General features: G+C 41.4%; 9 protein-coding genes across 21 annotated transcripts; 5 read left to right on the plus strand and 4 right to left on the minus strand.

Moving 5' to 3' along the window:
• Positions 1-2720: 2720 nt before the first annotated feature.
• Positions 2721-10331, minus strand: safb (scaffold attachment factor B). 2 transcript variants are annotated; one of them, XM_005479027.4, is made up of 21 exons: positions 10042-10331; positions 9649-9745; positions 9189-9253; positions 8895-9104; positions 8749-8808; positions 8624-8663; positions 7389-7815; positions 6959-7002; positions 6765-6874; positions 6515-6664; positions 6093-6181; positions 5819-5868; positions 5633-5718; positions 5374-5516; positions 5118-5223; positions 4736-4932; positions 4465-4633; positions 3998-4071; positions 3853-3911; positions 3702-3756; positions 2721-3610 (listed from the first exon to the last, which is right to left on the minus strand). In XM_005479027.4, exons 1-21 carry the CDS (start codon positions 10192-10194, stop codon positions 3490-3492), a joined length of 2505 nt encoding a protein of 834 aa, XP_005479084.1. In that variant the 5' UTR covers positions 10195-10331; the 3' UTR covers positions 2721-3489. The 2 variants fall into 2 exon arrangements, with proteins under 2 accessions (XP_005479084.1, XP_013123391.1); XM_013267937.3 differs by having other exon boundaries at positions 5073-5223.
• Positions 10332-10969: 638 nt separating this feature from the next.
• malt2 (MALT paracaspase 2) lies at positions 10970-20601 on the minus strand. 5 transcript variants are annotated; one of them, XM_005479028.4, is made up of 17 exons: positions 20326-20601; positions 19736-19890; positions 19396-19562; positions 17921-18051; positions 17617-17761; positions 17348-17535; positions 16046-16142; positions 15789-15839; positions 15398-15487; positions 15105-15308; positions 14767-14944; positions 14613-14687; positions 14355-14482; positions 12645-12794; positions 12397-12554; positions 12097-12234; positions 10970-11671 (listed from the first exon to the last, which is right to left on the minus strand). In XM_005479028.4, exons 2-17 carry the CDS (start codon positions 19870-19872, stop codon positions 11228-11230), a joined length of 2481 nt encoding a protein of 826 aa, XP_005479085.1. In that variant the 5' UTR covers positions 19873-19890; positions 20326-20601; the 3' UTR covers positions 10970-11227. The 5 variants fall into 5 exon arrangements, with proteins under 5 accessions (XP_005479085.1, XP_005479089.1, XP_005479088.1 ...); XM_005479032.4 differs by lacking the exon at positions 20326-20601 and adding an exon at positions 20212-20235; XM_005479031.3 differs by lacking the exon at positions 20326-20601 and adding an exon at positions 20099-20228.
• Positions 20602-20812: 211 nt separating this feature from the next.
• Positions 20813-24125, minus strand: mrpl54 (mitochondrial ribosomal protein L54). The gene is made up of 3 exons (XM_003439840.4): positions 23887-24125; positions 23545-23701; positions 20813-21360 (listed from the first exon to the last, which is right to left on the minus strand). Exons 1-3 carry the CDS (start codon positions 24011-24013, stop codon positions 21228-21230), a joined length of 417 nt encoding a protein of 138 aa, XP_003439888.1. The 5' UTR covers positions 24014-24125; the 3' UTR covers positions 20813-21227.
• Positions 24126-24184: 59 nt separating this feature from the next.
• fam32a (family with sequence similarity 32 member A) lies at positions 24185-27780 on the plus strand. Its single transcript, XM_003439839.5, has 4 exons — positions 24185-24338; positions 25902-26046; positions 26870-26923; positions 27053-27780. Exons 1-4 carry the CDS (start codon positions 24265-24267, stop codon positions 27119-27121), a joined length of 342 nt encoding a protein of 113 aa, XP_003439887.1. The 5' UTR covers positions 24185-24264; the 3' UTR covers positions 27122-27780.
• On the minus strand, positions 27331-29445 carry fh (fumarate hydratase). Its single transcript, XM_003439838.5, has one exon. It carries the CDS (start codon positions 29368-29370, stop codon positions 27871-27873), a length of 1500 nt encoding a protein of 499 aa, XP_003439886.2. The 5' UTR covers positions 29371-29445; the 3' UTR covers positions 27331-27870.
• Positions 29446-30548: 1103 nt separating this feature from the next.
• hdgfl2 (HDGF like 2) lies at positions 30549-39420 on the plus strand. Its single transcript, XM_005479033.4, has 16 exons — positions 30549-30812; positions 31451-31527; positions 32030-32171; positions 32516-32722; positions 33171-33293; positions 33800-33868; positions 33972-34152; positions 34290-34374; positions 34491-34788; positions 34867-35000; positions 35102-35169; positions 35305-35375; positions 35471-35572; positions 37260-37419; positions 37540-37657; positions 38280-39420. The coding sequence occupies exons 1-16, from the start codon at positions 30741-30743 to the stop codon at positions 38377-38379; spliced, it is 2007 nt and encodes a 668-aa protein (XP_005479090.1). The 5' UTR covers positions 30549-30740; the 3' UTR covers positions 38380-39420.
• Positions 39421-39659: 239 nt separating this feature from the next.
• Positions 39660-66695, plus strand: ap3d1 (adaptor related protein complex 3 subunit delta 1). Of its 7 annotated transcripts, none has more exons than XM_025902933.1 (35): positions 39660-40015; positions 43372-43467; positions 44321-44401; positions 44617-44697; positions 44817-44924; positions 45081-45210; positions 47360-47499; positions 47634-47707; positions 47823-47872; positions 48264-48313; positions 48551-48599; positions 50355-50500; positions 50823-50971; positions 51072-51302; positions 51644-51875; positions 52013-52158; positions 52372-52513; positions 53601-53672; positions 53800-53875; positions 54063-54262; positions 54556-54629; positions 55805-55828; positions 57148-57316; positions 57498-57641; positions 58070-58123; positions 59897-60007; positions 60293-60445; positions 61155-61202; positions 61621-61641; positions 61948-62137; positions 62642-62730; positions 62977-63062; positions 63412-63533; positions 63723-63802; positions 63904-66695. In XM_025902933.1, exons 1-35 carry the CDS (start codon positions 39920-39922, stop codon positions 63997-63999), a joined length of 3810 nt encoding a protein of 1269 aa, XP_025758718.1. In that variant the 5' UTR covers positions 39660-39919; the 3' UTR covers positions 64000-66695. The 7 variants fall into 7 exon arrangements, with proteins under 7 accessions (XP_025758718.1, XP_025758721.1, XP_025758717.1 ...); XM_025902932.1 differs by having other exon boundaries at positions 39661-40015; positions 60290-60445; XM_025902936.1 differs by lacking the exon at positions 58070-58123.
• Positions 66696-67752: 1057 nt separating this feature from the next.
• cdc34a (cell division cycle 34 homolog (S. cerevisiae) a) lies at positions 67753-82500 on the plus strand. Of its 2 annotated transcripts, none has more exons than XM_005479038.4 (5): positions 67753-67864; positions 77699-77785; positions 77978-78075; positions 79321-79455; positions 79605-82500. In XM_005479038.4, exons 1-5 carry the CDS (start codon positions 67778-67780, stop codon positions 79828-79830), a joined length of 633 nt encoding a protein of 210 aa, XP_005479095.1. In that variant the 5' UTR covers positions 67753-67777; the 3' UTR covers positions 79831-82500. The 2 variants fall into 2 exon arrangements, with proteins under 2 accessions (XP_005479095.1, XP_003439883.1); XM_003439835.3 differs by lacking the exon at positions 67753-67864 and adding an exon at positions 68400-68840.
• A 7528-nt stretch (positions 82501-90028) lies between these two features.
• LOC100698388 (C2 calcium-dependent domain-containing protein 4C) lies at positions 90029-98538 on the plus strand. Its single transcript, XM_005479039.4, has 2 exons — positions 90029-90267; positions 91166-98538. Exon 2 carries the CDS (start codon positions 91215-91217, stop codon positions 92469-92471), a length of 1257 nt encoding a protein of 418 aa, XP_005479096.1. The 5' UTR covers positions 90029-90267; positions 91166-91214; the 3' UTR covers positions 92472-98538.
• The last annotated feature ends 42267 nt before the right edge of the window (positions 98539-140805 follow it).

Raw genomic sequence — 140805 nt, forward strand, 5'->3', positions numbered from 1 at the left:
TTTTTAAAAAATATACTATTAATTTTTACACTTGCAATCACTGCCACGCATAACAATCTAACATAAAGCTAGATATTACCAGTCTGTTTCTATTTACGACTATAGGATGCCCTCTAGTGGACAAAAAGGAAAAGAAAGAGGAAAATCTGGAAGATTTGGGGGGGGGGGTTTACGATTGAAATAGTCTTAATGACATTGTAGTTAAGAAGTAGCCCTCAATTATTTTTTTCCCCAAGTTTACTTGCTAATTCTAATATAGTTTCTGCATTTTAAGAGTAAGATATCTAGGCTTACTGTGAATGGTCCCTTTATTCGGTACACATCACTAATACTGTGTTGGACCCACTTTGTGGCTTGTTAACTGTCATATTTACAGATCCAATAAGTTCCTGAGACCTTCCCAAGAGATTCTGATTCATATTGAGATGCTAATGTCACACAGTTGCTACAGATTTGTTGGCTGCACAGCCGTGATATGAAGTACTCATTCCACTGCACCCCCAAGGTGCTCTAGTGGGTTGAGATCTGGTGACTTTGGAGGCTGTTTGAGTACAGTGAACCAAGAAATCAGCTTGAGATGATTTGAGCTTCATGGTATGACGTGTTTTGTTGCTTGAAGCAGCCATCAGACGATGGGTACACTTTATGTGGTTGTAAAGGGATGAACATAATGAATAGCAATACTTGGGTAGGTTGTGAGCCCTGCGACAGACTGGCGACCTCTCCATGGTGTACCCTACCTCTCGTCTGAAGACAGCTGGGATAGGCTCCAGTGCCCCCCGCGACCCTGAAAAAGGATAAGCGGAAGCGAGAGGATGGATGGATGGATGGATGGATGGATGGATGGATGGATGGGTAGGCTGTGGCATCCATGCTTTCGTGTTGTTTACATTAGATTCTGAGCCTACCATTCAAAATGCCATTCAAACTCAGCACAAGCTGAGTCTTATCAGACAGGGCAACATTTTAATTTTGGCAAACCCAAATTGTGGCCTCAGTTTCCGGTTCTTAGCTGACAGGAGTGGCACCCAGTGTTGTCTTCTTCTACTTCGAGGTTCAATGTGTTATGTGTTCAGAGATACTCTTCTGCATACCTTGTGGCCTTTCCTATCAGCTTAAGCAGTCTGGCAATTCTCCCGTGACCCCTGGTATCAAGAGGTCAACTTTCCCCCAGAGAACTACGCTCACTGGATATTTTCTCTTTTTCAGACCATTCTCTGAGATGATTGTAGTGGGAAAATCCCAGTAGATCAGCATCTTTTCTTTCTTTCTTTTACTTTTCTGAATCACTGTATGTGTCACCCTTAACACTTAACAACAGGATCCTAGGACTCATATTTAACATTGTTATATTTACATCAATAAGTGAATGACCTTATATTTTTCTCCAATTTGTTTTTATCTTTTTGCTAGTCCAGAAATATCGACATGTTAAAGGGTTTGCAAACATACAACAGGAAAGGATTATATATCACTGTGAGACATCATTTTGACCTCTGTTCATAACACCCACAGAGATGAGCACACACAGATGTCACAGCTCCACATATAGCTCCTTCCTTTTTTTCTTTTTGTTTTACATTACAACAAAATAAAGCTACTCATAACTTATCTACGTTAGTTCTTTATTCCTAAAATTGAGTTCCTGTATTTTAACTTTTACTTCACTCCATCAAGACTCAGCAGATCATGTGTCATATAGTATGATACATACTGGTGTTTAAGGTCATCCCAGCGCGTTAGTTCTTTTAAAGTGAACAAGCTCCAAAACAAGTCATATACTCTTAGTTTACAGCTTTATATTATTACTTTAAACAGCTTGTGAGTACTTAACATTTCAAACTGAATATGCAAAGTCCTTGTTTTTATTTTGCGCTCCAGAAACTCCCATCACCCCTGTATTTAGTCACCTGTGTAATCACAAATTAATGTTTAAAAAAAGTGCAGATCTGCAAAGACGACGCAACATATAAATGTTTACTGAACTTACTGCAATGTCTGCAGAGAGCCTGGCTGGAGTGCAAACATACAGAATGCAACACTAGATCTGACTATACACTTGTGATAGTTTAGGATTTATACCACTATTCATTTAGGTTATATGGATGAATCCAGTCAGTAATAAAAAAGCCCAAAACTTGTATTTCCTCCTGTAAAAAGAATGAATTTCAACAGTAAAACTGTTCTGTTTGGTGGTGAAGGACCCCAGTCACTCAGACCTAGAGACCAGATAGTGTCCTCCTAGTTGGTGGTTGCTAAAATGATTGCAAAAAAGTGTACAATGCTGCTCTGAAAACTTCTGATTGCTCAGGTCGACAGGTTTCATCCAACAAGTTGGGAAATGCACATTTTAGCCAGGCGTCAGAGCTTGTACTGCTTTGTTTTATGACATAATTTTTCTGATCACGTATCTGTATTAATTTTCCATTCATAAACTTCTTTAATAATAATCAGGCCTCATACCGCTTCATTTCTGAGAGCCACAAGGACTGTTTCATAAACTAGGACAGGACATTTTCACTGCCATGTCCAGTAACTGTTGGTGCAATTTTATTTGCAAAAGCTAAATAAGCGAGTACCACTGATGCCACAATACCTTTAAAAATCTGACAAAAATAATGCGCATGTGCATTGTGCGTGTGCAGTTTTATACCCTAAGCTTCGGTGCCACCGAGCGGCCCATAAAATGTTTTAAAAACATGCACAAAACTAGAAAGACATTTGAATCACGACCACACATTTAATTCTAGAATTTATCACAAGTCTAAAAGGAAAGCTGGAAAAACAAAAACGTTACAAGCAAGAAGAATCAAAGTGTGACATTTAATTTTAAAACGCTTTCATCTGCAACAAACTTTCACCGAGCATCTTTTTAAAAATGACGAGAACCTGAAACTCTCAAATTATTTTCAATAAAGTTTCATCAAAAACAAAAAAACAACAAGAATAAAACAAAAACTTCTAAGGGACTTGGATACAGAAAGGAGGCTTGTGAGGTTAGGTCCATGAACTCAGGCGTCTAAAGCCTCTTTCAGACATGTGCTCTTCTTCATTAAACTGACAGCATCAACATATCAGCATCCTGATCACGCTTCCTTAAAAGACAAAAAATAAAAAAAAAATGTGGAAATCTGTCTAGGTCAAACCTAGAAACATCCATGTATTATTGAAGCCAGCAATATTACATATCACATGTCTGAAAAGGGTTTAATAAACATCTGAATTTATTTTACACGCACACACGCACGCACTCACGCCAACTTGCAAATGCATAACAGCTGTGATGTACAAACAAGGTAGGGCTGTATGATAAATACACTATCACTGTATCACAAAAGGATAAACACACTTCCATCAAAAATGGATGGGAATTGTGCCAAAAACGGAAAAAAAATAATCCTGATTTTAAAAAATTATTTTTTCTTTTCTTTTTTTTTTTTTACAAAAACAACATAACCACATCATTACACAACCGTCTCCAGACAGGCATCAGTAACGACGACCGAAGGCTCCGCCCTGCAGCCCGCTGCCCTGCATCAGCTGGTTCTGTCTGTTAAGCGCTCCGGAGAGAGACTGAGATGTTCCCGTGTTCATGTAGCCGCCACGGCCTCTGAAATCAAAGACGCACGGACATCAGCTCTGTTGTGAAACGAGCGAGGCTAGCTGCAAACAAAACAAGACTGAATCCAGAAGCTACTCACCCAGCCATTCCTCCCCGTGCCATGTGGCTCTGGCCTGGGATGGCTCCATCCCGACCTGGAATTTAAAAAAAAAGAAAAAAGATCCAAGTTAAGATAGCAGTGCTTTTAGCTACTTTTTGTAGCTAATACCTTAAAGCGCAGGTTGACCTACCTTGCCAGGGTCTGTCTCCATCCATCTTACGGTTAGAATCCCAGTCACGACCGCCCTCCCTAATAAAAAAAAGGGAAACTGCATTAGTGGACTATAAAAGTTGCTTATTGCGCTTGAAAAGAAGCCAGCATAGAGTGATATTCACCTGGGATTCATGCGCTTGTCATAGCCTCCACCCCAGGAGTCTCTTCCGTCTCTGCCGTGTCTTTCTGAGAAGTGCTGCAAAAGGACACAAGACAGCTGAAATTTTCATATTCTCACATCTCACATGCAGACGCTACATATTCTACACACTAAATGTTCAGCGTTTAGTGGCTTTTGCTGTTAGTTAAAGCTCTGAACCACAACAACATATCAATACTGTGGGAGCTCACTTTAAAGAGCACTCGTGTTTGACATCCACACGCCAAGCCAGTGAAGCCGCAGTGCTCAGCTCAACAGTGTTTTATTTAACTTAAGCGGCTTTGCCGGTGTGCATGTTCCACATCTAGACTTCAACATGCAGAATTTAGGAGTCAGGGTGGTGCCAACAATAAATATTTGTGTTTTTTTAACTCACTGTGTTTCTTTTTCTAACAGAATAAGATCTGGGAGGAGGATGCAGGTTATTACCTGACCATCTCTGTCAGCACCCATATTACGGGTGTTGTCCCGCCTGTCCATCATCATGTCGTCTTGGTAACGTCCCCTTTCTCTGTGATCAAAGTCCTGATAGCGACCAAAGTCTGAGCGGCCGTAACGGTCATCCATGGCCATACGCTTATCAGGCCAGTCATCTTTCCTAAAAAGAACCACAACAACCACAAGGATGGACCAGTGAGCAGAGCTGGATGCAGCAGATAAACGCAGCATGCATCAGTGTCACCACACTATGTCACTGTACCTGCCGTCCATGTCGTAAGGCCTCTTAATGGGGCGTCGCTCCTGTTCATAGCGCAGCTGCTCCTGCTGCCGTCTCAGCTCCTCGCGCTCTCTGAGGATCCTTTCCTGCTCTCGCCGCCTTTCGTACTCAATGCGTAGCCTTTCACGCTCCAGGAACTGACGCTCCATGCGATCTGCGTCGAGGCGCTGCTTCTCAGCCTGCAAATGAAATCATTTGATTACAGTTAATTCATACATCTTTAGAACTAACAGGGATTAAAGGTGAGAAGTGTTTATATGGGAGGAATGAAAGCAAATGTAGTGATTATGTGCAGAGTGCATCGGATTGAGAGTTGTACCAAAGGACGCATATTTGGAGGCAGAGATGAGTCATGTGACGATACCTCCAACCAGTGTCTCTTCCTCATCAAGTGGTTTCGCTCCTCCCTCTCCCGAAAGAGACGGATGCGTTCGCGCTCTCGGTCAGGTCGGAATTCCCGATTGCGGTCACTGAATGAAAACAGCAAAGATCAGCTGTTATTCATTATCCGATCAAAACCTCAGCTAACTGCTAATCTATATAAGTGTCTTTATGAATACATTCTGTATTGTTAAGCTCCATGATGGGCTAAGTATTGTTTCTGTATTCATGATCCTTACGTGAATCTGCGTCTCTCGACCTCTCTGATCTCCCTCTCCCTCTGCCTTTGTCTCTCTCTCTCCCTCTGCTCCTTAATCTGGTCAAATGACAAGATGTCTTTCCTCTCCTTACTCGAAGAAGTTCGGTCCCGACTCTTGGTGCTCTGAAGAAAGAGCAGAAGATCGTAAAGTCGGGCATGATCTAACCACTTCATGCATCAACAAAACAACACTGATTAAGAGGGAGATGGCAGTAACAGGGTCATTAATCATTACTTACCCTCTCCTTGCTTTTGCTTTTGGTTTTGACACTGATAACAGGCTCTCCCTTGGACTTGTCCATAACTACAGTCCTCTCATTTCGTCCTGCCAAACAAACAATTATTAATGTCAAGTATGTAATAAAGGGTTTTTTTTGTTTTTTTTTTAAATCATGTCCAGGTGGAAATTCTAACACATCTCACACCTTTGCCATCTTTTCCTTCTCCCTCAGACTTCTCATCCTTTCCATCAGACCTGCAGAAACATCCATATTGTCAGAAATCATTGAACAGTTAATCTGATCCTTATCTTGGTTTATACAAAGGGTTAAATGTCTGACAAACTACCCAGACACATGGCATGCTAAAAATATAAATACACCGGTGATATTTAAAAGCTCACTGGGCCAAACTTTCCCAGAAGAAGAGGCACTTTTAGCGATATTACTCAAACATAAGTCAACAGTCTGGCAGTCTTACTTGGAGTCAGTGGAGTGTCTCCTGTCACTGCTGGACCTCTTGGGGTCGTTCTTGTCAGCTGGCTTCTTCCCTGCAGGTTCATTTTTAGCCTGCAATGTTTAAACGGGAACATGTTTATTCACAAGACCAAGCTCAACATCAGTGTGTTTAAAGAAAAATACTACTGCCTTCTCTATAGCTTTCTAATTACTTCAGATCATTTCTAATCTTTGCCATTTCTAACTATTATACTTACTGCATGTTTTTTTATTTAGAGCCAACACTTTAGTCTGATTATATCCATCAGTCTAACAAAGTTTTAGGCATTGCAATACATCTAAACAGAAAATAGACTGCTGCTTCCAGATGATCAGACTGTCAGATGAAATGTTAGTTACAGAAGAATAAATACTAAAATCAGCCGTCCTTCTCCCCACACTCACCCGCTCCACAGAGATCATCCTGCCATGCAGCTCAGTCCTGTGAAGGTGGCTGATACACTTGGTTGCTTCCTCTGTGGATGACATGGTGACAAACCCGTAGCAGCGAGCCCCGGGACTCTTGGCATTGGTCACCACCTTAGCTCCAACAACCTGCAGGACATTTATAAAGCCCATTAATATTTCCTGTTGCGCTCATGCAAAAAGTAACTGTGTGGCGACACTGGTGAGAGACTGTTTTCAATCGACTAACCTTGCCATATTTGCTGAAAAGCGTCTTCAGATCAGTCGCTCTGGTAGTGGAAGAGAGACCACTGACCCACAGATTCCTGCTGCTGCTTGCTGCGGGCCCAGCTCCAGCACCTACACATGTGCACATAAAATTAATGAGCACACAGCCATTGAAAACAAGACCGCCAAGACAAAGAAGCCACTTGATTCACTCACCCTTTTCATCCTTCGACTCGGTCTTGCCATCTTTGTCCTCAGAGCTAGAGAAGAAGGGGGAAAAAAAGCCATCAACCTACAACGGTGAGGATGTTGGCGAGGACATCCACGATCTTCTGGCACACATGTTTGCATTTCTGTTATATAGCATCTCTCATTGCCTACAGCGATCAACCCAACATGTACCATAGTGCAGTGATTTATTGGCGAATAAAAGGAGTTATATCCTCTGGCAATCCGAATAGTTAGGTTTTTAATGGATAATAAAGTGGGACAGGTGAGTGCAAGGAATGAAAAATGGGGGAAACAAAACAAAACAAATGTACAAAACGATTTACCTCCAAAAGAGCATCCAAATTTTGCTAGCACAAAGGGGCCAAAGCAACAGAGATAACCATTTTTGGTTTCTAGTATACAGAAAGCAACAAACCTCTTTTTCTGATCATCGCCCTCTACAGAAGAGGACTCTTTCAGTGTCGAGGCTGAATCCGCAGCAGCTTTCTCTTCTGTCTTCTCATCCTCCTCAACCTTCTTAGCCCCCGTTTCTGAATCAACAGTTTCACCCTCGCCGCCCTGTTTGCTTACACTAACAGCCTGCGACATTTTGTTTTCACTGTCAAGTGTCTCTTCTGGGGCGTTCTGTTCCTCCCCAACCTCTTTGGGATCAGTCCCCACAACATCCCCGCTGCCCTCCGCATCTCCAGCGGCAGTCACGTTGGACTGGGCACCTGTGTCGGACACACTTTCTTCCCCTCCGGCGGTGGCTCCTTGGTCTTCTTCAGGGCTCGTCTCGTGGCTCTGGTGTTGATCTTCGTTATGCGGCTCAGATAAACAAGACCCGGCTACTTTGTCATTTTCTACGGATTTAACAGGAATAGAATGGCACATAGTTTAATCACTTCTGAAACACATCAATGGTTAACGAGGAACTGGCAAGGCCTGGATTAGGAACGTCATGACCACTGGCCTGTGCTCTTAGAACTATGTATTAAAACGATGACCCTAAAGAGAGACTGGAAAAGGGCCCAAAGGCTGTCGGGACAACCGAGCAACTAAAGGGGCTAAAACTCATTTCTCAAGCTCAACCACTTCACTCTTTTCACCTGATCCAAGACAGACAAAGAGTAGAGTGCTGAAGAGAGCCACAACATCAGCAGTACACCGGAGGCTCGCTGAACTCCATCTTCTTTCAGCCTTTGAGACTTTTCCAGCGTCCATTGGTAGTGAGCAGACCTTCAGCTCAAGTCCAGCAGTTTCTTATCCAGCTGATTTCTGATTCAGCGTCTTTAAAAAGTCGTAAGAGTTGACAAATCTTGATGCATCTTCTTTGCCTTGACCTTCACGTGGCAACCTAGAAACACTACAATCACCTGCAACAGCTTAAACCTCCCTCACCTTGAAACTGAATTGCTGGCAGTGTGAATCAACTTGTTAACCACAGTCACGTGAGCATGTGAGAAGAGACACGGTAACTCGACCGATATTTACAAATGAAGAAAGAAAAGATCATATGTGGCTAAACAAATTTCAACACCAAGTCAGCAATTCCCTTTGGGCTTCCAGTCTCTCTTGTTGGTTGAAACTAAACAAAGTGTTTGCATTTTCAAGCTTAACACTGCACATCTACACCTCAACCTTATGATGAGCCAATTTTTTTTACAGTACCTGTTTCTTCTTTCGTGTCGTCAGCCTCTGGATCCTGAGCCTGAGACACAGAAAATTATGTCTGTTAAAACGTTATCGTGTTTTAACAAGCTCTGCAGGTGTAAGAAATGTGTTAGTAAACGCACCACATCGGCTGCTGAAAATGTTGCATCTTCATCCTTATCCAGCATCTCAAATTCATCCATCTGTTAAAATATATTCAAATAAACTAACATTAAAACAGAGTTACAAGCAAAGATTTAGCAGACATGTTTCTAGGATTGTCTCTCACCTCTGGACCTCTGGTGTCTTCTTCTGACTCGAGTGCCCTGTAGTCATTTTCTTCATTCATCCCCGTGTCGTCCTCTCTGTAAAAGTTCTCGCTTCCAAACTCGTCATCTTCAGCTGGTATTCCGTTGTCATTCTCAGTCTCATCCAGAATGTTCATGTCAAGGATGTCCATGTCCTGCATGTTCTCGTGTTCATCCTCCTGATTATCCTCCTGATGAGACAAAGAAGTTTTTAATACATCAGCCGTAGCATCCAAACTGGAGGAAAAGCAAGATAATCCTATCAATAAACTTACATGGCCATCGCGGGAATCCTCCTCCATAGTGCCATCCTCCGGTTCATCGTTCTCCTGCTTGGTATCTGAAGAAAATACACTTTAGTTTAGTCTTCGCCTGATTTTGACAGGTGTCAAAATCTCTCCCACGCATATTCTGTTATCCTTGCTCTTGCTATACTCTTCTTTTAAACCCCCAAAACGGCCTAAAAGTTTTATTGACAGTATTAAAACTATTTGTCCATAAAGATGTGGGAATTATAAAGGCAAGGAAGTTTGCATCATTTGACTAACAACGAAATGTGCTCAGTTATGTGATGCGAACAGAAAGCGTTATATAACGAAATACCGTAATTATTCACGGATGCTGCACAAGCACGAAATACAACGACATGACGTATTACGAGTCACCAGGCTTGCAGAAGCCTCTCGGGCACAGAAACAAACGGAAAACGTGTTAAGAGCTTGCTGCAAATCTTACCTCTGGCAGCGCGTTTAGGTGTAACGTTAGCCTTCTTGGTGGTCAACTCCGGAGCGACGATAATCTCGTCTGGATTTCCACCCTCCTCCTCGATTGCCTGTTTGTCAAGAGTACGGCAAAAACGTTTTACAGATTGTACATTTAAGCAGCAGTTGAAATAAAACCATGTCAAATAGGTGAATGCACGCAAATTAGCGGCATTAGCGAGTTATGTGGTACAAGCGTATGCTAGCACTTAGCATACATTTAGGGTCAACGGCCTCGTAGCGTAGTACGCTCGGACTTTTGCGGCTGTTTGAGCGTCAAACTAAACTCCTGTAATGCAGGCCTTTCTGTGCATTTGAAGCATTGTTATTCAGCGACTGGCTGTTTAAGGGACTGTACGATTCAGACCTTTTTAAGACGCTCCGATAGCACGCTCTTCACGCCCGTCGTGTCCAGGTTTCGTTTCTTCAGCTCGGCCTTCAGGTCTATAACCCGCAGTTCCGACAGTTTGCGCACTTCTGCACCCTCCGGCACCTCCACATCTGCTGATGGGTCAGCCATCGCAAGACACGGAAAAATATCTCTTCAGCTTGCAATAGTAATAATAATATTCCTTCAAAGAGCCGTGTTTACTGGCGCCGTACAACGAATGGGAGCTGCAGGATTACTAAATTACTGCAAAATGGCGGATGCTGCAAGTTGTGGGCAAAGGTGGTGACGACACAGCGCAGGCGCAGTGCAGCGATAGTGCGGAGACTGGCACCAACCAGCCGGAGAGCGCACAGTATACTAAAGTAAACAGCTGCTGTTATTTATGCAAGCGTTAAAACACGATGAAAGCACACAGACAGCATGCTGTCAAGGAACTGTTTTAGTTAGGAGTTCTTCTTTTCTGCTCCCATCATCTTCCTCCTTCTTACCCTACCTCTAACATCCTCCTCTGTTACACCAACCATATCCACTCGCTCCACCCACTCCACCCCGCCTGCACTTTTTCACCTGTCTTGTGCACTGTCCACTGCTTTGGATGGTTGACCCCAAGTATTAAAATTCTTCCTCCTTCACTGTTACACCTGTCTCCCTCTCATTCACACACTGCTGACTTTTATTCCTTTTCTCTCCAGTGCATACCTGCACCTCTCCAGGCCATCTTCCACCTTCCTATTCTCACTACACATCACAGCGTCATCTTTGAACGTCATAGTCCATCTCTGCAAACAAGAAGGATCTCAGATGTAATCCCACCCCTACCTTAAACCCATATGTCCCTCCAGCTGCACCTCACCACTGTCTTAGTGTCCTCATACATGTTTTTATAAGGCATGTTACAAAAAGGTTAAGGTATAAAGTTTATGCTTTATTCTCCTGTTTTGAAGGCAGTCTTTTGATTGCATAACATTGTTACAAATCCATAAAAAAAACATTACACAACTTAATGCATAGTTAATACAAAGATCACAGCTTAAACGGCCCCCATACAGTCCAGGCTGAATTTAAAGAAATGCCATATTAACAGGACTTGTCTGTCAAGCTTTCCACACATTCATGATTTTGTACTGCCGATTTATTAGTGGGTAAAGGCTGGATCTCAGTCTCAGTAAGAATGAAAATTGTACATGTCACTGAACTTGTAGTTCGAGTCATTTACTTTACTGTGGGGCAAACTTTTGCTGGCAACAAGAGGTCGAGGGTTATCTAGTATTTCGGGACTGTCAGTCTCCTCTGGCACATTGGCACTCCTGGGTGATGTCAGGGAGCCACCGGTGAAAGACACACTGGCACTTTGTGCATGATGTGACCATGTGTTTGAGGCTCTTCCAGTCGGGGACAAGTCTTCACCAAAGGAGGAGCATCCGGGAAAGTTAAAGGAGTCGAGGCTGAAGGACGAGGAGGCAGCGCTGACGCGAGCTGCTCGGGGTTCGTGGAGATTGAGTTTGGAGACCAGTGGTCTGCCGACTGTTACTTGCTGCCTTTCTTGTACTTCCTCATCCATGTTGGAGTAGGTGTAATGAAGGCATATTGTGAATGTGAGCTCCCTCTATAAAGACAGTGAAGAACACAGTTTGGTTTTGGTTTTTTTAGCAGTTATGAAAAAGTATTGGCTTCAGTCTTTAATGCATATTATTAAACTGCCTTTAGATGGCATAGATAATTTTTTTAAGTTTCTTTAAGGCAGTGATTCCCAAAGTGTGGGTCGAGGCCCCCTGGGGGCCACAGCAAAACAAAAATTCACTTTGAAATTATTTATTTATTCACATATTTATATAAATGTATTTATTTCTATGAAAAATACATTAATACTGGTAATAAGAGGAGGTTAATTTGTGACATTACTCATTACTTTGACCCTTTGAAGGGATTTCCTGTTTTTTAAGTGAGCTGCAGCAGGCTTGACATTGGAAATGGCTGCTCTGAGGTCATAAATAGAAGAACTTATTGTAAAAATAGGGAAAAATGACAGACCTTGAGTCTCTGCAGGCTGCGGATCCGCGTGTAGAGACTGTGGGCTTCCGGTGAAGGAAGCTCCTCTTTTATCAATAATAAACATCCAGCTTCCAGTAGAGACTCCTGATTGCTCTTCTTCAAATCAATGTCCACATCCTGCAAAAGTGATACGAAAACTGTGTAAAGCTCAGTGCATTTTCAATTAGATGCTTGTGCTTTAAGGAGATGCAGCAGCAAATTTAGTCCTGGGTAAAATTTTGTCTGTTCTGTATTGAATCACAAGCTTTTTAAATCTAAGTGGAACATTATGTCTCACACCTCAGGGAAATCGGTAAGCTGAGCCGAGCAGGAGACTATTTCATCGGGTTTGTCAAGTATCCGAGTGTAGATGACCATGACGTTGGAGAATTCTGCAGCAAATCCAAGCTGAACCTTCACTCCACAGTCAAACTGGAGGTAACGGCTTTCAGGGAGAACTGTGAAAAAAATAAATAAATAAATACGAGTAGAAATGTCTTTTTTTGCTTTTTGAAATATTTCATCATTTCAGTTAATACTTTTTTTACCATGTGCAATAGCCCACTGCAGGTTTCGAGCTGAAGAGGATGCTGAACACTCAGAAACCTGTATCCTGTCAGTGAGGGAGCGTCTTTCAGAGAGATTACTGCGGAGCTCCAGCGCCTGCCGCCCTCGTGTGATTACACAGCGACCCATGTCTGAGAAGAAAAAACAAGCTTTAATATTGGGGGCACAGATGTGACGTGTCTATTTTTCTGTTCCAGGACATTATTTTTGTTTAAAACACTTTAATAATAGGATTAATATGCATTTTAAAAAGTGTCATAGACGATCTTAGAGCTTTAAATAACTGGATTAAATCAATTAAATAGTTTTTCTTGCAGGCTGTGCCACTAGATCTTAAATCTGTCATAAGACTAAACAGGCCATAAAATCAACAGATAATTGTAAAGACATTTAAAATAGAAATGATGCACTCAGTTTGCAGTTATAGTTTGCACCATTCAGTGTGGGTTACTCCAAAGAGTTCTCAGTTTTTTCATGCTACAGCATGTATAAGTGGGATATGACCAGACCTGCAACATCCTCCTTGTTAAACAGCATTTAGTGGGCTTTCAGGTTTCCCCTCATATCCACGTAAGCATATTGCTGCACCTTGACTCAGTCCATCTAAGTCTGCTAAATGTTGCCATTGAGTCAACATGCATGATAAGTGCTTACATGAAAAATCAGTGAGTACCTCCCCACTGACCCCCTTGGAATCAGCTTTTCTTCCTCCAATAACATTGATAGATTACATGAAGCCATGAAAAAATTTACCTTCGTGCTGTGAGCCATTTCCGAGTTACATGCATTTTAAAAACATAAGAGTGGCTTTAATAACGGTGCTCACAGTTTACACACAGTATCAAAGCTTCACCAAGGGTTCGAGCATCATGCCAAAAACGAAAGGAATCAGTTTGCTGTTGATGCTCACAACACAGGAGATGGATTTGCAAATTTATCCCAGCATTTCAGTAAATGTCAGGAATAATCATTTCTCAATACTCACACTACTTTGCAGATTTCCTGCAAAGTGAAGGATGTTGAAATGTTTTCACAGTTGAAATAGCTTGAAAATAAAAGCGAGTGGACTTCTGTAAGTTTTGTGAAGACGTTTCACAGCTCATCCAAGAGACATCTTCACTTCTAAAACTGTCGGAGTCGGATGTGTTTAAACCCTGTTCGGGGTTATCCCTTAAAAGGGTCGTTGACCCACTATTAATCGTGCTTTATCACATCAGCCAAGACGTGTGTCAGTGACACCTTGCCTCATCCTATCATGTGACCTATTATAGTAAACTGACACAATATTTTGGGGGGGGGGGCTTGGAAAGGATCTCAAGACTCCACTGTAGGTGGCCAACAGCTGGTGTCATAACCCAGCCACTCTGTTCAATGATTGTTATTCACAGTGGACATAAATGGCCCCTTTTACTCCTCTTTCAAATCTTCTGTCTTTGAGTTCCAAAATGTGAACATTGGCATCCTCGAAAGAGTGACATTTATCCTTTAGGTGCAGGTGTGCAGCTGAGTCTTGTCCTAAGGACTTAAAAAAGTCACCGGGAGCAGTGCGGCACTGCCAGAGCAGTTTACTCTGAACGTGAAATCAGCCAAACTGAAATCAGATATGTTTTTTTTTTTTTTGTTTGTTTTTTAGTTGAGGAATATTGCGATCCGACCTCTGATTATATCGTACAGATTGTTGTGTGCTCTACCTTCAGCCACTCTGTCGAGCATAACGGTGACCTTCTCATCTTCACAAACTCGCCGTTTGAGGAAGCTTATGAAGATGCCATTTGACACGTCTTCCCTCTTCACCTCATACGCTTCAGCGTCTACGCATCTAAAAGACAGCAACTTTCACATGAGTTTCACCTTGTAGCCTGAAGTAGAAATACACAATAAGTGCTAGAAAACAACACCCGATACTGAAGAAATTCAAAACTGAACCGCATTTAGGACTGGGAACTTACGTGGCATAACCAAACACTATATTTGCCGTGACCTTCAGCAGTCCAGGCTGCACAATGACATCATCGTGTGGGTTTCTGAAAAAGAAAACACACGAACAGATTCAGAGGCTCTGATTATAACTGCATTAAATTAAAAAAAAAAAAATACCCATACCTTTTGCGACACATGTCCAGCAGGAATACATTAAGACCAGTCTTTTTCTCCTGCATCTTTGTGAGTATGTTCTGTACACACAAGCAGTGCTCTGATGTGTAGGAGACCGGTGCGTCAATGGGAACCATGAAGCTGTTTCCATAGTTCTCATAGCCATGACCAGCAAAATATAGCAAACCTTCAGAAGTGAAGAAAAACAGATGCAATTATTTATCCTATTTGTATCCTCTTTTTTTTTTTTATTAAAAGTAGATTTTACAGACACAGTGCTGCATTTATTTTATCAGTAAAGAGCCTTGCAGTCACTCAAAGTGGACAGACTTATGCAGCAGACGTACCATAGACTCCTTTGTCAAGCAGCAACAGGAACTCAGTAACAGCGCTGTGCATCTCCTGCCAGTTGAGGTCGAGCAAGGAAACCACCTTAAAGTCCAACTGTCGAAGAAGGTTGGTCAACTCGTGGACATCAGAAATGGGAGCACACAGCTGCGTGTGGTGAATGTAGTTCATGTTACCAATCAGAAGAGCGACTTTGTCTGTGGCTGTGGACAGGAAGAGAATGAGCAGTGAAACACCCACAAATTGACAAAAGTAAGACTCGGTATTTGTCTGTTTGCTTGCATAAATTCACCATAAAAGTCCTTGGCAGATGGGGGCGGACTGGCTATCTGTTGGAGCGGATGTATTCCTGCTCCATAGGTTTTGTGGACTTCCTGTGACTCTGAGAACACCAAAAGAAAAGAACATGCTGTGTTATCTGATAACCAACAGTTTGTTTAACATCTCGTTTTCACTTCTGTAAAGCATGGTAACCAGACTTACTGTGTACTTCAGATTAACCCAATAAACCACAGCTATCAGCAGCTGTTTTTTAGGTTACAATATACACATGTACATTATCTATAAATACCACTTTTTAATTACCTCTTATATATAAAAAGAGGAATCAAAGTCAGAAAGGACATAGGAATTACAATATTGCGGTAGTTCCTGTAAATATTCTACCAGAAATTAAAGAGTACCTCGACCGCGGTCAACCTCTACCCAGGAGGCGTCAGTGACAGAACTGGGGCCTGCATGAAAGTGCAAAACAAGAACAGTTACCACAGCATGGTACTGCGATTTTGTAACTATACAAATGTGAAGTGTCAGACTTACTGTAATGTGCTTTTACTTATTTACTTCATGCAAATATATAAACATTTTAACATTAAGAGCTTACTAAATCTTCTCATTTATGTTTACAATCCTAATGTAGAAAATACAAACAATGCCTCACCGATGGTGACTGTTGCCGTGCTGCTCCACACCTCATGATACAAATTGAACACCTTGCAGGTGTACTCTCCTCTGTGTGCTGTGGTCACACATGGGATCTGCACAGATACAAAACATTAGCCACATAGAGCATCAAGCTGACATCAAGCTACAACCTCCAGAGATGGAAAATGAATGTGGGAGTGCTATAAACTTGTAACAGCCAAGTGAGTATGGGCAGAAAAGTGACCCCCGGTACATGGAGTGATTTGGGTCCTTACTGATAGTCACATCCCTCGTGGGGACCAAAAAGCCATCACGTGACAGCCAAAATGCAAATATTTAGGTTTTAAAATGCAGAACCCAGAAACCAATGGATGATGCTCACGTGTCTATCTCCATCTTTTATATACAGTCTATAACTGATATAACAATCAGCTGCATTTTAATGTGAAAGTTTAAAAAAAAATTAAGGTGCTGCAGACATGTGACAGTTTGTTACAAATGTTAAATGGACTGATTCTTATATTTATACTTTACTTGAGCAGAAGACGTCTTTTTTTCCTACGCATATGTGCTTTCTATCCAACACTCACCGAGGAACGCATCTCAGGGTTCAGTATCTTGCCCAAAGAAACTTTGGCATGCAGACTGGAGCAGAGAGGGATTGAACTACCAACCTTCCGATTAGTAGATAAACTAGAATACTTGCTCTATCTCCTGAGCCACCCAATCAAGTGAATGAGGTTCCAGTCACAGAGGTCACACAGTCGCCACCCATCCAGTAACCACTGGTGGAGGTTGATATCAGTTGCTGGGGAAATGATTACTAAAGCCCAAGTCACACAGACCAGTCAGTAAACCCCCAGGAACCACTTGCCAGTAGGGAAACATGTATTTTCCTTATCTGGTTGATAAAAACTTCCCGTTGTGATTGCTTGGATCGACGTGACAGACGTGTCTACAAGCATTGTGCAGTTAATCTCTGAGCTGTAATTGACTGCAACGTTGAGGCGTAACTTCTGATTTTAAGGCGAACACAGTACTCTCTCTGCAACTAATTTTATCCACCAAGCTCCAGGAACCATGGCCAAATAGTGGTTTTCCATCCCCACTACATCAACATACACAAAAATGCACATCTTTCCATCACAAATGGTGAATATATCATATCCAGTGCGCATGACATCACATGTAAATCCACTGTGCTCTTTAAGTGAATATAATTCAGTGGCTTTTCTCTTTTCTTTTTTTTTGGTTTGGTATGGTTTTCATATCCAATAGAGAAGCAGCTCTGTGAAGCCTAGCTGTGCTGCTTACTTACCCTGACTGAGCTCGTCTTTTGTTGTGGCATAGGCACTTTGTTGTGGTACCACTCATACTGTGCAGGTGGGTTTCCCTCTGCAGTGCACTCCAGGACTAGAATGTCCCCCTCAGAGGCTGCCTGGGACTGCGGGTGCTGGATGATATGCAACCCGCTCACTGAACCTGGAAACAGACTGCTGCTGCAGCCTGAGAAAATTCACCAAAACATTACATCACATGCTGAAAGATAAATTAAAACAACGTCAGAGAAGCAGAAGGAAGAAGAACCTGCAGAGCAGATCAAGCGAACTTTAGCCCACTTGGAGAAAACAAATTTCTCTCCATGGCTTATCCTGCAGATATAGTGACCCTGGTGGGCGGGGCTTAAAGGGCAAAGAACCAGTTCTGAGGAATTTCCTGTTTCCCCTAAAATCTATAAGAAAAAAGGAAAAAAAATCAATATGCATGAGAGTTCATAGCTGAAACTGTATTAAGATATTAAGATGGCAAGCTATCTCATTGCCTCTGCGGGTTTATGCAGGAATCTTTTTCCTTCTTTTTATAATCCGTTAATCACAAAAGTTTCAGTGACCTCCTGTTTGCCTTTGAACCACTGGTAGCCGAGTCCGGGGGGACCAGAGGTCCGGCAGGTCAATACCACACTGCTCCCAGGTGCGGCTTCCTGGGACTGCGGCTGCACTGTGATCTGGATCTGCTCTGCCACTACCACACAAACACACAACATGAGCAATCACATCACAGGAGAGAAGAAACAAATACAGGGCATTACTAAATATTACTGTTAGAGACTAAACTGGGAAAAAAAACTGCTCCACGCTCACTGACCCCTATGTTATGTACACGTGTTCAGCTGCTTGTTACTTTTTAGGCCTCTCAGTAGTAATTACCCTTAGTACCAGTTTAAACATCAAGGCCTAGTATTGTTACTGACCATGTCTATCTTTTAGTGACCCCAGTGTATTAGATTTATGACACGTGCAAAACGACCAATACTGCTGTGCATATGTGAGTAAATCAGACTCATTGTAAATCAGTGGGCTCGTGCTTGCTGCTTACAATCTGCATACTACCTGCATACGGACACACCCCCATTTCTTTATATAAGGGGAAAAAGTTTACCTGGAGATGAAGTGGAAAGAGTTGTGATGTTGTAAGAGAGACGCCTACATCACCGAGGCAAGAAAGAAGGAAAAAATGCGACTAGGGAAACTTAAATAATGGTGTCCGAAATCTGAGGAGGTAGCCAGAAAAGGGGCAGCTTACCAAAGAGTTTACACAGGAGTGATCACTGCAATTACTGGCTGAAATAACGAGGGTGCCGAATTACATTTCCCCTGAGATGCTCACTAAAAGTTAAACTTGATATGAGAAGACTAACAGGCTATAAGAAAAAGAAGAAAACGGGCAGCGGAAAAGGAGAATGTGATCTATCAGCCGCAGATGATAAACTTACTCTATGAAACTGGACTGTAAGTGAGGAAATCCAGTATAGCCAGAAGTCATGTTTAATTAAAGATAGGATGAGATAAGAGATACTGGAATGTGTTTAAATGTAAAAGTTAAAGCCTATACTTTACCATTAAGCATTCTGTTTTCTTTACAAGTAATTTTATTTTTAAATGTAGATGTATTTTGGGGAATTTTGTGGCTTATGGGGTTCTGGAAAACTGTTTGTAATTATCAGGGTTAGGGTAAGCCTTATTATTAGTAACAGTAGTATTTCAGTATTCATTTACGCACAGATTTGTGTGTATGCCCTGTTAGTAAATAAGGGTCAGTGAGTTTACTGTAGTCAAATGGCCTCCACAGTCACATGATTGAGATGACAGTCACAGTCATCAGAATTAAGGTAGTTCTGAAGGCAAAAGGAAGTACTAGTGAGGTGTACCTAATAAAGCGGCTGGTGAATGTATGTTTTACAGTTACATGATCTAAACAGGACTATTTCTTCCTCCTGGTTACAAGGAAACAGTAGGTAACAGTAACAGTAAGAAAACAGACTTACATACATTTGCATATATAACGACCCAGTGACTTCTCCTTTACCTGCAGTGGTGAGGAACTGCACAGCTTCCTGGTGCTCCATCTTCCTCAGGCAGTGGAGCAGGAAGTCCAGGGAGCAGGAACGCTCAGCCAGCAATGCCAGCAGGGTGCGTGCCGGGCTGCCTGCAGGACTCAGCACCTGGAGAGAACAGCTGGTCAGCTCCCGCTCACTGCAGGAGAAGGGCCAGTGTGTGATGTTAGCAGATGGTGGCATAGTCAGTCTTGATGGGGATCCATAACCCCCCATAACCACACACCATACAGTAAAGACACGGTTTAAGTTTTAGAAACTGTGAATAAAGTGTAAAGCTACCACCTTCACGTGATGCCTTCAGGGTCTCACCTGCAGCAGAATTTCGGCTGCTCGGACACCGCGTTAGCTAGCTGCCTCCATCCACAGGTGGAGTTGTCCAACATCTTTGCCAGCTTAATTAGGATTTCGTCGCTCAGAGTACCGATGCTCCTTTTCCACTCCTCCATCTTCGTAATTCTTCACTACTAACAAAGCAGGACATCGAATTTAAACTTTAGGAGCTAAAATCGCCGAGTGACTGCGCAAACGCTTCTACCTCGAGGTGTGACTGACAGCGGTGATCTACAACATTGCTTTGATTGTTGAATGAATGCACTACTTATTCGCCTACGGAGCCGAAACACCACTAACCTATGGGTTGTAAACACAGCCTCGGGTTTTCCCGTTTCTTACTTTATGAAAATCCGCCTCTAACTGCACACGCCCGCGGATCATAGCACCGCGGTGAAGTAAGGTGAAGACTTAACAACGAAACCCCCTAAAATTGAACTGAGTTGAACTCATACCAAACTATCAAGACGTCCATTAATAGCTGCGCCAAGTGCCGCTTCCGCTATTTAGCGCTACTAAAACCTTAGTTTTTTGGGGGGGTTCAGCCGTTAAATAAGCGCTGGACTTACCAGATTTACAAAAAGCCGGTGGACTCTCAGATACATAGAAAGAGGAACGAAGTTACTTTTACATTAACGAGATAGATGATGCATCCTGATACAATCACTCTTCCAATCCTGCATGATTTGTTCCCCAGATGAGTCGCTTCTCATTTCGGTTCCTCGTTTCTGCAGCCCCTGCTGCGCGCAGTCATTTGCATGAAGCGTTTTTTATGGCAACACCACCACTGTAGCAAGTATTTAAAGATCAGCGCAATAACTATTACAAACTGCGACCCAGAGCTTTTCCTGTGACTTGGGGTTGGGCTGAAAAGCACCGACTTACCAAAGCTCTACATTACAACCTAAAGTGGTGCCACATCTGTATACCTAATATCAATTAAAGCAATGGGACAAACTCAACTTTTGAATAGAATTTCATTTTTATTTATAGACAGTCTGCACATTCACAAACAGTCAAAGTGATTTGCGAAAAGAAAAGAAAACACCATAAACACATGTTCAAATGATTTAATCCAAGTTAAACACAATGAAATCCTATTTTTTTTCTACTTTTTGCCACAAAGTAACTGCTCCAGAGCATTCTAGTATACAGCAAAAATGTTGAAAATTGTTACTACGACTTCATGAAAACTGGTCAAATTTGATTTAATGAAGAGTTTGTCTGAAGTGAGACAATAACTTTATTAGGTTCATATGATGTTCAGTTTTTGCCTTTTTGAAGGACGCTGTTATATCACCACCTTTGTTTAACACAAGAGAACATTTGCATCAAACAGAACCAGCGATGAAGAGACAAAAGTCTCTCAGCTGTCAGGTGGGATAGACTGATCCAGAAGTCCATTTCTGTCATGGTAATTCAGTCCAGGGTGTAAAACACTGCTGTTGCCCTCGGTAAGTCCAGTGAAACCCTACAACTTCTTCCCTTTATGTAGTCTGTTGAAACGCCAAATGTTTTCCTTCCTCAGACGTTTCCAATACTCCCAAGAGTCCGACTCGAGCTCGTTCAGCTTTTTGGCCGTTCCCAGGTTTAACTGGAACAACCTGAGTGAAAGGAAAAGAAAAAAAAAAAGAAGTGAAATATCACAACTACAACACGAACTCACAAAGAAGTCCCCCGATTACTTAAGCAGTGAGTTGATATGTCTGTGATACAATCTCAACTAATATAAAAACCAAAAGTACTCATATTTTTGGAAATGGCCAGCATTCATAGTCACTGCAGGGCTGTGGATGCCTTTGAGTTTAACAATAGATGTAAAAGTTAATTCAATATAAAGAAAATTGCCTACAAATGGCACAGATTTCACACAACTGCCAGTTTCTCCTAACAAGTTCTGGCCGATTGCAGACTTTTTGCTGTAAAACGAAACATCCACGAAGCTCAAATTTTGAAAAACAATGCACACATTTTATGTTTTGCCCTTGATCTCGCTAAGCTCTCCTTTTTTCCCTCTTCTCTTTTCCTTCATTCTCTAGCTGGTCACAGTTAGATGGCTGCCTCTCCTTAAACTTGGCTCTACTGGTTTCTTCCTGTTAAAAGGGAGTTCTTCCTTCCTGCTGTCGCCAAGTGCTGCTCATACAGTATCATCTGATTGTTGAGGTTTCCTCTGTAATAAAGACCTTGAAAGGCCTTTATCATTTAGTTTAAAGCAGCTTGAGGTGACTTATGAGTAGAAATGCATTTTATATTAGCTATATTAAAAATACAGGCTCTCTAGATTCTCTAGATTTCTTTAAACGGTCTTCAGGAATTTCAGGAATAGTTCTTCGGGCTTCTTGAAGGACATTCAAAGCTCTTCTTTGGATCTTGGCTGGCTTTTGTTGCATTCTCTGTCAAGATGATCCCACACTGTTTCAATAATGTTGAGTTATGGGCTCTAGGGAGGACAATCCATGACTGCATTTTTCAATCCAGATATGCTTTTATGGCATTGGCAGAGTGTTTGGGATCATTGTCATGCTGAAAAAATTTGCAGATGGTACTACATTGTGGATAAGACAAGACCCCACCCCATAGCTTACAAATGGCTGTGAACACTCACTGAACCTGGAACCACTTGTCGAGTGTCTTCATATATTTTCAAGGACACACAGCATGTTGAAATATGCTAGATTTTCACCTGGTTCAGCTAGTTTAGCTAATAGCTCTTTGGGAATCACAATGTTGGTCCAAAAATACAATTTTATGCCTCTCAGCGTGTTCTCTTTGGCATTTTTTGTAGATTCAGCTAAAGACATGGGAACAAATGAAGCATACAATAGTTAATCCCTTGCCTAAGCTGCTTTTTGTCATGCTTGAATGATTCATGAGTCTGTGTTAAGTGGCTTAACAAAAAAAATGGGGGAGGGGGGAACAGCCAATGTCCAAAGAAAAACTTCCCTGGAGAAAAGAGAAATACAATAAAGTCTTCTCATTGGAAACAAAATATAAAGAAATAAGAGATACATATATATGTATTGTCATAGTCCCAACTCTGTGCTTCACTATTAAGAATAAATCTACTGTGGTATAACTGCTGAACAAATGTATCTTATCACAGTCTAACTAAAGAAGGTGCTCAAATTACTCATTAGACTCCTTTTCATGTCGTTTAAATGTTGTAGTTTTTTTTTTTTTCCCCGGACACCAAACACAAAATATTTCATTGCGTGAGCTGCAAGAGGAACTCATATTTTACTTGATAAAGCAATGCTTGTCTTTTATTCAGAGCTGATGGTGTAAGTAGTGCCCCATTCACTGCCATCATTTTCAGAGGATCCCACCATGGCTCTGATTAGTGGCACGATGTCTCACTCTGTACTTCTCGATCACTGCTGCAGCTGTGTTTATGCTTTTAATTTAATCACTGATCTTTCACTTTGTGTTTCGATCTTTATAAAGATCTGGTGTTCACAGGTCATTTCAGGAGCAGGTTTATACTTTTACTATACTATAACTGGAAATCGCACCTGCAGACAGATTTGTTTCAGGAATCACAAGTTTCCTAAGTTTTACATCAGTTATGGAAATTTTTTGAAAACCAGCAGACTTTTGAAAAATGCCTATTAATTAATTTAAGCTAAGGAGCCACAACCAGCTTCTGGGGCCAGATGTGGACTTACTTTTCCCAGAACATCACACCATTTATTAGTTCAGTAAATGGGTGAAACTTCCACTGGATGTGTGTACGATGATGACACGAGGGAAAACATTAAATAAAAAATTAACATAAAGTGCACTCTCACCATTCAGGGTACTCCTCAGGAGGCTTCAGCTTGGGGTCTTCCCCTTGTTTGAAGATGTTGACCCCTACTGCATGAGATGTGAGTCTGACAGGGTCTTTACACACCTCTGGACCTTTCAGTTCCTCTTTCATCATGCCTTTACCCTTTCCCTTGGCCGCTAAAAGATGGAGGAAGAGATTTGTGACACATGCGTTAAATTAGACTCATGTGGAATGGAGAAAAAAAATATCCACACAACATTAATGTGATCTAACTGACACATGCAACGACATCTCCCCTTTTTCTTTTTATAAAATCGCACACAGTAAACAAGCTTGGCACACAGATGTCCTCTTTACTCACCAACTTTCTTAGCATATCCACATGTCTGTCCTCTGTTTAATAAGCTCACCCTGCACAGAAATGATGTGTTGTGTCCGGTGAGGCACTGCGCTACCGGTGCTATCCGTAATAAAGTGTACCGTAACATTTTTACTTTATTTAAAAAACGCACTCCACCATGCTACAATTTGACATTCAGTTTTGCTTCAACTTCCGCTTTCTGCCTTGTGTTTGGCTCGTTAGAAGTAGAGTACAGCACCCCCCGTGGCTGGGAAGAAACACCGCAGGACATTTTCATGCACGCTTGGGTCGCTTCCTTTCACCTCCCGATAGGTGGCAGCACTGATCCGTCTCTGTCAGAGCAGAAAACTGAAGAAGACGACAAACAGCTTCTCGAACATGTCTGAGTACGCTACAGTCCAGAAAAGTGCCCTGAAAATAAAGGGTATGGGAGATATTTCTGCTGGGAAAAAGTAAGTCTTAGTAGTATCAGCGCTTAGAAGAAAATGTACGAAAAAGACATCTCTGTTAAGTCGATGAAATACTTCAAATTATGTGGTTGTGTTCGTACTAGGCTATGGTTAGCCCTTTTGCTAGTAGGAAAACAAACCTCTTTGTTCACTGAACGTGTGTGGATATGAGTAATATTACGTAACACTGTATTTGAAGAGGTCAACAAATATGAAAATAACATTTAAACGAATGCTTCGTGGCCTCAGAGCTGTTGATAGTAGAATTATGGACTGTAACAGAAGGGGTAGCTAGCATTAGCAATAACAAAACTACCGACTAATATATACTTTCTTTTGTACGACACGGGATACACATCCCTTATAAATGTAAAAATCTAAAATACACAAAACCAGCTGAATAGTTAGTTGTCCAGAAAGCAGGAAACACAAGGTTTTGAACGCTAAAGACAGATGTGTGTTACGTAATACATGATTACTGCTGTAGTTCTGGGACTGTGCAGGCCTTAAGTGCTTACAGGATCTTTATGTGTAATTAAATGAAACCTGTAAATGTGGATGAACATATGTGAATGCTGGCTTTTGCCGCACTGAAAGTCCTATAGTATTGTTTTACAATCACTTTTTTTTTTTTGTGGTATTTGACTAACATACGCAAAACCCCCCAACTTGAATGGTATGTGCAGTACTGTGCAAGTCTTGTGGCACCTCTCATTTATTTGTGTTTTTCTTTTTACTTTACTGTAATTGTTTTTAGTGGTCTTGATAAAATAGTTGGCCAGGCAGTATGAAGGGATTTCAAAGGTTTTTATCTCACCTTAAAAATAAGGCAAATAGAAAAGAAGAAGTTGGAGGCCTAAAAGAAAATTAATCTACAGTGGATGAATAGTATTTGAAAGTGTTGTCCTTAAGAACATCCCAAAAAGACCTGATACAGAACCTGAGAGATGGCCCTTCAGTTGATCCATCTACTGTTTGCTGAAGCTTCATCAGAATTGTACTCGGTGAAAGGGTGGCTGTCAAGTAACCATTCTTGAAGAAGGGAAATGGGGGAGAAAAGGCTGAAGTATATTAAATTACTCAATTAGTGGAACAAAATCTGTGGCACCAAGTCTTATGGAGTGAAATGTGAAATTTGTGGTCCAAATTGTCGTTATTATGTGTGGAATAATTCAGGAGAGAAGTTAAAAATGGTTTCATTTTTGATCCCAAACACACTGCCAGTGCAGTAAAAGGATACCTGGATAGAAACACACACAGTTAGTGTTACCTAACATTAGTAGTCACCACTGGTGTACTCGATTAAAAAAATTGCTGCAGCTATTTCCCATTTTTCTGGCAAAACATTTTTGAAAAAGAGGAGTGGCTCAAGACCTTTGCATAGTACTGTCCTGCATGTACATTTTCTTGCACAGAATTGGTAATAAATTATGAGGTTATGAGCCACTGAATATAGAATTTTTGCATTAAACGGTAGTAGTGCTTTTTACTTTATCCATCAGCATTCTCAGCCGCAGATCTGATAAGTTCCTGTTAAGCCAATAATGGTGTTTCTCTTATTTTTAGGAAGAAGAAGAAGAACAAGGAGAGCAAGCATCGCATGGAGCAGGTCGTTACCAGCCAAAATGATGAGGAGGTGAAAACCAAGAAAGTATATCTTGACAAAAGGACACCGGCACAGATTGCTTTTGACAAGATGCAAGAGAAACGGGTGAGTTCTTTCCCTCCAGCGTTCAAGTGATTGAATTGTGAGGGGAAACAAAGACATAAGTATTAATAGATTGTAGAAGTTTCTGTTTAGAGGAGTGGATTATTTGTAAGGTTGGGTTCAAATTTGGCACTTTTCAGGACTGAAAAACAAACTTGAGCAGTTTGAAAACTGCAGCCAAATCTATTATTCTCTGAAGTAAATTATCTAAACTCAGAATCTCTTTTGTTGTTTAGCGCAATATTTCATAAAGCCATCTTTATTGTCAGTATCATTATAGCAGGGTTTCAATAACAAATCTGCACCAGGTCTGTCAGTGGAAAGACATCAATTGGTAATGATGTTTCACTAAGGTATTGATAATATTACCTCTAAGAGACAGCCACTCTTAGTACTGTACAATAATTCCAAACTAGTGTAGTTTTGGAATACACATTTGCCTAATAAGTAAATTCCCAGTTCATTTCTGAAAAGAGACCCAAATCCCTTTGGGAATGGCCTCCAGTGTGAAAGTCTGCCAAATCAACTTTGGTGCTACCTGTTGCAGTGACCACTTGTGAACAAAGGAGCATCCAAACCTTGACTTGTTATGTAATCTGAAATAAATTCTTATTTTGTGTGTGTGTGTATCAATCTTACTCCCACTAAGTGTTTAGAATATTTGTAGGTACTGCAAGCAACTGGCAATCAATCCAGTAGTCTGTGTTAAGTGTTTTGGGGTTTTTTTTCTCCCCTCTGGCAGAGATTTAAAGATTGTGAATGTGTAAAAAGAAAGTTTTAATGTAAATTTTTTGGCATTAAATTTCTCTGCCTTTCTTTTTAACAGCAAATGGAGCGGATTTTGAACAAGGCATCAAAGACCCACAAACACAGAGTCGAGGTAAGAACTTCCTTAACTCGCCCTTTCAGAGAGATAGATTTAAGACAACATTTACGTAAAACTTAATATCAAAATTGCATATTTCTTAATAGAAACAGTTTGTGACATTATGTTGTTGTTGTTTACCAGGATTTTAACCGTCACCTGGACAACCTGACAGAGCATTATGACATCCCCAAAGTCAGCTGGACCAAATAGAAGCGGAGCAAATGTTCACTCTTGTTTTACCACTTGTACAAAATGTTTCTGCACCACTTTTTTTTTTTTAATGCATATTTGTTATTTACAATTAAAATTCATTTGATTTCACCTTCATACTTTGGCTGTTGTAATTCCTGGTGTTTATACAGCAGATGTTTAACCAATCATGCTAATGTGTGTGCATGTAGGCAAGAAAAAAATTGAAATAAGACTGAATTTGTTTTAATAAACGCATTTCATTTAACGGACACATGGCATAAATGGCACACATCGTGTAAACCAAAACACACGAGGTACAATGTTATGTAGTGTTTTGAAGCAACCACAATGGCACTCTGAGCTGCGATGTTATCGACTACAAGCTGAGGAGGAGTTAAAAGTATTCTGACTCTGGAAGGGAAAAAAAAAAAAAGACTTTACATGTACAAAATTAAGTCATATTGATGGCAAAGCTTTACTGCTGCTACTACTTAAAACATTCCCTGATAAGACACAAAGATAAAGGTGTGTAGAGCTGCATCAGCTGTTTCAACCATACCAAAGAACCATGACACAGTGCACATTGAACACAACCAGTATGCCAGATATTACGCAAGTTGCGTCATACAACAGCCAGATTTTTGTTGAGAGATGAAAAGTTCTGGATCCAAAGAAAATGCTTACTCAGTTCCACATCTGATTTACTTAAATACTCTTTTCTTTTGTTTAAAAGAGTTTTTTTTTTTTTTTTTCCTTGGGTTGTCAGTTTACTTTGGCCCCAGCATGTCACTTGGCTTCACCCACTGGTCAAACTGCTCTTCGGTCAGATAGCCCAGCTCCACGGCCACAGCCTTCAGGGTTGAGCCCTTCTTGTGAGCCGTTTTAGCGATAGTGGCCGCCTTGTCGTACCCGATGTGAGGGTTAAGCGCTGTGACCAGCATGAGGGACTCGTTCATGAGCTTGTTGATCCTCTCCGTGTTGGCCTGGATGCCCACCACACAGTTGTTGGTGAAGGAGACTGAGGCGTCACCGAGCAGCTGTGCGGAGTTCAGCACATTCTTCACCATCATCGGCTTGAAGACGTTGAGTTCAAAGTGTCCGTTGCTGCCTCCGACGGTGACGGCCACGTGGTTCCCCATCACCTGGGCTGCCACCATGGTCATGGCCTCACACTGGGTTGGGTTCACCTTGCCCGGCATGATGCTGCTTCCTGGCTCATTCTCTGGTAAGATGAGCTCTCCCAGGCCTGAGCGGGGTCCTGACCCCAAGAAGCGGATGTCATTGGCGATCTTCATCATGCTGACGGCCACAGTGTTGAGAGCCCCGCTCAGCTCTACCAGGGCGTCGTGAGCTGCCAGGGCTTCAAATTTGTTGGGAGCGGTTACAAACGGCAGGCCTGTGAGAGAAGCAACGGTGGAGGCTACCTTCTCAGCAAACCCAATGCGGGTGTTGAGTCCCGTTCCTACAGCCGTGCCTCCAGCTGCCAGCTCGTACACCCTAGGCATGGCGGCCTTCACCCTCTCAATGCTGTACTTCACCTGCTGGACGTAACCGCTGAACTCCTGGCCCAGCGAGAGCGGCACAGCGTCCTGAGTGTGCGTGCGCCCAATTTTGATGATGTCTTTGAACTCTTCAGCCTTTGCAGCGAGCGCGTCGTGCAGAGTCTGCAGGCCAGGCAGCAGGACCTGGTGGACCTCAGTGGCTACTGCGATGTGCATGGCCGTAGGGAAGGTGTCATTGGAGCTCTGACTCTTGTTGACATGGTCATTGGGGTGAACTGGGTCCTTGGAGCCCAGTTTCCCTCCCAGGATCTCAATAGCCCTGTTGCTGATCACCTCATTGACATTCATGTTAGTCTGAGTTCCAGAGCCAGTCTGCCACACCACCAGAGGGAAATGATCATCCAGCTTACCGGCTGAAACCTCATCTGCAGCCTGGACGATTGCCTCGGCTATTTTTGGATCCAGGCCGTACTCCTTGTTCACCTGAGCAGCTGCTTTCTTCAGTACACCAAAGGCCTTGATCACTTGGATGGGCATTCTCTCACTTGGTCCCCCTATCTTGAAGTTCATGGTCGATCTGACAGTTTGGGCCCCGTAGTATTTGTCGGCCGGGACCTTGAGCTCCCCAAACGTGTCTCGTTCAATCCTGTAGTCCGAGCTAGCCATTCTGGACGTGCAGATATGGAATTTAGAGGTGGCGCTGAGCCTCTGCAGAGTCAGGAAGTTGCAGTTTAACTGCTGAACGCGTCCTAAAGACCGAAACATGGCTTCTCATTAGAGGTGATTTCGGGGGGAGGTCAACGTTGCTTTCCACATTGTAATATGTCATTGGGTGATGAGGAAACTGATCGGCGGTCAGCCAATCGCGAGGCTAGAAAGGCGGGATTTCCGCTGTGGCTGTCGTATCAAGAGAAAACGAAGAGACAGCTTCATCCGGATTAATGAAGCTTTCAAAACATCCCACAACTCTATTTCCGGTCCGACAGGAAAGTCTGTTTAACTTAAAAGAATAAAAGTCAAGAATTTAAATAATTCAGTCATTTAAAATTGAGCGTTTAATCAAACCTGAAGACGACTTTTAAATATATTTTGATGTGAAATGAGTGATATTGGGTATGTGTGAAACTTGTTGGGATTGATGTGCTTATATTTTTATTTTTAAGAATGTCTGTCTTACCTTGCATTTCTGTGTTTTACTATTTGAAAAGCAAAAATTATAAAGACTGTTTATTGTCATTATACAAGCAAAATAGATGCAGCTATACCACCCTTACATGGTGTACAAAATTTCAGTAATAGCTAAATATACTGACATGTATACGCATACACACATTCACAGGGTTAAATAGTGATCCAATGATTAGCACTATAATCTCACAGCAGAAAGGTCCCAGGTTCAAATCCTTTCACACATCTGGGGCCTTCCTGTGTTGAGTTTGCATGTTCTATCCACTGGCTTTGCTCGACAGTCCAAAGAGGTGCATCTAAATTGAACACTGAATGTGTGCGTAAATAGTTTTCTGTCTCTATCTGTCCAGGATGTACCATGCCTTTCTTCCTATGACAGCTGGGAGATTGGATAAGCAGAAGAAAATGGAGGGATAGATACTTCCCAAATATGTATGTAAATACATGTATGTATTCAAGGATATTGCACCTTTACAGACCATGAAGTGTGCAAATAACACAGTCATAAGTATATGTCTATATCTGAGTATGTAAACATGTGGAACTGAACTGTATAATTTTGCATATATGTATTTAGTTTGTGTAAATTTAAGCAACACTCTTAAAAAAATATTTTCGTGATTTTTATTTGGTGGAAAACTAGAATTTGTTTAATGGCGGCCAAAAAATGTTTATATGAAGGAAAAAATAATTTAATGTTTAACTAATTCGCTTTTTAAAGTCTTTTCTTTTGAAGTCTAACATGGCACCCTGGAGCGGAAACGGTTAGTACGTAGCGTCTGGCTTCACGCAGCTTCTCGCGGTAACGTTAGTATACTGTTAGCTTGGCAGCTAACACCACCGTTTCCAGGTTTCGTGTCGACCTGAAAACATCAAACCAAGAGAGACACAGAAAGACTGCGCATCTTAAACCTTTTTAAACCCAGGCTGTGCAGAAGAGAAGGACAATGCCACACAACTTCCAGCCCGGAGACCTCGTCTTTGCTAAGATGAAGGGATACCCCCATTGGCCAGCCAGGGTAAGCAAGCAAGCAAGCAGGCAAGCAACGTTAACAGCAGCAGCAGCAGCAGTCTGAGAGGCGGAGGAGGGGGTGGGCTGCTCTGCACGGGACGCTGTAGAAGGTTCTCTGTAGATGTTCTCCACTACGTTCATGGATACAGACACACAGAAAGCGTAGGCTTACCTCTGCAGGGCTGACAGGCTGCAGGTGTGCACAGGCCCACTGTCAGCGTATGAGCGGCAAAATTTGCATGAGATGCTCGTGGCCTAACCTACACGGAGACGTCCACCACCCCAGCTAACGTTGTTTTTATGGAAATGACGTTTAAAAAAATTGTGGATTTTTTCCCCCTCCCCTTTTTAAAAACTTGCTGATATTGTAGAGCATATTTCCCTGCGCATTAAAATGGATAAAACGACTATCAGGTTGCGTTTGTTGTTGTTTTAATTGCTAATTGCAGAAATGGCCAAGGGGCTGACCGTTGAAGTGGCACATTTACAGGGATTCTGATGAGCAGAAAAAACTTTTCGAGCCATCAGTATATGCCACAGTTAGGTGTTCAGTCCTCTGTCTGCAGTGAATGTGTGACATGTCATCTGTTTGCTCTCTTCATTGAAAATCATGCTTTTAAAAATTATGATTGTTTTTTTAAACAGATTGAAGATGTGGCTGATGGAGCAGTGAAACCACCTCCTAATAAAATCCCCATTTTCTTCTTTGGGACACATGAAACGTAAGTACACAGAGACTAGAGTTAAGTGTATTTGCAGAACTGTTTAATCTTGGGTGGATGCAGGTGTTGTAAACCTGCACATTGGCTGAAATTCATTAGCTGTGTTTACTTTTTCTGGTTAAATTTGGTAGTTCCAGTTTTGAATTTAGGCTCTGGCTCACCTGTTTTTTATAAATCCCCTTTGGTAGAGTGATGTTGGCACATATAACTACTTTTATGTTTAACTACTGTTAATTTGAGTCAGTCTTAGTGCGCAGTATGTTTCCACAAGATGTGTTGACATATTTGAACTGGTGAGACACACCATCTGTTTGACAAGATGGCACCTGCAGTATTTTAATCTGTCACTAGGTGGCACAGCGATCTGCTTCAAAGTCTGGAGTCTAACACCAGCCTTCCTAAACACAAGTATAAACATCCTGTTCATTACTGAAAGCCTGTGACATCAAATTGTTTCCCGTCAGTTTGCTTCACGTTTTCTTTACTTTCTCTGTTTTCAAAGAGCATTCCTCGCACCAAAGGACCTTTTTGCCTATGAAAAGTACAGAGAACGATATGGGAAACCCAACAAAAGGAAGGGATTCAATGAAGGCTTATGGGAGATCCAGAACAATCCACATGCCTCCTACAGCGCCCCACCTGTAGTAAGTCTCCGTCATCTTCCCAAAATCCTGAAGCACGCATAATTCAGCAGGAAATGTAAAAGATACTGGAGGCGTATTTGTTTTTTCATAACCCTCATTTGGGTGATTTTTGTGATCATAGATTTAGAATCTGCAGGATGTACTTGGTAGCGACTGGTTTGATTCAAATGACTCTACTTTTCCATTTCATGAAAAATTCCTTGCTCAGACTTGGAGAGACTGTGGCCTGTGATCTTTACCAACGCTGCTACTGTTCTGCACCAGGATCTTTGCTGCTTCTCCCCTTTTTGTCTCCCTGTTCAGATATTTTTTTATTTTTGTATTTTATTGTGTTTTGTCTGCAGCCAGCTAGCTCATCTGACAGCGAGGCTGAAAATGCGGGAGGAGGAAGTGACGAGGATGACGATGAGGAGGACGCCCCGGTTCCTCGGAAAGCAGACACAGGAAGTGAGGTTGATTCAGATTCTGGGAGTGAAGACAGAGGAAGGGGGGGAGGAGGAGGAGGAGGGGGAGGAGGAGGAGGAATGAAGCGAAAGCCACAGGCTCCTAAGGTAATTATACGGAGATTATGTTGTCAGTGGATGTGTGTCATTACAACTTGTCCGGTGATTTGATTTAAGATTCACTCCTGTTGTTTTTGATGTTGAGCTCGATTAAAATAAATGGTTCCCTTGGTCACAGTTAGGGCCACAAAGGAGGTTTTTCTGGCACCATACATGACCAACTACCATCAGCAGCACCCAAGTTACTCTAACAATTTGTCATGCATGAATAGTTGCCGAGAATTTGAAGAGGTGGAAGAAGAGCACACATTTTCTGGTGGCTTCTTTCGTTATAGCCGATGTTGTCGCAGCAGTGACAAAAGCTTAATGAGCCAGGAATAAAGGGATTTGTCTGCATGACTTGAATATTCGAGCAGTGAGATTTTTTTACTCAAGTGACCTATAACTGTTCAAATTTTCTGTTTTCTCACAAATTTTTTTTTGTGTGTTGTTTCAGCGGCCTCCTCCTCCAAAAAAGGCACGAGGCTCATCAAGCGACCGAGATGAAGAAGAGAGTGGATCTCCTTCTGAATCAGAACCCACACCTTCGGAGTCTGACTCTGGGAAAAACAGTGATCAGGTAATAACATGTGCATACGCTCGTGACTGTGGAGGAGTGTGATGCTCAAAGCCACTTTTGGTTGCCTCTCATTCACAAATGGGTTGCAATAGCCGCGTGTTTGATTTGATAGATTTATTTATGCTGGATGCCCTTCCTGACACAAGTCTCACCACTCAGCTGCCAACTTGGTAGCACCTCCATAGTTGCTATTTACAAATGAAATGAAATGAATTTCTTTGGTCATGGTGGCATAAAAACTGCACATACAGAACGACCAGTCAGAATTTGGTGGGTTTTGCCTCAAAGTAAGGTTTTAAAGCTTCTTTTTTTTTTTCAGTGCAAGGTGCAGTAAATTACAGCTTTATTCCAATTCATTTCCCAATTTTCTTCCCATTTTCCAATATGGCTTTTGATTGGCTTTTTCAGGGCAGGGAGGAGACAAACCGCTGTTGTGGATTTCTTTCGTGTCTCTGTCTTATAACGTCTCGGCTGTGAATCATTTGATGTTTGTTTTTCTTCAACAGGATTTTACTCCAGAGAAGAAATCTGGTGGACGAGGTGTAAAGAAAGCAGGAGGCAGAGGGAAGAAAAAGGTGAACCAGAAGGCCCCGTCACAGACAGAATTACCTGTCACAAAACTTGGTGTCTTCTCTTTGCGTTTCCAGCTTTCGTCACTTTTTCTCTGTGACATTGCAGAAGGCTTCGTCTGACTCTGATTCAGACTCGGGATCGGCATCGGAGAAGAAAGTAGCAGACAGCGACTCGGAGGACGAGAAGCCTCGACCGGCTGTGTCTGGCTCAGAATCCCAGTCTGGCTCAAAGTCTGAATCGGAATCAGATCCTCCCCCGCGGAAGGGCCCACAGGCTCGCAAGAAAGGTGCGAGTTTAGTTTTGCTCTTTTATTTACTACAGCTTCATCTACAGGTAGATGTTTAGAAGGCTTCAGGCCATTCTTTGCTGGTGAGTTAGTGCAGAGTTTTTCAAAGTCTGTGCTTGTGTCTTTCTGATTCACAGAGAAGCCGGCGCCAAAGCCTCGAGCACGGAAACCCAAACCTGCGCCAGCAAAACGAGCGCCTTCGTCGTCCTCCGACAGCGAAAGGTCAGGCTGCTCCCAGGATTTCTTCTTAACGATTTATGCACCACAGGTTAATACAGTAAGAGAAATTCTCCTCTACACATTAACTTAAGGTTACCTTTTCCTCCCACCTCTCGCAGTGATAGTGAACCCGACCGCATCAGCGAATGGAAGAAACGAGATGAAGAACGCAGAAGAGAGCTGGAGGAGCGGCGAAAAAAGGAGGAAGCCGAAGAGCTCCGCCGGCTACGTGAGCGAGAGAAAGAGGAGGAGGAGAAGAAGAAGAAAGACAAAGATAAGGTTAAGAAAGGGAGTGACAGTGACAGCAGCAGTAGCTCAGATGAAGGTATAGACGATCACCCGTTGAAGAAGTCCAAGAAACCCCCCCCACCACCTATCCCTGCGCCCTCAGACTCTGATTCTCCGCCACCAACTGAGGTACGTCTGTTAACATAAAGTAATGTTTTTGGTTTTGTTAAAGAAATGGGATTATATGTGATACTTTCCCATCAAAAGGTAAAGAAGCCACCCAAGAAGCTAGACAACCAGAAGAAAGCAAAAATAAAGAAAGAAAAGGAGAGGAAGGAACGAAAAGAGAGAGAGCTGAAAGAGAAGAAAGCCAGACGGTCAGAGGAGAAGTCCCGAGCGAGGTGAGTGCCCAATGGGAACAGACTACTGCATGCACACCTCATCAGGAGAAGTTGATCAAACATTAATGTACACGGATCACAGAGTTTCCTCTCTGTCTTAGGTCTAAGCCTGAAAGGCTGAAACGCAAACCAGAGAGGCTGGCGGAGAAGAAGGTGGAAAAGAAAAAGGGTCAGTGACACTCACTGTTGGCTGAAAACGTGCAGTGTCATTTATATATATACGAGAGAGAGACGAGTTCAGTTTTGTTTTCATCATCAAGAAGGGATGAAGCGATAATTTAGTACTTTGTGTGTTTATTTGCAGAGCCGTCACCTGGAGAAAGGCTACAGAAGCTTCATACAGATATAAAGTTTGCACTTAAAGTGGACAACCCAGTACGTAACACTTATGACGATGATTAATATGGTCACATAAATGTTTTGGGTTTCTTTTTATTCTGGCATGTAAATTCGGTTTGTGTGGTTTTCAGGACATAGAGCGATGTCTACAAGCACTGGAAGAGCTCGAGGCTGTTCCTGTCACCAGCCAGATCCTACATAAGAACGCTGAAGTTATTGCCACACTAAAAAAGGTGAATTTGTTTTGTATTGCTCCACTGTTCTTTACTTCTAGGTCCACAACTCATTTTGGTGTTTAAGCTGGAAAACCTGTGCTAAGATCTACTCAAGTAGTAAAACACAACACAAGGTTGCTTGAGCAGTAACTGTTTATGACCTTGTGTTTTTATTCCCTAACACTCTAGGATTGTAGAGTAACTTTGCATAAGTCACCGTTCAAAATAATCCTTATTTATTTGACACTGGGCTTTGATGCAGCCTGTTCAAAACAGGGCATTTTGGTTCCTCTGCCTTTAAGCCAGTTTTTTAAAATGTGATTGGCTTTGGCTCTTAGGGATTACTTACACACATGCTGACCTCATTGTTTGAAGGTTTGGCCAATTGTTCATGTGTATCGATCTCTGTAAAAGTGTAAAAGGAAAGGCACGAGTCTTTTTTAGGGAGACTCATTGGCCACTTTGTTGGTTACAACTTGCTATGACAGTGCTGGAGACTCTTCTGCTTTCTAAACCGCCTTACATGGCAAAGATACAACAAGGCAGGAACTCCAGCAACACTTAAAGGTAAAGAGGAACAACTTTATTAACTGACCAGCGTGTTTCGGCTTGTGGCCTTCATCAGGGTCATAATAACATATAAACCAATTTGTGTTTAAATAAAGGACAGGAAACAGAAAAAAGGGGAAAAAAATGTTTTCAAATCAACCAATCACACCTTCACAGGGAAACCAGCTGACGTGTAACAGGTTGGTATTAGTTAATAGGTTAATTGGTTAAGTCACAGCCCAAGTGGAAATAGGTGAAGTTGTTGCTATAGATACAACAAGGAGCAGCACATGATGGCATCACACAGTTGCTGCACATCTGTAATGCAAATCCTCAGGAGATGTGCTCAAATGGATTGAAATGTGGTGACTTTTGATGACTGTGAACTCAGAAGATGGGTACACCCCGGTCATAAAGCGACAGACATGATCAGCAGCCATATTGTGTGTTTTCTCTGTAAACCATAGAGATGGTTGTGTATGATCAGCAGTTGCTGAAATACTTAGGCAAATTCATTCAGTACCCAAAGTTACTATAGTTAACTAAAACTGTACTAAATATGGAGAAACTATATATGGGGAAAAAACATTGTAGTTAAAAACTGGATTTTTGGAACGATTAAAACTGAAATTATTGAGAATTTGGAAAACAAAATAAAATGAAAACAGAAAATATCCTTACATTTAGTCTTTGTTAGTTTTTGTTAGACCATTAAAGCCTCATCAGGGTTTAATGGTCATGTTTATTGAGACTTTGGACATCTACGAGACTGAGAGTCAACTGCTTTCAAAAAAGTTCACTATTTTGTTGGAATACCTTTACTGATTTTCCTAAATCTTGCAGCTAGTACATGCCCTCCATACAGTAACAATTAAAAAAACTAAAGTCACTTTAGTCTCCCTTCTTCTGATGCTCAGTTTGAACTTCAGCAGGTCATCTCGACCGTGTCTGCATGCCTAAATGCGCCGAGTTGCTACCATGCGATTGGCTGATTAGATATTTGCTTTAATGAGCAGTTGAACAGGTGTACCTAATAAAATGTTCAGCATGCGTATGTTTAGCAATCTACGTGTTGTTGTTGTTTTTTTTTTTTTATTTGAACAAATTCATATAACAGTGTTACCTGACTTATTTGACATGTTTGTGCTCATTTTAGATCCGGCGGTACAAAGCCAGCACTGCAGTCATGGAAAAAGCTAGCGACGTCTACAATAAGTTAAAACTGCGTTTTGTGGGCAAGGCGGAGGTGGCAGCTAAACCTAAAACTGAGAACAAGGAGCCAGAGAATGATGAGGAGAAAGAGACACAAAACACAGGTAAAAGCCCTCATTTTGGATTTACTAAAATCTGGATTCTACTTTGTTTTCTACGTTTTCTAGTGCACTTTCTTGGGATTTATCTGCTCACTTATTTAAATCTAATTTTGCCGTGAGCAGATTCCACACCTGTGAATGGGGAATCGGAGCAGAAAAAAAATGACACAGAGGGAGAGGAAAAGCCAAAGTCGCCCGTACAAGACGAGAACAACGTTGATACGGCTTCAAGTCCAAACAGGTGAGCGTCACGTGTAAACCTACGTGTGACAGGATGCGAGCTTGGGATAAATGTCACATTTGGGTCACATTAGTAAAAATGTGTCTCGTTTGCTATAATCAGATGACGTCATGTATGATGTTTTAAGCATACCTGCTCTTCGTTAGACAACTAAACATAGGGAAGGGGGTACCATCTTAAATTGCCTGTGATTGGTCACAGGACCACAACCAATGGGAATAATATCCAATCAGAACCATATCTCATACAGGACAAACAGTTTATAAATAAATAAGAACACATACTGTCAGACAAATAAGGGAAGATAAACATGTGTCAGGCAACGTCTAACAATAAAACTGGATACATTTGGTTAGACACACATGAAACCTACTCACTCATTTAACCACTATGTGCCTGCTATATAGAAAAAATTAAAATTGTATAAAAGATTTTTGAAAAGCACGCTACACAAAGTATTTAAAGAAGCCTTCGGTAAGAGGTCTTATGGTGCCGTCAGGTTAAGTGTAGGAAAACTCCTAAAGAGGCGCCTGCATGTTGGATGCATGACATTTACTAAATAAACATTATCAGGCGTAATCGTGTTTTGCGTGTATTGTTACGACTCTGTGATCCTCCTCAGGCGAAGCCCGGACAGCTCAGCCGAACAGCAAACGCACACGTACGACGAAGAGGACAACTCCTTCTCTGCGGAGACGGAACAACCTGCCGTCGAGAGCTGAAAGCTTCCCTCACTGACCACTGCAGTGGACCAAGTGCTAAAAGATGGTGGCCTCTGTTTGACATGACGCAGTGCTGCTGGCCCAACAACATTGCAACACTCACCCAGCATTTCCTACCTTATCTGTTACTTCATTGTTCATGTTTTAGACCTTTTTGTACTATAACCATACCAAACCAGAAAAGGCCCATTTTAGTCCATTTGTTCATCACATCAGAAACGACATGCTTATTAGTGAGCTAGATAACGGCACCGCGCAACACTCTTTGGTTTCCGAGATGTACTTTTTCTTTTCTACGACACTCGGCCCGTCCTGGATCCTCACTCCAAACTTCTGCCAGCTCCTGGCTGCTTTCTTCTTTCTAAAATCTGAACTCTTACTTTGGTCTTTCATACTGTGTGTATGTCAAATGATTACATTTTTAGCTCTTCTATAGAGAGCAGGGTAATATGAGATGAAACTGAATCTGATGAAGAAAATGGGAAGAAATGAGTTATACTTTATTTTTTTGTGTGTGTATGTGTGTGTGTAGCTCTTACATCTGTTGGCTTCTTTCTTCTTCTTTTTTTTTTATATAAAGCCTGCAAAACATCACAAAGACCTCCTATCTGTGTGTTTGCCATAGTGGGAGGGGTAAAATGCTACTTGTCTTTTGTGTTAACTTTTTTTTTTTAAATTCTCTGGTCTTGATCCAGTGAATCCAGTCTGAAATGTAAAGAGTCACTTAAAACTGTTTTCCGGTTGAGGTCCACCTACTGTTTTTATAGCCTCGTTTTCAGATAGATACAGTTTTGTCTAAAAATAATAATCTATGTGGAGTTAAACACCTTGTACTCTCCTCTCCCCTAGTGTCTGCTTAATAAATGGAATAACGCACACATTAAAAACAAAAACTGCCCGTAAAGCTAATCAGATCTCATGTAGCTGCAGCATTTTTTTTTCTGTCATGTGCATACAGCCGGTGTTTTTAGTGCTATGTAAATTGGTAAAGTATTTCTATCACTAGACTTGAATAAAAATATCAGCATGGTTTTGGTTCTACTATATTTTCTGGTGTTTTGAACTGCCACATTGACAGTCGGGGCTCTTCCATGCAGTCATTCTCACATGCTACTCTGATTGTGTTCTGATAGGTGGTTAAAATATCAGTGGAGTTTAACTTTTTTAGGATTAAGAGAATAAACCATCAGGCTCACAACAGACGCTAAGTGGGGAGGAGGGTGTGGGGGGGGACTAGACCTTTAACTCAACTGATTCCCACATGAGAATCTCGCATAATGCTCCAAGTCAGCTGACTTTAGACGCCATTTTGTCAGCCATTTCCTACCCCGATACACTGCCAGCGTCTCTGCACAGCACAGGACGGCCCCGTCTGGCCTCAACTTCATCTGCCCGGGCTCGGTAAACAGCAGCGGACCCCGCAGCACACCACGGTACCCGGGTGGATGAGACACGGTGTAGCGCGTCGGTCGGCACCCACTAGATCTCTGCAAGGCGCTCGGCCCCGCAGGACAGAAGCGGTACAAAGTCGCAGACAGTCATGGCTTTGAAGATTGTCAAAGGGAGCATCGATCGGATGTTCGATAAAAATCTCCAGGATTTAGTACGTGGCATCAGGAATCACAAGGAAGATGAGGTAAAACGAGCAAACAGTGACACCGGGGTGTTTTAAGCTTTACGTTCATTAACGTTTTTTAGAAGTCCGGCACACACACTGTGCCGTTACCGTTATCGCTGACCAGCGGGCTAGCGCTGGGTAAGTTAACGTTAGGTAGGCTGGACAGCTAGCGCTATCGTCAGCGGCTAACGCTGCTGCCTTGCTGGCTGGGTGGTAAACTGTCCTTTGCTTACTAACGTGTTATTGGTTGCGACCTGTTACTGACTCGGTAGAAACACAACTTCTCGTGTTTTAATAGAAAAATGCTGCCAACGTTACTGACAGCTAGCTAGTCTAGCTAACAGGCAGTTAGAGGAAGCAGCTCTCTAGATTATTAAAGTTTACCAGTAGATTACTCACCGAGAGCACACCAGATATGCAGATAATTAGGCTCTTGTCATTTATATTGTGAGCTAATGGCTTTTAGTGTCAGGCCCGTTTAGCGAGAAGTATATGCAGTCACTTATTTGAGTTGACTGTGCAGCCACTTGGCCTCTGAATGAATGCTGTGATGAGTTGGTGAAGAGAGGCCTAATGTTTCGAGGGTTAGCCTAAAAATTCTAGTTGTAACTATTCTGGATTCGCAGATTAAATCTGAGCCTTTATATAATCTCGAAATGAGTCATCCAGCAGCTCCCGTGAAACATCTCCTCATCCCTGCCACAGCTCTGTGGGTGATGACAGGCTCATCAAAGCATCTTGCTTTGAAGGGGCACTCAGAGGGTGTGTGGGGGTTAGCCATCTGTTAACATCTGTCACATCATCCTATGTCTCCTATAAGCTCTGCATTGGGTGCATCTAAACATATTGATGCTGTGAAATGCTATGTCAAGTAGTAAGGCAGGGTGGGTATGAAGTAGAGCCAGATAATGATATTGGCCTGTCTCAGACAAGATGCTTGGAGTAATTCGGAAATAGTCATCACACAGTTTGTCAAGCAAAATGCTCCAATTCTGTTGTTTACAAAACTCTCAGGACTGTCTGCAGCATATTTATGAATGTGTCCAAGTTTCCACCAGTGCATGGCAAGGCTGCCATCCTGGGTCCAGCCACCAGATATTTTCTTAACTTGTTAACTAGTTTGTAAAATTCATAAACAAACAATAAGCACGTCATATCCCTATTTTATCTATAACTCTAACATACCATATATATTCTGGCCAGAATACAATATATCATACCATACCATATATACCATATCATATATGTTTGTTACATACTATATATGTTTGGGGGGTTTTGTTTAACTTCCTTAAAAACTACATTGGCTTTGGCTCCATTATTAGGTGAACTATTCACCTAAAATCTGCCAAATCAAACATGCACAGCAAACCCTTTTGAACAATGGAGCAGTTGAAAGTAGCTTTTATTGTGATGCACAATCCCTGATTGCTTAAAGCTGTACTGCTGTGTGTGCGCACCTGCATCATTGCTGTAGGGAAGATGCCAAATGTCAAGGTGGCACGTCTGACCTCAAGACTACTTTGAGATTTGATTTCTTCTCAGTATTGTTCAGCTAGAAGCACTAAACCAGTTTTATAGATACTTTACTTTTACATTATATTACTTGTATTAAGACACAAATGCTGTTTGTGTCTGTATTCGAGTTTTTGGAAATGGAAAAACAAGCATGTGGGTCAGTTTTGTCGTTCCAGGACGTTAGCGTTTGATCTCTTGCTTTGCTGTATAGTCTGAGCTGTTCACCAGTGGAAACCCAACCCAGGCAGCCTAGATAAGGTGGTGGTTACCCAGTCAACAGTGGGCAGTTTGATAAAATATTAATACGCTCTCTGTGTATTCTGAAGTGTGTGCCGAACATCCCACAGTTTCGCTGTTTGTTTTACACATGTGTGCAGAGTTTGTGCAAGTTTCTGCACAGTTCATTCATTCACTGTCTCTCCCACGTCTTTGGAACAGCAGCCGTATTGAATAAAGGTGTGAGGATTGGAAGTATGAATTTTACTTGTCTTTGTGATAGTGATCAGATTTTTAAAAAATATAGCACTAGTTAGCTTCATCTAAGCCCAGTCATTAGTTTCTTGGAGAGTGCACGCCTTCAAATATATCTCCACCCCAGTATGTGTTACTGGCAGGAAGGTTGTCTGTGTTGGCCTTATGTCAACTATTTCAGTTATTTAAATTGGTTCTGGATGGATAACTGAAGAATATTGTGATGGAGAAGCACTCTGCATATGCGTACGTCTGTTTGCTGATGGTGTGTTCAGGCTCTGCCTGCCTGGCCTTCACTCTTGATAGCTACAATCTCTCCAGGAGCAGGAGTAGCCGAGCTCAATCCGCTCCCTCTAACAGCACCTCCTGTCACTGTGCTGTCTCATGACTGCACACACATGACCAGCACACTCTCACACACTACAGAGCTATATGTGTATGTGTTTGTTTAGCAAGGTTGGTCCTTTCTATAATGGTTAACTGGTTGCTGGAATTTAAAAAAAAAATAAAAATTGACCTCCGTTTGTTCTCCACCGTTGAATGAAATGTGCTCCCAGTATTTTAGGAGAACTGATATGATTTAGCAGTCATTGTGAGAGTTGAGATTTCATTGTTATTCATTCATTCAGAAATGGTTTTCTGGGAAAAAACTAATTTATTTAAAGATAAGTGGATAAATAGATGGATGCATTGATAAACAGATATATAGATGATGGTGCTACTGATGCTAGCATCCTACAACATAATAAATACAATTGAAGATCTCTTTAACTGTGTAATTGTAGTAATAATGATATATAAAAATGGTTATTATTTCTTAATGTTTTTACACTGAGTAGGATTTTTTTTTTTAAATTTAATTTTTTTTATCGTTGGTCATTATAACTGAGATAATGTTTTCGTGGAAGAGAGAGCTGAGCGGATGCAGACCTCATTGTTCATTAGTATGGGTGGTGGACCGAAAACACATCTAGCAGATTTGAAAATGGATAAATCCACACGCCAAACAGCTCCAGTGTAAGAATTTAATTTGCTGTGTGATGTCCCAAATTAATGGCAACTCTGTATTCATCACAAGTCTGAGTGTGAGCTTTGTGCTCAAAATGAATGTATTTTCAGAACTGTTTATCAAAATTTATTTATATCTGGCCCTGTAAATACCTACATACATCAAGCCACATGTGACAATCTTGTAGGTTAGTGGTAGAAAGAAAGAAGCAGTTAAACTTGGGCAAAACGCTCATTCAGCTCTTGGTTAGCGTCTTGGAAAGTGACAGCAAAAAGATCAGAATTTTCCAGCCTGCTCGCAGCCTCCCTCTCTGGATATCAGTCCACCTAATCTGATCTGGTGTCTGTTGTTTGCCCTCCTCTTTGTCTGCCCCCAGGCCAAGTACATCTCCACATGCATCGATGAGATCAAACAGGAGCTCAAGCAGGACAACATCGCTGTCAAAGCCAATGCTGTGTGCAAGCTCACCTACGTAAGACCTCTCACCCTCCACTGATTCACCGACTTTGTCTGTCAGATCTACTCTCACACACACACATATGTATGAGCTATTGTATACAGCTGTCAACATAAGCCCACCATGTGGCTCCGTTGGGCTGTAGCTTAGTTACAAGTTATGCTGCTGTACTTTTCTTTACAGCACACCTAAAATTAACAAAGAAAAAACTAAAAAACACAACGAAACAGACGAGACTTCGTTTATAACAACTATTACAGATACCATCAACATGTAGTTGTAGTGCAAGAATACTTGGCATATATTTTAATTCACAAATGAATCCTTCATCTGTCCTAAATCAGCTCCACTAGCATATTGTGGCATATTTTGTTGACATGCACACAACGGAAAATTGCGACTGGCTGTGACACTGTAGATGAAAACCACACAAAAATCTGTGGATAGTATCTTTTCTACCCAAACAGAAACAAGCTGAATCAAGGGGCTTTGTTTCCTCTTACACTTTCATCAGATCAAATGGAAGTGCTACTATTTAGCAAAGTAAAGTAGTGCATTTTTACAAAAACACATTCAAGGCTGAGTGTGTGTTTCTTGTTTTTGTTAAGATTAGTCACTTCACAGCCAAACGTCGAGCAAGCGGCACTTACTGAGAATATTGTCCAATTCCCGTTGAAATGAAATCGCTCCCTCTATTTATAGTCAAGGTACACATTTAGATTTAGATGTCTTGTTGCGGTCGGCATCAGTATTCACTTTGAGAGCTTTCAGCCCAAATCAATTATTCTCTCTCTGTACCTCGCCGGAGCAGCTTAGCTCCCCCTCTTCCTCTTAGTCACAATCTATGTCTGTCTCCTCCATGTTGCAGCTTCAAATGCTGGGCTATGACGTCAGCTGGGCTGCTTTCAACATCGTTGAAGTCATGAGTTCCTCAAAGTTCACGTACAAGGTAAGTCTGGGATGTCAGGATTGGTCGTGGAAGTGCAGGACAGAGAGTAATGCAAATGGAAAGGAACATGCACACCCAGAATTTACACATTGATGTAGGCACAGCTGAGTGAGCTGTATAAGTGGACCTCTGTGGTGCTGCAACAGGCTGACGAATGTTTGTAGTAATGTAATATAATAGCAATATGTTCTTTATGCTTGCTTGCTTTCCTACAGAGGATTGGCTACCTGGCAGCCTCACAGTGCTTTCATGAGAACACAGATGTCATCATGCTGACAACCAATCAAATTCGAAAGGTCAGCGATGCACATGTTTTGTGAACTCTGTAAATATCTCCTTACTGTTAGTTTTCCCCTCAGCTAATGTTTTTTCTTTTTTGTTTTTCTTCCTATTTTTTTTAATCTACTTCTCCCAGGATCTCAGCAGCCCCAACCAGTATGACACGGGTGTTGCCCTCACTGGCCTCTCTTGTTTTGTGACCCCTGATTTAGCTCGGGACCTAGCTAATGACATCATGACATTGGTGAGTAAGTCGAGAGGTGTACCCACATGACTTCTGCTCTTTTTTTCTTCTTTTTTTTTTTTTTCCTCGTTACCATTTACCTCACAGTCAAATAAGCTGTCATTCCACTTTTGTTTTTTTAATCTTTAAAAATGTGTCTACTGTCTTCTACTGCAGATGTCCCATACTAAACCTTACATCAGAAAAAAAGCTGTGTTGATCATGTATAAGGTGTTTCTCAAGTATCCCGAGTCCCTGCGCCCAGCTTTTCCCAGGCTCAAGGAGAAACTCGAGGACCCAGACCCAGGTATCAGAAAACACAGTATATATCCAGCCTGTTAGGGAACGTTTGTTTCTCAATTTCCTGTCATAAAAAAGAGAGATGATTTGCTGGTTTTTCTAGTAAATTTCGATTTGTGCCCCATGTACACAAACCTTTTGTTTTTACTGAACTTTAATAGACACAGCTGGAAGTTTTGGGGCCTCTGTGTACATGAACCGAGCGGCACGTGATCTTTTTTTGGTTAAAATCATACAGAAAATACAGAAAAATTTGGACAGTGTTATTATTTTTAAGGTGCTGTTTTTAAGTAATTTTTTTAAGTGCAGTTGTTAGTAACTGTACATTGTATATAAATGGTGGACTAAGCCACCTTGATGTCACATTTTAACCCAGCTGTTTGGTGGCTGCTGTGTTTGTGGATTGCTGAGCCAAGAGTTAACGTTGAGATGAAAAGGTGACATGCTAAGATCTCAGCTAATGCTAGCAAGCTTGATTAGTGAGCTGTATCTGTAAACTCTGAGTGCTTTACACAGACACTCATCTACTAATTAGTACAGATTAAGAAAACACTAGAATTTGACTCACCACCACTAAAGCACAATTTTTTTTTGGATACTTTGTACAAGGAAATAAAGCTTCTTTCAGCTTTATGTGTAATACATTTAAAGCAGTTTTGTCAAATACTGGCATATTTATTTCCCCACGGACGGCGTACGAAAAGGGGTTTTCAGGCCAACTTCACTGTTCTTGACATGGATGACGCTCTGTGTTGGTCAAATGCTGATTGGTTGAGAAATGGGCCAGAACAGGGATGGGATCGATGGCAGAGAATGGAAAGAGTGGAAAAAATGGAAAGTGTGTGGAAAAAACATTTAAAGATCAAAAAATACAGCATGAAAAGTACAGATAGTGGCTACAGTGGATACTTCTCATTGTTTTTAACACTCGGTTTCACTTCATCATTTTGTATGTCATAACTTTGCTTTTCTCCGCGGCTGGCTGACGGACCAGTAACAGAACAAGCAAGAGTCGCCCACATACTGGTTGTAACATGTTGTACAGTGCCCCTATCCACAGCAGACACTCTCTGCAAGCAGACAGGCTGTCCATGGACTGCTAGTGGACTACCAAGGCATTATCACTGCTGAAGCATAATTTCAGCTAAATTCACAAGGGTACACCACAGCAGATGGAGCCTTGCATTTTGATTTGTCAGATGTTTACACCGCGTGCCGATCCTGATGCATCTTCCTGAGGGATTTAGGTCTCCTCCCGGTCTCGGTGTGTACAGGAGGTTTTTAGCCCTTTTTGTCTTGGCTTTGAGTTCTAGATTATCAGGTTTCTGCTTTTTGGTAAATTTACCAAAGTTGGCCTGCTCGTCTCATGTTTCCGTACCAGCAATAGGTATTCTGGTGGACTTCACCGCCTGTCATTCAGCTACCGCTTCCGTGAGTCTCACATCTTTCCAACAGACTCCAGCTGGGAATGTTAGTCCTTGTATTGTTATCTGTTGCAAATTGGACAACAGCTGCAAGTAGAGCTTGCACCAGATGAAGAAGTGGTTTTGTGAGTCACTCCACTAAGCTGACTAAGGCATCAGAGCAAAGCAAGCGATACAGTCACCAGCTGCAATCCAAGACACTACAGTTGGACTTGCAGGGGTCGAAAGCCTCAGTGGAGAAGCAGCTAATGCTTAGCAACACCAGAACCTTTACAATAAAATATACTCCAGAAAGCATTACAAATTAAGACTGTCCACAATATAAGACATCGGATCCCCTAACTGAACCTCATAAATTATTCAGCAGCAACGAATATGTGATTAAAGAAGGCTCGGGTATGGTACTGAGCCAGGACTTCCAAGACTGCAAGACAATACTGCTGACTCTCTTCTGGTTTTAGAGCACACATCTAGGACTGCCAGTGGTTTCATACTTAATCTACTCTATTTAATATCTCACTTTTTTTTTATCGCGTTAGGATGACAATACAGATTCCATTCTTTTATTATTACATGCTTTGTTTTGTATGTTTCACTGCAGTCATTGGACTCTTTGCATTACATTTTTGTTCTTTAATAACACACTACATAGTTTTTAAATGTTCTTTTAAAGAAATTAAGCTTTTGTAGTTTTCAATACTTGTTCCCTGATGTTACTTTCTCTCCTTTTAGGTGTCCAGTCAGCAGCAGTAAATGTCATATGTGAGCTGGCCAGGAGAAATCCCAAGAACTACCTGTCATTGGCCCCACTTTTCTTCAAACTCATGACTTCCTCTACTAACAACTGGGTTCTCATTAAGATCATAAAGCTGGTAAGACTTTACATTTACATTTTAGTAGTTAGTAACTGAATAGATTTAAATATATACATTTATATATTTAGTGTACCAGCTTCTGAAAGGTGATTGTGGACAAACAAAATCCAGAAATTCTGTGTATCTTGTAGTTTGGTGCGCTCACACCGTTGGAGCCACGGTTGGGGAAGAAATTGATTGAACCTCTAACAAATCTAATCCACAGGTGAGAGAAATTCTCTTTTATTATATTTCCCATACACAGTAAAACAGTCTGATCTGATAAACAGCTCAATAATAATTCTAAACCTTCTCACCGTCCTGATGTTTTTCTCTCACAGTACCTCTGCCATGTCTCTGCTGTATGAATGTGTCAACACTGTGATTGCAGGTCAGTACAGCTGTTCTGTGGGTCACATCAAATCTCACTTAGCTTAGTGGCCCCAGCCCCATGTTTATTTCATCGTTTCAGTATATTTTTGCTTCTGTGTTGAGAAATAAGCTTATACATTGATCTTCAAAAAATACAGTGTAATGTCTTATCTGTATTTGCTCTTTTCAGTCCTCCTGTGTGCTAAAACATCATTTTCTTAGCTTGAATGAATAAGTGGAATTTGTACAAGTTAAATTTTAACTTGTATACTGGCACTTGAACATCCTTGAGATTTAGCAGAGGTCTTTTTCCTCACGTGTTCTGATCTTTATTCGTTTTGTTTTTTTAAACTTGCTCATAAAAAATTGTTCTCATTCAGATGTAATTGTTTCCTTCTGCTACATTACAGTGTTGATTTCTTTGTCCTCGGGGATGCCGAACCACAGTGCTAGTATCCAGGTAAGCTCCTCAGTTCCTCTCTTTCATCAACATCTTCATGTGTTTAGTCACAGATTTTTAACCCTTTCCACTCCAGTTGAATCACAGTGCATGCCGTCTGATCCAACATAGCTTAAGTAGAAACACAGCAGCCATCAGACAGGCCAGAAAGTCTCACAAAACTCCTGGTGTGGAAAGGTTTTCCGTGGTGATAACAGATCTGCCCCTCTCCCTCTCTGTTTTTTGTCTCTCCCACAGCTCTGTGTGCAGAAACTGCGAATCCTGATAGAAGACTCGGACCAGAACTGTGAGCCCTCTGTCAATGCCTGCAGTGTGTCATTTTCTCATTGTCTGCGTGTTTTTGACTATGGAACAGTCCACCCTTTTAGACGACAATAACGTAGACCTCCTGACTCTGGATAACTCGAACATTACTACCTTTTCACTCTCAGTTGGGCGTCCTGCTTGGAATACCATTGCACTTAAGTCACATCCACCCAGTTTCCAACAGAATATATACAAAAAATTGCCCTATTTTATTTTTTTAATTTTTCTTTGCTTCACTCTAGAGGGGCTTAAATTTGTTATACTAAGTTGTTATTACATTCTCCTTGAGTTTAGATTTCTACATTCAGGTATTCGAGTTGTCTGGCTCTTAAAACGTAGATAACTGTGCGTGTGTAAAGTAAATTGTAGACTCCTGGTCATAGGCTACATCCACTCTAAAATGTTTCCCATATCGGTCCTAAATCACTGTAATAGTGAGTACTCAAAGGCGTAAAGTCATGCTTTTTAAAAGGAAAACTTATTAGTGTGGACATGGCCTTAATAGAGTAGACTGTGAACCTGTGGTTCAATGTTTTATCCTTTCATTGATCACTGCTGTGCCCCTGTTTGGTTTCACAGTTATACTTGGGTATAAAACTTTCCAAAACATCAGTGAGTAAAGCCGTGAATATGTAGCGATTCCCTTGTGACGATGCTTAACTGGTAAAGTATTTAATCTCGGGGCCCACTTAAAAGCCCTGAGTAAATTCATGTAGAACACTTGTTGAATTAGGACTGAGTAAAAGTTAGGTCACATACTTTATGGTGATGATGCCATTAGATGGCGTGCAGGTAACTAAGGGTTCAGTCACATTTAGGCATGTGTTATTATTGGGTTATTATTGCCAACCAGTCAGGGTTGGCAGCATTAATAATAGTATTAATGATAATAGTTATTAATATTATTGATAAATACTTGCTGAGCTTAAATTAATCTTTAAAAATGCAATGCCAGTAAAAGTTGTGCTTTATCTTCTTCTGCCTCTTTCACACAAAATAAGGGTGACCATGGCAACATGCTAGCAACCAAAAAGGTCACAATTAAAACTCATATGTTAAAAGAAATATAAGTTTCAAAAATCTGCGTAGCCTTTTCTTGTTCAACACATCCCTGAACGTCCACTGTAAGTCCACATCAGTGGTCACTTCTCTAATATAAGCACTGCAGTGATCAGCTTCACTGATCCAAGGCCAATCCAAGGTCACTATAACACCCTTTTATTGATGACAGAACCTGAGAGCAATTGGTCCCCGTCAGGTCAGATGACTGAGAAAAGTCATGACTCAGCAGATTTTTTTTTTTTTAAGTGTTTTTTTTGGGGGGGGGGAGAGTTGGTTGGGATGAGCTGCCAGGGGTATGAGAAAGGATAAAGCAAAACAAGACTGTGTCCCAGTGTGTGTTGTCCCGTGTGTGTGTTTGTGTGTCCTTTCCATCTTTTTGTGTGTTTTTATGTTTCTTTCCTGTTTTGATTTAGTTTTGTTTTTGCCGTGTGATTTATTTTATTTATTTATTTATTTATTTTATAGATTAGCGAAGTGAAGATGAACATAGAAAGAGTTCGTAGTGTATTATAATTATTACATACATATGATTATTACTACAGTCACAGTAATGTAAAGCTAATCCGGTTTAAGAGTGATGGCATATAGCAAGGTGAATAAAATATACTCGGTAACGTGTTGTATGTCCCTTTTTAAGTACACTGAGGTAGTGTGTGTTTGCGTATTTCTGTAGTGAAGTATTTGGGCCTGCTGGCGATGTCGAAGATCCTGAAGACCCACCCCAAGTCGGTGCAGTCTCATAAAGACCTCATTCTCCAGTGTCTGGATGACAAGGATGAGTCCATCCGTCTGAGAGCTCTGGACTTGCTCTATGGCATGGTATGCAGCCAAACTTTTGACTTTTGTTTTATTCATTGTTCATGAAAACTAATGTTGAATATTTTTAGATCCAGATTATGCTTGTTTCAGTCTAGTCTAAAGAATACGGTGCAATGCAATACAAAAAACAGAACTTTCGTTGTAACTACTTTGCTTTAACTGGGTGTAATAAAATGGCTTTGCTAGCACTCACACACTAAAGTGTTAAGTACAATAGATGCCTTAAGCTGTTACTGCCAACTATAAAACTCTGCAAATGGTGCTGTTTGATCTAGTAAAGTAATAATTCTCTATGGTCACTTGTGGGTTCTGCTCTCTGCAGGTGTCCAAGAAAAACTTGATGGAGATCGTGAAGAAGCTGATGATACATGTAGACAAAGCAGAAGGAACCACCTACAGAGATGAACTGCTCACAAAGATCATTGACATCTGCAGTCAGAGCAACTACCAGTATATCACCAACTTTGAATGGTTAGTTTACTTACCTGCTTCACTCTGAGGTGTGTCAGTTTGCTTGACATTTGCTACTTGTTGTAGTTATATACACCCCCTCTCCATGTCTGCCTAACAGGTACATTAGTATCCTAGTAGAGCTGACCCGATTAGAGGGCACACGGCACGGCCACCTCATTGCCTCTCAGATGCTGGATGTGGCCATACGAGTCAAAGCCATCCGGGCCTTTGCCGTTGCCCAGATGGCTACCCTGCTGGACAACGCCCACCTGCTGACAGGCAACATGCAGAGAAACGGCATCTGTGAAGTGTTGTACGCTGCAGCCTGGATCTGTGGGGAATTCTCAGAGTAAGTCATTAGAAGTAGTCAGTATGGTTGGTGTATTTAAACTCTCTGCCTGACGCTAAAGGTTTGGCAAACAAAAGAGACTGACGCATCCGAGCACGTGTGTCTTCACATTAGTTTCTGCATCTCCTCCGGGCAGAGCAAATACTGTTTTACTCTGTCAGAACAGATGATTCAGGACAGAGTTAATGCAGTCATATAATATGTAGTGTGTTGTGTGTATTTATTTTGCACAGTCACAAATGTGTGTAACACAAACACCATAGTGCTGTATCTGTTTGGGAACCTTCCTGAGGGTTGAGAGTTCCAAGCCTGAAAAAAGAGAAATCTTCCCCTCGTTTTAGACACCTGGAGAATCCCGTGCAGACTTTGGAGGCCATGCTGCGTCCTAAGGTCGCGACCTTACCCGGTCACATCCAGGCTGTATATGTGCAGAATGCAGCCAAGCTGTTTGCCACCATCCTAAAGAACCAAGAGGGGAACACAGACAGCACAGCTGCACAGGAAACCAGCCAGCTGATGATAGACAGGCTACCACTGTTTGTCCAGAGCGCTAACCTTGAGGTGCAGGAGAGGGTAAGATAAATGAGGACTGAAAGAGCCAGAGTCCTTATAGAACCTGACCTTTAATGCTTCACAGATTACAAGGTTACCTACTGCATACAAATCGGATAAATACCTGCAATCTAAAGTGCCTCTCCTTTTGTCCTCAGGCGTCCTGCATCCTGCAGCTAGTTAAGTACATCCAGAAACTGCAGCAGAAGGATGTAGAAGTAGCAGAAGAAGTCAGCGCGTTGTTCGCTGGAGAACTCAATCCTGTAGCTCCGAAGGCACAGAAGAAAGTGCCTGTTCCTGAAGGGTACGTTGTCTCAGCACATGAGATAAACAAAACAAAACTGCAATATCACATATTTTTACAGTTTATAATCTTTTTGCTTAAAATGCAGTGTTTTTGTTTCTCACCTTTGAGGCGTAGCAGCAAGAGTAACTAAAACGTTTCGGCATTTATGCTGCATGTGTCTGCTTTTGAGTTTTTCATAATGGAATACAACAACCATGTTTGTGTGTGTAGGCTGGACCTGGATGCTTGGATCAATGAGCCTCCTTCTGAAAGCGAGTCTGAGGATGAGCAACCCAAGGCTATTTTTACCAAGGAGGAGCCCAAACACTCACGCCCCCGTCACACAGAGGTGGACGAGAAAGAGCTGGCAAGGGTGCGTAGGTTGGTCTTTGTATCATTGATAAACTGCAAAGAGCAGTTATGGTACAGAACTCTATGTGGAAATTTGTTTTATTTGTTTTAGCTTGTAACATTTGAGGTTTGAAATGTTTGAGCTTTTTGTGTTGTTACTGAAATTTTTATAATGTCAGCTGTAAAAATTGCCACCATGAGTAGTGGTAAGAAATGGTTTCAAAGCAACTTCTCAATTTTAACTGATGGAACATAGAACAAAAACGGTACACGACTCTGACTTTTTCGTTGTTGTTTTAATGGACAGGATTTGTAAAAGTTTCATCATTTTTGGTGTTTTTTTGGGGGGTTTTTTTTTAAATACCGTTTTCTTTTACAAAATGCTGACTAATAGAAAGAGTAGAGTATGGTTTAAAGTGATCATGGAGGAAAAGAGGAAGAGAGATGTTAATGCCACCTCAGCAGATGGATATGTTTTTCCTTAAAAAAGCCTTAAAACCGGTTGGACTTGTGCTTTCTTTATCAGGGGAAATTGACATTTGGTTTTCCATCTTCGCCTCTGACAGAACTTTTCGTGTCTGAATTAATTTTGTTCCGAGTGTGGCTCTTCTGCCACCAAAGACAGAGGTTTGAGGTTGGGGAGGAAACTGTCTGCAGATTGGACAAATCCGGTCCTGTAAGCACTAATTCCAACAGTAGGAAATCCCACCGTGTGCGCTTCTTCTGATCTGTAGTAGTCATAGACACGCATCAAGACTTTGAAGCAGAATTGTACAATGTAATGTTTGATCTTAGTTTTAGAAAGTGACAGACTATTATTTAATGCTTCGGTACATCACTTTAAATGTTGTTATATGCCAAAACCTTCAGGGTTTTTTCATCACTGATTTAAAAAAACAACAACAAACAAACAAACAAAAAAAGAACGGTAACGTATGTGATAAAATGTTCTGTGACTGTTTATTAATGTTGCCATTGATTCAGAATCAATATTAACCTCCTCAGACTCGCAGTTAGTAAATCTGGCTTCCCCTTTGGATCCCAGCTCGTGCTATAAGTGACGTAGGCTGTTCATGAATTCATATTATATATCTTGTTTCCACTACCAGAGGAGAGAAGCCAGAAAGCAGGAGCAAGCCAACAACCCATTCTACATCAAGGCCTCTCCATCTTCTCAGAAGGTATGCTCACCTGTCTTCAGTAATTACTTTGTGTTGGTAGTCATTTTCACTGCACAGGGTATTGAGGAAAAGTAGTTAGGCTCATGTATGGCAAAAACCTTTTTGAAATGAACTCTTTTATGTGTAGGTGTACCAGGAAACTCCAGGAGTGGAACACATCCCAGTTGTGCAGATTGATCTCAGCGTGCCTCTCAAAGTCCCAGGTGGGACACGCAATCCTTGTATTACTACAAAAACTAAAAAAAGGAACCCCAATATCACTATCATAACTTCACCTGAATCTAAGTGCAGCCTTACTTGAAAACATACTGTTGTGTCACAATTTTTCTATTCATATACTGAAAATTATCAACGTTACCCTTAGCTACAACTTGCCCTCCCGCCCCACAGGTCTGCCTATGTCTGACCAATACGTTAAACTAGAGGAGGAGCGTCGGCAGAAAGAGAGAGCAGAGAAAAAGAAGAAGGAGAAGAAGAAGAGGAAAGAAAAACGCAGCGGGCGAGGGAAGAAACACGACTCAGGCCCAGAGAGCGAGGAGGACATCACACCTGCACATGTGGTTGACATTGTTACAGAGGAGATGCCAGAGGTAGGCACGTGGTGACATCAATGGAAGAAGACTTTATACAAATACTAAATTTAAAACATTCTGTAAGTTGTTGTTGAAACCTTCTTTTTCCGCCTGGTCCTTCTTTCTATGTAGTGTTGAAAGTTTTATGACTTTATTATTGAATTTAGTTAATGTTAATTATTTTACACTGACATGTTCAAGGAAAATCATTTTCACTCACTTTTTTATAAATATATTTTTACTGTATCATCACAAAGATCACTGGAAGTCAGTAGCTCAGCTAATCTCTTGTTTTATTCATTCTCCTACAGAATGCCTTACCCAGCGATGATGATGACAAAGACCCCAATGACCCTCACAAAGCCCTGGACATTGACCTGGACAAGTGAGTTTTATTTTACATGTGTTCGACCTTCATCACTTTAACTGATGATTTTGAAGATGCTGAAGTCATCAGTTTTATATCTAAACTAATCTGCCAGGCACTGAAATTTAAGATTTTCCGCCCAAAGTTGTTGTTTGTGTTGTGTACCTTGTTTTAAAGCTGGAGGATTTCTAGTTTGAAATACAGTTAGGTCAGAAAATAACTGAATAGTGAGTTCAACAGAGAGCCATTTGAAAGGCATCTATCAAAGTCAAACTGAAAAGCAGACTTTGAGGTTAAATTCAAGTGGCTGAACAAAGATATTGTATCAACAGCAAGATGTAGCTTATTTACAGTCCTGTGTCATCTGGGGCTGTTTTGTGGACAGATTTAGGCTGTTTTTTTTTTTTTTATTGAGCATGTAAAAGGTTTGCAGTCGATTCCAAGTGTAGCGTTTGCATTTGGAAGCAGTTCATTCAAATGCAAATGCCGTTATCAAAGGGGATCTTGTTTCAAATGAATCAAGCCAAACTTAGGGTGCACAAATAAAACAAATTTATTAGAGAGAGTGTGGGAACATAAGAAGTGGCCAAATCAGCATTTTGGAACATTCAGAAAAAAATGAAGCACCTGTGAGGTCACAAACATGGCCCAGGCCGCGATTTAAGTCAGCAGTGGTGGATGATCGCAGGATGCTTTCCATGGTAAAGAAAAACCACATCACAGCATCCAGGCAAGACACTAATCTCCACAATGTAGACACATGATTAGCCAAAAACGTCTTTAAAAAAAATAAAAAGCCATAAACTTTGATTCCCTGCAATTATGTCAAGTTGTCCAATTATATTTGAGTTGATGAAAATGGAGGACTTTGACCACAGTGGCCTTTGTCATTTTTATACAATGCTAATATTTTTCTTAAATCCTCCAAATTTAACCTAAAAATTGCATTTTAATTCTTTCGTTTCAAACCTGTTGTTTTGTTGTACTGAGGCAGAGAGATGAAAATTGTGTCGCTCGCCAAACATTTCATGAAAGTGTAGTTTTAGCATTTATTCCTGAAGCTTTCCAGTCACAGCATTAAAGCCAGTGTGACCGGGCCTCTCCCTCCTCGCACTCCTCCTTATGGCGTTCTGCTTTCTGCTTCCTCTTTTCTGTGCCTACACACACCCATTACTGCCTCTTTGTGTGGGCAGCTTATTGGAAACAACTGCGCGCAGGTGAGTAGCACCCCAGCCATAGGACCTGACCTCTGACTGTGCACAGGTCACCTTTGTCTTTCTCTCTGTCTTGCTTTCCAAGTAGCTGTCCTGCTCTTTTCAACTAATATAGCTGTCTGTTCCTTACCTATCTGAAGCTTGTAATGTCCACTTCCTCTTTTTGCTCTTCTTCCCTTCGATCTGTTCTTTAGTTGTAGAGTTTGACCTAGTGATGCATAATGATATTGCAGTATCCCGCCTCTCTTAAAATTGCTGCTTCTTCTTTTTTTTCTTTTCTTTTTTTTTTTTATGTTCTTGAAAATATCAGCATCTCTGTTTCTGAACAAGCAGTTCTGATTTATCTGTCCTTAAAGAAAAGGAAACAAAATGATTTCCTAGAAAGAAAGAAAGTAAGATCTGGCTGCTGATGTTCTCATGACTTAATCTTTCACCCTTTAAATTCCCAGAATAGTTTCCTAAAAGCATTTTGGCTCTTCTTTTTCTTGTACTGGGCATCGGCATCAACATGCTTTTAGAAACCTATCCCAGGGGTTCGACGCAATAGTGTAATTCTTTTCTCTTAGATCTGCTCAGCTGAGTTTAGTAGACTTGGCATGCCTTCAGACTGTCTCCAGCTGTTTTTGAGTGGATACGCTTTGCCTGCCCTCAGTGGAAAAAGATGTGGCCTTAAGCCAACGACAGAATGTGGATCGTTTTAATAATGTGTTGATGAGATAATGCAGGACAGGCTGTAAACAGTTTTGGTCTTATAAATTAATGTTTACTTAGACTTCCACATGTGAATTTGTTTCTTTTGGATTGTAATTCTAAAAGAAAAATGGCACCACAAAAGCAAGATTACTTAATTCTAGGAATCTAAAGCTGAAAGAATAAAGCCAAAAAAGAAAATTTACTTAAATTGGAGACGGATGACACAGCATGGTTTTGTATAATATCTATATTAGATTTTATATTATATATAAAGATTTTCCAACAGGGGGCTATAGTGCACGCTACTAACTCCTAATTTCCGGCTTTTAGGAAATAAGTTTACCAGCTCTCATCACTGCAGTATGGAGGACGTTATTAGGATAGATCGACCGTGTGGAGTTCTGCTAGAGGAATGACTTGTGCTTTGAATGAGACCTGGCTGCTTCACAGTGCAGAACATGTGCTTGAGAATTGTGGATTGCTGCACCCTACATGCCTTGTTCACCTTTAACAATTAATACTCAAGGAATGCATCTTTCAGATGATGTAGCCCAGGAGGATCAAAATCACCTCCCAAGTCCTTATCTGTGCAGAGTTAAAATATGTATCTGTATGTTTTTTTTGTGCAGGCCGCTTGCAGACAGCGAGAAGCTACCGGTCAGGTCACATCGTGCAGCAGGGGCTCCAAAAAGCCCGGCTGAGGATGGAGAGGCAGAAAATGCCACGCCACAGGAGCCCAAGAAGAAGAGCAGCAAAGAAAAGAGGGACAAGAAGAAGGATAAAGAGAGGGATAGGAAGGTGAGGTTAAGATGCTGGAAACATTCCCCACCTTCTGGTCGTAAGTCAGATTCACGGAGCGCTCAGAGCGAGGGGAGAACAGCACTGCGCTGTCAGCTGCCCCGTGACAATTTGATGACTCAGTGTTTGCATTTCTTAACCCGACTGACACTGACTGGAATATATTCTCCTGTTTTCACAGAAGAGCAAAGAAGAGAAGAAGAAGAAAAAACACAAACATGAAGAAAAGGAGGAGGATCTTCTTGGAGGTCAGGCAGAGGAGCCTGTGGTCCAATCGGAAGAAACGAAGGAGGTGGAAGCACAGCCCACTTCAACTAGTGCTGAGGTACGCCTTTATAACATGTTGGACCAAGGATGTTTCCTACGCAGCGCCGCAGTTTGTATCTAACATCCAAACACTGGTTTTAATTACCAGATCTATGAAATTATATTTAAAATGGCTTAAAGGATACCTTAAGGAGTGCTCCACAAATTCTGTCAAATGATTAAATGCAAGCAGACACGTTTTATCATGTTCATTAACTCGGCGCTTCCATTGCTTTTTCCCAGCCTGTCTTTCAATCGCCTATAGCGATCAAGTATCAGTTTCCTCGTAGCCGACTGTGCAGTCTCTTGCCAAATACTTGATTTATTCATGAAACAGGACAGTGTATTCTCTGTATCCATTTTCATGAATAGTAGTAAGACACAGAACCTGTTTGGCCCTCACCCCTCTCACCTCCTCGCGCTCCTCTCCCTCCCTTCCTCTTTTAGGTTTCGGACCTGGATTTCTGGCTCTCAAATGCTCCAGTGCCCTCTAACACCCAGGTTGAGTCATGCCCCTCTTTCTCTCTCTCTCTCTGTCTCTCTCACCCTGTCCTGCCCACATCTGTTCAGTTTCATGACACAGTTTTTAATCAACCTGCCTCAGACATTGGTGTAACCATACATTCTGTCTCTGTTGCCCTTGAGTTGTTCCTTTTTTTTCCCTCCCCTCCGCATCTTTTGACACTGCCTCTCTTTCACAGGGCTCACGACACTATATTCTCTCATTTTCCAGCACCCTTCTGCTTTCTAGCATGTGTGTGTACACAGTATGTATCTGTATTTGTCTCGCACTTCTTCTTGCCTTGTGTTGTGTCGGCCATGATGTCAAAGCGGGTGCTATTACCGTTATTATTTGGTTTTTGGTTTTTTGTGATTTTTATTTATTGATTTCTTTATTTTTGAAGAAGTGACAATGGACTAAATGTCACTAATACGTCTTTTAAACCAGTGTGGTCCTGGTACCCATGCTGGTGTGAAACATCCAGTACACACACACACAAAAAAAGACTCCAAACAGAAGCTGGGGTCATTTTAGTGATAGACAGGATATGTGAGCTTCAGCTAACAGTTATTGCTGGGATAGCTTTTCATGATTTTGGGTTGGACACCAGCACAGCAGTGGTAGAAGAGGGGTAAATGGCTTCCCGGAAATTAGCCTAGAGTCCTTTCCTCTTACGTCACCACTGTATGAGCACACTATCCACTCTCCATTATCCCTTCTTCCATGATAGCAGTGTGGGGCTTATCTTTGTTTCTGTTTGAAAACCAAGTAGAAGTTCCCAAATCAGTTGCTAAACTTCACCTTTACTAACAGACTTTTTGATGACTGTGTTGCATAAGAATGCATGCATAGAGATTAACACTGCTAGCTAATCCAAAGCTGAAAGCAACTCATGTGAGGCCTTCGGGATACAGGCTATATGTTTTTTTGGTAAGAAAAACTCAACAAGAAACCCGTGAGAGGCACCCATTAAACTGAATACTTCCCTATATTTTTCTTTCATTAAAAAAAATAATAGAAAAATTACTTTCTCAGCTGTTTTAAATTAACTCTGTGTGGCCTGTGGTCATACCAGGACACCACTCTCACACCATTTCCAGCTTGTTTAAATAAGCTAAGCTATTCAGTTGCTCCACTATCTCATCCTGACTGTTCGATGAAAAGACTGAATAACAGGCACACTGTTTCCTTAGCTATACATGTAACCCAGATGAGAGCAAAGATTTTGTTTGGCTCCGTCATGACTGTACACTCAGATCTGTCAGGCCTTTTAACTTTCCCTTTGGGCATTTCTGTTATTAACCATTTGAACTGTCAGCCCAAGAGTTAAAGCTGCCCCAGTAATATGCATCGATGTCTTCGTGGAACGCTTGTTTTTGTTCTGGCTGTCACACCAGCGTCCCAGATCATACTGTTGCATATATTTAGCCTTCGAGCAGCACCCAGTGTAGCTGGTTAGTGCAGTGGATCCAGCAGTTGTACAGCAAAACTGCTGTAGGTGTAGAGGTACATACAAACATGATATGTTCATGTTTAGCATTCTTCCATGCAACACTCTTGGCTCATTGTATCTGATGTTTGTGTGTGGTGTCACTCAGCTCAGTAGGTTGCAGGTGATCATGAATGACTTCTCTTATGAATGACTGAGTGAACTCACTGACCTCACTTACCTCTGTCAACACAGAAGTGGTAGAAAGTTTTGCATGTGTTAAACGCTGTGGTTGTTCTTGTTTGTGTGTTTTATTTGGTGGCGTGCTGGTGTATCTGAACAGGAAGCAGCAACAGTAGCAGCAGCAGAAGCAGCCCCCGTGCCCGAGGCGCCTGCTGGCACAGCGGCCGACTCTGAGCCCGATGAGCCCAAAGACACCGAGACGGAGGAGAGTGTGAGTTAACGCTGACGAGGCAATAGTTGGAAGGAGCAAAGTTTGACGGCACTGCTCGAGATTCCAGTTCACAATAACCCCGACTGGACTCGGAGAATTGGCAACTCTAATTCTGATACATTTGTGTGAACGATGTGTCGCAGACCTGCCAATTTCTGTGGGCTCTGGGGGAGTAATTCTGACACTTCGTGTTTTATTTTCATTAGAATTTCACTCAATGGCGAATAAACATTTGATTCAGGAAATTTATCTCCATCTCCCTCTTTGGGTTTTTGTTTATAGAAGTCCTCCAAACACAAGAAGAAGAAGCAGAAAAAAGAGAAGGAAGAGAAGGAGAAGAAAAAGAAAAAGAAACATCATCACCATCACCACCACAGCGATGGAGGTGGAGAGGAGTCGGTGCAGAATGGCACTGTCGAAGAGGAGGAGCCTCTGCCAGTCAGTGTTGAACAACCACAACGTTAAACTTAACCAATCATTATTTTTAATTTGTAAACTATGGGTTATGATTCCTAAATCAGAATCGGTACAGCAAAATGTACACGTACAAAGAATGGGGCTCATTCGTTTTTTCGTTGCTCTCAATTTACTTAACAGAATAGATAAGAAACATTACTGATAAAAGCATGACACAGACAATAGCAATTTGTATAGCATATTTAAATGTGCAGTGCGCTAAGATCTTGGAATAAAATATTTACTAAACTGGGGATGGATAACTGGTTACTATACAGTATATACATGAGGAATTGATGATATAGATGTATAGGTATGTACAATACCATATTGATATGTACAACAAAACATTATGTACAGCACTCTTTGGTTTTAGCATTTGGTGGATGTTAAAGTAGAGACGATATGAGTGAAGTAAAAATCAAATTGGCATCCTAGTGTCATTCCTCTGGGATTAAAAACAGACAAACAAAAGCTTACTGACCTCAAAGACACGAATAACTCAAAGCCGCATGTAGGCAGTATAATTTATCATCATTCATCTGAGCTCCACTGGGTAAACCCACTTAATGCTGCCAACACACACTGCCTTCCTTGTTATACAGCAGCTAGGTAGGAGCTCCTGTTGCCTAGTTAGCATGCTTAGTGACTGAGAATGCGTCCTCTGACCTGAGCTCTTCTCTCCTTTCAGCCCATGTCCAATTACTGCCTGCTGGCTGAGAACTCCTACATCAAGATGGTGAGTGATGATGACTGCGATGCCAGGCTTTGGAAATTTGTTTTGCTCTCAATTTGTTAAAATAATTCCGGTCTCATTTTGGCCATGAAAACATTTAATTCTCCAATTTAATTTTTAGCATCCAAAGCTCCTCACGCCTTCTCCAATCTAATTGTTTGCATTGTTAATTAAAATGCACCAAGTGAACCAGATTGTGATAAATATTCTACTTTATTTAGACATGTTGGGTTCTTCTGTTGACTTTAGTAAGACAATAAATAAAATCATTTTCTTGCTACATTATAGCACACATTTCTTTCTAGATGCTGAGAAAGAGAAACGTTGTTGTTTCCAAGATCCAGCATGTGGAGTAATTGGTTAAAAAACAAAAAAACCCTATCATATACAGATTTTTCTTTTTCTCTTCCTCTCTTTAAAGATGATGGAGGATGGTGATCAGGTATTGGTTATAGTTTTGTCCTAGATGTGTTTCTCTCTGGTCTCGTTGCTCTTTACCGGCCTTCCTCCTTGGGCAGACTAATTTATGTTTCTCTAGCGCAGCGGCGCTCAGTTTCTGAGAATGATTCTGTCCTTGTGATTATCTCCTTGTGTTCACTTCTTGGAAATGGTGATGTGTGCTCTGGATCTGGGTAATGACTCTGATTTGCCTTGTTAACACTGTGTAAAGAGAGGAAAGATGAGACCGTAATTCACTGTTCCAAAATCCACGTTTATCACTTTCCTTGTTTTCTCTCTTCCCCGTAAGGTGTGTGACATCCAGGGGAACCTACAGGATGGCAGTCAGGTGGTAGTGTCTGTCATCTTTGAAAATAAGAGTGACAGCTTCCTCAAATCCATGGAGTTCAATGTGCTGGACTCTCTGAACTCCAAGCTGCAGAGGCCAGAAGGATCAGGTCCACATGATGGCCTCACCGTCCCCTTCCAGCTTCCCCCTGGTCAGTTATTATCTAATGAAAACCCGTGTATGAATCGATTCATCCACGACTGTGAATTAAAAGGCCCATAGCCCCCCCTTAAATCTTTATTATTCATATTTTGGAGGGGCATCCAATCAGAAGTAAGTAGCTTAAACTGAGGTTGAATTGAGCTGAAAGGGTTTTGTTTGTTTCTTTTTTTTCAGGCAGATTATTATCTGAGGCCCAGTATAAGATAAATTAGTATTACTTAAACCATGTGAAGCTAGTCTAGCATAACCCAAGATGGAAAATATGGGGTTGGAAATGGGCATCATACTTATCCTTTGCTATAATATTGGCTTACTAAAAAAAAAAATAAAACAAGCATTTTCCTGGTAATTGTAGAGGGGCTTTTCAGAATAAATGTCCATCCTTTTTACTGAGTTACAGATGATTCAAGCAGCAACTTAAACTGTATTATATGAGTTTTTAAAGTTGTTGAGTTCCATAATTTGATGCTGAGAGCTTCTGTTTTTCTTGTAGGAGTGTCCAATGAAGCACGATTTGTCTTCACTGTGCAGAGCATCGTAATGCCGCAGAAGCTGAAGGGAACCCTCACCTTTATTGTAAAGGTTAGTAGGAAAAGCACACAAGTGCCGTGTATACTAAAAAGAAATGAAACGCAGACAAAATTGATGGGATTTTTCATACGTTAATATTAAACCTGTGGCTTAATTAATTAATCTTTTGTATTTGTAATACTCAAGTTGGCGTAGTAGCAGATGAGTTAATTCCGAGACCTATGAAGGAATCAAACAGGTGTTTTTTGGGTTGTTTTTTTTTTTTTATTAATGTGCCGTTTTGCTCCATTCCCACAGAACGAGGACTCCTCCACTCATGAGAAACTGGATTTCAAACTGCACTTTACCTGCACCTCCTACCTGATCACTACTCCTTGTTACAGGTTGGTTATGCCACTCCTTCAGTCATATCAGAGTTTCAGTGAGTCATTTAAACTTTTTAAAGAAGCTGTTGAAACTCCTCTCAAAGTGTTTCCAGATAGAAATCTTTGGAGTGGGAGAGTTTGTAGACTGAGTGGTGAGTCTGTGGTTTAAGCATGGCAGTAGAAAATGGCCATCTTTGAGGAAGAATAAATATCAGTAAATTTCACTTGCACTTCTTTTAAGATGGAGCTTGTGTGAAATTTTAAATTAAAAAGATCAAGAACCATTAAAATCTGTCAGATCTGTTGAATCTTTGTCAGTAATGGAGAAATCTAAAATCGACTTCTTTTTGTTCTTTTGCTCTCTCAGTGATGCGTTTGCAAAGTTGCTGGAGTCGGGAGATCTGAAGAGCAGCTCTGTCAGACTGGAGGGAGTTAACATGCCCTTCCATCACCTTCTGGCCAGGATCTGCTTCCACCACCACTTTTCTGGTACCTTTACGTTATCACTTTTTTGGGGGGGACCTGAAACCTGTGCTACTTCACATGCAGGAAATTACAAAGAGAAATTACAATCATCAGAGGGGAATATTTGAAAAGTATACTAATGCTGGGTAATTTTGACATTAATTCTGATGCGCTGCATTTCTGTGATTGTGCTTCTTTCTCGTCTTTGATTAGTTGTGGAGAGAATCGACTCCTGTGCCTCCATGTACAGCAGGTCTATCCAGGGTCACCATGTCTGTCTGCTGGTCAAAACTGTAAGCGAAAATAACATAACTCAGTAAAACAGAAGATGAAAAGAGTTTTCAGGTGGTGACACTGACATTGTCCCCCACTTCTCTCCCCCTCTCTCTCCCAGTCTGGTCAGACTGTGTCCATTGACGCTAAATGTGACGAGCCAACGCTGCTTGGGAATGTGCTGGATGAGATCAAGCAGACCTTCTCTCAGTGCTGATTGTGTCTGACAGCCGAAGGGTGCCCCACCCCCACCCCCACCCCACCCTCCACCCTACCGCTCCATCCCGCCCCTCCCTCACTGAAACACAACATAATCTCGTTACGAAACACTGCGACTGGCACCTCCAGTATCGCCCTATTTATTAGTCCGCAGATTTGCAAGATTTCTTTCCCCTTCTCTGCTTCTCCAGCGCCCCACACTTTGCCCCTCTTTGCACTCTGTGGTCACTTCCTCACACTTGATGTTGTTTTACAGACTCATTGTGTACATGCTTCATCTTCTCTGCAGTGTAATTTTCATTTTTACTTCCTAGTTTTCAAACAGCCGCCCTGTTGCACCCCGACTCTGAGCTCCTGTTTCTGGACGCCTGGCATCCTCTGCTCTTTCCTGCGTCTCTTTCCGCCCTCCACTCTGTCGGGAATTCAATCTGTGACGTTCGCGTCATGTAATGTTGACAACTGGACTTTTGCTGTTAATAGTTGAATTGTATTTTTACTGTTTTGAAGTTTTTGTCTTTGGTTTGTTTTTGTTGTTTTGTCTTTTCTTTTTCTTTCTTTCTTTGTCTTTGTCTGAAACCTGACTGCGCCTTCATCTAATCTCCTTCTTTACTGCTCACTAAAATCTGTGTGTGCTGCTCATCTGTGTAGGCCTGGAAAAAAGATAAATCAGGTGATTGACTCTTTTTTCGGACTAGATGGGCGTCATAACCTGCTCACCCACCACTGACCTGGTGCCTGGAGAAGACCAGACACTGGGCAAGTGCAGTGAGAGGAGAGCAGAGGTGAAACCAAAGCTACAAATAAGGCATGGGTTTTAAACTTGTATCGGGGTGCTTTTGCCCTACTTGCCTATTGGCGAGGCTCAGAGCAGATCTGCTGGTGTTTAGTTGAAGCGAATCCTTGTCTCTACGGGTGATTGTACAGTAGTTCAGTAGTTTTGCTCTGTGCCTTAGCCCTGCAGTCTGACCTACTCCAGCACTTCATAAGTCTTGTAGAGCCCCCACCTCTCCCCTGAGTGCACTGATCTAACAGTGCTAAACTGCAGATTGACCCTCCCCCAAGGACTTTGAACATATCATTCCTTTTGCGAATCCAGTGCAATGTGAGATTTCTATTACACCTGACAAAGCCACCTGTGTTCTACCACACATGGATGGTTTAGTTATTGTATAGAAGATGTAATAATATTGTAAAGCAGGATGCTGTTCTTTGTCTGAAGGCAGGTTGTCACTTGGCCAACGTGTTCACGAAATAATCTGACGTAAAGAGCTGTCCTCTGTGACATCACTGTCCTCTGTAGGGGGGAAAAAAGACAACCTGTGACAAGTTAAAGGACACCACACTTATACTCTCAACCTGCCTGTACTGTTTCTTTTAAAACTGCTGGTCTGCATATGAGGTTGCTAAAACTCGTTTACTACTAAGTGGACACTGTTAACTGGTCAGTGGCTCGAGGCGCCCTCTGAGTCAGTATTAATCAACACGGCTTCCACAGTAAGGAAGCATCGCCTCTGTCAGCAGTGCAGTTTTTGTCTGTCCTCATGTGAAATATTTGCGCCCGTCTCCCTCTCATGCATCACAGAATAGGCCAGCTGACCCACCCGTATAAATCCCCTCATGTTTCTTTTTCCCTCCAGAAACTGCCTTGCCACTTTTTGTGTGTATGTGTGTGTTACGAGAGTCTTTAAAGAAAACACAACACCCGACTTCCTGCTGAACTTTATTTGATGTCTTCATTTGGATCATTCACGTTCAAAGCAACCACCCCGTCCACTTCAACTAATCCTTGTAGTAGCAAGACTGAAAGGAAAAAAAGACTTGGTAGCGTCTCTGTTCATATATACTGGTAAGGCCCTCCTCTCTCACATCTGTCTGCTATTGTAGATAAGAAATATGATAATGATGTCTGTGGCCTGAAGGTCAAGTCAGCCATTCCACTAGATCTTCAGTAGTAGAGTCTGAAATCAGAGGTGATCAGCTGTTTTTCAGGAACGTCATTAGAAAATAATTATGTACGTGCGCCCTGTTCCTGAAAATGATATCCATGAATCTGAGAAACGACTTCTCTAATCACACGCTGTCCTAATACTGATCATTCTGTGCATACTGTTAGATTAAAATTTGTATATTGCATGATTAGGAATGTACACTTTTATTTTCCCTTTTTCTTTCCCATGGACATGCTTACACAGACAAAGATGTGTCATTCCATTTTCTCCTTTCTTTTTCCTACTTTTTTCTTTTTTTTTTAAAATGAGGTTTTCTTGACCATTCTCTATTTTTGATGGTATTGTGTTTTTATCTATTCGAAGTGCAGACAATTAAAAGAAGTGATACCATTGAATGTTTTTAAATTATTAGTCACAGGGGAAGGAAGGGGGTTCTGTTTGGTGTCGCACCACTGAGGACACGGGGCTCACAATAACAGTAGAACAGGTTACGTGAAGCAGTGTACTGAGAGGCAAACCCGCTCTGTCTTAATGCTCTGTTGGTTCAGCTGTAGTGACTTATTCTACCAAGTTTGGCTTGTGACATTGAAATATACTCTCATATGACAGATTTTTCAAGGTCCTGTCTTTTTATTTCTTCATATTCAACTCTACAATGTCATATTTAGAAGGGGACAACATAAATTACATTCCCTTCAAAGAAATTCCACTCAACAAAAAAATAAAAATAAAAGCTATAAGAAGATGCTGTAGTCCTTTTGTTTGTGTGTGTGTGTGTGTGTGTGTTAGTTAAAGTGAACCAATAAGCATACAAAAAACTAGTTTTTCTGTGTATGAAATGATAGAAACCTGGAGTGTGTACGTGTAGATGAAGATATGTTCTTGGGAAATAAATACGTCTCTTTATCAATAAAGCAAGATTTGCTGCTTTGAACTTCAGTTCCCAGCAAGCCTAGCCTGGCAGCAGAAGTAATCGAGACCCCCACTGACTGACAGCGAGCAGCTGAGTTGAGAAAAGTTGAGCAGACAAAGCCTCAGTTTGAAGTTTTATGAAAAAACTTGATTGTTTTGTCGAAAATGCCGCTTGGCCAATCTCCTTTTCCTCCTTAACGCACCCGATAAAAAGAGGTTGACAAGCTTTCGGTAGCAAAGATAACCGAGATCAAAATGAGTTTCCGGTATAGACTTTCAAAACAAAACTCGCGATTCGAACTATTTTTCTCTAAGCGCAAGCAAACATGGACACTTATGTATGTTTAACTAGAAGTACATTAAACGACACAAAACCTAAAAATAAAGACTCTACCTTCATCATAAACATTCAAAACATCCTAACTGTAAGGTCTTAAGTTGTTTACCTGAGAGAGTGCAACTACAGTAAAGGTCAGAAGAGGGAGGGGCAAATTGTGCAGTGCTGTGAGGAAGTATTTGCCCCCTTCCTGATTTTTTTAATCTTTTGCATTTGTCTCACTAACATGTTTCAGTTGAAAGAAATTTTAGGCAAGCTGAACAAATACAGAATGCAGTTGGTGGGTGGTTTCATTTATTAAAGGAGAAAAGCTATCCAAACCTACCCTGTGTGAAAGAGCTAGTAACCTAATAACTGTTTGTGCCACCCAGTGAGATCTGCAATCAAGCATTTGTGAAAACTGGCAATGAGTCTTTCCACACTGCTGTGGAGGAATTTTGGTCATGAGAAAGTAAGTTTATCAGACCTGGACCTGGACTCTGATTAGGCAACCACAAAATCAAAACTTTAATTTTCCTTTCAAAGGTGGACTTGGTTAGATATTCTCCTTCAGGATTTTCTGGCAGACAGCAGAATCCATGGGTCCATCATTTACAGCAAGTCGCCCAGATCCTGAAGCAACAAAGCAGCCACAGACCTTCACAGTATCAGCGCCATATTTGATTGTGGGTATGATGCCCTTTTTGTGAAATGCTGTGTTAGTTTTAGGATTCTAACTTTCTAAAAAGTTAAACTTTTGTCTCATCAGTCTATAGAGCATGTTTCCAACGGTCTTGGGGATCATGAAGATGCTTTTGGCAAATGTGAAAGGGAGTTTTTCCTTCCCACTTTCACCAAGTGCTTGCTCACAGGGGGTGGTTTGATTGTTAGGGTTTTCTCTGTATTATTGTAGGGTCTTTATCTTACAGAATAAAGTGCCTTGAGGCGACTGCTCTTATGATTTGAAAAATGAAAGCATCTTTTACAAACTTTTTTGTATTTATATGGGTTAAACTGTGATGAATATAATATACTTTTATTAATAACATAATATCTAAAATTTGTTTGACGATCTCAAACAGACAAGTTTGAAAAATTAGCAAAAAAATAAGAATTCAGGAAGGAGGGGAAATGTTTTTTCACAGCTGTCTGATATGCGCTACTGATACTTAGGAGTTTTATTTTTAAGAATGTCACCGGAAATAAGGCAAGTAATACCTTCGACTTGATAACGGTAGGTTCATGGTCGTTAATAACTGGGGCTCCGTTGGATTGTTCACAACAACAGAGAGGAAGGCGCATCAGCTCCAGCCCAGACGCGTTTTGGAACCGCACACAAACGGAAACCAACCGTTCCTGCGTGACGAGCTCCGTTCTTCTACTGTTAGCTGTTGTTTGTAACGAGCTAGCTTTGTCCTTCGTAGTCACAGCTGTGGTGGGTCGCTGATATTTTTTTATATATATAAATCGCCGTGGAATATGGCTCAGAATAAACATCATGTAGCCAGTTCCCAAAAAGCATTAATGCTGGAGATGAAAAGTCTTCAAGATGAGCCGGTCGAAGGGTTCAAAATAACTTTGGTGGACGAGTCGGACCTGTACAACTGGGAAGTAGCGATATTCGGACCCCCGAATACACACTACGAGGGTGGTTATTTTAAGGTGAGTAGCTAATGTTAGCTAGCAGTCCGTCTATTGTTCTTTAACTGGTTAGTTTTACTGTATATTTCAGTAGTTTACTCATACAGGGCAACCAAGCGACCAACCTCACCCTTCATGTAACCGTTTCCACCAGCAGCAGGTAATCGTTAATAACGTTAACTTGGCTAATTGCTCCCTGTTTAGCGTTATTGTGACAAATCCTTCTTTGTTTAACTTTAAACCAGCAAGACTCCATGAGAACTTTGTTGCTGGGGTATATTTTCTCCTAAAAACACAGATTCAGTGAGGTCTCTTACAGATCTTACATGTGCCCGAGTTACTTTTTTTGTTGGCTTGAAACAAAAGGTTGTTGAGCATAACCGCCTCCAGCACTACCTTGATAGTTAAGCTCATCATCTATCTCGCTAATTCAGTCCTTTTCTTTGTGTTCATCATTACAGCCCTGGCTCGAGTACTCTTTTTGTTGGTTATTCACATGTACCAAACACAATGCATGGTACTAACCTTGCTTTTGAAATGTTAAATGGCTCCCAGCCTTAACTTGTCTAACTTGTGTAGTGACTCATAATTTGTTTTCTCGTCTACTTCCTCCCTTGAGAGTAAAGATGCGTTGGTTTTGTTCCTGTTTAGCAGAATTTGTGCTGATTATAAACCGCCACCAGCGTATTTCCGTCTTCAGAAGATTTCTGCGGCTAATGTTTGAGTGTGCCATTTCTCTGCCCTTTGACCCCTTGAGTACTGACCATTAAGTAGTGTTTTATAGTTCTAGTACAAGTATTTATATTGGCATGTCAGTTGTTGCCATGTTTTCTAATTCTAACTTTCAAATGTTGCAACTCACTGGAGTCATTGTTTTGGGTGCTGTGATGCTCATCCTGGAGGGTGATTGGATTCATTACTTTGTTTATGTTTAGTGCAATAAAGCCCCAAGTAGCTGTGCTTCAGACTTGCCCTAGATTGTTTTTGTTTTTTTAATTTAATTTAATTTAATTTTTTTTTACTGTGTATCAAAAAAAACAAAAAAACAGATGACAAGCCTTTTATTGACGTGGCACAATAATGCTTCCTTGAAACCAGATTTTAATTTGGAGAAAAGCAAAGTAACAAATTCTGCACGATTGCTTTACAATAACTTGATTTTATTTCCTCACAATGCTAAGCCTGTGTTGTATCCATACAACAGTTGTTAAGCTGTAAATGATTAATATTGTCTGCAGACGTCATGTAACACCTCTCTTTTTGCACACTGTCCCTTCAGCTGTCCTGATGTGTGTGTTTTTTTTAGTTCCAGTTCCTAAGAAACAGTCTTCATTTTGCCTCTGCTCTTTTTAAAGCCTGTAAGCGCAAACGGAGGGGCCCGACCAGGCTCCCGTAGACGGTGTTCAGTGGGTCTGTGTGGTTGCCGTGTACAGGATTCCTTTGTTGGGCCAGGAATGCACAGCTTGGCTGTGAAATCTGCCGCATGGCTGTGACTCATTGTTCTGTGCTGGTTTCTATCCGACCAGTTTGTAATATTCAGAAGAAAGAAGGGAGGGGGGAAAAAGAGGAGAGAGAGAAAGAACCACCTCTTTTTGGTGTTACCCAAACAAACAAAGAGTTATGACTCGCTGTGAGGCCTGTTCATCTGAAGCGGCGCTGATACTGACGTCACGTGCAACCTGGCTGACTCAGGCGTTTATTTCACATGGGTGTTGCTTTGAAAAAGGCACACTATGACGAACACATTATGCATGCAGGCAGGCACGCACAGAGTGGACCGAGACATATTGAAGTGTCACTCACACAGGATTAGATAACTGTCCTGGTTGCTTTAGTAAACACACAGTGCAGAAGTAAACACACAGTGCCTTATCACGATAAGCTGACCCATGACCTATGACTTTCATATACTCGCCGGTGCTAACACCCATTTGCTGACTCTGACATTTCTGTGTATTCATGTGAGGAATCCATTTAGGCTCTGAGACTCTGATGTTTACTGACTTTGGCCTGTAGTAAGCTGTGGTCTTGGGACATGAGCAGCTGAGTTGGCTAAAGCAGTGGTTCCCATACTAGGTGCTGAGACAGGTCAAGGTGTGCTTGGGGATTTAACGACACTACCTGAAAAGGACTGATAATTAGTAGTGGTGGGGGAAAATATCAATACAGCATAGTATCACAATATTTTTTGTGGCAGTATTGAAGCGATACAGGGACACCAAATATTGATATTTTCTTAAGTGATATCAAATATTTTGGGAATACTGGAAACAAGAGGGCACAGCTCATGCTCCACCATCCTGTGATAATGTTAGCCGAGGAAACTTGCATTAAATCGGCTCAACTGTAAAACCATCCAACACTGGGCACACTTAATTATCTCCTAATTAAGCTAATGGCTCAGTCACAGGAGTAGAGATAGGACAGCAACCTTCTTGCAACTACAAAACAAAACATAAAAATGGTGGTGATTGAATGTTTTTGTACATTCTGCAACCGATTGATTGGTGACTAGGCTGCCCAGACCCTCAGGGTGTTGCACACTCACGACCAGTTTTGATGGCGAGGTGATTGCACAGGTGGCCTTAAAGGAGGCACTCTTTCTGCATATATTTGCAGTCTGAGTTGTACTGACAGCAATCACTGTCAGAGAGCTTGTCGAAGAGTTGAAATAATTTCTTCTTCTTCTTCTTCTTCTTCACAATAATTGCTGTATTATCAGAAACTGATTGCATCTTATTGGCAGCTTGACCCCATTCAACCACAGACTGATAGCAGCATTGACCATCTCATTTCGCAGCAAAAAATAAACTAAAGCAAGATGGTGTTATCTTATTTGAAACTGACAAAGTTTGAGGATGTAATTTGCGGTTAGAAAAAAAGGTGATAAATGTTGCTGTGTTTTTAACATCCTGCAAAATGTTAAAAGTTGCAATAATATTGTATCATGAGTGAAGTATTGTGATAATATTCCATCGTGGGTGATTCTCAGCTCTGTGAATACAGATACATACACCCAAACTGTTTGAAGACCACCATGTTGGAGTGTCTAGTCACATTATTGTATATTGCAGATTATTCTCACAATATGCAGTCCTGCTGTTTTTGCACAAGCTCAATTTGTGTGCACCTTTGTAAAGTCTTTCCTATTTAGTCATAGACTTTTTTTTATTCTTTTAATCTGAGGCTTAAATATGAAAACTTTGGTAATGCAGAGAGTTTAAAAATATTCTCCATGCAGGAAACGGTGTGTAGATTACACTGAGTGTAATGAGTGTTTGACTCTCTCACTCTGCTTTTTTTTTTTTTTTTTTTTTTTCTTCTTCTTCTTCTTTCTCCTCACATCTGTTTGTCCCCGGGGATAAGATTTGAGTCACACAGTTAAAAACACTCCACGGCTTTAACAGCTTACTCACCAGCCCAAATGATAGGAAGCATAGTACCACGTATCGAGTATGACTGCTGCAGAACTTTAGATGTTTTGGGTATTCACAGATTTATCTAGTGAGCAGCGACTTATTGATGATTTGAACTTGAATTGCAGTTTGAGTGCTTTTAAAATTAGTTACAGAACATGGATACAATACAAATTCAGCAAAGTTTAACAGCCGTGACAGGCAGAGACCTCATGAAAGAGAGGCACTGCACTCAAATAGTCCTGAATTGATGCAAGAAGACAGATGGAATTAGTTTTATTCACCTTTGACTGGTGGTTCAAATATAAAAGTGCAATGGTTTATGTCCAGGTGAGCACTGAAGTTCAGGCTTTAACAATCAGTGTTTTTAAGATGGCTTGTGTGGCAAGAATTGCTTCTGTAAGGACTTTAAGGTAGTGTCCCACCCTGAACACATGCAAACACTACAGTTTGCATCACAAAGCGCAGTACTTCCACCGGTGTATTTAAAGCTGTGGGTTTAATTTTGCTTCCTATTCTGTCGGCAGTACATTTAATGTCTGCCGAAAACCGTAACCATTAGCCACAAGTGAAACAGCCCACACATTTTTAATTTTGCCAAGCATTTTCTAGAACACACTGACATGAGGCAGGGTCGGCCAGGTCAACAAGTCGTATGACAGAGAGACATTTTTACTTTGCATGAAACAAAATAGTTTGTTCACCATTTGCTACATTTCTGTATATTTGTACTGCTTTTAATACCTCTATGTTGGAATAACCTAAAGCATTGCACTGATTGTAGCTCTGTGCTCTCCAGGTGGAGGTTTTTTTGTTTTTTTGTTTGTTTGTTTGTTTTGCCCTCCACTTCAGATGCAGCATTCACTATTTATGTCCACAGATACAGTCATCTAATTATGCTTCACATTAAAGTTTCCTGTGGTGACTTGTAGATCTCTCACTATGTGTAAAGTGGCACAGGTCTTGAAGGTCCTGGAGCTTGGGTGGAGGGGCTGTGTCAACTTTGAGGTCATGATGTAAATGAGGGATCTGCAGCTAATACTCTAAAAGAAAACACCTTTAATCTGTAAGTCAAGTGTTTTTCTCGACTGACAGACCCCATGTTCACAGCTGTTATGAAAGAGGAGAGCTGCCCTTTGGTTTTTGCCCGGGCCTGTCTGTTTTTGTTTTTGTTTTAAAGCACTTGACAATCAGATGACAGACACTGGTTGCGATTAAGAAGCTGACTTTGTAGTTGCACCTTTCTAATATGCTACAGAATTTGTACATGTTCCCTGTTAGCCTTGCAGTAGCAGTAGAGGGGAGGGTAAAAAAACCTAACCTGACTGCAGTGTGCCTGGCTGAGCTGCTGGAGTCATGTTTCCCCCTCTGGCTGTGTCACAGAGAAACAAGAGCAGGGCAGAGGGGAGGAAAAAAAACTCCAAAAACAGGGAATATTGAAAGGGCCAGATCAAGAGGAGGCACAGCCCTTTTCCTTGCAATGCCCCCCCCTTTGAAAGCGCAGCCTGCTGTGAGCAGAGGTAAGTGTGAGGCTCTGGTAGACGGTTATAACCATCCCCTGAAGCCCTGGCAGTGTGTTCTCTTCCTCTTCCTGTTTGGGCCACTGGTGCAATAATCTCATCTCTGAGACGTGGCTCGGTGGGCTTCTTGAAATGTCGTTGTGCTAAGACCACCTAAGAGTTGTTTGAAATATAACTGTATTACAGCTCTGCAACAACCAGAAGGACGAGAATTTAAAAAAAACAATTGAAGAGAAAGAGGGGATTCTGTTGGATCTGAACCTGTTAATCTCACAGATCTGCATGTGCTGTGTGGGATCTGCTCTGTGCCGGGGCCGTTTTCCTTGTCCTGCGTATGTGTGAGAGAGGATAAGGTCTGTGGGGACGGTGAAGAGGTGCACAGGGAGAACAGAATGATTTGTTCTGTTCAGGGTCTTTGCATTGACCTGGTTTACTTTGCCTCGCTGTCATTATCCGCAGGGTGGGCGTGCTCTTTCTCTGACTCGTTCCTTCCTCAAGGCAGCTTTTCAGGTCACAGTCAAAGATTTTCATAGAAAGAGGAAACTGATCCTCACCGTCTATAATGCAACAATAACAAGGGGAGTGTTTTATAAGTTTTTTGGGTGTTTTTTGCCTGGCAAAAGAAAAATCAGCTGCACTTCCTGTCAGCTTCTCAGATGAGATGTTCAAAGTGAATCTCCTTCTGAGAATGAAGGCTGTTAATTGGCTGCTCGGGCCAATTATTAGGCATGACATGCAAGCCAGCATGTTTCAACAGATACTCTAAGAATAGCACTCTGTTTTGGGTAAACGTCTTGGTTGAGCAGCTGTATGGGTAAAGACTCAGAGCAGGACCACTGATGTATTTGAAAAGAGAACGCTGATATTGGGCATCGAAGACCCTGCTGCATTGTCCTCGCTCGTTCTCCTCGCGTTTCTTATCTTCTGTCTGCTTGGAGCTGAAGCGGCTCACAGCTGCAGAGCAAATAAGCCAACCAAGCAGCCTGTCTTTGCTTGGGCCACTTCTTTACCTCATCTATGCATGATCTCCTCTATCCACTATTTCCTCTATCCACGTCCATCTGCTGTATAATAGGTAGTCATACAATAAGGTAGGTCAAGAGCCAATGAAATTGTGTAGCTGTTTTAGAACAGGAAAACAGTCTGAAGCCTCCTGCTAAGCTGCAATGTGAAATCACACTCTTTCCTTTTTGCTCATGGTTATTGTTAATGCATATCCCTGCCTCCCTGCTTTCTTATTTGCTCTCAGACTCGCAGGACTGTGATGAATGGGACTATTTTATGGGAAGGGTTGCCACATGGGTCTCTCTGCCCGGGGCTAAAAACTGAGATATTGATTCAACTTATTTATTCAGACGTACAGATTTGGCTATTTCTTGATGGGCAGGGTGAGTTTGTCTCACCAAAGAGCTGTGTTCTTCTTTTGAACTTCCCCACAGTTGGATAGAGTTGGAGCTGGATTTCTTCCACATCTGATCACAGTTTGGTTTCATGGTATCTCAGTGGCTTTGAATAGATTTGGATGAAACTGCTTAGATGGAAAGCTCTCTGCCAGAGGTGTGAAACAAACAAATTTTAATGGTGCTTTGGGGAGTAATTCTAGTTTTAATCCATGATATGTCCTGTGAAGTAGTTGCATCCATCTTAAAGAAGCATGTTAGGGACTCATTCAGTGTTTGTTTGGGGTAAAACAGACACTGGAAGGATGTTTTGGCACACTCAGCCAAAACTAGTCCTTGTATTATCTGTTGAGTCGGACCAGATGGAAATGAAGGAGCATTTACATAACACTTTTGTCTACGTTACCACTGAAAGTGCTTTAGGCTACAAGCTATATTTCCCCATACATTCATACTGTGCTTTCTTCTTTGCATTTTGGCTGTGGATGCAGAATGAATAGTTAAGAATCAGGCAGAATATGCAAAGTTGACTCCCAAAAGGCCCACCTGACCAGGAGATTCAGACCCAGAACTTTCTCACTGTGACCGAAAGTGTTGTTGAATGGCTGCTGATGATTAGTGTGGTTTATTTAAAACATCCTTACCGGTAAATGCTGTCACTGTCAGCTTATTTATTGAGCTCTAAATTACAGCAGGTATTTGACTATCTATGGACATGCTGCGGAAGGAGGGAGCAACGGAGGGCCAGCTTTCCAAAATATACAAACTAATGTCTCCTTTGCCCCATTTCCAGCCAGGGGACTGATATGATCTTACTGCTTATATTGTTTTGGACTAAAAACTAAGCAATCACTGTTGCTGTATGGCCTCCTCCCCCTTCCTCCACCCTCCTGGCTAGCTGCTATGTGTTGCACTGCTGCTAGGCTGTAATGTGTACAATGTTGGCTTGAACTGTGCACTCTGATGGGTCGCCAGTTATCTGGCAAGGCCGGTTAAACTCTGGGATTTTATTTTTTTCAGCGCCTCTTCACTCAGGATTGTCAACTCTTCCTCTCTGCCCTGCTATGATATGGAGAGCGCAGGTTAGGATAAGCAGGTTGCGTGTGTTTGTCGTCTTGACTGAATTTATCTTGTGCTGTTAGTCGGGATGTACAAACACACTCCTTCATGACAAAGAGTCTTAAATGCAGAGCATTCTGTGACTATCAACAAGTCACTCAGTGTTTTGCACAGATAAAACATTTGGCTGCATGCACGAGGGTTAAATTAGGCAAAGCGGTCAAAGAAGGCTCAAAGCTTATAAAATTATATAGAGCCCAACCCCCTTTAGTTCAAATGAAATCCCCCTCTACCTCCTCCCACTACTGCTCCTCCACCACCCCTGCTGCCAATTCGCCCCCTCTCCTGCTAGTTGGTTCACTGTGGCGAGGACCAGCTGACCATGCCGAATCAGCAAATGTACACGGGTGTGTGTGAGAGAGACTTTGGCGGGGGCGGGGGGGTCAGAAGGTTTCATGCTGTGAGCGATGCGTTTGTGTATAATAAGTCCTGTTGGTGTGTGTGCTCCGTCACAGTCTCTCCCATGGCACGCTTTATGGAAAACAGAGGAGTGGTCTTCCACACAGGATTTACAGTGTGTGTCTGTGTGGTTGTTTTCAATGTGAGGACATATAATGGCAGAACATGAGTGTGAGTAGTGGATTGTCTTGGGTTGCAGTGACAGCTGGAGAGGACAAACACAATGTCTTTATACCAGCACCATTACACCCCCCCCTCAGCCTCCGGTGTTTCTCTAAGCTCCACGCGCTTTGCAGCTGAACGGACTGCAAGCCTCCATCCCTCCCTTCCTCCACACCGTATTACATTACACTGTCATTAGCTATGTTTTGCACTGACCCTGTAGCTACTATTTAGAGGTTTCTTTCAATCACGACTGACGCTGATCGGCGTGATTGTGGAGGTCTTCAATCAGCTGCTGCGCGTTGGCATCAGTGCTGCAGTGTAGGGCTTTGTGAAGAAAAGCAGTCAAAATAAAGCCCTCTCTCCTTGGCAGCTGTGTCTGTACTTGTGTGGTTATCTTTTTGAGGACCACTAAAGAGTTTTAGACCTTGGAAGAGAGAACATTATGGCTTGGCTTATGTGACACAGGACTGTTTGGGGCACATGTTAGGTCGGGTTTTGATGGTTAAAGTAACGCCTAGGGCATGCATTATGTCAGTAAATACCCCGACAGAGAGCCACATACATGCATGCTTTTATTTCTTCTGCAGAATCATTTGGACTTGCAGTGTGTTCTTGCAATTGTTTCTGACCGTGTGTGTGTAGATCCATTACACAGTGTAAGCAAATGGCACCAGGACTGTCTTTAATTAAATGCCTAACTGTGGGTAAAGCAATCATCTTGTTGCTCGGTTGTACTAATGAGTTGAAATGGTTACCAGGCGGTGACAAAGGAAATTGGTTACAACTTGTCTGTTCATGAGAGAGAGGTAAACACTCGTCCTGTCAGTACGCCGCTAATAGGTGTCTTTTCTCACCCCAAGGCTCGGATCAAGTTTCCCATCGACTACCCGTACTCTCCACCAGCTTTCCGCTTTCTCACCAAAATGTGGCACCCGAACATCTATGAGGTAAAGCTAAACAATTTTAAAAAATTTATTTTAAAAAAGCGTCAATGTTAAACATTGACATTTTTGTGATTCCAAGTAGATTTTTATTTTTTTTAATTTTTTCAACATGTAGCCCTAATATTTGAATCTTTTCGCACTTCTTAAAGGTGACTGCTTGTCTGAACATGCTTGTTTACTATCTCATGTCCCTAGAACGGGGATGTGTGCATCTCTATCCTTCATCCACCAGTGGACGACCCACAGAGCGGTGAGCTGCCTTCGGAGAGGTGGAACCCCACGCAGAACGTCAGGTACACGTCAGGCTCTTGGAACAACTCAAGAGAAAAAAAAAAAAAAGAAGATGATGATGATGATCTGCAGGGATTTTTTTTTTCCTTTTTCTGGCTTGTAGCTAGACCATAATGAATTTTTAATTGATTCATTTAGATGCATAATGCATTTTGTGTCAGTCGGGATTTTGCTTTCATCATAGAGTAGGAACGTCTGAACAGGTCTGGAGATGCACTGGCTGTGCACCTGCTAAAGAAGGTCATTGGCCACGGCCAGTCATGCTTATCATGGAGGATCAGGGGAGGAGCAAGACAATGTTTGTAGCCAGGCAGAGACATTTGCTTACATTCGGGTGGCATTGTTGTCTTTCCTTGCTACTGGATGTAATACCAGCTCTATGGGTACATTTGTGAGCCTCTAAACGGCTTCACCATTACTCAAGTGTGGTGGCAAAACAGTAGCTACATTATGTACTTTAAGAAATGAATGTCTTTACTGCAATTTTGTCCACAGTAATGAAGCCTCAGAGCTGAATATTACAAAAGCAGTACTGCATTTTTGCCTACAGAGCAGAAAATGTAGATGGCTGACTCCAGATCCTGTAGCATGAAAACAGGATGATTGTTTGAGGCCTTTTCTCAGCTTGCTGCAGTTTAAATGTAGCAAACACCCAAACATGATGTTTAATTCATACGCCTTTTTATTTCTGATATTTGCTTGACACAGATTGAATTACTTGGTCCCTCCAGATTCTCAGTTGTCTTTTTTTTTTCTGTGCTCAGTGTAGACAAAATCCACTACGGATGTGTCTTTAATAAAGGATCCTCCGACTGCTGCAGACAGAAGCGACAGATACAAAAGCAGCTTAATATTATTTACAAGAGGAGAGTGGGTAAACAATGTTTTGGAGGATAAAACATTCTGCCCACCCATGTTTGTGTGACTGGTCTCTTAATCAGAGCTGAATTCTGTAAGAGTTTAGGCCAATAAAGTCAAACGCAGCAGCAGAGACAGATGATCAGAGGGTTAGCAGGCTGCTCGTCTGACCCTGACCTTCATCTCCCTCCTTCCCTCCCTCACCCTCTCTCCCTCTTCTTGTCTGTGTGTGTGTCTTTCCATTTCTGTACACTTCTGTTTCCTGTACTCAATGTCTCTTGTCTCGTCTTACCTCCATCTTTGCTACTCTCCGCCCTGTTTCCTTCTTCTCATCCTGTATTGCCTTCAACTATTTTAATCACTCGTTCCACTGTTGGCCTCTCTCTCAGGACCATCCTGCTCAGTGTGATCTCTCTGCTGAATGAACCCAACACGTTCTCCCCCGCCAACGTGGACGCCTCCGTCATGTACCGAAAGTGGAGGGACAGCAAGGGCAAGGACCGAGAATACATCGAGATCATCAGGTACAAGAAGGAAAACGCACTCGACTGTCTCCTCACTTCAAACGGGTGCTTGTCTGTAAAGTAGAAACGGAGCGCCACAACTGAACTTGCTCATAGCCTCATTTTTATTTATTTTTTCACCTCTTCTGTTTCTTCTTTGCGTCTTACAGAAAGCAGGTGGTGGCTACCAAAGCGGACGCAGAGCGGGACGGTGTCAAGGTTCCTGTCACGTTGGACGAGTACTGCGTCCGAACCCAAGTCCCACCCACAGACGATGGCTCCAACCTCTTATACGACGACTACTACGATGACGAGGAGCTGGATGATGATGATGAGGAGGAGGACGATGAGGACTGTTGCTATGATGAGGACGACTCGGGCACTGAGGACTCCTGACCTCGCCCTCCCTGCAACATCGTCCCCTTGCCTGCTGTTCTTGTTCTCAACACCCCCACCCCACCGCTGACCGCCCTCTTCTGTCATGAACTGAACTTTAAATCCCCACCTACCCCTCTTCTTCCCGAGTACTCACTTAGCACAGCCCGCCCCCCGTCCACCTTCTGTCACATGTGCAGTCACAGCGTGCGCACTAAAACCCAATGCATTGAAGAAAAGAAGGCTACAGAGTTTTTTCTGCTTACATGTTTTATTTTATTTTTTTTTATCTGTTCTGAGTAAAGGTTACACACAATATGCACACTCAGCTTCAAAGTAATAGTTTTGGTTTCCTCACCTCCTCCTGTTGATCTGCACTTACTAAAAATTAACTTAGCCTTTTAGCTTCGAGTCCTATTTCTTCTGCAGGCTTTGAGTGAAACAAATATGATGTCTGAGTTAATTTTGGTGCAGAATGGTCACACCTGCTCTTAATCACAGTCATCAGGAGGCAGGTTCAGGTCAGAGTAAAGCAAGATTTGTGAAGAAAGCTAACGTAGGATAATTGGCATACTGTGCGTACGTGTGTCTGCGCGAGTTGTTGTTTTGTTGTGTTTTTTTTCCCTTTTTCTAAAGCGGAGTCGTTTCCGCCTCTGAGCCCCGGATGTGTGTGTGACTCTACTCTAGTTTGCAGGCTGTTCAAAGCCCTGCCATGCCTCACCTCTGACCTTTTAAGCCGCAAGGCTTGTGCTGCTCCACACATGAAAGTTGTCTGCCATTCACACTCGTGTGCCTTCCCTCACTCCCTAATATTCCACATGTGACTGACCAATGGGATCCATGAGTCACGGCAAACCCCAGTCAGCCAGGCAAGAGGAAAGTGGCATAAGGAGTCAGTCAGCCCCCCTCCCGCTCTTTTAATTCTCAGGTGGCGATATTGTGTAAACGGGGCCGTCCTGATGGAACAACTTATTTATAGCGGCACCTGTCAGATTTGTCCGAGGTGTGAGTGAGGAAGGTAAGATCAAACAGCTGAACTAAAGAATGGCATGTAGAGCAGAACCCCAGAAACGTCCTCTACCGACTGCCACACGGCCTTCGTCGTACAAGCATGCGCTACTAGTGGCCCGGATGCATTAAGAAACCGCTAGCCCAGCTCACTGCTGCTCGTGAAATCTAATGTACTGTATTTAACAAACCTATGCAGTCAGTGCTTGAACTTACTCAATATGCAGTGCTTTAAGTGTGGCAGTAAAGCTGAGCTTTGCAGCGTGTCCCGAACTCCAACTCAAGTCTCACAAGCCAGCCACATGTCCTTGGTCAGAGATGGACATGTGTGGCTGCGTCTGTCTGTGGTTTGTGATCCTAACTCAAGAGTAGCACAAGTCTCCAGAGCTGAAGAGTTGCATTGTTCACTGCCCTTCACAGAGCTCACCCCCTGCTGGCGGCTGTGTGTACTGGCATATTTCTTTGCGCCAGCCATTTTGACTCATCAGTATCAAAGGCCTCAAAGGCAAACGGGTGGCAGCTTGATGCAGGACGTGATTCAGAAGAATTAAAAATGGAGACAGATGGGGGAAGGGGGGGGGGGCGTCTTGTTTTCAGTCTACTGTACACCATCAGACCCTCTCCTAACTGCCAAGAGTGCTCTGTTACACCCCCGTTACCACCACCTAACAGTATTTCCGATGAAATCCTGACTGTAATCATGTTTCCGTTGTGTGTGTGTGTGTGTGTGTGTGTGTGTGTGTGTGTGTGAATACTCGCTGATGGGTTTTGTATTATTTTATTTTTTTAGATGAGCTGAAATGTGCAGAGAAGAAAAGCAAAAATGGGAAGGTACTGGGATGGGGTTTATCTTTAAGCATGAACAGGAGAATGTGGTTCTTCACTAGCATGCTGTTATGATGTGTTTGTGGTTTTAAACCTGCTATAAGGGTTGGGATTGTGTCCAAGGAAAAAGGTCCTCTTAACTCAATTTTATCTGGGCTGTGTTTGGAGGGGGGAGGGGGGCTGCTTTTCTGTTTTCAGGGTTGTTGTTTTTTTTCCTTTAAATTTGTGGTAAAGGCTGCAATGTTTTCTCTTATATGTATTGACTTTATTGTTAAAAGCCCTTTTGTTGTTCATTAAAGACTGAGTAAAGATATGAACCAGTTACACAGATATGAAATGGAAAAGTTGAACAGAGCCAAACTGAGTCGGCACACCATGCAGGGATCGTTACCCGCTACTGTTTACGCCACAGAGTTGTCAATACTGTATAATTGATCAGTGTTTGTTACATAGTTTATGAATGAACCCCTGCCTCTCTATTGTAATGGTTTGTGAGAATGGGATTTTTTTGGGGGGGTCAAACTACTGTTTTATCGTCCTTGCTCCCCACACTCTGAGCTCTGGTTGGTGGCAGCCTCACTGAGGGAAACCCAGCAGTTAAGAAAACAACAAGAACCTCAGGAAAAAAACAAAACAACCACCAATAAACAAACCCTTTTCCAACTGAGTGAACCTGACCCCAGGCAGTCTCACTTTTTGGCTTCAAAGGACTGTTTACAATCTACCTTGATATGCACATGTGGATATTTTGACGATCACTTGATATATATTTTTTTTTTTCCTCCTTGTTTTTGTTTTCTTTTTTTTTTCTTATGGTTTGTAAATCTATTTAAAATCTGAATAAAGCTCTTTATTAGATATTGGCTGATTTCATTTTTGTGTGTGTGTGTGTGTGTGTGTGTGTGTTGGAGATTTTTAAGGTCTCATTGGTTTCTGCATTTTCTGTGTCGTCTTGCAGTCACTGAAATGATGAGAGTGAATACCCTTTGAGGGAAACTCAGACTTATCTTGCAGAGGTAAGACCTGTTTCCTTTCTTAGTTCATTTAAAACTTGTGTTTGAGTTGAAGTGTGAGGAAAGCACGTGATGAGACGTGTACCCCGTAGTCACCCTGCTACACTCAGAGGGTGGTGGAGACTTTTAAAGGATTTCCTGATGCTTTCTGTGTTTTTATGTTACAAACGTGAGTTTGAGCTTCGTCTCTCCTAAGTGGGCGCATTTTCTTTTTTATTTATTTCTTCTGTGTAGGACCTTTTGAATCTCAGCCCAACTGAGGTAAGAGTCCATCTGCATGCTCTGTGAATTGTGTTTAAACTTAGCTCAGTGTTGCATGAAAGATCAAGATTATGCATGAAACAACTGATTTGGTATTTTTGGGTAATGAACAAACGTGGCTTTTTTTTTTTTTTTTTTTTTTTAGTATGACTTCTCTGTACATGCCAAAAACTATGGATCGCAGGAATTATGTGATAACTACACTGCTCAAAAAAATTAAAGGAACACTTAATCAGAGTATAGCAACAAATCAGAGAAACATCTGAGATATTGATCTGGTCAGTCAAATAGCAGAGGGGCGCGGGGGGTCCGGGGGAGGGATCTGTTGGCCAGTTTCAGCTTCTTCGATGTTAATGAAATTAACAATAGGTGCAACACAGGAACAACAATGAGACAATCCCCCAAACAGGAATGGTTTTGCAGGTGGAAGTCACCGATGTTTTTCACTCCTCATTTTTTTTTTTTTTTTTTTTTTTTCCGGATAGTTTTTTCACTAGTTTTGCATTTGGTGATACCTGGACCCTACAGAGGTTGTGCAGATAGTCCAGCTCCTTCAGGATGGCACATCAATACATACCATTGCCAGAAGCTTGCTGTGTCTCCCAGCACAGTCTCGAGAGCATGGTGGAAATTTCAGGAGACGGGCAGTTGCTCTAGGAGAGTTGGAGAGGAGCGTAGAAGGACCTTAACCCAAAAGCAGGACCAGTATTTGCTCCTTTGTGCAAGGAGGAACTGCCAGAACCCTACAAAATGACCCCCAGCTGGTCACTGGTGTGAATGGCTCTGACCAAACAATTAGACTTGGTGAGTGTGGGCTGTGGGCCCTATTTTCATTGCCTGGCACTGCTGAGCCAGATTGGCATTTGCCATGGAATACCAGAATTGGCAGCTGAAGCACTGGCACCCTGTGATTCTCACAGATGAGAGCAGGTTTACGCTGAACGAGAGTGTGGAGAACATTATGCTGCCTGTAACATTGTGCAGCATGACTGGTTTGGGCCAGTGATGGTCTGGGGAGGCATACCCATGGAGGGGTGCACAGATTTCCACAGACTAGGCAAAAGCACCCTGAGATTGGGTATTCGGATAAAATCCATGGCCCCACTGGGTTCTGGTTTCCTCCTAGTACAACCTCATGTGGCGAGAGTAAGGAGGCAGTTCCTGGAGGATGAAGGGTTTGATACCAGTCACTGACCCCCTACACCTGAGCTAAATCCAAAAGAACACCTGTGGAACACCACGTTTCGATTCATCCAATGATGCCAGGTCACACCTCAGCTGTCCAGCAGCTCCGTGATGCCCTGGTCCAGATCTGGGAGGAGAGCCTCCAGGACACCATCCATCATCTCATTATGGGCATGTATACAAGCCATGTTGAGGCCATACAAACTACTAAGTACCATTCTGAGTTACTGCAATGACACTTCAGCCTTCCACGTCAATTTTTTTACTGTAATTTTTGGGGTATGTTTGAATTCAGCCCTCTGTAGGTTTGCTTTCATTTCCATCAAACAAACAAGTTCTGCAGTGAACCATTAATTCCTTTTCTCTGTCCCATTTGTTCTTCTTTTTCTCTCAGCTCTGCACCTGCCCCACAGGGTGAGGAGGATATCTGTGGATTCTTTGTTTAGTTCTTCATCACTGGAAATGATGGAAATTCAGTTGAAATCTGATGTGCTTTCAAAATGTTTCTTTAATTTTTTAACCAGTGTATAAAATGTTTCCATACTGTTCTAATAACCTGATAAATTCTGGGACTGACTGAGATCATTTGTCATTTTTAATAGGAAAAGATGCCACTCTCTCCAAGACGAGGACACTTGAGTGACATAAGACATTTCTTGAGGGTAATTTCTCAGCCTTTGGCTAAAATCGGTTTAACCTTTTTGTATTAAAACCTTTCAGGAATATCAGGGCTGTGCCTCTTTAACCTTTCATGCCGTTCTCATATGAAGCATGTTTGGGTTATTTGCAGAATCTTTACTGGCAGAGTTGAGAGTAGATGTTATAATCTTTGTATTCAAAAGTTTACTGTGATCTGCGGTCGTACTGAAAGATAATAATTCAGTGTTCAGACCAAGGACTTTGTCAGTAAAAAAGGAATGCAAATAACCAAATACCAGAAATAAAAGTATTCTGACTTGCTCCTGAGCTGGAGGAGTTCAGTGATGACGTTTCTAAATTATAAACAGATCACAGTATTATACTGAATCCTGTACCTGAATGGTGTTTGACAATCACTCGCATTATCATCAAGTTAGAGACAAATCAGCCAGGTGATTTCACTAATGAAGAAGTTCATGCTTTTCTGGGGTTTGCTGTTGTAACTATCCAAGACAAGTATAATATAAATCAAGCTGATATTTCTCTAAGTGATGGTCAGTGGAAAAAGGGTAAAAATGCATCTATTTATGGATTTTTTTCTTTATAAAATTGCCTTATTCAGTTTTTTAAAGTCTTTGTGCAGACAGGGAAGTGACTTTAACACCCTTTAATAAACCTTAAATGTTTAAATTATTTGTCTCCTTTCTGGATGAAACACTCTCTGTGTCTTTGCAGCTTTACACAAGATATATCCCTATCCATGACATATCCACATTTTTGGAAAACTCAGCCACTTGCCAAAAAATCAATTTAATCTAGAATAGAAATCTGATATAGAAATCTGCAAGTAAACTGAAGTAATAAGTTGTATGTGGTGCAGTAATTGTGCCTGCGCCAGAGTGCAATTACTTTCTGGCTTCCTGTGAGTACGTCTTGCTCTATTTTTGGCGTTTTATTTCATCGTGGGGCAATAACACCCTGACATTCAGTGATGCATGTGGTGGTGGATGCATTTCTCTCTGCATTGGTTTTCTGTCTTAGTTGCACATGTTCAAACGGGGGAGGAAATAGATCTGCACTTGCAGATCTGAACAATATTTTTTCCACAATGAATTCAGTTTGTTTCTGTTTAATACCTCTAGGGGGCAGCATCGGCTTGCTTCTTGTGAGCTTTGAGCCATTTCGGTGTTCTGCGCAAACCTGAGGGAGATTTTAGTTTTTAAATAGCTGATTTTTTTGTCTTTTTCCTTCTTGTTCTTCTTATCTTTTCACATGTTTTTTCTACCTTTCTTGGAGGCACTGTGCATCCTTGAGAGTAATCTGTGCCATATTCAATATTTCACCATCTTTATAAAAGTGCAAAAGCATCAGCTGGTCCTTTTCCCTTTTCTCATCAACCAGTGCGCCTGTTGAAATGGACTGTATAGCTGACATGCTCTACCCTTATATGCTCTTCCTACACTCCAGTTATATGCTTCATTATCTCCATGCTATGCTTTCTGGTAAAGTTGACCCACGTTTGGCTGTAATCTGTAATCTGCTGCTTGAAAATGAAAATCATGAATCTGTGAAATGCCATGCAGGAGCTTTCAGCTGACAAAAATGTCGATCAATATAGAGTAGTGGGCACAAGAGTATACTTTCCCCATTTATGTGCTAACGCTCTCCCATGCACCTAGATCATGAGATGTCCTCTGACGGTGATACACCATCTTTTCTGCTGAGCCCATCAGATGTGTTTCCTGTGGCGACGGGTATGACCTTTTGCCCTGCGTCCGCCCAATCCAAATGCCAGTTCAGTGGACCAGAAAAAGCAAGACACCCAAATGGTCCTGGCATTTGCAGAATTGCTTCTCAGTCTGTGGTTTCCTTCATGCTCTGCACATGGATTTTGGTCTCGATGGATAACGCTGTGCTTAAAACCAGGCTGCTGAGCAGGAGCCGGATGCCATGAACAGTGGCTCTGGTTTCACGCTGTGACCGCGAGCCACGTGCGTTACTCAGTTGCTCTGCTCCAACTGGCAGGCATCTGAGCACGAGCCGTCTGTGACCTGCAGAAAGATGGACAGCCTGGAGGAGGTGAAGAAATGTGGGATGAGAGGGAGAGGATAGAGAGTTGGTTATTGGGATGCTGTGTCTGTGCGTAATCCGGCAGAAGCTGTCTGTAGGGTGGGAAGAGGCTGGCAGGAGGGAAGAAAAGATGGATGACGACAATAAAGAGTGGGCCGCTTGATCTTATTTCTGTTACAAGAAAGACCTGCGACCAGAAACCATCACAAGAACGTAATTAGCAGGAAGAAGAGGACAATAAACAAATAATTATTAAAAACAACATTAAGAAATGCTAATCTAATCAAATCTAATCTATGGTATCTGAAGCCAGTTCTACTGAACATAGTGCAGCATCTTATGTTAACGATCTCCTCGATCCTGATTTACATGGTATGAGAGATGACTTGAAAGCTTTTACAGCAGAGCTTTTATGAATGAATAACGGGGAAAGGCTGTTTTTCTTCTTCAGTGAAAAGGGGGTCTGTGCAACCTTTTCACGCAAAGAACAGTAATGAAGCATACCGCACTATTGCGTATCTGCTGTGGTGTTGCTTGGCCAGCATGACACTAATGGGTTGCCATACATGCTAAGAGTAAACACACACTCAAAGTGATGACGGAACAAGGAGTCTACGAGGAGGAGCACTGGACCTCCTGCAGAGCTTTGGTGCAGCTTTCTGTGTACCAGCTCCAACTTCTCCCTCCCGTCTTTCTAGGAAGCCAGTCGAGCGTCAGCAGAGAGGATGTCACAGTGTTGAAACACACTCGGGGGTTTGTCCTTTAGTCACATCCTCGGCGGTACATCTGTCTATCCACAGAGAGAACAAGCAAACACGACCACACTGACTCAGCTCTGTATTATTCAGTGGGGCAGCCACTTTGGTACAGTCCGGTTTGTAATAGCTTCAGTGTTCCTCACATTTTCTGACAGAGTTGTAGGGTTCAGCCCCTTAATGAGAGCAGAACAGACACATTAACCTTTTCTCAGTAGATTCTCCGCCGCTGGTGTATTGATCTCATTATTTTGTAGAGGAAGCTGTTCGCAGTGTGAGGCTGGAGTTGTGCACACAGTAGTAGCACATTCAAATATTCACCAGAAGAGGTAGTTTCAGTTTTAATGAGCCTCCTTTTATATTACACTTTTAAGGTAATATATTCACATTTTAATTTATGCTGTAGTGTCCAAACCTTGGTTACCTGATTAGTCTGCGGACAGAAAATGTGATAATTGGTTAATCATTTAAATAAACTCTGAAGCCAGATGGTGCAGACATGTAGTTTGGTTTATAAACAGACATGAGCTGTTAGAAAAAAATTAAATCGAGAGTAGTTTAAGGCTCTGACGCATGAAAGTCACTCTCCGTTACGCACCTACTAAACTGACAGCCTTCCACTCTAATACAGGCTTTGCTTAAAGAGGTAAAGAGAGACATCAAGTGTCTCTATGGCGATCAGGCAGCTCTGGTAGGCAGTGGATGAGGGTTCAAATGTGTCTCTGCAATCTATATGGTAAGTGCCCCCTCCAGATTACATCAGCCGGTGACCCCTGGCTGGACCTCCGAAGACGAGATGTATAATTATTCGCCACTCGGGTAGGAAAGGCAGTGTCCTCCACCCGTGTTTCAAAAGGATTCCGCAATATTTGAATTCAAATGTCACTACATGTTGACAGACCAGTGTCGATCAATTCTGATTTAAAACAAAAGCACCTGCACAACTCCGATTACATACATTTTATGAGGTATTGAATGCTTGCGGGGGATTAATGTGCGTCATCCACTCCAAAAGTACTCAATACTATATCTGTTTATGCGCTCGGCCTTTTATCAGCTGCCATGCAAAGGTTGCATTTTTTTATTGTATCCGTTGTTTACTAAACTATTGATTGCCGTCATCCTCAACTATACCTATGCTATATACACCAGGTAAAAATGACCTGTAATTTGAGGAAGCGCTTCGACGGCTAATAAGATCCCTTTTACTTCATATCTGCTGAACTCTGTCTGCAAAGCATCTGCTGTCGTGTCGTCAGTGTCACCGTGAGCTTGTTGACATACTGATGTTTGGCTGCTTCTCCTCAGCACAATAAGAACCGACATTGCAAGAGCATTTAGTCTAATTATTATTATTATTCCTTTTTCTGAGTTTGTTGTAGAGAAATAATGTATCCATGACAGGCTACTGAGAACCTTTTATGCACTTTGAACTCAGGGCAGAGTTCAAATATAGCTGTTAGTTTACTGTAGAGCGCCTGTTTCCCCTCAGTGAGCTCCCAATTAGCTGTGACACGAAGGGCAACACGACCCATAGCAATCAAACTCGTTTTCCATGCGCCTGAGGCACAGACAGGCAGAGATGCTGACACCTATTCCAGGTCTGCGCGCGGTAAATGTTGGCTAATCACTTGTTTGCAAAGCGGTTGTCAGAGTCACCAGACACGGACACTCTCCATCTGCACATTTCTAAGTTGGCGAGGCAGTCTAGTGTTGCTGCCTATTTACTGATCTCTGATAAAGCAGCAGCAGCCCTAGCCCTCTCAGTCCACGGGCTGTATGGCACTTGACTCAAAACCAGGCAATCTGGACAAATAAAGTGCCTTTTGTGCAGCAGATCAATGAAGTCAGCCCTATTTTAGACAAATGTATTTGTTGCCATAGCAAAGTTTCCAGGGAGACCAATAGGTCGGGTTAAACGCGAAGAGAGAGAGAGACAAAAAAGATGAGTTAAAAAAAAAGGTCAGTCTAAAGTTAATTGGACCAGCACACAGGTGCATATGCTCCACGTTGCACTGTCTGCTTGTGCTTTTTTCTGGTCAAACAGCCCCATGTACATATCTATATCTATATATAGATATAGATATGGATATATGCAGAGAGAGAGAACGAATGATTGGAACATAAAAACCTCAGTGCTGTGCGCAAAGGTTAAAAAGAAAACCCCGGCTCTCGTAATGGTTGTTGAGCTGACGAACAAAGTCACGACTCAAATTTAATAGTGCTCACGTTGTTTAAAAAGAGAGTGTGTCACACTGAGTGATCAAGGAGAAACAGAGTAAAATATAAAACTTACTTATTGTGCTGAAATAAAAGAAACCAAGTAAAACTGGGGTGCTTTTACTTTAAGCCAATTCTAAATGGCAAAGCACGTTTTAGGCGCAATAAAAAACAACTGCAGTGACTCTTGGGGACTCATGTAAACCCAACCTGTATGATTCCTTTCCTCACAGAAGCAACTGGTGTTCTTTCTGGTTCTGCGGAAACGCACAGTTTGATCTTATTGGTCAGCTGCATCTGTGTGCCATCTATAAAACGCACCACAGGCGCTCCGGAGCCGAGACCGTCTGAGGGCGCAGAGCAGCGCCGCGGAGCACACAGACTTATCCGAGGAGAGAGAGGGGGGGGAAAAAAGCACACCTGTTACTGAAGAAGCGAAAGCAAAGTGCAAAAAAGAGGACTGCGTCTTCCTCTGTAGTGCTGTAAGTATCATAATTTTATTACATAGCACAGATATCAACAGTGTGCTGTGCCGTATTTTAAGATAACCTAACAGTATTGAGCTTTTGGGAAGCAGACCAGTGCATAATGGGAGGAACATGCAGGCACCTGTTGAACTGTCTTTTCATTACTGAGTTTTTCTCTAAAAAAAAATGAGTTCATGTGATCGTTCAATGTCGAAACGTATAGAATATCTATCTGCAGGAGCATTATTAATGCATTTGGTAAAATGATTTATATTTGTGAGCTTTTCTTTTTCGCCAACGTGACGTCTTCCCGAAACTGAAATTAAATTAGATTAAAGCATAAAGGCAAATTAAAAGTTTTCAGTTACATCATGAGGGAGAGTTGCTCATTTAAAGAATGAACTTTTAAATTTTGCTCATTAAAACACGACCGTGCGATCGGAAATAGAGAAGTAAATCCTTTGTTGCTGATTTATCCGCAGACTGATTGCGTTAGTCAGTAAAGACACTGTTATCTAACAACAACACAAAGACTTTATTTCATGTGTTGCAGATTTAATGTAGCTGTATTTTTTTTTTTAGTAATGCACTGTCATTTGTCCGTTCAAAGGATTCTCTCCTATTGTTTATAAGCCTAGAAAACCTTTTTAAAGAGGGGTTTGTCCGTATCTTCGAGACTAAACAGCTCTGAAAGTTAAGCTCAGGTTCAGTGCGTTAACGCTGTAATATTTCCTGTTTACTCAAGTCTTATTCCTGTAAACGCCTGCGGTCCTAATCACAGACTGCATTTCAGCGCTAAAGCATTCAGGTGATATTTTTATCCCTCTTCTCCCCGTGGAGTGACGCTCTGATCGTTTAACACCCTCCCCCCTTCTCCCTCCCCCCGCCCATCCATGTGTGTTATTAATTGCAGACACACCTGACTGCACCTACTCCACACATCCCACTTTCCGGTGGGGACCATGTGGGTTCTGGATAAGATCCGCGGGTCGGTGGAGGGTGGTGTTCTGCGACAGGGGGAGAACGGGGACAAGAAGGGTGGCACCCCGGCCTACAGCAACGTCCTCACTCCCGACAAGATCCCAGATTTTTTCATTCCTCCGAAGTTGGTGAGCTGCCCGCCAGAGCCCGAGATTCCCGCCGTAAAGCCCAAAGAAGGCCTGCACCCGTCCACTTCTGAGCACACCATCGGTAGTGGGAAGCTCAGCAGCCCGAGAAGCCCACGTCTGGTAGCCAAGATCGCAGGAGACACCAAGAACTTGCTGAGAGCTGCAAACCGCCACATTATACAGATAGAGAGTGCTGATGATGTGGTGGCTGGAGACACTAACGCAGACCCCCAGTCGCAGACTGCAATGTCTCTGCCTTATGTCCCCAAGACCCAGACGTCCTATGGGTTTGCTACCTTGAAGGAAAGCCCCCACACGCGCCGTAAAGAGTCGCTGTTCCACTGCGAGCTCACCAGTCCCATCACCTCCCCAAATACGCAAAGGAAGACTCCGGGCAGAAGCAGCGACACGGGAAACCACCTGAATCCCGCTGACTTTAACACCTCTCACATGAATCCCTACCGATACTTCAGCGGCGGAGAGAGCGACACCTGCTCCTCAGCCGAGTCCTCCCCTTTCAGCTCCCCTCTGCTCTCTCGCTCCGCGTCCCTGCTCAAGATCTTCACCCATGAGACGCAGGCCAAAGTGGTGAAAGCCAAGCGGACTTTCGCGCGCCACAGCTCCCTCTCCACCGACGAGTGCAGCTCGGCCGAGCCCAGCCCCAACGTCCAGCGACGGCTCCACGTCCCCACCTATCACGGCGGCGCTGGAGCTTCGGACCACGGCCTCCATCAGGAGCACACCATCAACCTGCACAAAGGCGGGACTCTGCGGATCAGCGTCAACTACGACTCCAGCACCTCCCGCCTTCTCATCCGCGTCCTGGCGGCGGAGAGTCTGTACGACAAGCACTTCGACATGAAGAGCATCAACTGCTGCGTGTCTGTCTACCTGAACCCCGGAAAGCTGCAGAAGCAAAGGAGCAACATCATCAAGAACAGCCGCAACCCGGTCTTTAACGAGGACTTCTTCTTCGACTCCATAAGTTCGACTCAGGTGAAGAGCCTCTCCGTGAAGTTCAAGGTGGTGAACAAAGGCACCAGCCTCAAGAGGGACACCTTGCTGGGAGAGCGAGAGGTGCCTCTGGGGAAGTTGCTCTCAGGGGTTTAAAGCTCCAGGAACTGAAGGTCAAAGGGGGGCAAAGAGCGAGGATACAGATTAAACTTAAATTAGATGTTTGCACTGGTTTCTATGTTTTATTTATTCTAACAGTGACCATAAAGACAAAGGGAGACGACAGGGAAGGACCTCCAAGAATGAAAACCAATCCCAGAAGGAACATCAGCTTTAATAAATCTAAATAAACACCAAGCCCACTAAATGACCCAGATGTAGCCTATATGTGGACACCTCAAGGATTTATCGTCCCCAAGCTCTGCCTAGCTCCATCTCCCATTAAAGAACACTCATTAAACCAAGCTGGGCTGAACAGCAACGGTTGAATTTGACACATGAAAGGTTTTCTTTCTGGACGTGTCTCCCAGCCAGCTCCGGTTCAAAGGTTGGAGGACACCTGTGCTTCACTGCGCTCATCTGTGCGTGCCACGGTTTTATTATTGTAATGTGGCAGAAATCCGCAGCAGCACTGGATGCGATTCCCCATCTCGCCATGTGCTGCACAGGCACAGAGATGCTTTTGTGAAACGGTGGGAGCTTTGAAGTGGCACTAGAGCCTGATGTGCAAATGACCCTTTGATCCCAGTTGCCAGAGCAGCCCACATTTACATTCCCATCAAAAAGTACAATTATAACACGATTGATCTTGTAAGAAAGACTAAAGTCTATGTTATAACGATACAATTAAGGATAACTGAACATTACAGAACATTTACAAATGTGGGGAAACGATGTCTGTAGAGTTTATAACCACCCGTGTTTAATTCTTTCCTTCAGCATCAAACATTTTAAAGAAAGCATTTGTCGCTGTCTTTTTGACACGTCGTTGAATAAAACAGAGCAAAACCACTTGTATTCTTACAAGCATGCAAAATATGAAAAATAGCCTAGGTGTAAACATTGCTCTGTAGCACTACTAGAGGACAATCCACAGGCTACCTTTACATTGTATCTAGTCAGTTAAAAAATCTGCTGATCTTTTCCAGGACAACTCAACTCATTTCAAGTAAAGATATAAAATCATTTCTCATCTATTTTGATTGCAGAGCAACATTCGGACACTATCCATGAACAAAATCTCATGTTAGAAGCAGATTTCTTCACCTTAAAATATTCCTAAAGCTTAATTATAGACAGAAATGACTTGTTAAAATGAGATTTTTATTAGTGAGCAGTAATGTTTTTGGATTTTAATATTTTTAATAGCCCCCAGTCATGTCTGTAACAGTATGAAACACAGCTATGAGTTAATGAAAGTGGAGCAGCAAGGGAAACTGGTTGCAGTATATTTGATATACATATTTATCTGGTTGATGAAATCCTTACACTGTGATGAAATAGCGGTGTGGGCACTCCAGTTAATAACAGCCCGTCAGCCCAGTGTGGGCACCTTGATTAAATCCTAATTAAACAACATGTCCTCACCAGGGACGCCGACATCTACTTCAAGACCAGTTGGTTAAACCCTTTCCTGAACTACAAGATAAAAACGCAGGCAAATACTCAAACGGTCTTTTCCTCATTTAAAATTTCATTCCAGTTCGCTTCACTCTTCATTGTTTACTCCAAATCTCAACAGATATGAAAAAAGTGCTCATTTTAGATATAGTAGCATGTAAAGGACATTTTCTAGTTTGATTATTACAAGTGAGTGTAAGGTTTACACTGGACAAAGTGCTGATTTACTGTTTGCAGCAGGACAAGAAAGTCGAACTTTTTACCTTTTTAAGTTTACAACTTATGCAACAACACAGTACTGTCCAATGGTCACCCCTCATTTCTTTATACTTTTTAAGGAAAATGGGAAATAAGTGCAGCGATTTGTTAAAACGTGCAAACATACGTGGAAAAACAGTATACGAGGCAAAAACTGAGTGTGTGCAATTCAAGGAGCTTAAAAGTCAATATTTGCTATGAACACTTTATATTCATCAACACAGCCGGAACTCTCAAAGGCAAGCTTTCTGGTAATTTCTTTAAGTGGTCTTCAGGAATAGTTCTCCAGGACACTCAAAGCTCTTCTTTGGATGTTGACTGATCCCACTCTTCTTCAATAATTTTGATCTGGGCTCTGGAGAGGCTGATAGTACAGCTCAATTTTCTACCCGAGTATGCTTTTACTGCATTGTTGGTGTGTTTGGGATCACTGTCATGTAGAAAAATGAAGCTCTTGACAATCAGATGCTTTCCAGATAGTATTGTACGGTGGATGAAAACCTAGTGGTAATTTTCTGTGTTCACATTTCCATCATTTTTGACAAGATCCTAGTTAAAATGTAGCCCGTATCCGTGCATGCCCAGTAGGACAGTATGCCTTTCAACTAAAAAAATGTGAGCAAACGATGTGTTTGTGTGATCAGCCGCTAGTAACAAAGTGCCAAAATATACTTATTTAAAATTGGTTCATTTCTAAATTGTCTTTTATGCGTAGACACATAGGTCAGTGGCTTAACAGACTCTGAAAATGGTCAGGTACAAGGACTGGACTGAAGATGAGTGAAAAAGCTGCCAAAGGAAAACTGTTGCTCAAGGCCACCTTAAAAATGACAAGAAAGCCTGTCTCCTTGGGAGCAAATGAATAAAGAGATGAGGGATGGATCGAGACTTTTGCACTGTACTGTACATTTGCCTGTTGGCAGTAGACAAACTATCATACCATTGTGCATTGTGTAACTTTATTCAATGTCTCATTTGAGCAGATTAGAAAACTTGTGTCACAGCAAGTACCAGCTGCACAGTGTGAACATGGCGCTGGTCTTTGCATGATGTGTGCAAGGATTTATTAAACCCTAAAGCCTTACACTGTGGGTGTGCGTGAGTGTGTGTGTGTTTTGAGCCTGATTTCTTTTCTTTTTCCTTTTTTCGTCCAGAGTTGTTAATTTTCTATGTCGTATTTTGTAAACTGAATGCTTTGAAATGACTCTTCGATGTATGTTGGGTTTGTATTGTGTATATACAGTGTAACTGCATTTGTCAGTGAAATGCTAATTATGCACCAGCGAGTGAGAAGTGCTTATGACAGATATTTTCAGATATGCCGTTTCATCTTTAATGAAGTCCGATGGGGAGGAAGCAGACGTGTCAGGAAAGAGATGTTACGAAAACAATCTTGTGTGCTTTAATGGGAGCAGCCGCCCTGTCTTCTGTTGCTGTTCTCTGCTGTCCTTCTGAAGAATTAGAAGAAATTGGAAGTGACTGCAGCCTCGAGTGTCCAGCAGAGGAAAGCGACTTCACAAAGAAAATAAGTCAGAGACAGCAGACTGATGCAAATTACTGAGAGTTCCTCACACGTCCACCCAAAGCTTCGTTTAATTATACGAGGACTGCTCTCACCTGGTGTTTGTAGCTCACTTGTAGCACCACTATCGATGTGCTTCATATACAGTGACTCTGTTGGGTGGTTTGTTGTGGCGTGAAACTCTGTGATCTGTTGCAATCCCTGCTGAATACTTGTGTGCAACATACAGTGCCTGCTTGTAGACTTTGTTGTTGTGTTTTTACTCAAACTTCCAAATTGTTTGACTGTCGATGTTTCTTTTGCATGCCTAAAATGTTCCAGTAGTTTCAGTACTAAATCTCAGTGGATTCTTATTGTGCAGTTGTGGCTCTCCTTGTGCTATAGGTGAGGATTTCCTGCAGACACTAATGTTTATATAAAAATGCAGCTAATATATGGAGGATGTGGTCGAGTGTGTTCAATTTTTATAACTGTTTTCATGTAGTTTATCTTTTAATAGAGTTGAAAACAATGCCTTTATCTGGTGTTTCTGCTTGGATGGGCTGTGCTGTTCTCGGTTAATATGTCACAGGTTCATATTCTGCAAATTGTGAGATAGACCCTCATCAGTACATATGTCTTGTAGCTTAAATAAATTCAACCAGTTAATTATTTTTTATCACAACGAATGCAAACCAAAGTACAAACTGGAGTTTTAAAAGTTTTTCTGAAGAATATTTTACCCAAATCTTTTATTATTCACATCTGACTCGCTTCATTTTCTTGTCAGCTTTCGGATGATATTTTGAACTGAAATCGCAAGAGTAGAGGTAGTGATGGTGCATGAGTATAAATACCTGAGGTCAGTCATCCAAAACAATGAACGGTGCACAAGAAAGGGGAAGAAGAGAGTGAAGCCGGGGTGGAAATGGTGGAGACGAGTGGTTTATAAGATGGTAGCGAGATCTGCTATGATGTGTGGTCTAACAAAAAGACAAGCGGCGGAGGTGGCAGAGTTGAAGATTTTCATTAGGAGCAATCAGAATGGACAGGATTAGTAATGAGTATAGCAGAGGGTTGAGCGGTTTGGACATGAGCAGAGGAGGGATAGTGGATATTGTGGACAATGGATGTTTACTATGGAGCTGCTGGGCAGGAGGAAAAGAGGAAGATACAAAGGAGATTCGTGGATGTAGTAAAGGAGAAGCAGAAAGATGACATGACAGAGCTAGAGATAAGGTGAGACGGAGGCAGATGATTTGCGATGGTGACTCCTATAGACAGCAAGAGCTGAGGCCAATAGGACTCGAGTTATTCATCTTAACTTTGACATTCTGGGAAAATGTCAGACCACTGTTTAAATTCTTCCTTGATGTCACAACTTAGCAGTTAACCACCAGGAAAGAGCTACCAGATGATGGAGCTTGAAAAAACAACAGTAATAAGCTCAAACACACCATACGTACCAGATGTTACGACAGTTTACCCAGCAGCTGTCAGGGTATTCCACAATAGCATCGCTAATCGCCACTGCGCCTGTGCAGCTAACCTTTATTACATCAGCAGAGGAATTACCAGAATCAACTTACTACAATTAACTTTCCCATTATCCACCCTGCTGTTGTGGTGGAAATCAGTCTGTATATTTCTGCACTCAATAGCTGTTTAATTAGACGCAGGCCAGAGAGGCTTGACTGATGACATTTAAAATGAGAATTGAGAAAAGTGTCAATACCTGTGTGTGTGAGAGAGAGTGTGAGAGACCGAGCTGAACATTATACTGACGCTGGCTTTAGTCACACTTCTTGCTTTTAAAAATATGCTGTGTATATATTTTATTTTAAATACACTGTGTTTCTCAAGTCTTCCTGTCTTGACAGGTTTGCTCTGAAAAATGCAGCTGCAAAGTGCCGGTCCGTTACTTGATATCGAATTCCTTCATTTCTCTCCGGTGGAAGCTGGTTTCCATGTGCAGTTGCTGTTCTTGTTGTGTTTCTGGACCTGTGCAGGTAGAGATTTTTATACTGTGACGCTTCAGCCACTTACAGATGTTCTCCAGTTGCTGTGTTAATGGGTGTGAAATACTTTAATTAAAGGTGAAATTCAATGAATTCTCCTTCTTATCTTGTTATTGGTTTGATGTTAATGAGTGCCCCGATTTCAGGTGATATTTGAGCATGGGCTGAGGTTCTTGATCAATAAAACCTCTACTCTCGTTACAGTAGACGTACTCTGCTTTATACATTTGTACAGACCTTTTATTTGCAAGGTGCATGTGACCGGAAGAATGAAAGCATCCATACGGTCCTGAAGTTTTCCCTCAAAGTACATGCTCTGGCAGAAAGGCATGTGCCCATCTACAGCTGCCCTCGACTCTACAAATAGTTTTCTGTCATTTATTTATTTATTCTTTACATTTTGTGGGACGGTTTCGAAGTTTCTGTTCAACCCAACTGGTGAAAGGTGGCAAAAGTGAAGCAAAGGTTGAATCTTATCTGATGAGCGAAGTGAGAACATATCATCAAAATTACCCTGAGAAACTGAAGGAAGAAGTCAGCAAATCTTCTGAGGACCAAGGCAACTTTCATGGTAATTAATGATGTAGAGCAGGTGTGCTCCAACCATCACACACTGCTAGATGCCATAAATAAGGAGATCTACAGTGTAAGAACTGTTAATTCTTTCCTATAATTAAGTCAATAATTGCAGAGACATTTCAGCTTTAACAGTAAATCAAAGTGTCTGTTACAAAACTGGAAAAAAAGCGTGCAGGTGTTACCACAGAGCTGTGAGAGAATGATTGCTGTGATGAAAAGTTTGTACTTTAATAAACTTAAATGAATTTGTTTAGGTTTGTGTCATTTAAATAATTTGACTGACATATGAACTGGTATTTCTGAGTGTTTATAAAAATAAATAAATGCAAATTTATATTACCTAATTTTAAGAAAAAACGCCCAACCTGGCAACCTTATGACACAATACTTAGCTAATGGCTAACATTAGCCGAGATGGCTTACAAACAGTGCAGGATGGAGAAAAGCCACTGAAGCATTTCTTTAGTTTAACTCCTGATAATTATGGAGGACCAGACATTATAGAAATGCAACAACCTGTACGAAGGTCACACATCAACCTGAATAATACTGGATTAGAGCAAAGCTAACCTGTTGCCTGGTAGGTCATTTATTATTCTGTCACTTGTGTTTTCTCAAAAACTCTTTTGCCATCGCATTTCCAAGGCAGGTATGTAAGATGAATGGAAAAGCCCAGAAGCACATCCGTGACCTCAGCGGTGAAATGCTGAGGCATCTCAGTTTATTGCATGCTCTGTTTTCAGCTGTTTGCCTACCTGCCGAGGTGCCACCCTCACTGTGTTTGTGTGAAAAGTGTAACTGGACACAAGCAAATATTGTCAATTGAGGTGTTTCCACCGCACAGACAAATAAACTAAAGTCTGGATTATGGCAGCTATCTAAACTACTCACTCTCTCTCTTGACTATTAGATTTCAATTTTCTTATCACTGTTACCTTTAAATTGAGCTGTGACTAATGGTTCAAAGTTTATTTTTCTGCTTTTTATTACTGTGGTGATACTAAAACTTCAGGTCTGGCTCACACATAGTTTAAAAGAAGGATGTAGCTGTGACATCACCCAGCAGTTAATAAAGTCCTCCCGCGAATGCTTGAGCGGAGCATTATCGCTGTGACCACGCTGGTGTTTTGAAGCTGGACCTGATGAGCAAGGAGCGTGTTTACAAAGGTCGCCGAGCACAGGAGCTAAGGAGTCACTCCCTGCTGGTCATTAAAAGATGTAGGTTTAAGGAGCATTTTGTCTACAGCTTCATTTTTAAGATCCAGAAGCTACATTCATCTTTTATACTTGTTATGGTTTAGACCAACTGAGAGCCTTCAAAAACCAAAGTTTTCTACTTAGTTCTTTACTTTAATAAGGTTAAAAGAATTAGAGTTAAAAAAAAAAAAAAAAAAATCTCCATAGTCTCCCATATTAAAATGCACAATTTTGCAGCATTAAAATAATTTTTTTTATAGCCCAGCACAAAGGTTTTAACCAACAGATTTGGCCTTTATGGATAATTTCCCCCTGATGAGTGTGTGCTGGCCTCATCTGCTGCTTCGAGTCACCGAACTAAACCTCCTCACTGTGTTTGTGCTGTTAGCGCCTTTTGGAACATTTGAATGGATTATCGGAATAATATTATATCCTGCTGTACGGTGCAGATAATCCCAGATGTTTGTAGTTTGGATTTGGTGTGTGAAATTATAACATTGCCTTTGTATTTACTTAGCACTAAGTAGCACATGTGTGTCTGTCTATTGCACCCATATGGTTTATAAATGCAGTTTGCTAATGAAGCTTGCTGATAAATTAGCACCCTTTTATCCATATAAGCCAACTTCTGACCTCAAAAACAAACATGGTGATGTCCAAAAAGTCTAAAATAAGTGGGTGATCGCATGGTGGCTACGCCTGCCGTTTATACTGTTTAATGGTCGACCCCTTCATGCGTTGTACTGACAAAACCATCTAGAATGTGCCATTTATGTATCAGTGGAGCGGTAGGTCTCGGTGGTCACAGGTCTGATGTTTGGCATCTCTCCTTTCAGCTCTAGAACATCTGCTCATGATTTAAGGAGAGATTCACAGAAGCAGCAGCACACCAAGCTGACATACACATATCCACTCATGTAAGCTGGTGTCAGAGTGACTGATGGAGAATCACAAGTGTAAGCACTTTCTGTATCCTCTCCTCCACCACCTCATTCAGAAATTGAGTTACCGCAAACAGCTCTGCCAGCTATGATTGCACATTTCCGCTATTTATTATTCAGAAATCCACACAAGCAGCAGAGTCGCACTAACCCTTCCTTTCTCCTTATTATTCCCATCCTTCCTCTAATTCATTGCACGTGCACACGCAAAAATACAATTAGGTTTCTCGTGGCCAGCTGCACACGAGGTGGTACCAACGCATTCACCCGCACACAGTGAGGGGAAAGAAAATGTTTTCCAATATGCTTCATCTGCCATTGTTCGTTTCCATCATCTGCCCAGTGTCTCTCACAGCTTGTAAATTGATTTATAATGCTGTCCTCTCCTGAATAAGGGTGGAGGTGGGTGGGGGTATGATGGCGGCGACACCGTGCAGGCTAAAGGTCTGAGAATGGGTGCAAGGTTCTGGGTGTGACATGGCGTCAGAAATGAGAACCTACGCTCGCTGGGGCAAATTTGATTGGGGCAATTTTCATCTCTGGCTTTCTTCGCTGGAAGGAGGAAAGGGTTAGGGCTGTTATTGGCTTTGTGATTACTATGGCAACCACAGAGGAGAGCGCTCTTTGAGTGAAGGAATGAAATGGGGGTGTGTGTGTGTGGGGGGGGGATTTTAGTATTTCTGTTTTTCATTTCCACATTATAATGAAAGATTTAGTGAAGTCTTACATTTGTGTGTCTCTGGCTACTTTTGTGTAGTTTCTGTATCTGGTGGGGGTGCATGATGTGCGACACTGTTCTATACCCGAATATCGATTTCCTAGCCAGTTAAATGAAAGGCAAAAACAAAGACAGCTGGACCTGTCTGAAAGTAAGAAAATACTCACAAGACATCTAAAAAACCTGCCGAATTTCACTGATTTAAATCAGATTTTATTTTTAACAACAGACACAAAAAACTATTTGTTCCTCTTGATCCACAATGCGTGATCTATATTTGCATTTAAAAAAAATCTGTGTCAGTTCAAAGGAGATATCAAACTAAATACTGGATTCGAGCACTGTGGGGTCACCAAAGCTTTTTGAATCTTTTTGTTTGTGCTTTAGTACATACATTATTCTTTTTAGTGGACGGTTTGGCATCATTTGCTGTTTCCAGTGCTTTTAGCCTTTTTCTGTTGTGTCAAAACAAAGCTGTTAGTTTTTTGGCATTTAACAGATTAAAGTTTAGTCATGTTTGGTCACTTTTTTAAAAAATGATTATAGTTGTGCCATTCTAGTATAAAAATCAAATAGCAGAATTTCTTTTGCAATAAATTTCCTCAACAGTCACTGTGACCTGTTTGCACAATGCTGTAGTTTTTCTGCCAAACTACATGAAACCGTGTTCCTTGAGCTTCTGTGCATTGAACACTTTGTTAGAGCAACCTCGACAGCAGTGGGTCAAGCGCCCTTTTCTTTATTTTTTTAACATGTTAACATGATAACATCACACAGTTTCTGCAGATTTATGGCTCTACATCCGTGATGTAAATCTCCAGTTCCACCACATTCCAAAAGTGCTGCGTCGGCTGGAGGTCTGCTGACTCTGGAGGCCTTTTGAGTAGTGAACTCATTGTGCAAGAAACCAGTTTGATATGATCCTCGGGTAGAGTGTAGCATTTAAACGTCAGGTTACAGCTGAATAATTACGTTTAAAAATCAAGTGTAAAATTAGGATTACAGCTTTATCTAATGAACATTTAAGTCAGGCAACTGACGAGCAGAGACAGAATAAGAAAATCTTTTACTGTGAACGACAGAGCGGACTGAAATGACTCTTTTCTCCACGCCACTGGTTTTTTTTAAGATAAACACGCACACATTCATTTTCCTCGCTCCATTGGATTAAAATGGAGGCTCCGCTCTTTATGTACCCGTTGCCATGGTGGATCGTGGTATTGGAGCTCCACCGATGATGGCTTTAATTCAAGGTGACGGTGTTCAGAGTTGATTGAACTTTGGTCAGCCTTCTTGGAAATTGAGACTGGCTCATCTCAGCACTCGGACTTTATGGTTAGAGTTTGTTGAACCTGTTCTCTGTCTGGTCTGTGTTTTACCAGCATCCCTCGTGCTCCTTGTTTTTGTCATGGATCCCTGCTTTGTGTTCCTCCTTGTGGTTTGTCATATATGGACTTTTGAACGAGCCACAATTAAAGGATCATTCATTTCTTCTGCCAACGACTTCTCATGATGCCCAACAGTTAAACAGGATTTTGGAAGATTTTCCCATTTAGTGATGAGCCTGAACATGAGACTCCATCATGACGTATGCATGCCCTGCACTTCCTGACACTGCGACTATGCTTGCTTCTTCCAGGTGGATTACAGTTAAACTTGAAAAAAAGTATCATGAGAACAACATGCTGTCCTTGGTTTCTGCAGCTGCCTGTGTGCAGATAAAATGACTTTTCTTTTGGATTCAGCTTCCACATGTACAGTAGGCTTTCGGTGGAGATTCAGATTACTGCACAAGCCTACAAAAGTTACATGCAACATAAACTAAAGGCCACAGATCCAGTGCTGTTAGGTAATACAAAAGCACTGTCCTGTAAGTACTGATTCTTTTAATGTTAGACTTGATTTCAGGTTACGGTTTTGTTTAATTTAAATTTAGTTTCATTGTTTTATGCTGTGCAAAAGAAAACAGAGCATTTTTTATGTCTCAACGCTTGTTTGCAAGCCTTTTTGCAGGCTGTCCAGTTGTCATCAACTCCCCCACGCTTCCTCTTTCTGCTCTGTTAGAATTATGACAAAACTATGAGGAAACTACTGTGACCATATGCACAAATATGTGCAGAATGTATTAAGGGCTCTCACACTGCTTTGTGCCATTTTATCTGATAAGGGAGCGGTATGTTAGGCGTTGGTTTCTAGGCAAATAGGAAGAAAAATATATAAGCAGCATGGAAAAGAGAAATGAGACATTTTTGACTTTATTTTTTGTCAGTTGTTGTACCTCACACAGGCCTATAGTACTTGTGTGAGGTAAAGTGACAGGACACAAAACTGGTAACTCATATTTAATCCATAACCCGTCAATCAACTCCAGAATTTCTCAAAAAAAGCTGCAAGGATGCAATATGATCAGACCATGATGCAGGAAAATAATATTAGGCATTCACCAATATATAATGTGCTATTATAGTGATAATTAAAGAGTAAAGGATGAGCAGGCATAATAATAGATCCCTCATCAATGGATGGATAGATGGAGCATGCTTACTCCTCCTGGTTCTCATTCTGGGAGTGATACCTGGATACTCCCAGAATTTTAAGACAATAAGTGCAAAAATCAGTAACCTTAAATAAAGGCTGTAATTTCTGATCTCGTAATCAAGACCGACTGCTTTACACACTTTGCTCCAAAATGTCCTTTATGTCTGATCTTGAATGTACAACGTAAAGGACAAATATTTATCAGCCACTCTGTCGTGTGTCGCTGTGTGGCAGGCAGAGTGTGAACCCAAATGCAGAGCCTGGAAAACAGACCTTTTACCTTTAGCTTTACTGCTGGCACTCTCAGGGGAAATAAAATACAAAAATGACCTGTGTCATGGAGCCAAAAAAACAAAACAAATCATAATCTAAGAAGAGACATGGAACGAGGAAGCACACAGGTAGAAGAAGGACATGACAGAGAAAAAGGGGAGACACAGCTGCTAATGCGGCAAAGGAATAACAGGTGGGAAACACGACAGGAACAAATGAGGGACAACGAGACAGAGCGAGTAAAACTGAACATCACAGGCCCAAGACAAGAAACTTTGGAAAATAAAACAGGAAACACAGGAACAGAAACTAAGATGTGATCTTGACTCAGACATGAAGGTAACCAGACCGGGGAGACAAGACTAACTACAGAGACCAGACAGACAAGGGGACACGACCGCGGAGACAGAATGGCATACAAAAGAAAACACACTGGACCAAAAAAAGAGGTTATAATAATGACATAACTATGTTACTAGTATTTTAAAGAACCAAACTGAGACATAAGCGGTCCATAAAACAAAAAATAATGAACTCTAAACACTGGGTTAAAGCTCCAGAACCGAGACACATTCAGGATGTGCAACATGTTGTAGTTCATCACAGAGTAGTTTGCACACAGCTGGCCTATGCGTGTGTTTCCAGAGTTAAATCACACTACAGGCTCACTGCATTTGTTTGCTCTCAAACTCATGAATACATCAGAAAAAAGCTTATTGTAACAACTTATTGATTTATGAGATATGCCATGATAAGGTGTCTGCCATCCATCCATCCATCCATCCATCCATCCATCCAACACATCTTTATCCACACGACTTAAAGTTTCACCAAATTCTCGTTCCTAAAGCACTGAGCAACATCAGAGTCGTTAATATGAGATTCTTGATACATTTTAAATGCACAAAATGACGAAGAAAGAACTCCATAAGATACCAAATGATGTGATAGCTTGAAATATCACTTTTCCACACACTTACATCCTGTTAGATGGTCCTGATCAGGATCTTATTGAACAGGATGCTGGAGGGAGTGGTCCTGTTGGTTGACTCCAGTATTAGGAAGGTGTGATTGGGTCCTTTCTATCACTGTTATGCTAACATCAGCAATACGGTCAGTGCTGATTCAACACGGTCCTCCAAGCTGTATGTGTGCGGTAAATGTACCACTGGAAAATTACATTTTGTCCTCAAAAGCCAAACAAATGCATCTCTTGCATGAGCTGTTATAGTTGATTAACTGATAACTTGGGGCTGAATGTTCCCCCGGAGGTATGCCATGAAGTGTAATTTTAAAAACTAGTGCTCATAGGCTTGCTGTTTATTTTTCATGTACAAAGATTAATGCAATTATTCATAAACCTAATCTTAATGGTGCTTCACACAGTGCTGCATTTTTTACTTTTCGTCTTGTTTCTGACTTTAGCAGGACCTGTGGATTTTTTTTAAATTAATTTTATTAATCGAGTTGCACTTCCTACTTATTTATATAATTAATACAAGTGCTTATAGTAGCACTTAAATGGGGCATTTTTGGCTGCGGTGTTTATTTAAATCTCAGTGTGGTGGTGAGCCGTTTGTGAAATACAGCCAACCAACGACAAGAACACTTATTTTTCCTGTACTTCTCACATGACAGGAACCCGTGAATTGTGATGGATGATGAGTCGATTGAGCTGCTACGTCACCGGCGTTCTGGTTTGGAAAAACAAAAGTCAAAAACGACTTCCCACATGTGTAATTACAGCAATTTTACCATAGAAAAACATTATATTACTCCTGTGATTTTCTGCAGAATGTCAATCCTGTTAACATCATTTCCCCCAAGTTTCTGTATGGGTACCCATTACTGTATCCTATTTTAAAATGTTCTGAGTATAATTTAGTTCTCATTTCCAGTAAAATGCCCAGTTATTTGTCTGTTGTTTAAAAAAAAAAGCTTCTTTTTAGACCATGTGCCAGTGAAAAGCTATTAAGATCTTTCTGTTATTTAAGTCATGATGCTGTAAAACTGCATCATAAATCGCAGGCTTTATCAGGTCTTACTGATTGTTGCCCTGATTCTCTTACAACTTTACCCTGATTGGCCTGTGAATGAGCAAACTGTTGGCTACTGTATGCACAATAAATCTGGCCTTAACGTTGCTCCTTTATCGTCTCTTTAACCTGCACAAAGTCTTGGAAGCAAACAAGCAGCTAATCAAGACAAAGCAGACTTTTATTACAGATCCACCAACACTACTGTAGGTGGATCTGTAATAAAAGTCTGCTTTGTCTTGATTAGCTGCTTGTTTAGAGGTGTGTGTGCACATTTTTTATTTATTTATCCTTTATTGATTCAAACTAGATTTAAATGTGGGCGTCAGTGAGAACAGGTCTCTAAAAACTAACTCGGCAAACTTGGTTGGAGCAGTTATCTCTCTCTCAGGGCAAAATGGCAAATACGGCACCGCAGATCAACAGATCTTGGTGATGTTCCATGTTTTCCACATACTCCAGTCAGACTGTCTCATACGAAGCAAGAAATATTGTTCATATCATCACAATAGAGAAAACCAATGCATGCGTCTTTTTTTAATCCAACATCATGGATGTGTGCCATCATCATCTGGCTGGTTTCTCTCTCAGAGATATGGACATAGGTCATTCGAGGAGCTCAGAGTAGAACATCTACTGCTCCTATTCCAAAGGATGAAAGAAAGCCGTTGAGATGATTTGGGCTTCTGACAAAGATGGGCGTCTCCTGGGTGATCGGGCCAGGCTTAGGTCACGCTGGAAATATTACATCTCGAGGCTGTCCTGGGATAAGCTGGAGGAGGTGGATGGGTAGAGGAAGGTCTGGGCTTCTCTGCTTAGAAAATGGATCAATCAATTTGATAGACAGCCCCATTCCAAATACACAGACAAGTATTACTAAAGCCTTTTTTTCCTCAGTTCAGACAACATTGCATCCATTTAAAGTCTGAACTACTTACTTGCATTGTGAGCTTATTTGCCTGGACAGGTGTGGTGGAACTGGTTACTGAACCAGTTAGGCAAAGTAAAATAAGAAATAGAGACAAGCGCAAGCACTTCATTTGACCTTACTAGATATTTTCTTATTCTTTTCTTGACTGACATTTTTTTTAATTGAATTTTATTCTATTTAATAAAAGGATAATATAAAACACTTCATGTACGCAAACCAACTGTTGATAGAAAATCAAAGGTATCCAAATGGTATTGAAAATGAGTCAGGTGACTCTGTGTTTATGTTTTGTTTTCTTATTGATTTAGTGGTTTTTCATGGTTTGTCTTTTGTATTTCTATTTTCCTTAGTTATTCTTTAGCACTTTAGAGATTTTCCAGTCCTTAGGCTTTGTCACCGTGCCTACCTTGTGTTCCTTGAGTCCTGGTTTCCATGTTCGTGTTTTTCCTGTTTTACTTTGACAATCCCGTGCCCTGCGTCAGTGTATTCTGTTTTGCTTCCTCCCTGTCTTGTCTTGTCTGATTATGTTCAGCTGTGTTCCCTGCCTGTTTACCATTTCCTCGTTTCCCTCTGTGTGTATTTTCCTCTGTTCCTTGTCAGTTCGTCTGCGTTTCCTCTGTGTTTCCATGTCTCAGCTTCCTTGTTCCCGGTTTTCAGGTTTTGCATGTTTTCTACATTTCTCATGCTCTTTTGGTTAGCTTCTCCCAGTTTAGGTTTTGTTAGTGTTTTTCAGTTCCTCCCTTCATTCATTGGTTTGAAGTATTTTGTACAGCCACCAAATAAAGGCTCACTTTCAGTTTAAACATTCTCCTCCATCTATTTGTCTGCGCTTGGGTCCACACTCTCACGTCTCCAACTGTGACAGAAGAAGCGAGAGTGAGGTTACCTCTGTGACACTGTACCATCTCATTTTGGAACTGTTATTCAATCAAAGCTGGATAAGAAGAAGCTCCTCATTCTGTCATGTTTTATCATTTAATTATAATAATTCAGTAACAACAAAAGCTAAAAAAGGTCAAAGGACCAGTACAGCTACTGGTGCTGACAGGTGCTGCTAATCAAATGCACTCGATTAGCTTGATCATCAGCAAGCGTGACCACCTCTTTAACGGCAGAGGTTTTGGCAGTTTGACCAAAAAGAGCTTGGCTGAAATTTGGTCATGCAGCACAATGATCCCGAGCAAGCGAGCAAATCTACAACACTGGCTGAAAAGGAAAAGAATGAATGTATTTCAAGGACTTGGCCAAATTCAGGGTTAGGGTTAGGGTAACCCTAGGGCTAACCCTAACCCTTCAAGTTATTTCTGCTATAGGTGGTTCTACAAGCTAGTCATACAGCTGATAAAAGATTAGAACCTGTCTATAAAGTGTGAAAATAATCATAATTTTTCAGATAACTACAACCAATAAAACCCAGAATCACAAAGAGTCGTGTCATCTTCATTCACTCCAATGGACCATGTCTTTTGATAGCAATGACTGATCATGCAGCCTCGCGATAGCTCCAAAAGTTATCAGCGTCATATCATTTGGTAGAGATATAGCAACACAGTTTGCTCTGTTCTGTTTTACCAGTTAAGTTTAAACCTGAGCACTGGTAAAGTTTAGGCCTTCGTCAACTGACTGTTGAAAACGGGAGAAAGCACACGGAGGGGAAGGTGTCATAAGTGTATAAAGTCAAAGGCAGGCTGTCCACGAAGGGTGTTCGTGCTTTGTGTATCACCAAGCAGCCAGCAGCATTAGTGATCAGCTGCTGCTCCTTTGTCGGCGTGGCCCCCGCTGACCCTGTCGGCGAGCATGCTCTGAACCGAACCAATGAGATCAGATAAGCCTGAACCAAAAGCGCTGTGGCTCAGCAGCCGTGACCTCAAGAGGCACTTTAGCTGTACACTCTGTTAGGGTGAAAACTGGAGAAAATGTGCTGTCAAACCAAACCTACCATGTCACTGTTTCCACGGCAACACGGGGAGCGTTTGTCACAGGTGAGAGGGAAAGGAAGGTTGTTTTAAAAAAAAAGAAAAAGAGAAAACCCATCATACGGTCAGTGTGACAGAAAAGAGTGTGAGTAATTAGTTTGTAGTAGCAGGTTTTGCATCTGGTATCTATAAAGAAAATAAAAGAATAAATCAGTGTTTTTATTAATAATTCTTAAAATGGAAAATGTCCAATGCAAGTTTCAAAAAATCAAAATATTCACATTTGAGAAGCTGGAGACGGAATTTTTAATGTTGATGTTTAGGTTTCGTAAAATTATGAAACTTAATAAGGTGCATGTGTGAAATATGGCGATTGAGGGCTACGACTTTTAACTAAGCGCAATCAATATTCCTGCATCCATCCCACTCCTGTATTTACCAACATCGCTGTGGGGATAAAAGTGGCGCAGTGATGAAAAACAATGTTTGCATTTATCTTCCTTTATTTGTCATAAAAGACAGGAAATGCTCACCTCTTTGACAGCCCGTGTTGATTTTTATTAAGGGAACAAAACTGCCGAAGCTTCCCCTTTCACTAAGAAAACACAATGAACTGGATGGAAGGAAATGAAGGCAGTTACATTAACTAGTCATCAACACCCTGGAGACAAGGCGAGGGCTATTTTCCTCCTTAATCTCTCATCATATTAGGATGATATCAAGGGGAGTGCTGTAGCATTTGTTCTCCCACAAAGCAGCACATTATTCACCTCTTCCTGAAGCGATGTCCTTATAAACAAAAGCACACGACACGGTTTCATCTCTGCAACTCTTGTTCCCTCAACCTTTTACGACGCGTCCTCATTGAAACCTCTATTTCTTCTCGCCGTGTAGAACGACAGCTTTCCGATTAACACTTTGAGGCCGGTCTGTAAGCTGTGTGCATGTCCGCACAAGCTGAGATAAAGGCTCTTTTTGCACATTTGATTGCACAGAATATTCAAAGACAAAAGCTGCTGCACAGACAAAAATGTGCAATCCAGATAAAAGGTAGTTTTTGTTTTTTTTAAATTGTGTGATAGAGTCAGCAGGAGACCATCTGCTTGTCAAATCTGATGTAAAAGCTGTTTTTGGACTCCAAATGTTCCTTCAGATTGCAAAAGTGAACACTGGGTGTTTAATTAAAAAAAAAGCATAGCTTCTAGGGATCCATGGAGCTTTTGTAGGGTTACTGAAGTCAGTACAGTTGATATATAATGACCTGCCAACCTGTGATTTACTGCAGAGTCAATGTTGGGCAAACACAGCCTAGAAAAATTTACCTTTGGATATGCTCACTTCTTTATCTTTTCCCGTGTAAATATCCCTTAACCATCAAAGTACATATTAAAAAGCTTTAATTTTAAGCTGATAAAACAGTCGAGTCGAGGCAGGCAACTTAAACACCGGAGTAAAAGTAGACAAACTCAAGTATTCACGATAATGAAAAAAGCCAGATAGCGAGGGCATGTAGGACACAGACAAAGTAGAAATGATGATTGGAGGGGAAACGCACAGAACAATATCAGGGTCACACCACCTACCTCTGTGTGTGTGTGATGGTCACCCTGCTGAACTGCTGCAGCAGGCCTTTGGGTGGTGTCTGCATAGATGTTGGTGCTGCTGCTGCAGTGATGCTACAGCAGAAGGAAAAATGCTGCCCTTTACTGTGAATGGAAATGGGTAATATTTTATTGATACCAGTGTCGTTATTTATTCTGCTTATCGGTCCATCTGTATATGGATAACAGATCAGTTTTCTTTGTGGAAAAACTACAGGTTTATACAAACTGTCAGCTTTATCGCCTGTTTAATTGGCTGTCTGCTTTTAATGGGACACCAGCTCTGGTGTTTAGTGTAAATTAACTGATTACTCTAAAGATATTAGATGTGCACAATATTCTGTGCAACATAATATTATACAATACTGTGCAAAGGTTTCAAGCCACTCCTCAATTGTTTCTAGTTTACTCAGAAAACGGGGAAGAAAAAGTTTGTATATTTAAAAGTCAAAGAAAGAACTGAACTTTGAACTCAAGCAAACTTTCTTATAATTTCTTAAAGCAGTCTTCGGGAAAGTTCTCCAGGCTTGTTGAGCAACAGTAAAAGTTGAGTGACTTTTGTTTTGTTCTCTGTCAAGTACCTGTGGAGCCCTAACGCCTGTTAGTGTTCCTGTCATGAACTCAAGGTTCACCCAATGAATGGACCAAAATGCAGACACCAACACATGTAAAATAACTATTTACAAGAAAGTTTATTTTGATAACAGAAAATGCTTAACAGGTTGAGAGTCAGGTTAATAAGGGCCACGGGGAATCAACTACTGGAGTGAGGGAAGGATTGTCCTAGCAAACTGGGTCACTGAAGTGGTCACAGCGAGAGACAGACGAACGGGAGGGATTCTGAAACAGAAGGAGAGGGAGTTATTGCAGGAGCTGAGTGAGTGATTTTCATTGCTTTGCAGGTCCAGGTTTGCAAGCTATGAGGAGGGGAGGTTTGTGGGAATTTCCAAAGAGTCCGAGGTGTAATGGAAGGCTGACGGGCGGGCAGGCAAGCAAGCAGGGAGACGAAACAGATATCCAGGTGAGTTCAAACCATGGAAGCAACCACCTTTGAACACAGGGAAACACAAAGAAAGAGTTTCAGGAGGTCAGCCTAGTTACCGCTGTGGAGAGCATAACAAACTGGCGAGGGAAAGGAGGTTGCACAGGTTTAAGAAGCTTTCCTGCTGATTGCTTGCAGATGAAGTGCAGTTGAGGTGCTGGAGGTCCCACCCAAAAAGGGGAGGACCAGCTGCCACAGGTGGAAAACCTCCCAGATACTCTCACAGACCATGGTAGTGAGTTTGTGTCACGGTCCCTCTGTCCTCACCGGTTGACTCATGCGTGTCTGTATTTGTGCGGTTTGGTTTTAGTGTAGAAGCAGGACTCTGCCTCCAAACTTGTTGTTGCCACTTCTCAGACCTTCAGTCCTTGCTGAATCATTGAATTGCTGCAGTTAGTAAAGTCCAGCTTCTATCTTTGTGACTGTCGCTGCTCACCTGCCTTTTCGCTGTGTACAGATCCTCCTCGAGAAGCATGCGCTGGAGAGCAGTGAGCTGTTTTGTGTCTGTTGAATCAAATAGATCTGTGGAAAACCCTGCCTCGAGGGGACGGTCACTACTGTTGATCTTTTTGTGTTGCACATTTCACAGTAAATAAACACAATCAACTGTGACTTTTGTAGTCTTACCCTGAGCGTCTCTAGACCTGTGATCCCTGCCACTGCCAGTCAGACAATTTCCAGATAATATGGTCGATTAAAAACCGGATGGTACCATCAATTTTGACGTTTCATCAAGTCTGACAAGATTCCCAGCAGCACTGGCCCCAAACTGGTGACAGAGCCTCCAGCTTATTTTACAGATGGCTGTTGTATCTTTCTCCTGACTTCCTCTGTGCAAATTTTAACTCATTACTTGATCCCATTGCCACTGATTTTCAGTCCAGTTGTAATTTGCCATACCGCAGCCTGAAGCACAGACCCGCAATGTCTGTCAGGAAGTTTGGTTTTGTTATGCTTTTGTTTTGAAGTCCACTAACCACTCTCTCTTTTGAGGTCAACTTCCTGAAGGTCTAATTCATGGAGTTCACCCATGATTACAGGCTAATGATGTTCACCTGAAAGGAGTTCCCTAATTATCCACTGTTAGTGGGGTAAACCATCAGATGAGAGCTGAGGGTGGGAGTGGGGTGAATCTTTAGTTTAATTTGTGTATTATTTAACTGGGGGTTTGTTTGTAGTCAGATGTATGTGAGGTGTGTTAAAATGACTGTAGTGTTTTACTGTATATGTTTATTTGTAGCTGGAGTGTGTTGGGGGAAATCTTTTAAATTTTATTGGTGGTGGTATGACCGGTGCCTATTTAAGGAGGAGGGGTTTTGGGGGCTGGGTTGTTCATGTTTAGATGTGTTGCTGCTGAGAGTGTAAAACCGTGTGTACCTGTAAGAGAAATATAATCAGAGCTCTGAAAAACGACTGAGGGCTCATGTAGTTGTTTTTTGCCGTCTGGTCCCCTTCACACTACCTTGCGACCGCTACACCCTCCTTAAGAACGACTACTTGACAGGCAACCTTTCTGTGAGATTATTTCTGATGATTCTTCAGTGAACAGCAGATGGTGCTTTTCTTTTACGCTTGAATGATTCACAGGTCAGTCTTAAGTGGCTTAAGAAACAAACAAAAAAAGCCTCTGAAAATGTTCAGGTGCAAAGACTGGACTTAAAATGATTGAAAACGCAGCCAATGTCCAAAGAAAAAGAGCTTCAGAAAGCCTGGAAAACAAAAAAAGAAAGAAATAAGGAGTGGCTCAAAACTTTTGCACAGCACTCTATAAGCATTTCTTTTGTATTTTATTTTTCTTGAAATCACTAGATTGTGACAGTAAAATGCAAACTGTGCCCAACCCAGAAACCTCTATCGACTGCTGCAGGCACACTTCAAATCCCTCCAAACGACTGCTGCACACAAATACAAACAAGAGGAGATATGGAGATAAAAGCTCTTCACACAGGACTACTCTTATCTGGGGATCTCTAGTAATTTATCAGGTTTCCTGCAATCTTAATCCCATGCCATCACGCCGTGCCTGTAATTTGTGAAGTTAACATTTCACCACAAACCTGTCATATTTTGCCAAAAACACAGAAGTCCTGTGATGATAGTGTGATAATGACAATGAGCACCTTCAACCTTTTTTTTTCTCCAAAGTGGTTTTGTGTTCTGCACCTCCTCCTTCTTTTCTTCTTTCTGGAATGAGACAGGAAAGACGCAGACATCAGGTTGTAATAATACTCCTGTGCAAACATTACACGAAGGAGGTGACCTTAAAGTAAAAATAGGAATTGGAAGAGCAAACCATAGTGCTCTGGAACTTGTGTAGGCTTCTATTTAATTCACAAGGCATCCAGAACGGTTAAAGTTTCATACTAAACCAAATGCCTGCAGACTGAATGCATGTGCAGTTACACTCCCAGATGTAACAATATGCAGATATGCAGGAGGCCTATTACTGAGACGGAGCACACAGGGGAAGTAGAAATGCTATAAAAGACTGCAGACTATTGAGTGATGAAAGAAAGGGATGGTGTTTTGAGATGAAGTGGAGAAATGCCACGAGTGAAACCTGAATTCCTTTGAAGGTGTGGGCATTGATCTGCCATCAGCAGGTTTTTAAGCTGCCCGTTCTGAGACTCTTAGCGCTCGCAGTTATGTTGATCTACTCTTCATGGCCTGAGTAAACATCCAGGGGAGTTAGGCAGCTGAGAGGCTTTAGTGTTCTTTCAAGAACAAATCTTAATGGTTTATTTGCCACCCAGAATGCACTTTAAGATCCGACGTTTAACAGACAGCCTTGATTTCCTGTTCTGGAGAAATCAGCGGCAGGTTGCCCACGCTGCCGTGAACATTGTTTGCTGTCCAGATTAATCAGTTCTGATAAGAGGAAAAGAATAAAATGATGAGTGTGTGTGTGTGTGTGTGTTATGGATTAAGCGGCATACCTTGACGTTGCCATGGTGACTGGCAGGCAGCAGACACCTGTGAATTAACATTAGTGCTGCAGCACCAGGATCTTAATTAGAGACGCAGGGAAAGAGCAGGATGGCCGTGCGATTCAGAGCGTTATCCAGGCGCTTTATCAGCACGCTGCTTCCATAAAATCAAAGAGAATTAGCTTTCAAATGAACAGGTGTCAGGCACTGGAAGAGAGGGATGAGTGAGGGCGGGTTTTTGCATTTACAAAAAAAACTCTGATCAATTTAGCATAATCTGGTCCTCGGGACATTTTATGGAGACAGGGAGAGTGAGGAGCTTCTGAACCACATCTGATTTATTCACGTTTCTGCTGAAAACAAGTGATGCCATTGAAAAGCAGCTTATTAGCTATAGAAATGCCTGGATCAGAACTGGAGTTGTGATCAACACTGTTACAGGAACTGAGGTTTTTTGATGTGGTAACTTTGCAGCTTGTGGAAAAAAACCACGCATGGAACAAGTAGAGAAGCTTGTCTTTGTCAGGGGCTGGGTCTATGACCCAGTGCTTTCATTTGGTTTTAGATCTCTTTTGTTATATTTTGAAGATAATGTTAAGTTCTAGGTTCATTATTTAGTTGCCTCAAGTTTAATCTAGTTATGTTTCACTAACGTCTTCTGGTTAGGCTCATGTATTTCTGTCTGTGATTTCAGGCTGTCAGGTTTGTATTGTCATGTCTGCGTCTCATGTTTCCTGTTTTATTTTGAAAGTCTGTGTCCTATGTCAGTGTAGTCGGCTTTGCTTCCTTTGTCTCCTTATGTCAGATTAGTGTCAGCTGTTTCCCCATGTGTTTCCACTTCCCCTGATCACCTCCTGTGTGCATTTAGTCTGTGTGTGTTCGTTCAGTCTTTGTCAGATCGTCTGCTATCCTGCCATGTCATGCCCCCAGGTCTTTATGTATTCATGCCAAGTAGCCATGTTTAAGGTTTCAAAAAAACAAAAAAACAAACATATTTAGGATGCGTCATGTTTTCTTTATAGTTTTCCCAGTAATGTTATTGTTTAGCTTCGCCTCTGCCTTTTTGTTTTGTAATGTTTTACCAGCCTTAATAAACGGCTCGTTTCCTGTTAAGTTTAAGTTTTGTTTTAGAGTGTCTGCGCTTGGGTTCACCTCCTCGCTCCACACAGTCAGCTTCGCAGCCTGACTGTATCTACTCTGGTCAAAAGAATCCACGCTTCGTACTGATGTCCACAATTCTTTTTTTATTCCTCTCATAATCATGGAGCACCGTGAAAACTAGAATCAAGTAAAATAATAACAATAGTACATATGACATCCATCTCAAACACTTATTTCTTTTCACAAAGTGCACAAGTGCTTAACAAATTAACCAGCATAATGTTTTTACCATGTACGCCTTGTAAAACCAGCAGTAGAAAACTTGTAGATTCCAAAAAGTCCGCTGTGTTATTGTTCTGTCTTGTCTCTCCCGCGCACAACTTCCGGTTCCCGCGACTCACGGAGGAAGTGACTACTTCACAATCATTTTGACAGAAACATTCTTTGTAAGAACAATGTATCACTGGACGCATAGATTATCTTTTTCCACTGTAAGCGTACACAAACATGAGTACCAAATAAAGGAAAACAGGACTTACTATTCACAAGGACATGTATCTCAGCCATATACAACACTATAAAGAAGCTATTCATCATGCTAAATCTGCTTACTACACCTCTGTTATTGAATCTGCTGAAGGAAACACTCGCACTTTGTTTTCTACATTGCACAATATTGTTAAACCCCCAGATACCTTTGCCATACATACACACTCTGCCGCAGTTTGCAACAAATTTATGGACTTTTTTTACACCAAGATTGAGAATCTCCATCAACAATTGCCCTCGTCCTGTGAAATGGTCAATTGTTCTATCTGCATTTTCTGCCCTTCTCAGCTGTCATCCTCTCTATCCAATTTTGAACTTCCCACAATAACTCAGCTATCTTCCATAATTACTAACTTAAAGTCATCATCATGTAAACTTGATCCACTGCCGACAAATCTTGTTAGACTCTCATTCCCGTCTCTTGCCCCACTGATTGCTAATATCGTACACTCCTCTCTTATATCTGGTTCTGTTCCTTCTTCTCTTAAAACTGCAATAATAACTCCAATACTGAAAAAGAATGGTTCAGATCCCTCCAATCTAAATAATATCAGGCCAATTTCAAATCTCCCTTTCCTAGCAAAAATTCTTGAAAAGATAGTGGCTGCACAGGTTCATCATCATCTCATTGGAAATAACTTGTACGAACAGTTTCAGTCCGGCTTCCGTTCATATCACAGTACAGAAACAGCCCTAGTAAAAATCACCAATGATCTTCTGCTTGCAGCTGATTTCTGACTTATATCCATCCTCATTCTCCTTGACCTTACAGCAGCTTTCGATACTATCTCCCACCGCATCCTCCTTCACAGATTAGCATCTATTGGCATCAATGGTACAGTACTCGCCTGGTTTACTTCTTATCTACTCCAGTTAATTCCGGTGTACCCCAAGGCTCTCTCCTGGGTCCTTTACTTTTTATCATCTATCTCCTACCCCTAGGTAATATTTTTAGGAAGCATAACATCCAGTTTCACTGCTACGCAGATGACACCCAGCTCTACCTATCCTCCAAACCCACAGCTACTCTCCCACCTACATCCATTTCTGACTGTTTAAGTGAAATCAAGGTCTGGTTTACGCACAACTTTCTTAAACTTAATGGCAATAAAACAGAATTCATTTTAATAGGCACCAGATCAAAACTGACTACAGTTCCAACCAGTCCTTCATTATCCATTGATAACTCTGTTGTCACATCACCTCAGGTTAAGAGTCTTGGTGTCATTCTCGATAGCACTCTGTCCTTCACAGCACATATAAATAATATCACTCGGTCTTCCTACTTTCATCTCCGTAATATTAACCGTCTTCGTCCCTCACTCACACCACACAGTACCGCCATACTTGTCAATGCTCTTGTCACATCTCGTCTGGATTACTGTAACTCTCTTCTCTATGGTCTACCTCATAAATCCCTCCATAAACTGCAGTTGGTTCAAAATACAGCTGCTCGTATTATTTCCAGAACTAGATCCACTGAACATATAACACCTGTTCTTAAACAGCTCCATTGGCTCCCAATTCACCTCCGTGTCAATTTCAAGATCCTGCTTCTCACTTTCAAAGCACTTCATAACCTCGCTCCTCCATATCTATCCGATCTTCTCCATACATACTCACCCCTTCGTACACTCCGCTCTTCTTCAGCTTCCCTTCTGTCAGTTCCACCTGCTCGCCTGACTACCATGGGACTCAGAGCCTTTAGTTGTTCTGCCCCGAGACTTTGGAATGCACTTCCACTTGCTCTACGGACCACACACTGTCTCACCTCTTTTAAATCACTACTCAAAACCCATCTGTTCAGAATTGCATACACCTGATCTGTCTTAGGCCATTTTTACCTTGCTCAGTTTTTATATTTGCTTTTATGATTGTTTATGTCTAAATTTTATCTACCATGTTTGCTATATATACATCTTTTTTAATGTTTTTTTTATGGTATTGTTTATGTGCTACTGTAAGGTGACCTTGAGGGTCTGAAAGACGCCTATAAATAAAATGTATTATTATTATAAAACAAATAGAAAACAATATAACGATCTCAGACGCGCTTCTGGCGATGTCATGGCAACCCACACAAACATTTCAGCGTCAGCTACACTGACTGTAGCTGTGTCCCAAAACGTAGGCCGCATCCTTCGGAGGACCCGGCCTTCGCGGTCTACGTGGGCCAGGTCCTTCGAAGACCGAGAAGGCCAGAAGTGCGAGGCTGTGAAATGGGACGGTCTAGCCTTCAGATTTGCGTCACCGCTGTGTCTGTGGAGTTTAATAAACTCGGCCGTCTGCTCCTTGCTATCTAAAATATAACGGGACACTGGCGTAAATTCTCGACCGTCTCACACTTCTGTTTAATCAGTTTTCTGTTTGACGTTTATTCAGTTGTGTGAAAATCCCGGAGGAACCCACCTGATGGATTAATAAAGTTTTATTTAATCTAATAACTTTGATCTCAGCCAAACCGATTTACTCCGGAACAAATAAAACACTGAAAAAAGCCAAACAATAACATTTTTAAGTTATCCGAGTGACTTATATGCCATGTTTAACCTGAGTAGCGAAAGACAACGGGGGTCTGAAAACGATGAAGCCGGGAGTCCGCTGCTCTCGCCGGCTCGAGTGACCATTGAACCCCCCTAGCTTGCTATCGAGCAGGTGGGTAACGGATGTCTCCGAAAATGTTGGAGCACTTTTGCAAATATGCGATGTCTTGATAAACCAAGCAGATATTTGAAGTTTACTCAGCTACATTCTCACCTGAAAATATGTTAAAAGTTTATTTTGTGACCCAGAAAGATTGATGAGAGTAATTTTAAAACTTGGTAGCGGCAGCCATTGTTGGAAACTGAAATTGGCTGGGCTGCGTTATGAATTCTGGGATATGGTGGGCCACGAAGGATACACCCGACCCATCCTTCAAATTCGGGGAAATGAAGGACGCATTTGTTGGCTGCATTTGAAGGAGTCGATGAATTGGGACAGCCTTCATCGCCTGGCTGTGACGTAATCGGCCTTCAAATGCGGCCTCCGAAGGATGCAGCCGATGTTTTGGGACACAGCTTGTGACAGTCTTGAATGCTTTCTTCCACAAAATCTTGTAAAACTGAAAATTTGAAAGTTTGAAAAACAAACAAAGACAGGTGATTTTGAGATAAACCGCAGTATTTTTTATTTATTTTTTTTATTGAGCAATTTCAAAATGCAAACTCTCAAAGAGGATAACACAGGTAATAATACAAATGAAAATTAGGAACAGTACAAGAAATACAGAATTAGGGGAATAAAAGAAAGTCTTAATCCAATTTCCCTCGGGATGAATAAAGTATGGTCAATCAATCAATCAATCAATCAATCAATCAATCAATCAAATAAATGAATAAAAAATACAATAAAAAAACAGAAAAAGCTATTTGGCATTTACCCAATAGTATGATGATGTTAATAGATAAATCGCAATAGACCATGTGCACGAGAAAATGCTAACTTCCTGTGTTAAGACCGGATGTAGAGTTGTACATTTCCGGTAGCTTTATTTTGCGGTCAATCGCTACTGCGAAGATGGACCCAAAAATCATGTCCAAAACACAAAAACGGAAAGATCGTGTTAAGTTACAAAGAGCAGAAGGTGGGAACACTCACCATTGCTGTGTCATAAAAAAATCGAATGATCAATTTTGACGTTTGAAGAGTGTTGATCGATTGGTTGTTTACGTCACTCAACACAAGCAGAACTGCATTACAAAATCAGAAGACACATCGTCCACATTCAGAAGCACATCTCTGTATAGTGACAGTTCTTATGATTTAACAGGCAAATGTTCAGCATTCAAACTACAGGTGAACAATAGTCAAAGCCAGATGTTTCACCCGTAAGGTCGATATCAGCTAGTAAAGTACACACCTACACAGCATGTCAACAAACCGTGAACAAATGCCACAGAAAAAAATAAATGACTGACTGCTGGTAACGGTCTCTATATATTAGTATTTACGAAGAGTATGTTGTGACTTACCTTCAAAATTACAGTGGTCCCTCACTATAATGCGGTTTACCTTTCGCGGCCTCGCTGTTTCGCTGATTTTTTTTTTTTTTTTTTAGCGCAATTTTGCATGCTTTTTTTTTTTTTTTTTTCATTGTGTTCTGCATCCTGATTGGCTGTAGACCACTGTCGATCTCCTCTGTGCCGTCTCTCCTTTACAGTACAGAATCGCTACACTACATCAAACAAGAGAGAAAAGTGTGAAAATGTTCATGCCTGTATGAGAAAAGTGCATAAAGTGTATAGTGAGGGGTTTTACAGCTTGAAAACATCTATAATAATTGTTAAAAATAAATTTGGCTACTTCGTGGATTTCACCTATCGTGGGTTGTGTTTAGAACATAACACCCGCGATAAACGAGGGACCACTGTATACAAATACTGAGAAATATAAAATTTGAATACTTTCTCTCTTTTGCTCTAAGGCGTGGAGGAAAAATATCAACAAGTCGATGAACATCATCTACAGATATATTCGGTAAATGCCCAAGACATCTTGAGAAATATAAATCGCCGCTTGATTCATCCATTTGGTTGACTTGTTTTGGAAAACCCGACCGTAAACAAGGAGCGAATATCACACCGAAGCGCCATACAGGAGTTTCCCCACCGGAAGTAGCATATGCTAAGGTGCACAGAGTCTATCTTTTTGTTAAACCCACCAAGTAATTTTAATTGCCTAAACCTATATATTTAAATGTATAATAAGAAAATGCCTATTAAGGGTCCAAACATTAGAATTTAGTTTCATGCATCACATGTGGGTGAAAGTTTTGTGTTTCATCCACCACAACTTCATCACGTGTCTAGCCCTACAAGCCAAGCTATGACATCACAACAGTGTTATTGGTCTGTAGCAATGAGGGTGCTGGAGGGGTATGAATATAGTGATGTAGAGGAAAACCAACATGGGGATATCAGGTGCACCATTTCAGTGCGGTGCTTGCAGGGTGTGTAATTTTCTTGTTAAAATAATAATTATCTACTCTGTTTATTTCCCCTGAACCTGGTCTCCACTTGTTTTTTGATTATGATAATTCACTTTCAGATGCTTTAATAATGCCTCATTTAATTGACTTGAATCCTGAGTAATTTGGCACGATGGGGGGGGGGGGGGGGGGGGGAAGCTAAGAGGAAGTTAAAAAGAGGAAGTTTATATCGATTTCATTCACACTTTTTGCACAGTGGCATTTTGTGAAATTAGTTTGGTCGCTTATCATTCTCACTTTCGCTTGTGAGTCATGTCACGAGTAGCTTGTTTATCCGTTTACTTCACAGTCGTTCATTCGTTTGTCGACTGCGCAGCTTCAGAGAAACTCTGAAAAACAAAAACTATAGCGTCTCTTGTTTCGGTGTTATTTTTAACTACATTCGACATAAACGGCTCATCTCACCCCTGATGAAATGGTTTTTATTATTTTTAGTATTGGGTTGAACTTTATGACCTTTCTGTCAGGTGGATTTGACAGACCATGACGTCCTCTGATCCAGTGTTAGCTGCAGGGAGGTGCACAGGAGCAACAGTTGAGCGGGTGTTAGCAGTCAGAGTTGTTAGAGCACACTCGCTGTGCTTTCTCTTGATGCAGATAAACAGGAAGAGCTAAAGGCAGTGAGAATGAAGTGAGCTGCTGGAACAAATAATTGTCTTATACTTTTTCCATTATTGCCTTATTAATTACTTGTGAAGCAGGAAATGTCAGATCAGTGCCCCTTATTCTGCCTGTCACCTCATTTAATGAGCAAGTATGGGAGGGTTTTTAAATCGACATGAAAGCTCCTGCAGAGAGGGTTTTCATGGAAACTCAGAAGGGTGCTTATTAAGACACTCTGTGTTCCAGACAAAGTAGAAAGCTCTGTTTTACAATCAGGATGATACACGGGAATGTGTTTGTCTCTAAAATGATGTTCATTATAGTGCTTTTTAAAAAATATGGGGAGTTTTTAAAAGCTCAAGTGCTTTTCTGGTTTCAGGTTAACAGTTTCACACAGCCTGAAAGGCTCCTTTATGTGGTTTTTTGCACGTCTGCCTGTGTGGCACTTCAATGTTATTGAAGCTAACGTGGTACATCAGAAATAATGAAAAGCCAGCACTTACTATACAAACCTCTTGTACTACAATCATTTTTTACTCAGGCAGAGCTATGAATTTGTTTAATTCGTGCACCAAAACTAGAAATTAATGTTGCCATGCTGTGGATTGTGATTGTTAACAGAAGAAGCCTGATTTAAAACTTCCCCCTCTCTATATCTTGAGCGTAACTACCAGTTAAATGATGTGCATTCAAAGTGAGCAATCAAAATACAGAACGTAACCTTTATTAAAGCAGACAAATGAAAACACAGACATCAATTTCAGAGGCTCTTCAGCATCTGACTTGTTTTCACTGCATTGCCAAAGTCACTTGTTATTGATAAGCAGTATCTGCAGATGCAGGAAGCAGCACTCTCAGCACTAGTCGATGCATTGCACATCGAGGTTGGTGTCAGGTGCATAGTGTGAGTACAGAGTGGTATTTGTCCATTGTACAGCATTCAGTCTTTTCCCTTTTGCCTGTTCCACAGTCACCTGTCCCGTCTGCATGCACTTCTGGGAAGCGTGCCGTTAACTGTTGTTTTACTGTGTTTGCTTTAACTGTTCTGTGTGGTTGGCATGGCAGTGCAGGTTAGTGATGTTATCGCAGTTCAAATAAGGATAGGGACTATAGACACAACCTGGTGAACAATAGCTGATCTGTTAACAGAGCAAAAACAAGAGACACACACCTTTGTGCATTTTGTGGCTTGTGCTGCGCGTACTGTAGAATTTAAATAACAGTGTTTAAAGACTAGCTGCAGTCATGACTCACACTCAGTTGGTTTTTAAATGCATTACTTTAGAAGGTAAGTCACAGTGTGTGTTTCTAGTCAAAACTATCACATTAAGCTCAAAACTAGGAAACCCTACAGATAGGATTGACAGCTCAGTAGAAAATCTGCTACATCGCCTTCAGCTGCACATGATACACAGTGATACTGTTGCCTCACAGCTGAGCGTCCTGGGTTCAGGCAGGGCCCGTCTGTGTGCAGGAGATCCATCTTCTTCCGCCATTGGAAAAACAGAAAGCAATGCTATGTTGCTGAAAAGTGTAAAGTGATTACAGTAAAGTGTTTCTTTGTAACGCTGTTACACTCAACACTGCATATGCGCATCCAGTTTCCTCAGTTTCTCAGTCAGATTCACCCCTCACTCATGACGCCCGGTTTAAACAAATCAAGATGGTGACAGACAAAAAGCTTCACTCGAGGCTTCAAATGAGGAGTCGGAGGAAGAAACAAAGTGGTTTTCATTTTGAGATTTACTGTGACTGACATCACCAGAAAAACAAAAAAGCATCTTACACCTCAGCACTGATACCTCCTCGATCTCATAACTAACTTGTAACTAAAGATAAGCCCGGAGGTCATGAAAGTGATTACCATGACAGAGACCCTAATGGAGGGAGCAATGCTGAATAGATTCTTTGGATGAGATACCACAATCATCTGCAGACGATACACACGATGTATCTTTAAAATGGGCATAGACACAGGCTTCTGGCATAGGCGGGTGCTGTGAACACTCAAAGGGACGGAAGCAAAGTATTTATTTAAAATTGTCCCACTCAGTATGACACAGAAACAAAGGGTGAACAAACCAGCTGAGACTCATTGTCAACCATTTCCTGGATGTTATGCGTCTCCTCCCTGGTTGCATGTCATCTCTGAGCTGTTATAAGAAGGATGTAGTCATCATCAGCTTAACCGCACACCCACTTGTCTGTTGACAGATGGGAGTTCCTTCCAGATTAAATTATCTCCATCATGAGGACAGGTGCTTGAGTGTAACTCTGACATATTTACCCCCAGTGACAGTGACCGCGGTATTGTTTTCATTGTCCCGAGTGTGTGCGCGCATGTGTGTGTGTGTGTGTGATCTTGCAAAGAAGGGCTTCTTTAGAAGGGCTGACTACAACTATCCATCTGTGCCTGCACTCAACAGTAGTTGCTGCGATGTGCTACTCGTGTCACTTTTTTCTGTAGCAGCTCACGTCCCACGGTACAGGTTACCCACAAGGCTGCATTCCTTAAAGACAACAGCTTAAGCAAAGTAACAAGAGTATCGCTCCTCAGATTTCATCCCAAGGAATGACTATCAGGTAATTTACCAATGGTGATAGTGTAGCTGGGGTTGAAACAAGCATCCAGAGAGGCTGACTCTTTCTGGAGTAAGTATGGGGATATGAGAGTTCTCTACTCTGTGAAAGATGGTGCTGACTAATAGTTGAACAATTTAGCAATAAATTGTTTAAGATTAGGGTTTAATGTGCAAAAAATTGCGGGCTTCATCACCTCGGTACATGCTATCATCGAAAGACTCAGAGAAACTGGGGAAATTACTCTACACAAGGAAAAAGGAGGAAAACCAGGACTTAAAGTTAAAACTGGGGATGCACTCACTGACTGGCCAAGGCCTGGAGTTGGACAATTTCCAGACTGCTCAGGCTGAACCTGTGACTCAGCTTCACGAGACAGTCTGTTTCATCCATGCATAACACAGGCACAGCGGTACAGCCAGATAGTGATGCCTACACTCGCAGCCAAAGCTAACATGTTTTTAGTGTAGATGATTTTCAAAGGTCACCAAGGTAAGATGGACCTCTATGAAAACGTTTGTCACAACAGACCTTCTGTCATGGTCCTGAGTCTGTTGACTCAGTGTTTTGTGTTAATTAATATTATCTTATGTTTTAGTTTATTTTGGTTGTGTCTTCTGCTAAGATTTCTAGTTCCTAGGTTTTGGTTCCCTCTGTTCTGGTTCAGTCAGGTCTCTGTGTAAAGCCCGTGTCTCTGAGTCTGTGTCTTTGGATGTGTGTTGAGCTTCCTGTTTTATTGTGAAGGTCTGTGTCTTATGTCAGTATATTCAGTTTTGCGTCCTCCCTGTCTCGTCATGTTAATTAGGTTCAGCTGTGTCTCCTTCCTGTGTGCAGTTTCCTCGTTTCCCTCTGTGTACATCTCCACTGTCTCACAGTAGCAAACAACCTGCGCCTTCAGAAGATCCCCTTCCCACTGTAATTCAATTCTCATAGACCCAAAAGTCAGCATATTATTTTCCTAGTCAAAAGTGAAATCAGCTAGCAGGCCCAGCCAGCAGGTCACTACCAGGCTCCACCATCAGCCAGCAGGCCACAGCTAGCAGGTCACTACCAGGCTCCACCATCAGCCAGCAGGCCACAGCTAGCAGGTCACTACCAGGCTCCACCATCAGCCAGCAGGCCACAGCCGGGCTCCATCATCAACCAGCAGGCCACAGCCAGGCTACACCATCAGCCAGCAAGCCACAGCTAGCAGGTCACTACTAGGCTCCACCATCAGCCAGCAGGCCACAGCCGGGCTACACCATCAGCCAGCAGGCCACAGCCTGGCTCCACCATCAGCTAGCAGGCCCAGCCAGCAGGCCACAGCCAGGCTCCATCAGCAGCCACCAGGCCACAACCAGGCTCCATCAAGAGCTAGTGAAGCTACAGGAAAAGGCAGGCCCGGAGTTAGCAAGCCTCAGGATTGATTGAGGCTGCAGTAAAAAAGAGGCACAAATATTTAGAAGATGCCGCCTAAAAGAAGTAATATCAATGAGGAGGAACTGGAGGACATAAAGAAATCTTTGAACTTTATGTCAGAAGAAATTACAACCATTGCAAAACAACAAAAACTGATAATCAACTTAATTGAGGATATTAAAGAATTAAAAAGGCAAAGTGAGGAAAAGGACAAGAAGATTGCTTTGTTGGAAGTACGAGTGGCAGAATTGGAACAATATTCGAGAATATCAGATGTAATAGTAACGGGTCTGGAAACCAAGCACCAGACATATGCACGAGCAGCAGCAGAAGAGAGAGGGGAGCCGCCTGAGCAAGAGTTGCGCTCCCTGGAAGAACAGGTAATGGCCTTTTTCAATAGTAAAGGCATTGAAATGGATAGTAAGGACATTGAGGGGTGCCATACTCTTCCAAGGAAAAACAAGAATCAAAAACCTGCCATTATTATAAGATTTGTTAATAGGAAGCAGAAAAAAGAGCTACTGAAGCAAGGAAGAAAGTTGAAAGGAACGAATGTGTATGTTAATGAACACCTAATCAAGAAAAACGCAGATATTGCAAGACAAGCAAGATTATTAAGAAAACAGAAGAAAATACAGTCAACGTGGACATCAGATTGTAAGGTGTTCATTAAGTTAAATGGAACACCGGAGCAGGCAAAGGTCTTAGTCATTAAAGAGCTGACGGAATTAGAAAAATACGGCTGATAAAATGTAAGGCAAAGCATTGGGATGGTCGATGGTACTTTCAATGAATTGTCAAATTGGTTGGTACTTGCTTAGGCAAAGTATTGTTAAAGGTGATGGTGTGTGGATAAGATATATAATAAAGTCAGATGTCTGACAGATTTCAAGTAACAAATCAAATGGATGTTGAAACTGGGACACTGGGGTATGATAGCAATATAGATCCTGACTGTAATTTTTTTACCAAAATGTTAAAGGACTGTAACTATTATACAATGGAACAATTTAATAGGAACATAGAGCGGGGTAAGAATATAGCCATGGTTCATTTCAATAGTAGAAGTCTATATGCAAACTTTCAATTTATTAAAGAATATATAGCACAGTTTAATCAACCATTTGATGTGATAGCAATATCAGAGACTTGGATAAACACTGGAAAAGAAGAGGATTTTGAGATAGAGGGATATGAATTCCTCCATTTAGATAGGACTAATAAAAAAGGAGGTGGGGTGGCACTTTATGTTGATAAAAATTTAAGGTTTGAAAAAATGAGTAGAATGACGAGGGTGGTAGATGGAGTGATGGAATGTATAACAGTGGAAATAAATATGAAAAAACAGAAAAATATAATTGTCAGTTGCATATATAGAACACCAGGGTCAACGATTGAGACTTTTAAGGACATTATGGAGGACTTGTATACAAATCTGAATCAGAAAAGAATGTTTATTTGTGGAGACTTTAATATTGATTTATTGAACCCAAATCATAACAAGAGTATTGAAGAATTTATTGATTCAATGTATTGTATGGGATTATTTCCCCTGATAACAAGACCGACGAGAATAACCACTCATGGTGCAACTCTATTAGATAATATTTTTACAAATGTAATGGAAGAAAATATAAAAGGCGGGATATTGATAAATGATATAAGTGACCACTTACCAGTTTTTGTAACTTATGACTGTTGCTATAAAGTTCACAGAAATGAATGTAAGACGATATATAAAACAATTAGAACAGAAAAGACAATGCAGTGTCTTAAAAATGAGTTAATAAAACAAGATTGGACTATTGTATATAAACACAAGGATGTCAATAAAGCCTATGAGGCATTCTTAAGCATATTCATGGCCTTATTAGAGAAAAACAGCCTACTCATTGAAGTCAACAGGAAAGATAAGTATACAGGAAGACCATGGATGACGAAGGGACTGTAAAATGCCTGTAAAAAAAAAAGAACACCTTATATAGAGATTTCATTAAAAAGAGAACTACAGAATCTGAAAAGAAATATAAAAAGTATAAAAATAAATTAACTAACATAATGAGAACTTGTAAAAAAGAATACTTCATCAAAAAGTTAGAAGATAATAAAGATAGCATGAAAGGGATATGGAAGGTATTAAATAGTATAATAAAAAATGGACCAAGGACTAATGACTACCCTGGGTATTTTATGGAAGGGACAAATACTATTACTAAAATGAACGAAGTAGTAGATGGATTCAATGATTTTTTTTGTAAATATAGGGCCAAAATTGGCTGCGGAAATAAAGGTTGATATGATAGAAAGGGAGACTGGAGGAAACATTGAAAGGAATGGAAGTTCAATGTTTTTAAGAGCAGTGGAAGAGAAGGAGATATATGATATTGTCAGTGGACTTAAGAACAAAACAAGTACTGACTGTCATGATATTGATATGGTAACGGTAAAGAGAGTAATTGATGGTATTGTAAAACCGCTACAATATATTTTTAATTTGTCTTTCCAGGAAGGGGTTTTTCCACAAAAAATGAAAGTAGCAAAAATTATTCCCATTTATAAATCAGGTGAAAAGCATTGTTTTACAAATTATAGACCAGTGTCGGTACTCTCAGTTTTCTAAGATACTGGAAAAACTATTTCTAAAGAGATTTGATAACTTTGTGGATAAACATGAATTGTTGGCAAATTGCCAGTATGGGTTTAGAAATAACAGATCAACAGTTTTGGCATTGATAGATTTAATGGAAGAAATAACTGAATGTATGGATAAGAAGAAGTATGCACTTGGAGTCTTTCTAGATCTAAAAAAAGCATTTGATACTGTTGACCACAAAATTCTAATAATCAAACTGGAAAAATATGGGTTTAGGGGTGTGGTATTAGATTGGATAAAAAGCTATGTGATGAATCGACAGCAATATGTACAAATAAATGACTTTAAATCTAAACTGATGGATATTGAATGTGGAGTACCTCAAGGATCAGTATTGGGACCAAAAATGTTTATTATGTATATAAATGATATTTGTAAAGTATCGAAGATACTAAAGTTTGTAATTTTTGCAGATGATACCAATATACTTTGTTCAGGTGTGGAATTTCAACAGGTTTTGGAGGTGATCACACAGGAGTTAAAGATGTTAAAGAAGTGGTTTGATAGAAACAAATTGTCCTTAAATTTAAATAAAACAAAATTTATGTTATTCGGAAACTATAAGAAAAACATTAATATTGAAATTTGTGTTGATAATGTATATCTAGAAAGGGTTAATACCATAAAATTTCTTGGTGTGATCATTGATCATAAGGCCTGTTGGAAATCACACATCACTTATGTGAGGGGAAAGTTAGCACGGGGCATTGCTGTCTTGGGGAAAGTAAAACAATTTTTGGATAGGAAAACATTGTATATGTTATATTGTGCTTTACTATTACCATACATGAGTTATGGTGTAGAGGTTTGGGGAAATACATATAAAAGTAATATTCAGACTATAATTATAATGCAGAAAAGGGGTATTAGACTAATAAATCAGGAGGGGTATAGGGCTCACACAAACCCGCTCTTTATTAAGACGCAAGCTATAAAATTCCAGGATCTGGTGAAGTTTAAAACAGTGCAAATAATATATAAGGCAAGGAAAGGGATGCTCCCAATCGAAATAAGTAAATGGTTCTTAGAAAGAGAAGGGAGGTATAATTTTAGAGGGAAGTGGAATTTAAAATTACAAAAAGTAAGAACAACATTGAAAAGGATGTCTATTTCAATAGCGGGAGTTAAATTTTGGAATGAGTTAAAAGAAGAAATAAAGGTCAGTAGTGATATAAACCAGTTTAAAATAAAACTCAAAAAAGAAATTTTAAATAAGTAATAAGAATGAAGAAAATGCAATTAACCCAAGACAGCAGTCAAACTGATGTTTATTTTCTTGATTTTCTTGTTGAACATGACAATTTTTTTTTATTTTATTTTTTTGTGATGTTATTATGTTCTAAGTTGAAGGCATTGTAAACGTTTTGTTGTTCAAATTTAGATGATGAGGATGTAAACCTGAGGGGGTAGGGCTAAATAAGTATATACTTCAGCCTACTCCTTTTCAAACAACTGCATGGAATGATTTTATGAAATGTTGGTGAATGTATATGTTTGAAATAAAAATGAACTGAACTGAACTGAACTGAACTGAACATACAGTGTGTTTTCTCCTGTGCTTGTCGTCAGTTCGTCTGCTTGTCATGCTCCGTGTTCCTCTGCTCTCTGTCTCCTCACACTTCCAGGTATCCTGGTTTCTAGTTCTTGTTTTCAGTTTAAGCTCATATAAGGTTTTAGTTCTCCCAGTTTAGGTTAGGTCCACACCAGTCATTTCATGTTTTTGTCCCCATGTCACCTGTAAATAAAGCTGACTCGCATCAGTGCCAGCACCTGCATTTTGGGTCAATCTCTCACCCATCACACCCCTGCCGCCGCAGCCGTGACACCTTCACCTGGCTGAACAAAGGCAAAGTGACTAAAACTTAGAGCCTTGGTATGAGCAAGAGATCAAAGCAGTAACAAATATATATGTAGGTGCCCTATGTTTCTTTTTGTTATTAAATCATATGCTATGCCAGTTTAGTGAGGTTAAATATGTCACGTAACGGTGGGTGTGTGTAAGTTACTCACTTTCATTTAATTATTTGCTGATAGCAGAGCATTTTATTTTTAGTTGTTTAAATGAGAGAAGGACCCTTTACTCAGTGGAGTTTGGGGGGAAATTGTAAAGTCGAATAATTTCTTGAATTACAGAAATTAAATTTTGGACTCTGAATGGTAAATGGCCTGTATTTATATAGCGCTTTCTAGTCCCTAAGGACCCCAAAGCGCTTTACATATCCAGACATCCACCCATTCACACACGCATTCACACACTGGTGATGGCAAGCTACGTTGTAGCCACAGCCACCCTGGGGCGCACTGACAGAGGCGAGGCTGCCGGACACTGGCGCCACTGGACCCTCTGACCACCACCAGTAGGCAACGGGTGAAGTGTCTTGCCCAAGGATACAACGAATGAGACGGTCCGAGCCGGGGCTCGAACCGGTAACCTTCCGATTACAAGGCGAACTCCTAACTCTTGAGCCACGATCGCCTAATGCCTGAATTGCCGTATAAAGCTGTACCATAAACAACACTCCCACACTAATAACACAATAAGCTGTTTTCAGTCTGTATCCTACAGTAAAGCCACCACAGCTTACCTGGAGTGCTATCGTAACCTCACCTGACTTTTGTCCTAAAGGGAAGCATGAGATTATCTCAGAGATCTGTGACATGCTTTTCTGTGTCCTTTAGCTGTTCAGCTCTTAAAACATCATAGGTGTAAAGTCTGTGACGTCACCCACAGATTTCCAAAGGCACTTTTTTAAGCTCATTGCTCCTTTCAAGTTGCACAATGGGTTCCTGTCAAGAGGATGAAAGAAAAAAAATCCCTCCTCCATATTCATCGTGGTTTCAGCCAGTAGGAGTCAATTATGATCACTGCTGTGTGGGTGTTCCTGAAGTGTACATGTCATGGTAACTTCACAAGAAGCAGAGGAAGCTTAGTTTTTTCTTTAATACAGCGCCGCTTGAGCCTGTTCCAGCGGCTAATAATCAGTAGGTGAACAGAGAGAAAGATGGACAGCTCTGTATTGATCCTTCCTAAGAGTTACTCAACAGAGGACGTCAAGCCTCCTCGTCTGCTTCATGTATGTTTTCAGTTCATTTCAGAGAGAAATGAAAAATAAATTGTAGCTTCTGACCTCGTGCTCTGTTACAGTGTGTGTGTGTGTGTGTGTGTGTGTGACAGGTACATGTGAGAACTAGCTTAACTGCTTGCATTAGTTTCCATTCATCCATGAAATGTAAAATAAAGTTTCTGTTATCAGCAAAGCTGTCTGCACAGAAACAGCAACAGCGAGGCTCTTATCGTTATGAAAACATAAATTTGACAAATATTTAAATATAAATGCATCCCATACAGCTATGCATGGATATAGATATCCAATTAAATTATCACTTTGAGCACAAGCAGGGAAAAGACTGATAGGCACTAACTGTTTAATGGAAAAAGTGCAGATACGAAGATTAATTTCTGGGTGTGACGAATTAGATAATGGCATTTTTATTAAAAGGAAAATCTATTAATGGGAAATTCTGGGCTAACTTTCAATCTTTTACCATTTAAAATAACATTTCGACTGATCTTTTGCTTTGTTTATTTCCTTTATATTTGTTCCCTCTATTGTGACGGGGAAACAAAGCAAATGTCACAAAAAATGTAAACGTCTTTTAAAGAGCACAAATTTGCTCGTACAAAACCTTTGGTAGAAACTTTTTCCTTTTCTGCCTGCTAATAAAATAACTACTCGTTATAATCAAGGTATGCAGAAGTGCATCTCTGAATGCATAACATGTTGAACCTTGAAGTAGACCCAAAATGACCCAAAGAGACGAGGGAAGACTTTCCAGAATCTCGGAGCAGCGATGGAGAAAGCCCTGCCACCTTTAGAGCAGGAGCAGAAGACCAGACCAGGTGTCACACCTGTCAGCTGAGAACAGCAAACTGAGGCTACAATTCACACAAGCTCACCAAATTTGGATAATAGAAGATTGGAAAAATGTTTCCTGGTCTGATGCAATATTTGGCTGGTAGGGGCAGAATTTGGCGTAAACAACATGAAAGCGTGGATCCATCCTGACTTGCATCAGTGGCTCAAACTGGTGCTGGTGGTGTAATGGTGTGGGAGATATATTTTTGTGGCACCCTTTGGGCTCTTGAGCATTATTTAAACCCCACAGTCTACATGAGTATTGCTGACAGAGATGGGCAGTAATGTGTTACAAGTGATGCCGATTACAGTTACGCATTACTTGTAACGTGTTACTTTTTTCAAGTAACGAGTAACGTAAGGGGTTACTATTGGAAAAAAGTAATTCGATTACTGTTACTTTCCCGTAAGCATGCTGCGTTACTGCGTTACTAAACCGTCGTGATTTTGTTTGTGAGAGTGTCTCGTGACTATGACGTAAGCGCGTGCGACGTCCGTAGCAGCAACAGACGTGTGTAGATCAACAATGGATAATATGGAGTGCAGGAGAGAGTACGACCATGCAGCGTTTAAAGTGTGGACGTACTTACATTACTTTGAGTTTTAGTCCGTAAAAAGTGACAAAAACATTAGCGTCCGCTGTGCACTCTGCGTGGGAAGAAAGCTTCTTTCTACAGTGAAAAATTAAACTTCAGATCTGAGCAAACACTTAGCACGCTGCCCGGATCCCCCCGCCGACATGACCGCTGCGACACCAGGCAAACCTCCACCCGACCCACTCCTGCTAAACAGGTGACAATAGATTTAAGAGTGACAGGACTTAGTGCCGTTGAATCTTTGATTTTATTTATCTTTTGCTCTGTTTTACTTGCATCTATTTGAAAGAGTGAGTGTAAGCACAAAACATTATTTTATTTTATATGCTGGAATGTGCAGAAAATAGGTTTAAATGTTAAAGAATTTCTTCAAACGCTGTTGCATATAATTTTTATTTTACTTTTTTCAAGTAACTTGGCCAACACTCATTACTGACGACCATGTCTATCCCTTTTATGACAGTGTGCCCATCTTCTGATGGCTGCTTCTAGTAGGATAACACACAATGTGATGAACCTCAAATCATCTTAAACAGGTTTCTTTAGTATCACAATATGCTCACTCTTTATTCACGAGATCTGGACCAAAATCTCTGCGGACTGTTTCCAGCACCTTGTTGAATCTATGCCACAAAAAAATTAAGGCACTTTGAAAGAAAAAGGGGGTCAAACCCAATACTAACAGCCAGTACCTTATAAAGTAAGAACAGAAACTTCATGGTAAGAAAAAAGACGTATTATCCATTCATTCGTTTATGTTCTGTCTCTTATCCAGGTCCAGGGTCATGGGGGCAGGAGTCTAATAATAGATGTCCAAACCACCTTGTCTCGAGCCACAACATGTCCTGATTGGACCTTAAACACATCACCTGAAGGGTAACATGGACTGGATGATGCTGGCAGGTCCAACCTCTGGCTGCTTAAAACAGACAAAATCCAGTTTAGTGGTCTGTTTATAATTATTTTCTGTTAGTATGCACTAAAAAGTTGTTACTGCAGCTTAAAATGATCTAAAAATATTCTTTTGATGCTTCATCTTAAGTAGCATGCGGCTTAATGAACTGTGTCCCAGTAGACAGAGAGACAGACGGCTCCACCCTGTCTACCTCCAGCTGGGACAATTTCATGACTTTCATCAGGAAAACGAGCAGTCATCTTGCTCTGAGTATATTTGTTCTTTCACATCGGGCTGAGAGCAGAGGAGCTTAAATGTATTGATTGGTCACAGAGCTGAGAGCGGCACAGATAGAAATCAGACCTCCAGCTGCATTTGGGGATTGAATGCGATGGAGATGAGAGTGCTTGTTGCAAGCTCGCTGTTTCTAATTTCTCTTCTTTGATTACAATAGCATGGCACTGCTTCATGTATTTTGATAAACGGCATCTATTTTTACGGTGCGCTCACAATCCAAGCCCAAGGTCTTTCCCTGTCTGTACTGAATCAAATGAATCACTGCACAAATTAATGACTGTTTCTATTTCAGGTTTGGCATGTTTATTTCAGGCTTCAGTGGGTATTCTCTGGTCTAATTGTCTGTTGCTGTTAGTATAGCATTAGCTCACATTACACCGGAAGATTTGAATGTCCCCAAAAATTTATGAACACATGCAAAAACAAATGGCTTCATGTTCTGGGTTCATCTGTGTCCGTCGGTGCCTGAAGAATGCAACAGTTGGTTTAGAAAATATCTTTAAAATGTATATTCCTCATCCTGTTGGCGAGTGGTTGCTTTGATTAAAAATGACTAAAAACTACTTTGATTGCTAGCAGGTTGCTGCAGTCACCCGTAGTTTGTATGCAAGATGCCAACTTGTCCGCAAACACTTGCCAACTACCCACCAAGAGGTAAAGAAACTGTAAAAGGTTCAATGCAGACCAGAAACAGAGAGCATTCACCTTCAAGGTGAAAGTGCCACCTTTTGAATCTTGTTGGTTTCAGCTGTAAGACACTACGAACTTTTACTTTGGAGGCAAACATTCATTCAGGTCTGCGTTGTACTTTTTCATGGTTCAGTATCGCTCGGTTGTTAGTTAGTGAGCGTCTTCCATCCAAATTCCAGACGAGCACAGTGAAGTTTTTGGAGCATAACCCCCTTTGTGATCGATTTCAGAGTGACAGCCAGCAACCGTCTCGCCCTGGAGACTGGATGGTGCCACACCATCACCAACGGATCTCTGAGCCTGTGCAACTCAGACCTAAGAGTGCATTTACACTTGTGTGTTAAATCTGCACCCTAAACCTTTCTGGAAAACCTCTGCTATAGCAACAAAGTTAACAACACAGACATATTGCTGGTAGCAGCACTAGCAGCTTGAGTTGGCTCCATCATAGGCTCTATATAGATGCACCACAGAAGCACAATTCACAAGCATCCTAACTATAAAAGAAAATGAAAAAAACAAATGCAACTAATCCAAAATACAGAGCAGGAACACCATGGCAACTAATGTACCTAAACAAAACAACCACTAATGTGTGCACAGTGTGAATGGGGTGAATGTCTAAACATGGCCTAGCCCAAGGAAATTGCAAGAACCCCAGACACAGAGTCCTGCACAACCTTATAGACTATTTCAGCAGAACACTCCCGTCCCACAACAAAGATGATTCACAAACAAACTGAGCATTTCAAACAAGAGGCACAGAAGGAGGGCTACACATGTTAAATCAAGGCTCATACTGAGCGATATCCATCAGAAGGCTACAGCAAAACGCTTCTGATGGATGTCTGATGTCAAAAAAGGAGAGAAAGGCAAACACCATTGACAATGCAAAACAAAATCTTGGTTTTCTTTGTCTACATGTAAATGTATCACCTCTGATAGTTTTCCAAAGGTGAGTTTTCAGTGATCTGAAATGCTGTTTACATGTGGATAAAAGACCACAACCCATAAACACACATACACTTACTAAAATACCCATATATACATGGAGTTATGTGTAAGAGTATCAATCTTATCATTAAGCTCTCACTCTCGAATGGGAAGAACTCTGTTAAAGCTAATATTTCGAGACCTATAAACACCCACCAGTGCTCTCACCATGACATTACCTTCTACACCCCCATTTTTTGTCAACTCATCTCTACCCCACCTTTTGCATTATCTCCACATTTTTCTTCCTTTCCTCATTCCCCTCCTGTCCTCGCCCTCTCCTCCAGCAGCGTCTGGTCATGGTTTCTGGGTGCAGATTTACCAGAGTGATGAGAGAATTACCTTTAGATTTAGTTTGCTTTTTCTCGGCAGGGCTGAGGGCCATGTGCTCCTATAAAGCCGACAGACGGAGGAGTATGGATTTCTTTTGCAACCCGGCTTAATAAATCTGCCACTTTTGCTCTGCCACACTACACCACGCCGCAGCAACTGTCTCAGATGTCTAAGGGTGATGGATAATCTCCAAGAGAGTGCTCTGAAACCAAATTTTAATAAAAGAAAATCAAAACAACAACAATGATTTTATAAATCATTTAAAGCCTGCATTCATTAAAAATGTTACAAAGCCAACAGATGGTGAAACTGAACAATGTTTTTCAAGTAATATGTCCTCAGGAAATTGATGCCAGGAAACAAAACAAAAAAAATTTAGTCGGTCATCAAAAGAAAATGTTTGATATTTAAAAACAACAACAGAAACAAAACACTAATTAAACAACTAATAAGTTTAATTAGTTAGATGATAGAGTGTAAAAAGTTTCTCACTATGGAGAGAGTGAAAGTTCACAGAGAGTTAATTCAGCATTTAAAAGCATTGACCTATAAGAATGAGTGACGTAAACGGGCTAATGTATGTAGCTTGTTTGCATGTGCGTGAGGGACTGTGTGCTGTTAGCCCACTATTATGTCAACAAGACAAAATATTAGATATTGAGGACCTCATTCTGATAAGATGAGTACTGTTTCAAAAAGCCAACTTTATAGTATCGCCTTAAATATTAATGAAACTTTATTGATTTTAGAGTCATATCAGTTTTCTAAAATGCCAAAGTGAGGAAATATCAAATTGATACTTGACTATTGATATATTTTTAGTCAACAGAGTAAGAACTTCATTTTTAATACCTCTGGCTTTTAGTTGCTTGACATTTCAGATAATGTTATCACATAACCTTCATGGACATAACCCTCTACTCACATTGTACAGTCCCCATGGTACATCAATCTTAGATATCTGTGTGCACTTTTTTCTGCCATTTGCCCATCTTTCTGTTCTGGTTTACAAAGCATCACAACATGAGCAGTGGTTGATTTTTAGCACTCCTATTCCAGTAAGACTTGCTGATGTCATGTGGCTGTTTTTGAAAATGCAGTGAACCATACTGATGATAAAGCATTTTGAGCTGGTTGTTTATTTTTCAAGGAATCACCACAGTGGATGAATCTGCCCGTATGGATCAGATGCCCTTCTGCTCACAATCCTCTCATTTATCCTCTGCTTGTGTTTCAGGCTCTCGATGGGTGAGGAGGGGCTGGTCAGTTCCAGATGGGAACACCTGGGCCACGTGTTCCCAGACTACAAAGCTACCGATGGCACTTCATTCTACCCTTTGCTCTCCAGCCTGCCTGCCACCATGCTCTGCATCTTTTTAGTCTCCCTTTGGTTTTCCTGTGTTGCTTTCTGCACTTACAAAACACACGTTTCCTCACCCTACACATCATACATTGTTGATCCTACTGATTCTTTGTGCATTAAAATAATTAGTAATACTGAAAAACAGCATGTTTGGCCTTATGACACACAGGGCTGCCCATCTTCAAGATGTCAAGCTCTCTTCTTGTTAAAAGGGAGTTCTTCCTCCCCACTGTCTCCAAGTGTTTGTTAATAGGGGGCCATCTAATCGTTTTTAACTCACGATATAAACCACTTTTTATTGGCTAGTGTGCTTTTCTTCCTTGTGGTTCAACTGATGAGAACACTGTGGTGATAAATTGCTGTTCCAAGTATCTGCACTGAAGCTGAATGTTTGGTAAGAGAGCTGATTTCATGTGGTGATGGCTGAGAATCTCATACTTGGTCTCCAGCATGCCAAGAAGGCAACAACACCCTGTTTTATCACCAGCTACCCACTGGTTATCAGTGCACTGCAGGGGATACAAGCTTTGTTTATTTGTTTTTGGTTTTTTTGGGGGGGGGGGGTTTGCCTGTCATGGGTCATTTCTGTTTATTTTGTTAAACCATCTCACACAGCTTCTGCAAACTCCCCGAACGGCAATGTCTTTGGTCTTTAGATGTTTTGCAAAGCTGTTTTTCATTCCCTGCGATTCTCTTGAAAGATCTACCACCTGCTGACATTTCATCTTGATTGGGTGAGTATCAGGGGTATTGTGTCAGAAGCTCGGTGATAATGAGTGCAAGTGCACGAACAGCATGAACAACACTGGACTATTATCGGCGCATCACTGGGCAGTAGTGTGAATATTTGCTTGTAGTTTGATATGACTGCATCTCATGGGAATGGGCTAAACAAATGCAATAACAACGATTTTATAAAGAAAGATAACAACAATACATACATACATTCCTCTCTCTATTTCTGGAACAGCCTTACCCTCAGTTATTAAAGTCAGAAAAGAGGGTACACAACACACTTCAGTCCTTGTTTACTGTATGTCAAAGATAATAAAGGTTTTACTCAATATATTTGTGACCTCCGTGGTATGTCTGATGCACTATCTACAGCACCAAATGAGAAACTCCCAGAACAAACAAGAACAAATGACACACCCAGGTGAGCTCACATGTCAAACGTAGAAGATAAAAGAATCTCGGGCAAAAATAAAGAGAACTTCAAATTCAAACCAGGTCTCACACACAGACTCACACACAATATTCCAGAGCAATGTTTAGTTTACTAATTGTATCTGTTTTGTAATTAAGGCGGCATGCTGTGCTTTTTCTTGTTTATAAAGATTCTGTTTAAAGAAATATTCTTGGTTTTTCTGTTGCGTTTAGCCCCGCCACTTGCTTGTGCATTCGTCTCATTAGCCTTTGGGTCCTGTGGTTATAGGTTTGTGGTCTCTGTCGTGTCCTTTCCTTTCTTTTGTGCCTCTCTTGTGCCCGTATCCTCTCGATTCGGTTCTTTTGTTGTCTTATTTTGAAGATTATTCTTCTTGTGTGCCTTCTTTTGTTTGACATCCTGTCTTTTTCCCACCTGCCGGTCTATTAGCTTCACCTGCATCTTGTTTTCTAATCAGTAGAGGTGGGCGGATCGATCCAAATATTGATAGCATGAATACCAAAGCTGGTGTTGGTACTGGATTGATACTAGCGAGACAGGATCAATACTTTATTTCTATCCTTTGTGTTCAGTATGTAGACCACTGAGTTGTGTCTAAACCTTTTTGTGTTGACTGTCAGTATTTTATTTATAGCCTTTAGCATTTAAACAACAGAAGTTGAGACATTCCAAGTCTCCAAAAAACCCAGTTTCAAAATTCAAGAAATTCTGAAACGTATGTTTTGTGTTATTAGCTAGTTATTGTGGAAAATAAAAGTCACTGTGATTTAATTATCAGTGGACTATGTTCAAAATGTCCTCTTCCTAACCACAACTCCATTTACTTCCATTTACTTTAGCCACGTTTATTCGACATCCGCCCTCACGAAGAGCTGTGTAGTGACTCTGCTCAGACTTCATGTTTTCATAAAATTGCTACTGCAATTGACAACAGGAGGTGGGACAGTATAATGGTGACATGTTCCCCCATATTGTGGCTCATTTGGAGTAAACTGGTTTATCACTGGAGTAAAAGCAGGATGGCAACCTCGCAAATAAGAAAAACTGGCAGTTGCCCGGTGATTGCATTGAAATTTTTTCATGGTCAGAGACTGATTGCAAGTAGTTGAGCGTGCAACACCCTCAAGTGCCGGATGACCACAAGATAATGGTCTGACTGCAGTCGCATCACACAGGCACAGACTGATAAAAGCTTGCAGATAACTGAGTCTAATTTAGAAACACACATTAAAATCAGTCGGGGTCACTCTCTGCAGATGATTGCAACTCATCTGGTTGCCAGCTGATTGTATCCTGGTTATTTCCCAGTGTAAAAGCATGGTTGATCTATCATTTTCCAGTTCAATCACCATCCTGCAGCAACTATGCCACTATTTGTGGAGTAATTTATGAATTTCTGTTTCAAATCTCTGAATTTCACCTTGAACTCTGATTGCAGTGAATTTGGTAAATGGACTGACTCTTTTCTACTCTCCTGGAGTATTCAAAGTGCTTGATACAACATGCTGCATTCACTTTCTCCTATGATTTTAAGTGCTTACTAACTAACATTCACACTCCAATGGACCTAATATCTTGCAGAGTAGGGGGAGCCAGAGATTGAACCACCAACCTTTGGATCAGCAGATGACCTTCTCTACCTCCTGAGCTACAACCACCCTAATGATAAGAAAGAAATCATGGCTCTGAAGTGTTTCCTTTACTGTTTGATATGAACTTCTGTGCACATGTTAACAGATCTGTGATTTAGTGAGTCTGGTGTTATGTGCTCTGCTTTCTTGGTTGCGATTTGGGTAAATCAGTTGTTTTATCCCATGTGAAAAGGCCAACTATAGTTCGTGCTTTAGTGTCAGTGGACTTGATGTTGATCTCTGTAGACTTTAATTGGGAGTGAACCCAGGCCTGATCTCCGTGATGTAGTAGAGAATTGGACCTCCAACTCTACAATAGAATTGCACTCTACGGTCGAGAGGTGTTCGTCACCTCAAACTGACCCCAACTAAACCATTGTGGGCTCGAGAGAGAAGTAATTTAGTGCAATTATCAAAATAATGTGAGCCAAGGATGCTTTTTCTTTTTCTTCTTTTTACACACAAAACACACACTGATTGATAAAACCTGGGGAGGTTTGAAAAAGTGTCATATAATAATAGTATTCACGATAGAGAACATTTTGAAACATAAAGAGAAAAGATGAAAAGAAAAACTAAACGTAAAATCCACAGAATA

This window comes from Oreochromis niloticus, linkage group LG23 (assembly GCF_001858045.2).
Source record: "Oreochromis niloticus isolate F11D_XX linkage group LG23, O_niloticus_UMD_NMBU, whole genome shotgun sequence".
Lineage (NCBI taxonomy): Eukaryota > Metazoa > Chordata > Actinopteri > Cichliformes > Cichlidae > Oreochromis > Oreochromis niloticus.

What these genes read in the sequence shown, in the direction of transcription:
- malt2 (XM_005479028.4), bottom strand. Translation starts at nt 19,872, where the DNA reads ATGGAGGAGTGGAAAAGGAGCATCGGTACTCTGAGCGACGAAATCCTA. An exon ending in TCGCTTGATCTGCTCTGCAG is followed by an intron (nt 17,536 to 17,616) that starts GTTCTTCTTCCT and finishes GAATTTTCTCAG; the next exon opens with GCTGCAGCAGCAGTCTGTTT. An exon ending in GCAGTGGGCTATTGCACATG is followed by an intron (nt 12,555 to 12,644) that starts GTAAAAAAAGTA and finishes TTTTTTTCACAG; the next exon opens with TTCTCCCTGAAAGCCGTTAC.
- fh (XM_003439838.5), bottom strand. Translation starts at nt 29,370, where the DNA reads ATGTTTCGGTCTTTAGGACGCGTTCAGCAGTTAAACTGCAACTTCCTG.
- cdc34a (XM_003439835.3), top strand. Translation starts at nt 68,658, where the DNA reads ATGGCTCAGAATAAACATCATGTAGCCAGTTCCCAAAAAGCATTAATG. An exon ending in AACCCCACGCAGAACGTCAG is followed by an intron (nt 78,076 to 79,320) that starts GTACACGTCAGG and finishes CCTCTCTCTCAG; the next exon opens with GACCATCCTGCTCAGTGTGA. An exon ending in GAATACATCGAGATCATCAG is followed by an intron (nt 79,456 to 79,604) that starts GTACAAGAAGGA and finishes TGCGTCTTACAG; the next exon opens with AAAGCAGGTGGTGGCTACCA.
- safb (XM_013267937.3), bottom strand. Translation starts at nt 10,194, where the DNA reads ATGGCTGACCCATCAGCAGATGTGGAGGTGCCGGAGGGTGCAGAAGTG. An exon ending in AAAGCAAAAGCAAGGAGAGG is followed by an intron (nt 5,517 to 5,632) that starts GTAAGTAATGAT and finishes CTCTTTCTTCAG; the next exon opens with AGCACCAAGAGTCGGGACCG. An exon ending in GTGCTGACAGAGATGGTCAG is followed by an intron (nt 4,072 to 4,464) that starts GTAATAACCTGC and finishes GTCCTTTTGCAG; the next exon opens with CACTTCTCAGAAAGACACGG.
- mrpl54 (XM_003439840.4), bottom strand. Translation starts at nt 24,013, where the DNA reads ATGTTACGGTACACTTTATTACGGATAGCACCGGTAGCGCAGTGCCTC. An exon ending in TGGATATGCTAAGAAAGTTG is followed by an intron (nt 23,702 to 23,886) that starts GTGAGTAAAGAG and finishes TCCATCTTTTAG; the next exon opens with CGGCCAAGGGAAAGGGTAAA. An exon ending in CCTGAGGAGTACCCTGAATG is followed by an intron (nt 21,361 to 23,544) that starts GTGAGAGTGCAC and finishes CCTTTCACTCAG; the next exon opens with GTTGTTCCAGTTAAACCTGG.
- hdgfl2 (XM_005479033.4), top strand. Translation starts at nt 30,741, where the DNA reads ATGCCACACAACTTCCAGCCCGGAGACCTCGTCTTTGCTAAGATGAAG. An exon ending in CCCACAGGCTCGCAAGAAAG is followed by an intron (nt 34,153 to 34,289) that starts GTGCGAGTTTAG and finishes TCTGATTCACAG; the next exon opens with AGAAGCCGGCGCCAAAGCCT. An exon ending in ATTCTCCGCCACCAACTGAG is followed by an intron (nt 34,789 to 34,866) that starts GTACGTCTGTTA and finishes TCCCATCAAAAG; the next exon opens with GTAAAGAAGCCACCCAAGAA.
- LOC100698388 (XM_005479039.4), top strand. Translation starts at nt 91,215, where the DNA reads ATGTGGGTTCTGGATAAGATCCGCGGGTCGGTGGAGGGTGGTGTTCTG.
- fam32a (XM_003439839.5), top strand. Translation starts at nt 24,265, where the DNA reads ATGTCTGAGTACGCTACAGTCCAGAAAAGTGCCCTGAAAATAAAGGGT. An exon ending in GATATTTCTGCTGGGAAAAA is followed by an intron (nt 24,339 to 25,901) that starts GTAAGTCTTAGT and finishes TCTTATTTTTAG; the next exon opens with GAAGAAGAAGAAGAACAAGG. An exon ending in CCCACAAACACAGAGTCGAG is followed by an intron (nt 26,924 to 27,052) that starts GTAAGAACTTCC and finishes GTTGTTTACCAG; the next exon opens with GATTTTAACCGTCACCTGGA.
- ap3d1 (XM_025902932.1), top strand. Translation starts at nt 39,920, where the DNA reads ATGGCTTTGAAGATTGTCAAAGGGAGCATCGATCGGATGTTCGATAAA. An exon ending in CTGTGTGCAAGCTCACCTAC is followed by an intron (nt 43,468 to 44,320) that starts GTAAGACCTCTC and finishes TCCATGTTGCAG; the next exon opens with CTTCAAATGCTGGGCTATGA. An exon ending in CAGTGCCCTCTAACACCCAG is followed by an intron (nt 58,124 to 59,896) that starts GTTGAGTCATGC and finishes GTATCTGAACAG; the next exon opens with GAAGCAGCAACAGTAGCAGC.